The following is a 114,017-nucleotide window of genomic DNA, read 5'->3' on the forward strand; positions in this document are numbered from 1 at the left end:
CCTCGTGCCGCTGTTCATTCCCAGAGCACATGTGCTTGTAGCCATTCAGACACCAAGGCTATTAATGAGCTGAAGCAACAGATGCAGAAACTGCAGAGTCAAATGGCTGCTCTTCTCTCACAGAAATCTCAATTCTCCAAGCCAGCACCACCTCAACTCAGATCAGCACAACCAAGACCCAGCAGCAGTGCAACCAGTTCCCGGCCTAGAGCAGGCTACTGCTTTAAATGTGGAGAGGATGGGCACATGTCAGCAGGATGCGCCAACCCTCCGAACCCGACACTGGTTCTGAAAAAGAAGAAACAACTTGAAAAAAGACAGCAGGCTTGGGACAGCAATAACAAATCGTCAAACTAGAGGCAGTCTCTGTGGAGGGACAGACGGAGGCTGCAATCGACCCATGTCCCAGTTACAAGCAGGATGGACGTTCCATCACATTGCCTAAAGGACTCATTGGAACCAGAAGCACAGCACAGGTCACGATTGGAGGAACTGTATTCAACTGCCTGTTAGACACTGGGTCTCAGGTAACCACCATCTCTCACTCCTTCCACCATGATTATCTTTCTGACCATGAGATACAACCTCTGAAAAATCTACTGGAAATAGAAGGAGCAAATGGCCAAGCTGTTCCATACCTTGGTTATGTGGAGCTGAATGTTACTTTCCCTCCCGACTTCTTGGGTTCCACCACAGCTGTTGACACACTTGCCCTGGTAGTTCCTGATGTCCAATCAGCTCAACAGCCGTCAATACTGATTGGTACAAACACTCTGGACTTGGCATATGAGAGAGCATTCTCAGACCAACAACCCTCCATTCCAGCCCCACATGGATACAGAACGGTGCTGAAAATCCTTGAGCAACGATACAGACTGGCCAACAGTAACCATCATGGAATCATCAAGCTGCACACTGACGGACCACAGACCATCCCAGCTGGAAAAACTGTTGCCTTGGAGGGGTTAATTTGCGGACGCTGCCTCCAGGCCGAGAAGGCTGTGTTGGTGGAACATCCAACTTCGTCGCCTCTGCCAGGTGGCTTAATGGTCCCGTCTTGTGTCATGGATTTCCCTTCTCACCAGCCATACCACTTACCTGTGGTAATCTGCAACCAGTCTGATCATGACGTAACCCTCCCAGCCAAAGCCATCATTGCGGAGATCAGTGCCATTCAGTCTATTCAGTGTCAGGAAAGGAGTCATGACAGTATGCCTCCTAACCCTGTGACCTCTGGGTTCAACTTCAACTTTGGTAACTCCCCCTTAACACCGGAATGGAAGAGTCGTATTACTGAGAAGTTAAACGCCCTCCATGATGTCTTTGCAAAACACGACCTTGACTTTGGGAAAACCGACAAAGTGAAACATCAGATAAAGCTCTCTGACCCTACTCCCTTCAAACAGCGCCCAAGACCAATCCATCCTCAAGATTTGGATGCTGTGCGCCAACACCTGAAGGAGCTGGTTGACTCTGGGGTCATCAGAGAGTCAGAGTCACCTTTTGCATCACCCATTGTCGTGGTGCGAAAGAAGAATGGGAGTGTGCGGCTCTGCATTGATTACCGGAAACTAAATCTGCAGACCATCAAAGATGCATATGCATTGCCAAAGTTGGAGGATACTTTTACAGCTCTCTCTGGATCAGAATGGTTTTCAGTCCTTGACCTTAAATCTGGTTATTATCAGATTGAAATGGAGGAGGAAGACAAGAGCAAAACAGCATTTGTATGTCCACTTGGATTCTATGAGTTCAACAGAATGCCCCAAGGAGTCACGAACGCACCCAGTACCTTCCAGCGACTAATGGAAAAGTGCATGGGAGAAATGAACTTGAAAGACGTCTTGGTCTTCATTGACGACTTGATTATTTTTGCACCAACACTTGAAGAGCATGAGAGGAGACTACTGAAAGTCCTTCACCGTTTGAAGGAATTTGGACTCAAGCTCTCAGTTGAAAAGTGCATGTTTTTCCAGAAATCCGTTAAATACCTGGGGCATGTTGTGTCAAAGGATGGTGTGCAGACAGATCCAGATAAAATCGAGACACTTAAGTCCTGGCCGGTTCCAAAGAATCTTAAAGAACTTCGCTCTTTCCTGGGTTTCGCAGGATATTACCGTAGGTTCATCCAAGGCTACTCCAACATCGTTAAACCTTTGCATGACCTTACTGCTGGATATCCTCCATCACAGCGGAAACTCAGAGCCACCTTCAAGCGAGAGCAATATTTGGATCCTAAGGAACCACTTGCCAGTCGCTGGACTCCTGCATGTCAACAAGCCTTTGACACCATTATCAAAAAACTCACGACGGCACCAGTACTTGCTTTCGCCGATCCCCAGAAGCCTTACCTTCTCCATACAGATGCTAGTTCTACCGGGCTAGGAGCTATTCTGTACCAGGAGCAACAAGGACAAAACCAGGTGATTGCCTATGCAAGTCGTGGTCTGTTGAGGAGTGAGTCAAAATATCCAGCTCACAAACTGGAGTTTCTGGCTCTCAAGTGGGCTGTGACGGAGAAGTTTCATGACTACCTCTACGGCACCAACTTCACTGTCATTACTGACAGCAACCCACTCACCTATCTACTTACCTCTGCTAAATTAGATGCCACCAGTTACCGTTGGCTCTCTGCTCTTTCCACATTTTCATTCAAAATCATGTACAGATCTGGTAGGCAAAATCCAGATGCTGATGCTCTCTCTCGCAGGCCACATGGAGAACTCTCCAATGACCAGATGTCCCAAAAGGAGAGGGAGAGAATTCTCCGATTTGCCCAACATCATCTGGATCAGTCTTCCTCAATTTCCATCGATCAACGCACAGTCAAGGCCCTTTGTGACTGGCAGCTCCTTTATAGTATGGCTAAAAAGATGTCCACCACCGCACTCATCCAGTCACTAACTGCCCATGCCGACAGTTTGCCTGACAGCTTCATCAACGACACTCAGTTTGCACCTCCTGTTGTTCCTCAGCTGACAAATGCTGAAATCGCTGAGAGACAGAGGGAAGACCAGACCCTGAGGCATGTCATATTGCTGCTAGAGACTGGGGAAAGCCCACCTCCCGTCTTGCGGGATGAACTCCCAGAACTGCCCCTTCTACTCCGAGACCAACATCGTTTGGAGCTCCAAAACGCCATTCTCGTGAGGAGGAGGCAAGTTGGGGACCAGCTCTATCACCAGTTAGTGTTACCTCAGAAATCTCGGGCTGAAGTACTGTCAGAACTGCATGACAAGATGGGTCATTTGGGCATCGAACGTACTCTTGACCTCGTACGTCGAAGATTCTACTGGCCGAAAATGGCCAATGATGTGTGGAATAAAGTGAAGACATGTGAGAGATGCACCAAACGAAAAGCCTTACCTGAAAGAGCGGCACCCCTGGTGAACATTCGAAGTTATCGACCTCTGGAACTGGTTTGCATGGACTTTTTATCACTGGAACCCGACAGGAGCAGAACCAAAGACATCCTGGTAATAACAGATCACTTTACCAAGTACGCTGTCGCTGCCCCCACGCCAAACCAAAAAGCAAAGACTGTCGCCAAATGTCTCTGGGACAATTTTCTGGTTCATTATGGTATCCCAGAAAAGCTCCATAGTGACCAAGGACCAGACTTTGAGTCACGCACAATAAAAGAACTCTGCAAAATGGCTGGAATTCACAAAATAAGAACTACACCATACCATCCACGAGGAAATCCAGTCGAGCGCTTTAACAGAACACTCCTGAATATGCTTGGAACACTCACCACAGAAGAGAAAACTCACTGGAAAGATTTTGTTAAGCCCTTGGTCCACGCATACAACTGCACCCGGAGTGATGTTACTGGCTACTCACCCTATGAGCTCATGTTTGGTCGACAACCTCGCCTCCCGATTGACCTGGTCTTTGGACTTCCTGTGGACGGCAATCAACCCACTCATTCGCAATATGTCCAGAACCTGAAGTCAAATCTAGAAAAGAGCTACAAAATTGCCATTGGCAATGCGGAGAAGCTCATGGAAAGAAACAAGAGCCGTTTCGACCAACATATCAGCCCCTCTGAACTGGACGTTGGTGACAGGGTGCTGGTACGTAACGTGAAACTCCGAGGCAAACACAAAATTGCAGACAAATGGGAACCAGACATCTATGTGGTGGTAAAAAGAGCAGAAAATCTTCCAGTGTACACTGTCCGACCAGAGAACAAATCCAAACCGATTCGTACTCTACACAGAGATCTCCTATTACCATGTGGATTTTTGCCGCATTCCACTAGAACCAACCGAACAACTGTAAAACCAACCGGGAAGCAGTCATTCAACCTTTCTGATGAGGACTGTGCACAACCTCAGTCAGACGATGAGGATGAAATGATACCGCATCAATGGTATGATCCTGTCTCAGAGCCTCTGCGATTCACCACTGTCCACAATCTGCCAGAACCGGCATCCGCCGTTCCAGCCACTGAACCTTTACCATCTGATACACCAGTCTGTGAACCTGCTACGCTCCCTTTGCCTTCTCTTGAGCCAGCAGAGAGCGACACCCCTGACTCAGAAACCCCCGTCAAGGAGGAAGCTCCTGATACTGTGGAATCAGAGGACAGTCTGTCCTCTGCTGAACCTACCAATGTTGAATTGCCGACTGAGTCCAGTATGTCCTCTGCTGCTGATCTACCATCTAACTCTGACACCTCCAGCTCTGAACTAGAACCTCTGAGAACATCAACTCGGACCAGGAAACCTCCGGACCGGTTACAATACTCTACGCTTGGTCAGCCCATCTTGAAGAGTATTCAGGCACTCGTCCATGGCTTAACCACTGCCTTTACTCATGCACTGGAGGATGAAGAGGACCATCTGCTTACTGCCACTGAACAACCTGTCATCCGGACCCAACCACCATGTACATGAGATCGAGGGGGGAACCTGTAACCCATATCAACTACTGCCTGTCACATGACCCACGTCAGCTGATTTGAGGTCCCTCTTCTGATTGGCTCCTTTCACGTCGCAGCAACTCTGAAAACCGGCTGTGGAGGGATACTTCCGGGTTCGACTCCTGCTGTGGCTGTGAGCTTATGGCATTTAGAGCGGTATTGGAAAACAAAGCGTTTTCTCTCCTCAATTCATCTTTAAACTTTAAACTCAGCGGTCAGGTTTTTTTTCCCCTTTGAATTGATCTTCTTCATATTGAAGTGGCGAGCCGGTAGGACCATTCTTTGTTTTCCCCTCATTTCCCCCACTTAGCCGTCTTTGGATTACGGACATATTTCCCATTGTATGAAGCTGGACCCTAAGGAGGAATACCTTAAAAGTGAACTTTAAAAAGAAAAGGACCAAAGAAAAGGACTCTTAGCAAAAGGACTCTTGCACAGAAAAATCACAGCATTGATTTATTATTTAATTGTGGACATTTACGTTGTGTGTTGTGTTAATTATTTTGTTCCATTTCCCCTTTCCCCTATTTATTCAATATATTTTTGGTACAAGACATTGCAGTTTTTGGTCTCATCATTCACACCATCTAGGCTCCATAAAGAACTATTTCTTCTGCGCGTCAGTCAGTAAATTCATCCATTGACATAAACTAGTCCTTTAATAACTTAGCGTTACACCAAATCACAACAACAGTTGTTTTATTAATGTAATTTAAGGACTCTACAACAATACACAAAAAAATCAAAACATAGAAAACCACAGCAATCATATGACCCTTCTACCCACATATCAAGCAGGTCTGGCCCGGATCTGGTATCAAGCCGGCACTGCTGGCTGACTTCTGGCATGATAAGCCGTATGTCATCCAGATGTGGGCCAGCCCTGGCGTAGATGGCACTGTTTATGTGATGGCATGCCACATCTGGCTCGATTGTGGTTTGGTGCATGTGGCCCAGGCTCATACAAAACAGGTCTTCCCTGAGTCCGGCATCAAGCTGGTACTTCTGACTGACTGGTGTCATGGCAGAGTGTATGTCAACCAGATGTGGGCCAGGTCTGGCAATGATGGCACTGTTTATGTTCCTATTTTCCCATTTTAGTTAGAAGACCCAAATGCCATGTTGCAATACTATACTGCTATGGTAGCCAACGTTTCAAATGCAGGTTTGACAGGTTCATGAGTGTACACTTTATCCAAAACCTAGTGAGGGTTTACTCATGTTTGCCAGTGGGTGGCTGTAGCTCAGGAGGTAGAGCAGGTCACCGACTGATTGGAAGGTTAGTGGTTTGATCCCTGGCTCCTCCAGTCTGCATGTCAATAGTGTGAATGTAGTTAGGAAGCACCCAGTTTAGAGAAAATGGGTCAATGTGTAATGAGTACTTTGAGTAATCTGGGAGAGTAGAAAAGTGCTCTATAAGAATCAGTCCATTCACTGAACAGAGTTTAGTCATGTTGCTTTTGCACTATTATGTTCCAGCACATGTTGTTATTACATGGCTTGATTAAGCTACACATTAGGCTGACATCTGGGGCCAGAGCTGAAACTGTTCTGGGCCAGCAGTGTGTCTGCAACTGGCTCATGGCTGGACACAACTTACACATGGCCCACATACAGCAAAGAATGACAGCCCTTTGGTGGCCCAGATCGGGTTTGCCAGAGGTAATCCGCACATGGGCCAACACAGGACCACCAGTGTGTCTGCAACTGGCCTTGTGCTGGCCCATGTGTGGGCCACATCTGGCAAACCTGATCTGGGCCACCAAAGGGCCATCATTCTTTGCGGTATGTGGGCCATGTGTAAGTACATTGTGTGGGCCATACCAATTTTGCTATGTGGGTATGAGCAAGTGCTTTGGCGACAGTGGGAAGGAAAAACTTTTAACAGGAAGAAACCTCCAGCAGAACCAGGCTCAGGGACAGGCGGGGCTATCTGCTGTGACCCGTTAAGGTTAGGTGAGGAAGACAGGACAAAGACACACTGTGGAAGAGAATCACTAATAATTTAGTGCAGTCAGGTGTATAAACACATAGTGATTGAGAAAGGTGACTGAAGAAGAAACACCCAGTGCATCATGGGAATCCCCAGCAGTCTACACCTATTGCAGCATAGCTAAGGGAGGATTCAGGGTCACCTGGTCCAGCCCTAACTATATGCTTTAGCAAAAAGGAAAGTTTGAAGTCTAATCTTGAAAGTAGAGATAGTGTCTGTCTCCTGAATCCAAACTGGAAGCTGGTTCCACAGAAGAGGGGCCTGAAAACTGAAGGCTCTGCCTCTCATTCTACTTTTAAATACTCTAGGAACAACAAGTAGGCCTGCAGAGAGAGAGCGAAGTGCTCTAATAGGGTGATATGGTACTACAAGGTCATTAAGATAAGATGGGGCCTGATTATTTAAGACCTTGTATGTGAGGAGCAGGATTTTGAGTTCTGGATTTAACAAGAAGCCAAAACAGGAGAAATCTGCTCTCTCTTTCTAGTCCCTGTCAGGACTCTTGCTGCAGCATTTTGGATTAGCTGAAGGCTTTTCAGGGAGTTCTTAGGACTTCCTGATAATAATGAATTACAGTCGTCCAGCCTGGAAGTAATAAATGCATGAACTAGTTCTTCAGCGTCACTCTGAGACAGGATATTTCTAACTTTAGAGATGTTGCGCAAATGGAAGAAAGCAGTCTTACATATTTGTTTAATATGTGCGTTGAAGGACATGTCCTGGTCAAAAATGACTCCAAGGTTCCTCACAGCGTTACTGGGGGCCAAGGTAATGCCATCCAGAGTAAGAATCTGCTTAGATACCATATTTCTAAGATTTTCAGGGCCGAGTACAATAACCTCAGTTTGATCTGAATTAAGAAGCAGAAAGTTAGCGGCCATCCAGGTCTTTATGTCTTTAAGACATTCCTGCAGTTTAACTCATTGGTGTGTGTTATCTGGCTTCATGGACAGATAGAGCTGGGTGTCATCTGCATAGCAGTGTAAATGTATGCCCTTTGTGAGTGTGGACGCTTCATCTCTTTGCTCTTGAATGCTTTGCTTCTTATATTGATTTTTATTGATTTTTATGCTGATTTTTTCCCTTTTTTCCGTGTGAGCTTACCTGCGATAACTTCTGGACACTTGTAGATCATTAGGACTAGAGTGTTCTTAACAGAAACAGCAACATTTTATGGTTACCTTATCCTCAGCGCTCCGTGTGTCTGTGGCCTAGACACAGCTGAAGCCTGATTACAGCGTCTGGGCACCGAGCAGCCTCAATAGCCTGGAAAGGTGCTAACCGCTAGGCTAACTAGCAACAAGATGCCTTCCCTCTCCACAGATGACTACCACAGCCTCCTGCAGAAGATTGCAGCACTGGAGACAAAAATTCATCGCTTAGAAGTAAACGTGGAGGTAAATGGACTGTGTGGAAATGAAACAACCTTGCCTTTGATTCAAAACAATGGCGATGAGCAAGCTAGTACACAGCTAAGGAGCACAGATAACATGACCAAGAAAGTAGACTCTGTGCATTATTATAAATCCTCAAGTGATAATCCCCCCTTAGACTGTCTTGGTGCAAAACAAAGACATAAATCATGTCTCCTGGAAGGGGGAGGACGTATCACAGGCAGGGTACAGCGAGCTGAAATCTCTGAAACCGACTGGCCTTCACTTCCTACGAGACAGAGAAGCTCTTCTACCCCTGTATACGGGAGGAAACAGGACTGGACAACCGTGAATAGGAAGGTTAACAACAAACCTCCAAAACAACTGAATGTGAAACTGCAGAACAGATTTGCTCCACTATCAAAGGACCCTGGATCTATATCGGACAACCATCCATCTAAAAGCAGCGAAATAAGGTCTGAAAATCTGTTGAAAAGTGAAAGGCCACAGGGAAAGCTAAAGGCTAGGCCTGAAACTCTGATTGTGGGTGACTCTGCCGTAAAGGATGTACAAAGGATGTGCGGTAAGAACACTAAAGTCCTCTGCTTTCCTAACGATATGGTCAACAACCTGAAGGAGAGAATTCTTCAAATTGCAGATGAATATCCAACTGTGACAAACATTGTTCTGCATACAGGGTCAAACGATGTGTCCAAACAACAGTCGGAGGTTCTGAAACGGGACTTTACTGGATTATTAAATACTGTAAACTCTCTGAATGCAGCTGTATTCATCAGTGGACCTGTACCGCCGGTCAGAGGAGGAGACGAGAGATTCAGCAGGTTGTTTACACTGAATAAATGGCTTATATCAGCATGTGCTTACCACTCAGTGCACTTTATCGACAACTTTAATATTTTTTGGGAACGCAGGCATCTGTTCAAAGCAAATGGATTTAATTTTAACAAGTCAGGGGTGAAACTGTTCACCTCCAACTTGTTTTATTCCATACGTCATCCATCCGTGCTTGGTGCCAAGGCTGAGATAAACGAGGAGTTATCTCATAAAGAGGAACAAACAGTACTCCAAGAACAGACAAAGCCCAGCAGAAACCTTGAGGAGGAGCTCCATTTGCCCCCACCCGGGAAGAGCCTCAGAAAGGAGAGACATCCATGGCATCTGAGGAAGAGCCTCAGAAAGGAGAGACATCTAAGGCAAGAAGAGGGGTCCCTATTTGCCTCCAACTCTCTCAACAACACCAACGACCAGGACAAGGGACCACGACCTTCCCCAGTCCCCCAAACCCCTGACAGGCCATCACCCTCCTCCCCCTCCCTTTCTCCCTCCTCCCCACACCTGAAATTCACTGAGGAGATGATGGAGCGGGTCAATGCTGGGCTCAGATCTACCCCCCGTCCCAATCCCTTTTTGTCCCCCATAAACCCCCCACCAGAGCGGCCAAAGGTTTGCCATCGAGCCCCACCCTCAACAGAGCAATCGAAGTCACATTGCCCAGCCTCGCCCCCCTTAGTTCCTCTTCATGCCCTGTCTCCGCAGTCTGATGTGTGATGTGTGAAGGGTCCGGGCTGTGAGGATTATGGCAGTGATGACTTTTCCCAGGAGAAGCTGGGACCCTGTTTACTAGAAGGTTTTAAAATTTCTGTACTTTTAGGTGACAGGAGACATGTGGCCTGGTCAAAACACAGAGAGCTGCACTCTAAAAGATCTTTAAACATAGTAAACATACCTTGTGTGCCACAGACTGCTCCCAAACACGAGGGGACAAGTAATACCTCTAAAACACTTAAGTTGGCTTTATTAAACATTAGATCTCTAGCTGGGAAAACATTTTTAATTAATGATTTAATCACTGAGCACAGCCTTGATTTTATGTTTTTAACTGAAACTTGGTTGGACCAAAGTAACAGTGGAGCTGTTCTCATCGAGACGACCCCTCCTAACTACAGTTTTATCAGTGAGGCCAGGGTGAGCAGGAGAGGAGGAGGGGTTGCTGTCTTATTTAATGAATCATTTCAATGTAAGCAGCTATCTCCTGGAAGTTTTCAGTCTTTTGAATATGTGGCTTTACAGCTGAAGGCACCATCCAAAGTTGTGTTTCTTAATGTTTACAGGCCTCCCAAATACTGCACAGACTTTTTTAATGACCTCAGTGAACTGCTGTCTGTGATCTGTGTTGATTTTGACTGTGTAATTATTGCTGGGGATTTTAACATTCATGTGGACAACCCTCAGGACAAAGGGACTAAAGACCTGAGTAACACTCTGGGCAACTTTGGGCTGACTCAGCATGTAACAGAGGCCACACATAATAGAGGACACACTCTTGACCTACTGATCTCCAAAGGCCTGAGCATTTCAAAGGTTACTGTGTCTGATGTGGGCCTGTCTGATCATTACTGTGTTTTCTTTGAAAGTAAAATCTCAGCCCACACAAATATATCAACAACAGTGATCACAAAACGGTGTATAACTGAACACAGTAGTGCAATTTTTAACCAGGTCTTCCCATTAACACCTGACCTGTCCAGAGGGTCAGTCAATGAGCTCGTCAATAGCTTCAATGCTAACATGTTAAATGTAATGGACACTATTGCTCCCATTAAGGTGAAGGTTATCTCTGGAAGGAAAAAGTCTCCATGGAGAAACTCCACACTGGTGAAAAATGAAAAAAGAGAGTGTAGGAAAGCTGAGCGCAGATGGAGAAAAACAAACCTCCAGGTTCATTATGACATTTATAAAGAGAAACTTCACAATTATAATTTACAACTGAGGAATGCAAGGAGGTCCTACTTCTCTGACATCATCACTAAAAACAGCCATAATGCTCGGGTCTTATTTTCTACAGTTGACAGGCTAACAAACCCTCCTGTGTCAGTGGCAGCTGAACTTCATTCGACCATGGCCTGCAATGACTTTGCCAAATTCTTCACTGAAAAAATCCAAAAAATTAGACAAGCAATTGGTACATCAACAGCAGATCCAGGATATGTACTGTGTCCACCAAAAAACTGTTTAAACACCATGAAACAGTTTCAACCTATTAACAGCAAAGACCTGGAGGACATCTTAGGTCAACTGAACTCCTCCTCCTGCTGTTTAGATGTCCTGCCAACAAGTTTTTTCAAAAAGGTCTCAAAGACTTTAGAGTCAGACCTGTTACAGATCGTCAACTTTTCTTTATTATCAGGTGTGTTTCCAGAATCACTAAAAACTGCTGTAATCAAACCTATACTGAAAAAGGACAATCTTGACAAGACACAAATGAACAACTACAGGCCGATCTCAAATCTCCCGTTTTTAAGTAAGATCATTGAAAAAGCAGTTTCTCAACAGCTCAGTTACTTCTTAAAACAGAATAATTGCTACGATGCCTTCCAGTCAGGTTTTAGACAGAACCACAGCACTGAAACCGCTCTGACCAAAGTGTTTAATGACATATGTCTGAATACAGACAGTGGAAAAATGTCAGTCCTAGTTTTACTGGATCTCAGTGCAGCATTTGATACAGTTGACCACAACATATTACTCAAACGACTGGAGAACTGGACAGGTCTTTCAGGAACTGTACTAAACTGGTTCAAAACATACGTAGAAAACAGGAAATACTTTGTATCAATAGGTAACTTCACATCTGAGCAGACAAGTATCACATGTGGAGTTCCCCAAGGTTCCATCTTGGGACCCCTTCTGTTTAACATCTACATGCTCCCACTGGCACAGATTATAAACAACAACAAAATAAACTATCACAGCTATGCAGATGACACACAAATATATATCACAATGTCACCAGGAGACCGAGGCCCTGTACAGGCTCTTGGTAAATGCATTGAGGAAATCAATGACTGGTTGTGCCACAATTTTCTCCAGCTAAACAAAAACAAAACTGAGGTAATAGTCTTTGGTGCCAAAGAAAAACGATTACAGGTCACCAGAGAACTTCAATCTATACATCTAAAAACCACAAACCAGGCGAGAAATTTGGGTGTAGTGATGGATGCAGACCTAAACTTAGAAAAACACATTAAGACAATAACAAAGTCAGCTTACTATCACCTCAAGAATATATCAAGGATAAAAGATCTGATGTCTCAACAGGACCTGGAAAAACTAGTCCATGCATTCATCTTTAGTAGGCTTGATTACTGTAACAGCATCTTTACAGGTCTACCTAAAAAATCAGTCAGACAACTACAGCTCATTCAGAACTCTGCTGCTCGAGTCCTCACTAAGACCAAAAAAGTGGACCACATCAGTCCAGCTCTGAGGTCCTTACACTGGCTGCCTGTCCGTCAGAGGATAGACTTTAAAGTTCTGATGCTGGCCTATAAAGCTCTGAATGGTTTAGGACCAAAATACATCAATGACCTCCTGACCCAGTATGAACCATCCAGATCCCTCAGGTCATCTGGATCCGGTCTTTTATCAGTTCCCAGAGTCAGAACCAGACACGGAGAAGCTGCATTCAGCTTTTATGCTCCTTATATCTGGAACAAACTCCCAGAAAGCCTCAGATCAGCTGAAACACTCAGTTTATTTAAATCCAGGTTGAAGACTCACCTGTTCTCAGCTGCATTTGAATAAAGCACCAAATCCACACTTTAAGCTTAAATTTCAAAACTTACATTTAACTACTGATTTTATCTACTGTTCTGATTTTATCTGTTTTGATTTTATATACTGTTGTTTGTTTGTTTGTTTGTTTGTTAACTAGTTAGTTAGTTTATTTGCTTGTTTTATTCAATTTTAAATCATGCTTTTTATTTGTTCTTGTTTCTAATGTCTCTGTAAAGCACTTTGAATCGCCTTGTTGTTGAATTGTGCTATACAAATAAACTTGCCTTGCCTTGCCTTGCCTATGTCTTCTAATGGTGCTGCCTAAGGGAAGCATGTATAATGTAAACAGAATTGGTCCTAGCACTGAACCCTGTGGAACTCCATAACTAACCTCAGTGTGTGAAGAGGACTCTCCATTTACATGCTAACATAACTGAGTGCAACTGACTAATACACAGAGCAGTGAAAAGTATTTTCTCTTCCAAATTTCTTATTTTTTTAAATAAAAAGAACCAGAGTAAATACAAATGCAATTTTTACAGTTTTAAATGATAATTTATTCTCCATGAATCACTACCGTACTGTGGTAAATGGGCTTGCGCTCCTGTAGGCTCACCAAATGCACGAGGCCCCGTAGGGAGCAGCTACAGAGAAGAGAAAGTGTACTTTATTGGTCCCCGTGGGGAAAATCCCTCTCTGCATTTGACCCATTCACTCAGTGAAGCAGTGGGCAGCCATTGGGCGCCCGGGGAGCAGTGTGTAGGAACGGTACCTTGCTCAGGGGTACCTCAGGGTAGCTGTTCAGGGGAATCGAACACCCGACCTTCTGATCATGGGGCCGCCACTCTACCTACTGAGCTATCCCCTACAATGTGTGTTGGACAGCAGTCATGGGCAGAGGCCCTGGCAGCTATGGAGGTAGTCTACTGGGACATGGAACATCACCTCTCTGGTGCAGAAAGAGCCTAAGCTAGTGCGTGAGGTTGAGCGACACCAGCTAGTCGGGCTCACTTCAACGCACAGCTTGGGCTCTTCAACAGCATTCTGAGAAAGGCTAGGGTCATTGAGTCTGAATGGAACCAGATGGTGGAAACCTGAGGTGAAGGGATGATGATAACTTTAAATCATGTCCACTGATAAAAAGACAACTGACATTTTTGAGTTGAAATGACAGAAAACACACTGCAGCTTGTTCTTAGTTGAGGTAGATGATGATATCTAAATCTACATAATAATTATCACTTTGTTATCACCTCACAGATGGAGTGTCACAGTGTAACACAGATGCAGTGCCATTCCCAGTCAGTAAATATAAATGTCATTACTGTTGTTACTACAGAATGGGGGAAGTTTTATATTCCCAAACAAATCCCTTAATCCTGCCTTCTCTGCTCAGATAAGAGCACCAACCTTTTCAGATATGTGTGAGTGTCTTTGTGTAGCTTTGTCTCTCTGTCTTTTGCGTCGTAACTATTCATGCTTTTCTGTCTGTCTGCAGATTATGAGGTAAATCATCATCATCAGGCTTTCATTGGCTTATCAGCAGTGGCTGGGTTTCTGGTTCTGATTTTTATAGTGGGAACTTCTTATACTTGGTGTTTAAGGAGAAAAGCAAATAGGTAAAGTACTATAATCATGTAATCATGGATACATCTATCAGTGTGCTTGTTGCCAAATCAATACATAAATACAATTCACATATTAAGGTCAAAACTTTAAAGCAAAGGAAACCCAAGAATTCCCCTTTAAGCAAGCAATAGTAAGGTTGGGTTTGGGGAAGCATCAAGCATCAAGACACCTCTCCTTTTAGTTTCTCTCAGTACTCTTTCTGTAACATTTTGGGTCAAATAAAGGTTTTCAGAGAGTAAAGAAATGACAATACTCCAGCCTAAAAGAAAGACATAGATAAGAGTCACCAAGGTAACTCTGAACTTGTGATTGGAATGTGGAGATATTCTGAAGCAATAAAACAGTGAACATAAATCCTGTTAAAGTGCAAATATTTCACTGTTAATTTTGTAACAAAGCTGATGCTGCATCCTGCTATCTGACACATTCTTTTTATTTTTGTCCTCTCTTCTCAGATCCAAACCAAAGCATGCTGCTCCTGCTGGTGGTGCTGCTGCTGCTGCTGATGATGATGAAAAGGCTGACAAAATGCAAACTGTCTTTTAAAAATTTGTTTTACATAATAATCTAGTTTGAGAAATCCTCTATTGTTTAATACAAATGTGAAAGTACAGCACAGAAGCACTTCTTAATCAAAAATAATAATAATTCATGAATCACAGCAGTTCGGTGATTTTGTTTGTTCTCCATTTTTGATTGTAACTCTGATCATTTGTGAACATACTTAAATATACTATGAAAATGTTTCCTTCCATCTGTCCACATTCTCCCACTTATCCAATTCAGAGTTGCAACCCCTACAACCCCAACCCCACTATACAGGGAGTGCAGAATTATTAGGCAAGTTGTATTTTTGAGGAATAATTTTATTATTGAACAACAACCATGTTCTCAATGAACCCAAAAAACTCATTAATATCAAAGCTGAATGTTTTTGGAAGTAGTTTTTAGTTTGTTTTTAGTTTGAGCTATTTTAGGGGGATATCTGTGTGTGCAGGTGACTATTACTGTGCAGAATTATTAGGCAACTTAACAAAAAACAAATATATACCCATTTCAATGATTTATTTTTACCAGTGAAACCAATATAACATCTCCACATTCACAAATATACATTTCTGACATTCAAAAACAAAACAAAAACAAATCAGCGACCAATATAGCCACCTTTCTTTGCAAGGACACTCAAAAGCCTGCCATCCATGGATTCTGTCAGTGTTTTGATCTGTTCACCATCAACATTGCGTGCAGCAGCAACCACAGCCTCCCAGACACTGTTCAGAGAGGTGTACTGTTTTCCCTCCTTGTAAATCTCACATTTGATGATGGACCAATGGGGTTCAGATCAGGTGAACAAGGAGGCCATGTCATTAGTTTTTCTTCTTTTATACCCTTTCTTGCCAGCCACGCTGTGGAGTACTTGGACGCGTGTGATGGAGCATTGTCCTGCATGAAAATCATGTTTTTCTTGAAGGATGCAGACTTCTTCCTGTACCACTGCTTGAAGAAGGTGTCTTCCAGAAACTGGCAGTAGGACTGGGAGTTGAGCTTGACTCCATCCTCAACTCGAAAAGGCCCCACAAGCTCATCTTTGATGATACCAGCCCAAACCAGTACTCCACCTCCACCTTGCTGGCGTCTGAGTGGGACTGGAGCTCTCTGCCCTTTACCAATCCAGCCACGGGCCCATCCATCTGGCCCATCAAGACTCACTCTCATTTCATCAGTCCATAAAACCTTAGAAAAACCAGTCTTGAGATATTTCTTGGCCCAGTCTTGACGTTTCAGCTTGTGTGTCTTGTTCAGTGGTGGTCGTCTTTCAGCCTTTCTTACCTTGGCCATGTCTCTGAGTATTGCACACCTTGTGCTTTTGGGCACTCCAGTGATGTTGCAGCTCTGAAATATGGCCAAACTGGTGGCAAGTGGCATCTTGGCAGCTGCATGCTTGACTTTTCTCAGTTCATGGGCAGTTATTTGGCGCCTTGGTTTTTCCACACGCTTCTTGCGACCCTGTTGACTATTTTGAATGAAACGCTTGATTGTTCGATGATCACGCTTCAGAAGCTTTGCAATTTTGAGACTGCTGCATCCCTCTGCAAGATATCTCACTATTTTTGACTTTTCTGAGCCTGTCAAGTCCTTCTTTTGACCCATTTTGCCAAAGGAAAGGACGTTGCCTAATAATTATGCACACCTGATATAGGGTGTTGATGTCATTAGACCACACCCCTTCTCATTACAGAGATGCACATCACCTAATATGCTTAATTGGTAGTAGGCTTTCGAGCCTATACAGCTTGGAGTAAGACAACATGCATGAAGAGGATGATGTGGACAAAATACTCATTTGCCTAATAATTCTGCACTCCCTGTAGTAATGGCAGCAACATGACTCATAAAAAATAGTTTCCCACTGTGAGGCATCCCATCTTCTTTTAACAGCAGCCAGTAAACATCTGGGAACAGAGGAGAGCAGCTGCTGGGCTTTAGAGAGAGGACTGTTGTCCCTTTCTTCCCTGACAGCGGTTTCTCACTGCTTTGCCATATTTTTCATTTCATGATGTATCAGATGTTTCGGGTTAGTCAAAGGTCTGGACTGCAGGCAGTTCAACACCTGCACTCTTCTATGAAGCTGTGCTGCTGGAATAGCTGCAGTATGTGGTTTAGTATTGTCCTGCTGAAATATGCAGGTCTCTCCTGAAAAATACGTCCTCTGTTGCTCTTAAACCTGTATACACCTTCCTGCATTGATGGCCTCTCCAGATGTGCCAGCTGCTGATTCAATGAAGGCTGAGTGCTGGTAACAAAGCAGACTCTTCCTCCCGTCTTTAGTCCAAACATGTCGTTTTGGCTGACCTCAGAACAGTTTCCCACTTTGCCTCAGTCCATTTTAAATGAGCGTTGGTCCAGAGAGGACAGCAGAGTGTCTGCATCGTGTTCACATGTGTGATCTGTGGATGGCAGAGCGAGCTGTGTTCCAGCTGAAACCCATTTCCATGACAGACTCACAGGTGTGAGTCTCTGTGTGGAAGTTTCAGCCTTGCACACAGAGATTTCTCCAGCTTTAACCGCTGGGCCCTCTTTCATTCTACTTTTAAATATCCTAGAACCACAAGTGCAGTGGAGCTGATGGGCTGGATTCATCAGGCAAGCTCACTTCAAAGAATTTCCCTACGTCAATGTGTCCCAGCTGCCAAAGGGCAAGAATGTCAAAGAACCATTAATTAAATATGCAAAGATTACAAGAAGCTTCAAAGGAAAAATCCCCTTTGGCAGTTCAGTCCATTTGACCTGCTGCAGTTTAACTGTCAGCGTCCAGGCTCTTCACACACAAGCATGCACACACATACCTTCCCTGTCATAGCTCCTCAATCCAATGGCAAAGATTTAAAACGTGATTATGAGCAGATAAGTACTGACTGATATGCCTTTTAAAGTAAATGCATTCATTCGGGGTGTATCCACTAACACTGTGCAAAACAGTTTCTCTTTCGTCCTGGAGTGTTGGTCATACTTGTATATTACTGGAAGTCACTACAAAAGCAGGAAACATTAAACTGGAGCACAGTGGATCGTTGGTAAAACTACAGCACTGTCTAAATCTTTGCTGCTCCCCTGGCTTTCTGCTCTCTGTCTGATTGTCAGCTCTGCCTGCTCTGCAGCCTCACTGCAGAACTCTGAACAGTCACTTTTCAGAGGATCTACCAGGAACAAGCTGCTGCTCACCTCCGCCGAAGGCTGGGACTACAACCTAATGTGGATAAAATGGCCCTGGATGGGGTCAAAGCCCTTTATGCTACTCCACCCTTCACCATCATCGCCAGCCCCTTTTTCAAAGCTAACAGATAAAACCAACATAAGTGGCCCCAGTAAAATCTGAATGCTTAACCGTACAGTCCCCAGGACTCACTGTACAGTTTTAGAGTAAATATAAATGATTTTAATCAAATCCAATGTCTCCACACTCATTAGATTTCAACACAGCTGAACGCTATAATCATAACACAATAATTAAGTAAGCAAATTTATTTCAAAAGAGTTTTATCATCAGGTCCTCACACTACCTCCACCATGTTTGACTGTTGCTGTAATTTCCTTGTTTCTGTAATGCTGTGTTCATTTTAAACCAGAAGTAATAAACCTACCAGAAAGTTAAATGTGGTCGTGTCAGTCCACAGAAGTTTTCCCACAATTTTGGGAGGATCATCAATGTGAGACGGGCATTTGTGTTGTTTTGGGGCAGCAGTGGTTTTCACCATTTTTGCCCATCCTGTTTGTTATTGTTGACTCTGAGTGGCATGAGTCCTGCAGTTTACTGAGTTCTTCTGTGACCTCCTGCTTCAGTTGTTGATGTAGTGTTGGAGTAATTTTGGTATGTCACTCCTGGTTGGGCTGAAGGACCGTGATGATTTTAAAGGTATGACTGAACATTTTTTGGAGGATTTCTTCGTATCAATAATAAGCTGTGTTCTGTCTGTCTCTGCAGTGTCTACTTGAACAAAATACACGAGACTCGCGTGAAATGTCACAGGTGGAATCCAGCCATGCTTTTCAGTTCTATCGTCTATATTCTCAAACCTGTCATAGCAGATCAACCCGGCGTTACATGACAGACACTTGAACACTGCTGTCTGACTCTGAAAGTAGAAGGAACCTGAAGAAACACTGTTTTTGTAGGTTGAGTTTATTTTACCTCCAACAACAGAGTTTGATATGATAAGAGTGTTTCCACATGTTTCAAGACTTACACCAAACACAGTCTTCAAAGACAATTTATGATTTAAACTATTTCACCAACGTGCATTAAAAAGTTCAGTTTAAGAGACACGAGAAACCTCAGCTGGTGCTGCATGTCTTTATCGTGTTCATCATGTGTTAGGACCAGAGCATGGCAGCTTTTAACGTGACCGCAGAACCAAGACGCTGCCTGGAGGTTATTTACTGCCACTGCTGAAGTAAACGCTTGTGTCACTTTGATGGATGCAGAACACTGAGAGCAAGCTCGCAGTCTTTCAGGTAAATGCTCACATGACTCCGTTTTGTTCTGTTCAGCAGGGTTCATCCAGCACTAGATGGGTCTCAGTAACTTATATGTGAAACATGAAGTACTTTTTAGTACTTTAGTACATTAACATGTTACTGTTACTGATAAATGTCAAGTGATTAAGACTGAAAGGAAACAAGAACATTTCTCTGGTGTCCGCGGTGTACAGTCACAATGAAACAGCTGCATTTTAATGAAGTCTGAACAGAAGCTGAACACAGCCTAACGTTTATTACATGGAAACATTTTCAGCCTTTTGTCTGTTGGACTAAAAACTAATCGTTTGCAATAAAGATGACTGGATTCTGCTAGGGTGGCTAAGTTGAAGGTGAATTCAGCTGTCCCTGCAGTATATTGGTGAGATAAGATCTCTGTCTATCCCAGCGATAGCCATCAGCTGACTTGAACCCTGACATCAGACATTATCTAGTACATTATCCAGTTTTATCCAAGTCTTGTAAAGTCATATCTTATCTGTGTAAAAGGTTACCTTTCCTAAGATACCATGAAGCAATTGTTTTTTTGAGGTGGGGCGGAGGTTGTTTTTGGGTGTCATTGTCTGTTGTGCTCTTGTGTAACTTTGTTTTGTCTCTTTCTTTTCTTTGTAGCTGCTGTGATGAATATTCAGAGGTGCTCACTGCTCTCTCAGCAGTAACGGGGTTTTGTATTAGTGTTCAGTATTGTCATTTCTTACACAGTGTATAAAAGGGATGCAATATTTAACAGTGAGGTGAGCCAAACATTTGCATTTAAGCTTCTGCTTTTATTATGTAGTTAAAAGAGGATTTCTCGTCCCTGTTTCTATAAATCTAGCTGATCCTAAAATACCAAAATAGTTATGTTTAATACTAATTTTGTAAATCAGTAGTGAATGATTGAAGCAGCATAATTTTTGTGGTCAATTGGTGCATAAATATAGTCTGTAAATCTGGAGTCAAACAAAGCTGTGAGAGGTAACAAAATATGTTTAATGCTTTTATGTCTGTTTAAAGTGATAATAAATTGTATTCTATAAATACAAAAATAGGAAATGTCATTATTTTGGTGGGTTCACGCTGTTCTGTTCGCTTTCCAATCTCATATAACGAGATGATAAACTCTCCCTTTATGTTTGCTCCACTATTGTAGCGTTAGCTTGATGCTGGAGAACCGCAACCGCCACATATGGACCCCGGCACTCATTCAAAGGAGTATCAGTCCACATTAAGAAAAAATTATTCTATTCGTAATTCTATTTGGAGAAAAAGGTTGAAATGTGGAGATAACAGCTGTACCCTCTGAGTTAGTAAAATCATACTTCAGAATCAGTTTTACAAGGAAATGATTTTGCTTTTAGCTCATAAACACAGAGTGTAGCAAACAAGGTAGTTTGTCCTGAGACAACAACAGTAATCTCCCCATTTTGACTTATTCCAGTCACAGAAGCGTTGGAGGTAGTTCGTAAGAGATTACAGGATGACCCCAACCTCAGCAGCAGGACCGCTCTCAGCATCGACCAAGTGTGTTTGAACTGTGTCTTCATTCCACCTACTTCACATACAAGGGTCAGTTCAACAGGCAGAAACATGGGTGTGCCATGGGCTCGCCAGTTTCACCCATCGTGGCCAATTTGTACATGGAAGAAGTGGAAAAGAGGGCTTTGCTATCCTACCCTGGAGCACCACCAAGCCATTGGTTCAGATAAGTGGATGACACCTGGGTGAAAATCAAATCTCAGGACGTACCACAATTCACGGATCACATTAACTCGGTGGACCGACTCATCAAATTCACCAGGGAGGATATGAAAAGTGGCAGGTTAGCCTTCTTAGACTGTGAGATTTCCATCAGTAATGGAGGACATCTAAAAGTACCATAAACCTACACATACGGATCAGTATCTAAGGTTTGACTCTCATCATCCACTGGAGCACAAACTGGGCGTCATCAGGACGCTACCACACAGAGCGAACACCATCCCCACAGACACAGCAGCCAGGGAGGCAGAAGAACATCAAGAAGGCCCCGAGTAAATGTGGTTATCCCTGCTGGACTTTTGTCAAAGCTGGGAAGGCTCCTAAAGAAAGCTCCGATCCAGGAGAGAAGGACAACCGCTGCCTAAGAGAAAACCTGTAGTGATCCCGTACGTGTCAGGAGTATCGGATTCATAGATCAGGGAAACCAAACAACCTCTGACTAAGCGGATGGCACAACACAGCAGAGCCACCTCGTCAGGCCAGCACTCTGCAGCCTATTTACACCTACAGGCCAGTGGACACTCGTTCAGTGATGAGGATGTAACATCCTGGACCGGGAGGAACGCTGGTTTGAGGGCGGAGTCAAGGAGGGAAAGACCATCTCTGGTCATTTTTGTATAGTATATCATAAATATAAACATATTTATAAAAATAACTCGTGAAAAATATATTAACCACTTTCACTAAATGGCACCATGACCCACTGCTTCCGTAAAGAAACTGACATGCGTCACATTTCGTGGCTACGCAGACAGCGCCATCTTGTGGTGGCTCCGGTGTAGTGCTGCTTGAGAACAATAGCAGCGAACTGCGGAAGGAAATTAGAGCCGTTTAACCGGGACAAATACAGCAGGCGGCAAAAGCAAAGCGGTGTTGCAGCCGTTTCAGCGCCTTCGTGCAGTAAGTGCGTCGTGCTTTGTTGGCACCGTTGTTTGCAATTGATTTATTTTGCATCCACCGACAGGACACTCCGTCGGTTACGGCTGAGAGGACATCTGCACGCAGTACACTGTTTATCATCACCGCGACCCAGTAACCGCGGCAGACGGTGTTGCGTTTGCAACCAGATTGGATTAACTTCCTGCTGCGATATGGCGCGTGGAAACAGCACGGAGGGGAACGAGCTGCTATTTAGCTTAGAGGAGCCCCGCTAAGGATCACTGTTACCTCAGTGAAACAAACTAGTTCTGAGGCACACCGAGGGACCAGTGGGGCAGGAGCTGTGGGCGCTCGGCTAACAAATACCGGATTTTAACAGCCCTATTTTCAAAATAAAAGCCGTCGTTTATTAACAGACCTGCGTGAGAAACAGCTGAACGGACACGCATTAAAAATACTGAGAGGAAGCACAGCAGGTATCGCGACATGAGCGACTCCGGGGATGCAGCAAGTGTTCCCGGCTTCTCCTCCCCGAGCAGCGGGGCTGGGCTGGGGAGAGCACTCGCGGCCCGGGTCAGGACTCTGACCTCCCCACCTCCGCCTGGAAGACTGACGTCCCTCAGAACCCGGGACCTGACGCTGGGGGGAGGCTTCAAAAAGACTAAGGTAACCGAGCACAGCCCCGGTGTTAATAATGCCGCGTGCTTATTTTGCGTGAAGTGGAAATAATAAAGCACAGTCCCGTGAGTGTAATCCCGGGGTCATAAGTCTGCTGACACGTTCACGGGCTTCTCTGCAGACATCTGATGGCGTTATCGTGTTACGATGGGGGGACTCGGTGGTCATGTGGCATGTTGTGTCTCTCCTACAGTCCACTCAGCCAAGCCCCGCCCCCTGATCACGTGTTACAGTAACACTAATACTCAGGCTATAACAACCCTGCACACATTTGTTCATTCTGATTTGTGTTTCTGTATCTGCACGCAGTTGCTGTATAAAATTCGTTTGTGTTTACTTACTCATATAGAGATGTTTGTGTTATATATACTGGAACAAATTGCTCGTTTGTGTACAAACATGATCACACGCTCACAGTTCCAGATAAACCAACAAGTATACAACAGTGTAAATACAAAACATGTGAGTTAGGTTCGTCAGGGGCTCTGAATGGGCCATGGATGTGAAGCAGATGAAGGCAGAGAAGAAACAAGTTAGATTAAATTAGATTAGATGAAACTTTATTAATCCCTCGGGTGGCTTCCTCTGGGAAATTCTGTTTCCAGGAGCACAGCACCGACAGAAGTTACAAAAGGATGTAAGCAGAAATAGAAATATATCACATATATAAATACAGAGACATGTATGTTAAAGGTGTTATTTAAATGCTAACTTAGCACTGTGAACATTTGCAGACAGTAGCAGTCAGGACAGTGACTGCAGCTTGGTCAGTTTGGGAGTTAAAGGAAGTTTTTCTGTTTTTTTTAATGCAGGATTTGATAGAAACAGGGAAAGAGGTCAGGGTCAGCGCTACAGCTCACATTCTTGCTTTGATGCCTGTTAACTCCTGGTCAGGTTTTAAAAGTAAGGTTTATAATTCATAATAATATCCATGTAGTTGAGTAGAAAAGCATTCACACCTCGTTTGAATCCTAATGAGGACATACGTGTTTCTTTTCTCTCCTGGTTTGTACCAACAGAAAACCTTTGAGCCTAACGTCCACGCCGTGAGGAAGAGTAAAGACGAGTGAGTGACGACAGTATGAGAATTTCATCTGTGTATGCACTGTGTCATTTAATGATCCTGAACACCTGTAGGCTAAAGGAGGAGATCCACGTGGCTCCGAAAAAGGAGAGAAGAGATAGGAATGAGCGGAGGAGAGAGAGCAGAGGGAGGAGGAAGGAGCGGCCTCAGACCATCCAGTCCCACTCCATCTTTGAACAGGGTCCTGCTGACAGCGTGCGCAAAACAGGTGCACACCCACAGCCCTCTTCTCATTCTGTTGGATGTCTTTCTCCAGACTGCATTTCCTCTTCATCGCACTCAATCAGTGCTTCTGCCTACAGGCTGGCATGGTGCTACACACCTGCAGGAGTCTGCCACCTCTCCTGTCTGCAAACTGCTCAAGAAAGAGACAAAGGAGGAAGAGGAAGATGAGATACTCAGTAAACTTCAGCGAGATGATGTGAGTGCTTCCTGTTTCGTTCCTGTGAAGCTTTAAAGATGAATTAAAACTGTAGTCAGGAGCCCATAAACGTTAGCTGTTCTCACTTCTCGTGTTTATTCTGGAACGTGTTCACATTGACTTGGAAATCATTGTTTTGACATATTACAACAAGTAAAAAGGTGTGAGGGTATGAACTCTCCCCCTCCTCCTCCTGTTCATGCATGTGCAGTGAAAGCGCACCGATGCAGTCGTGTGCGTCACAGACACCAAAAGATTAAAAGAACCCAACAGATGCAAAGAGCTCCACTTTTCATCTTTATGGATCGACCCTCAGCTGCAGGTCAGCAGGACCTTTGCCTCAGTGCTTCACCTGATGTATTGGCAGGTCACATTTGCAGATGTGTTGGTAACGGCCGGTAAATGGAAACAAAAAACGTCACACAAGGAAGCACATTATGAGCGTTAAGGTTGCATCGTTTGTCCACCAGAGGGCACTCTCCAACCTCCCTGTTGGCAGCAGGTGTCTGTAACACCATCAGCTGATCCGCAGAGCAGGTTTATGTGTGTGAGCAGTGTTCAGACAGTTTAATGCTGTAAGAGTTTGCACCACTGACCGTCGGCCTGCGAGTGAGTGCAGTGTTTCATGACAGTCAGCTGATAATCAGCTGACCATTGGGAAACTAATGTTATGCATCTGTACCTACAGTTCATCGATGATCCGGGTCTGAGGAATGATGCAAAGCTGAAGCCCATCCAGCTGCCTCTGTGTCAGTCCAGCAGTCGCACTCTGACCTCCAGGACACGTGAGAAAACCTCCCACGCTGCACAGCGTCACAAGCAGTTCACTCAGTCACAGCACTGACGTCAGAGTTTAGGCTCTGCTGTTTCCACTTCAACAATAACGTGACTGTTAATGTGCCATGTTTGGTAAGACGTGCAGGAAATGTGTCAGTCAATGAATGATAAATGGAAAGTAATGATTCTTAATCAAAGATGGTGTGATCAGTCACGAGGAGATGTAGATGTATGAAGATCTATGATCTGTTATCACTAAATAGTCACGCTGACCTGATGAATGAGGGTAAAGCAAAGAGAAGTTAAAAAAGGAGGAGCTGAAGGGACCTGCGTGGGCAGCAGAGGGAAAGATGAGCTACCCTTTGCAGAGCTGCTGAAGGTGGAGGCCTTCATGAAGGCAGGCAGCAGAGTAGCAGAGCTCACTGACTTTGCACTGAGTGATGTGGTGGATGACAGACAGTGTCCTCACTGAGCTCCTGCATGTCTGTCTGTGAGTAGTGATCACTCTGTGTTGTGATGGCAGGTCCAGAGAGGCCCACTGTGTTCAGACCTCAGTCCTGTGCAGGGACCAGCAGGACCGAGCGGCCTAAATCAGAGCAGCCGTCGCTGGTAGAACTGCTGCAGGATCTCAGCCTGTCCGGCAGGGAGGAGCTCTTCTTCATGCAGCTGCCCGACTGCATGCCAGGCAGAGCGTCTGGAGCGAAGGTCGACCTGGCTCCTGGGCCTGCAGCAGAGACGCCTGCAACAAAGGAGGGCAAGCATGAAGTGAAGAGGACTCCACATCTTCAAGCAAAAGTGAGTAGACGGGATAAACACATGTTAAAGGACTGACCCATCCAGATGTTTGAGCGTGATTCCTAACATCAGCCCTGAAAGCTTTGTTTGCATCTATCCATAAGCTCCTCGGCCATTTTTGTTTGCATCTTCTGCTTCCAGCCTAATACAGTGGTACAGCATGCAGTCCTCTTCCTGCAGACGTCCTTAGTTAACGGTCGCTGACAGAAACAGCTAAGCTGTGCCAGTGAGGTCAAACCTAGAGCTCAGCAGTGTTTCTGCCTGACAGCTGTACAAGTGTTTCCTGCAGCACAGAGGCAGTGAACACCTCTCTCATCACAGATATTTATGTTATGCTATGTTAATTTAATTTTACAAAATTATGTAAAGCAGCTGCTGGCGAAATTCACTGATTTGTGGAACAGATTCCAGGACTAAAATCCTCCCTTTGGATTTTGTTGCACGTCCTCGTTCATTCTCAGGTGTTTTGGAAGCGGCTGAAACAACGCTTCATCCGTGCTACCCACATAAAGATTGTTGTGGACCCAGCGCTGCCCTCCAAGGCAGCAGCAGCTACCCCCAGCAGGACGCTGCCCTGCAGACCATAAAAACATAAACAAGCTGCAGCGTACTCCCTGCATAGGTCACCAACTCATAACAGTACTAACACAACAAGCTGTTACACGCACATCCACACCGATGTCTAATTCAGAATCCCCAAATCAGCCACAGTCAGGTTCAGACACCAGGGCTCCTAACATCTCACGCGTGGCTTTGACTTCGCATTTTACCCACTGCACAGGAAACACTCAGCCTGAAACACCATCACGTGATCTGTGGTCTGCATCGTCAAGCCTCACTGAAGCACAGTGGACTGTTGTAACTGCTTCTAAAGAGTGTGTGTGTGTGTGTGTGTGTGTGTGTGTGTGTGTGCGTGTGTGTGTGTGTGTGTGTGCACTCAGAGTGCAGTGAAAGAGGGCTGTCCTGTGCTCTCGCAGTTCCCAGAAGGATTTCTGGGTAAGCTGCAGATCAGGAAGTCAGGAAAGGTGGAGCTGAAGCTGGGTGACATCATCATGGACGTCTCAGAGGGAGCTGCATTCTCCTTCCTGCAGGTAACGCGTTTGTGTTCTAACATTATTTTTGCATTGCAATCATTAACTAGTGTAAGCAGATCTGTCAGACCTGTGTGGTCATGGATTACATATGATGCTCAAATTTCCCACCAAAAAAAGTTCAAATAAACAAAAGGATAATATGACACTACCTTTAGTTTTACATAGTATTACAGCAGGTTTAGACATTTTTATTATTGTTTCAGTCATGTGACCTTTGCAGTATAATTTGTGAGTTACAAACACCAAAAGCTGCAGACACCGGGGACCACGAGCTGGTGAGGCGTCCTCTGGATGAATGGGGAGGGTTGCTCATCCAGTTTGGCCAGTGTCTGGTTAATGAGAGATCTCGTGTGAATAAATCTAAATGCCTCCACTTCCTCTACTTTCTGTTTGTAACAGAGACTTGGCTAAGTGTCGGGGAGCGTCTCCCACCTCGTCCACCTGGATGTACACGTCTAACTCTCCTATATGGTTATGGTTAATGTTAGCTGGAACAGGTGCACCACCTTCCTCACATTCACCAATATGAATGCTGGGGTGGGGGCGGACTAGGAGACTGTAACTACTCCTGCTTAATGGTTTACTGTCACATTAGCTAACAAAAGTGAAATGGTGACGTCACAGCTCCAGCCGTGCACGGCTGGCTCTGCTTTGCACAGTTTGCATTTAACTTTGCTTTCTGTGAAATGCTTTCACATTTTTTAAAATCTCAGTTTCCGTTTTCTTCCGTCCTCCTGCTTTGCCGGTCGCACTGTGTTCTTCTTCGTTGGTATTAAATGCAGTCTTGGCAGACAGTATAGGTGATACTGCCCCATAGCTGCCTGTAGTGTATTACAGTTATAAAAACACGTATGACACGTCGACAAGTTTTTATAGTCAGTATCATGGATGTTGATGAATTGTTGCAGCCCTGCCTCCAGCTTTGACAGATGTCCACGTTTACTCAGGGCCTTGTTGACCTGATGTTCCTCCCTGCTGCTGTCTCTGTGGGGATGGTGTTCAGATTCAGAAGACTTTATTTATCCCCCAGGGGCAATTAAGAGACTGACCGTGCCGACCGTACATGCAATACACAAACATCACATTGGGGAGACAGGTAGGTAGCTGGCCGGTCAGCAGCACGAGCAGCGACCCAGAACCGAACAATGGAAAAATGCACAACATGAGGAAGGACAAGGAGGAAAAAGAACCCCCCCCAGACTGAGCTCCAACAGGGAGGTCAGTTTGAGAACAGAAAAAAATCACCTCAGCGCATAGCACATGAAAAGCTCTTAATACACCATAGAAACACATGACAAGCAACAGGGATGAGTAAAAGGAGAGAGCCGTGTAGACAGCACATCCGGGCCTGCAGCATATGTGCTGCTCCCCTTTGAGCCACCGTAAGCATCGGAGGCGTTTGGAAGGGGAGGGGGGATGAGTGTATGTCTGCATGGCTCTGTGTTGACACCCAGGTTGTGCTCCATTCAGTGACGAGGGTCAGACCTTAAATACTGATCCGAATGCTTCCTGGGGCTCATAAGTAGATTTTCTCCTGTTAGTCTTTCTGGTCTAGCAGAACTGTGCACCTACCCTTGTCTACTGGAAGGATGTTGATGTTTGTGAAGTAGTCAGACTCGAACGTCAAGGAAGGTGGTAGGGAAGCAGACTATGCCGACAGTTCAGGTTTCCAAGGTGAGCAATTTATTTACAGTGAACTTAATTTAATGTAACTTAACAAAACTTCCTCCCCAAATAAACTCTATTAACATAACATGGCTCTGGTGACACAGCTCACCTCTGCTCTCTGCTGCATCTGGTAGAGACTGGCTTTAAATAGGGCCATCAATTTCCTTCCAATTGCCCAGCCAGTACCACTCACTCAACTGAGGGATCTAAAACTCTACCCAGATGATCGAAAAACACAAAACCTCTACACACTTCTAATATGCACATTTACACAACTAAATGGCAGTATTAACGAAAGGAAAAACATTCAACAAATCCCTTTAAACCTTAACACAAACAAAAGGAAGCATCTCTATGGAAAAACAAACCCCTCCACTTGGTTTGATCTGCTGATGTCATGTGTGACATCATCAGGACTTTAAAATGAGGAAATGCCAGGTGGGCGTTTCCCCACGCCTGACCCTCATGAAGACTGAAAAGACAAACAGCGTAAGTATGAACAAATGACTTAATCTGTAACATAATAAAGTATAAAGAAACATGTAACTGAGTATTTGTCTTAATTTGCAGAATGTTTGATTTGCCGGCAACAAAACGCTTCCACAAACAAACCCGGGATAGTGAGTGAAGCAATGTTACTTGACAAATAGCAAATCATAGCAAATACATAGAAACAGAATAATGTGTACAATGTGCAAAAAAAGGTAAACACATATGGGGCAAATGGAGAGCATTGCAACTGCTCCTCTGCTTTGTCACAATGTTGTTGTCATTATTAAGTGATGTGAGTGCCTCCCTCTCGTCCATGCTGATGTTGGATGCTGGCTTTGCATTGCTGCTCTGCTTCTACAGCTGTAGCGTTGTTGTTTCTGTGGCTGGGATCAAAGTTCAACCCTTTTGAAAGGATGTGATCAGTCTGTGTCATCCTCGGTGGGGCGTCCTTCTCTACACGTTAGACCAAACCCCGAGCCTTGGCTGAATGATATCAGTCGAGCTGCCACACGAGGAAGGATCAGCTTCAGGCGTCTCACGGTGTTCTTAGTGAACGTTGGCCCTACTGTCAAAGCTGAAGACAGGAAACATTTCACTGATATTTAAAATACTTCTCACAAACCTCATGTCCTTCAGTACAGTTGATTATTATCTGAAACCTTCCAGTACACACCCTTTGATGCTTCTTCTGAAGAAGGTTGCCACATTCAGAGAACATACAGTGGCTTGCAAAGGTGTTCGGCTCTCTTGAACTTTCCCACATTTTGTCACATTTTATTGGAATTCCAGGTGAAAGGCCAACACAAAGTGGTGCACACGTGAGAAGTGGAACGAAAATCATACATGATTCCAAACATGTGTTACAAATAAATAACTGCAAAGTGGCGTGTGCGTAATACAGCAAGCCACTGTATCTGCTCAGAGGCTGAGGAGCAGCACTGACAGCAACACACGGGCGTCCACGGTGAAGGAAAACAACCATTCATTACGTCACTGCCTATTCACACGCCATCTCTCCCTCTTTCTGCAGCAACTGGTGTCTGTGCGTCTGTGTGATGGGCGGACTGGAGATATGATGGTGCTGGGAAACGTCCATCACAAACTGGTTTTATCTCCGGACTTCCAGGCTTTACTGGGCCAAGCTGCATCACAGCAGCCTCCGGGCCCCTGAGGGTCTCCCTGCAGGTGACCCGTAGACACTGTAGGAGGAGAAACTGCAGTAAATGTGTTGGGAAGAACAGTCTGAGGGTACACTGCTGAGAGTCACCATCAAGGTAACATGCATCTGTGTTTAAATCATGTGAAGTCTTTGAAATGAATCTTTTTAAAACACAGACGTTTCCCTCTCTGGGATGAAGATATCAGCGCAGTAAAATGGGCCATGAACCATCAGCCTGCTGACCACAAGGACCGTCATAGTGTGTCACTCACACAAGGCCTGATGCAGCAGTACAGTATCTGGATGCTGAGCTGTAGTAAAAATGTCACCACAGGGTTTTTCCCATTTAAAGAGCAGCTTCTGCAATGACCCAGGATGTGTGACAGACTCCTCCCACCAGAGGATGGCTGTGGGTCTCAGACACATGGGTGTGTCTTAATGGGGACCAGTGCCTGCTGAGTGGTTGGATTCAACAACAAGTACTTAACCACCAGATGACACCACCTGGCCCTCTCTCCTCCACCCAACAGCCTGTTACTGAGTGTTGCTTTGAGTGTCTGACTGAACACGTGGCCAGCTGGTATATTAGTATCAGCTGATTTGTGTCTGATGCTAGGACATTGACCTTCGTAAATGAGGTCATTTGTAACCCGTCCACTGTACATGTGTGTATGTAGTCCAGTGCAGCAGCCTGGTCGGAGCGAGAAGCCTTTCTGTTGAACCCAGGTCTGTTTGTCAAAGTAAAACTTTATATAAACTGTTTTTGGTTGACTTTTATTTGACAGGGAAGCTTGGGGACCGTTAGAGCTTTGTTTGTTATTTTGGCATTGCTCACTGCTGACGTCAATAAATGGCTGCATAGCATTTTGAAAAGCGCTGTTTTGGCTCTTACTTTCGATTTACCCCTCGGCCACGAACGTAACAGCGTTTCAGGAAACGAGCTGAAGAACAAGCAGCCTGTCAGGACAGCAGGTCATCGTCAGTCACAGCGTTCCTCATTTGTTCGACGCATGTCTTGAGCCAGAAACTTCAAATGTTGCATGAATGTGTCACACAAAGAACCACAAAGCCCTGAAAGGTGAAGTCAGTAACACAGATCACTGAAACACCTCGTCGTCATACGGCTGACATGTTGTATCCTGCCTGACACTGGGGGCTTCATGCACACATGCAGAATCATTTCAGGCCATGTAGAAGAAAACTGTATACGAAGGTTTATTGAGGAAAAAAAACACCATACAAGGAAAGACATAATAAAGCAGGATGAACATGGCAGCACAGAGACCTGTGCACTCTACAACACAAAGCAGCTATCAGTACTACACTATGCTCTTCATAATAACAGAACAGACCAAATGTTACCGGACGTTAGCCGAGTACAGAGTGTAAAGCAGCTGGTTTCATTCAGGGTCACGGACACACGTTAAAGTTGCTACTGAAGCAACAGGCGTGACAGTAATGACACTAAAATTCAGTCAGGTTTCTTGCATGTGAACAGCGGTGCTCTGATCTCAAGAGGAAATGTGGGACCGCCCGGAGCGCTGCGTTTAAAGCTGCACACTCACCAGCACCAAGTATGGATTTATGTCAGGTTCAGGTAGAATCAGTGGACCTTACAGGACACATTCAGACTCATTCATTGTTGCAGGATTTTGTGTGGATGTGTTGAAGTAAAAAATGCAGCCCACATTAATCCTGCAGGTGTTCTAGGACGGCAACAGGAACCCGTTTGTTCCTGTCAACACCACAGCGGTACACGTCAGCGCTCCGACGCCAACAGGCTTGCTTCATTTGGCTCTCACACTTTTAAAGTCAAACTTGGTATTTTACTACTCCATCTAAGCCTGGAGGAGTGAGTCTGCATCACAGGGAAGGACTCAAACTCACAGGTACCTTTTTTACAAATGCTGCCATCGCGGTTTATCTGGAGACATCAATGATGCGGATCTGTCTGAAGGTTATCAAAGTTCTGTCCTGTCAGCTGAGACGGCTGACTTTCAAGTCAGAGAAAAGCGAGGCCGAGCTCCGCCCGAGCCATCACAGCTCCTGTCACCTCCTCTGGACGCGTCTTATGTCTTCTTGGTGGACGGCGGGCTGACAGTTTTCGCCGATCTGCTTTTTGTGGTCTTCTTGGAGGGTTTTGACGTTCCCGTGGCTTTCTTCACAGTTTTAGCCTTCTTTGTTATCTTCTTTGTTGCCTTCTTGGCTCTTGCAGCAGGTTTCTTCTTGGTAGACAGGGTCCGCTCTCGGATCAGGTCTTCTCTTCCGATCTCCACCATGTGGTCCTCCCACGACTTCATCTCATTCTTGTAGCGAATCTTGTCATCCTCAGCGAGCTGCGTGTAGACCTGTGGCACAAATACAAATGTCAGAAGACCCGACAGCACTCATTAGCATTCCAGCTACAAGGATGAAAGGTGCGTGTTGCCGACCTGTTTCTGATGGCTGAAGAGATTCCTCCAGTCCTCCAACAGCGACTTCATCTTAGCCTGAAACAACGACAGGAGCAACTATTGGCCAAAACAACCCTGCAGTGTCTGCTTAGCTGCTGACCAACACAGAACAAGAGAAATGACTGGAGCAGCTGTCAGGGTGCTGCATCAGCACCCTGACAGCTGCTCCAGTTTCACCTGAATCTGTATTCCATCTCAAACTGGCATTTCCATTTAGTCCAGTTTCTGCAGGTGCACTTCATGTCAGAAACTCTGGCTCTGTGTGTTTGCTGATATGGAAAACGCATCGTCATATAAAATGACCTCATTTGTACTGGTGCTAATCTTTTTTCCGCTCACACTAGCGCCTCCTGCTCCTCACACCATCTTACAGGAGCTGATGTTACGTGGTGTTACTGTAAAGTGCAAGAGAAGCTTCCCAGCAAACATCAAACGTGACAGACGGAGAGAAGCTGCCGGGGTAACGTCCCACCGGCTGACTTCACTACACATCATTAGTCATCTGTGCCGCGCCAGCGTGCCGGCATAAACACCAAACACTGAAACTCTGATACCTGTTGCAGGTTTTTAAATCAGGGTCACACTGACCCTGGATCAGTGCACGTGTACTTCCTGACCTGAGACGTAATTCCTTTAGCCTCCTCAAAGTGCTCCGACATGAAGATGTTGAAAGGAGAGCGAGGACGTTTGGGCTTCCCCAGGTTTGTCAACTCCTGGAAAACACGTGCACGCGCACACGCACACACACACGCACACACACACACACACACACACACAGTAAAACTCTGCACAGTTCACATTCAGTGCCTTAGAGAGTTTGAACAGGAGAAGCTAAGGATTGAACTACCAACCCAGCAAACCCACGATGAGTGCACAGGAGATAAAAACCAGCCTGCTCTGGTCCTTTCTGTCTTTCTTACCCTCTTCTTGCGGATGGCCTTCCTCTTGGCCCTCCTCTGCCTTTTCTCCTGGGCTTGTTGCTGCAGCTGTGCAGGAGTCAGCTGGGCTTGATAGCGCTCTAGATCCACCTTGAACTGTTCCCGGGCCCGGAGAGAAGCTTCCTGAAACGGCTACCAAACAAAAGACTCGGGTCACAACAGAGAGGACTTTTCCACTTTCACCGCTGGTAACGCCGTGCTATTGTTACCTGTGTGCGACAAACACAACCTGACAGAAGCATATTTTCATTTGTCACAGTTGCACGTGCCCGCCACGAGCTACCGAAGCAGTTTATTAGGGATGCAACGGCTCGTGAGAAAAGCCCGACCCGCTCAGGTCACTCGAGTCTACTTTTCACTTTATGCCTTTGATGTTCTTCACATCTTCCTGTTTTATTTAATGAGAAAATGTTTGGAAGAATCACAGTAAATGTATAAATACAGTATAAACTTCAGGCTTTATATTCTAAACAGGCCCAAAAGTTCTGGATGACGATCAAGAAAATGTATTCTTTTAGTTAAGATGTAGAGAATGACTATCAATGTACTTCAGAGGAATTTAAGGAAACGACTTTAAACATTGTCGTGTGTGACGTGTAGTCCACGACCACAACCCGTGATGCTACGGCCCAACCATAGATCTGGTGAACTGTTGCACCCCTACAGTTTATACACACACAGAAATGAGATACCTGTTTCTGTTCTGGGCTCAGTGATCTCCACTGCTGGGCAATCGTCTTAATCAGATCCACTGCTTTGATTTCTGAAGAAAATAATGAGGAAATGTTTAATGACAACAAAAATGCATCACTAGAGGAAGGACAGAGAAACTGTGACTGATCTAGAGTGTCTCACAGAGCTGCTGCTGCAGCCACACAGGCTCATTCACAAACTGTTCATACAGATCTGGGAGAGAGGGCCGAGCCGGGCAGCTGACAGACACCCGTGTTACATCTACAGCTCTGCACTGAAAGGGACTTTGGCCTTTAAAGGCAACAAAGTGCAGCACAACAATCTTCATAACCTCGTTTTCATGGTTGTTAGAAAAAGTCACTGAAAGTAACATCTGCCAGTGTGGGCCCGGTCTACTCTACACACCCAGACTCTGACAATTAGCCACAATTCACAGTTTAGTTTTCCATTGTTGTCCAAGACAACACTAGGGCTGCTCAATTAATCGAATTTTAATCTCGATTACGATCTGGGCTTTCAACGATCATTAAAAATGACTGAGCCGATTATTAGCCCCTCCCTCGTGCTTTACTCTCGCGCTGCTCCGTGTGGCAAATCGAGCGCACCTCTCTGCATTTCGAACACGTGTCACAACAATTAAGAGGACCCGAGGGAAGCTCGGAAAGCTCAGCAGAAGTTATTTGGAGAGGAGAGTGACTGCTGTTGGCTGAAAAGAGAGGTAAAAAACTTCAGTGGTGTGGAAACATTATGGGTTCAGTCAGACGTGGATCAAGTAGACACAGTGTGTAAACTTTGCTACGGTGTCGTAGCTGCACCACAGAGCAACACTGCAAAGTTCACTAAACATAGATGTTTACATTTTTCATTTATTTCTTATATTGCAAACATTTGCACACTATTTTATAGTATTTTTTTAAAGTCATTGTTAACCCTTTAAAGCCGGTCAGAGCAGCACGCTCCGTGTTGTGTAACTATTTTTAAATCCCTGTAGAACCTGAACCGTGTAAGCTAGCGCAATAATTTGTTTTGCATATGAAACCGGAGGAGTTGTACTTACATCTGATGCCATCAGCTTGTCCTCGGTCACAGTTTCCTTCCACACATAGCTTTGCAAAAATTGCATAAAAAGGGATTTAAAAATAGCTACACAAAACAGAGCGTGTTGCTCTGACCGGCTTTAAAGGGTTAACAATGACTTTAAAAAATAATATAACATAGTGTGCAACACCACTGAAGTTTTTTTACCTCTCTTTTCAACCAGCGGCAGTCACTCTCCTCTCCAAATAACTTCTGCTTAGCTTTCCGAGCTTCCCTCGGGTCCTCTTAATCAGCGGTCTCCAACCTTTTTTGCGCCACGGACGGTTTATGCAATATTTTCACGGACCGGCCTTTAAGGTGTCGCGGATAAATGAGGGAGGGGCTAATAATCGGCTCAGTCATTTTTAATGATCGTTGAAAGCCCAGATCGTAATCGTGATTAAAATTCGATTAATCGAGCAGCCCTATATGAACATGGTCTGTGTGTTACTGGACAATCCTCGTGCTCTTCTTTGGACTGATCAGGTCAGTGCTGTGGTGCTCCTCACTGCCAAACACCCTGCGGCAACAAATCACAACCAGCTGCTGGAGCCGAGCCGCTGATTCTTCTCACTGATATTTTAGGAAGCATGGATGCACTTCCATGCGCCCACAGAAGTGTGCACAGGCTCTCCTCTCCCCCCTCTGCTTCACCACCGTCATACCTACAACACGACTGTGGGAGAAATTCTGGACGCCATCATGGCTGCTGTTTCCATCCCATCCAGCCGCCAACCTGGCCCCATGTGTTATCTTTATCCACGCTGTGCTGCATGCCGGTGCTTGATTCATTTCTGTATGTATATGTATGTATGTGTTGTCGGAAGGACTGTGCAAACACCTGAAGCCATCCCTCGTTTCTTTCTGTTTCTGGATTTCTTATTCATTTTCACTGCCTTTGCTGTAGCATTTTCAACTTTTAACTCTGACCTGTGAAGTATTCAGGCACAGAGAGGCCTCGCTCAGGGGATTAACCAGCATTGCATCTACATACACCAGGCATGAAACATTACTTCCAAACTAACAGGGTGATTGCCAAGGAGCCATTAACCATAGCAATGGCATATATGCACATGGTGTGCAGTGTGTCCGTAAAAGCAGCCATATATACTTTATGTCCACGTAGACTGCACGTTTTAATAAATCGCCACATCTATATTCATTTTCTGTAGCAAAATACAAAGAGTAGTGTCTTAAAGCCTCAGCCCATCACTGCCATTTAACTGCTTTCATATACACGAGGTTCAAACCTTTTCCTGTCTGAATGTTTACACGTCTGCTCATTCAGGCTGACCAGCCTGCAGTGTGACAGTGCATACCTGGGTTCTGTCTGGCCATGAGCGGCTTCTGTTGCTGAACATATCTCATGTATCCGTTCAGAGGTCTCTTTGGAGGGGAGCGGGCCTCGGAGGTCAGAAACTTCACTGGGCTGAAGAATGCAGAGGGCAGCACGCTGGTACACCTGCAGGGAGGCAACATACATGAGAACAGCCATCTCTCTCCTCTCCATCACGCTTTATTCCACATGGAGTATTTCAGGGTTCATGCCTGAGATCTGTGAGGAACATTTGGTAAATGGCCTGTATTTATATAGCGCTTTACTAGTCCCTAAGGACCCCAAAGCGCTTTACATATCCTGTCATCCACCCATTCACACACACAGGTGATGGCAGCTACATTGTAGCCACAGCCACCCTGGGGCGCACTGACAGAGGCGAGGCTGCCGGACACTGGCGCCACCGGGCCCTCTGACCACCACCAGTAGGCAACGGGTGAAGTGTCTTGCCCAAGGACACAACGACCGAGACTGTCAGAGCCGGGGCTCGAACCGGCAACCTTCCGATTACAAGGCGAACTCCCAACTCTTAAGCCACGATCGCCCCGCCCCATTTCTACTCATCATGACTGTCAGTGCATGTCTGACCGCACAGTGTGCTTGTTCACACAGCACACTGCTAACTGGGTGACACTTTACTGTCCGCGTTGAAAGAAGACAGTCAGCATTCGCCTGCAAACACTGCAGCGCTGCTATGTGTGAGCTGCAGCTACACTGCGTTTCCTGTCGGATATGAAGAGCACAGAGCAGCTAACGAAGCTTCAAAGCACTGACAGCAAACGGGAACTCTTACAAGATGTCTGCTTTTCTGTTTACCAACAGTACCAAGAACCGAAGGCCATGTTTATATTTACGGCTGCTTCATGCTACGCTTACGTATGCTACCATCACCAACACTCACTGTTCTAAAACACGATGTTCAGGGAGTTTCACACAGCAGACTGCAGAGTCTCTGCAGCTAGCTAATGCAACACATACGCCTGGGTTAGCTACCTTGCCAGAGAGCCAGTGCAGGAGAGCACACTGAAGGACTTAGCCAGCAGGCTAACACCTGCTGTCAGCAAGTACGGAGCCATGTCGGCGGGAATCAGCGCGAAAGTCCGCAAACAGGGGAGCGAAGAGCAGACGCGTTGTCTCTGTGCTCAGGCGACGCTGTGATAGCGCTGGAACCCAGGGAGCCCACGGACACGCACCACCAACTGTCTACCAACAAAACGCGCCTTCACTCTCTCCCGGTGGATTGTGGGAAAAGGTCAACTTTTTTTTTAACTTCCTGTGTTGAAGCTTTACTTCCAACAAAGCAGCAAATCAGCTTTAAAGCACAAACAGACTCAAAGACAACGTGGTCAAAACAACTTTAAGACATCTGAAGTCATCTGATGTTCATTTTGAATTTAGACGAAACGGCGGTGTGCTTGTACGTCACTTCCGTTTCCGCCTAGTGTTCAGAGGGCTCGATGGTTGTTTATGACGAGTGTGGTTTCAAAAGGAGATTTGGTTTAAGCTGCTGTTGATTTAACCCTGTTAAAATATAAGAGCGATATAGAAACATTTACTGAGGTTTTACATGTGGTTTGATCTCTAACAGCATCTGATCTGAATGAGTCCCGGGACGTGTTTGGTGACTCTGACTTTAGTGAGACTGTCGTGCTTTTCACCTCATTAATCAAACACCACATAAATGTAACTTCTCCACTTTCAGGAGAGCAACACAACTGTGTTCCTCTCACAATAAGAAAGCTTTAAAAACCATTAATATTTGTAACATTTTAATTTATTGAATTATTCAGTCCCGTTTTTCCTCTTTGCATCTGTATTTCTATCCTTTTTGTTTAATTAGACATACTCTTCCTCTGTGTTATCATTTTGCAGTACAATTGTAAAACCCATTGTGTTGTGTTATGCTCGTTAAAAGTTTCTGTTGAAATAAAGTTGGAGGGGAAAAAGTGCAGTTTCTCCCGTTTCCCAGCAAAATATAAAGAGACGGATGTAGGCTTAAGAATTTTGCACAGTATGTTTGACTGTGCTTCTATATTCTCTAGTTTCATGTAACACTGCCAGCACACAGCGCAGTCAAAGTGCAATAAGAGCACCACATACAAAGTGTGTTGCTCGTGTCAACATAAAGCAGAGTTACACAATCATGTCATGATAGTAACGGTACTATTCTTTAATCCAGTACAAAATGTGCCACATGGGCCTCAGAGACACAGGTAGAAAACTTTACACAGGAACAAAAAGCAGGGTCTTTAGCCTTTGTTACGATGGAGTGCAGCTTAATGAGGACAGTGTAAAAAAGCTTCTCACTGGGCTGAAGGCCTGATTGTTGTACCTGTGGAAATCCAACGTCACAGCTACGATCAGGGGACAAGAGCACATCATTTTAATGAGAGCTTTACACTGTGATGACTCCAATCTGAGTTCAAATAGAAAAAATCATTCCAAACAGACTGAATACAATATAAGGTGTTGTCAATAATAATAACAATAATAATAACAACAACAATAGAAGAAAACAGCAACACATAAGAAGTCGCTCCCATTTTCAGGACCACTGCCACAGTACATTGTTTCATTTCAATCAACTTGGTCTGCTACACCGACATCAAGACTCCTCCGTAAGCCAGCACATCGATGAAGTGACGACGCATTAGTATCAGTCAGTACTGTTGTCTGTTGGAGGGCCATACATATTTCACATTCAGCCTTCAGTGTTTCTTCCTGGCTGCTGATGCGCGAAGCAGAAAGGTGGATGACGGAGCCGTCTGAAGCTCGTGCTCCAAAGTTTTCCAGGACTTTTTCCTGTATTACAGAAAAGGGATTTGCATTTCTTTGCAATACTTCTGCATCGTCTCACACTGTGCATTACATTCTGTGTGATCTGTACCAGGGGTTCGTCTACAGAGGCTGTAAGGGACAATTAGACAGGAAGGAGACATGACGCGACTGTCCTACTATCGGTGCTCACATGCTAATAGGTCGGTGTCCAACAGCATGCTGCTGCTTACTGTCAGAACAGCTAACTGAATGATTTCAGTAGTAACCTGGAAAGATCCACAGCACCATCAGCTCAGACAAAGAAGCAGCCAACAACAACCACACATCAGGCACAGCCTCAGCTGGCTGCGCTCACAGCCAGCAGCTCCACGCTGTCCCTCATCATCTCTCCTCTCTGCAGCCAATGAAGTATTAGCCTTAATTGGCTGTGTCCAACTGGACTGGATCAACACAGCAACAGTTACAGTAATAATGTAAGGAACACAAAAGTATTGTTAGGTAAAGTAACACAGGAGTCGAGCTAAGACGTCCTGCTGCGGCCCTTCTGATCTCCGTTCACAGCACAGCTGACGTGGGCTTGTTCCCGTTTGGCATCTGGTGGCATTTCTGTCCTCTCATTTTATACTTGTACTTAAAAAGGAAAGAAAACAATCTGTAATAATCATGAATGTCACAAATGAACCGTCCGTGGTGCAATAATAACATGCCAAACGTTAAAAATGCCCAAGTATCCACTGAGTGCGCACAGGCAGGCTGTGGCCTGCTCCGAGTCCGGCTTCTTTTCAGGAAAAACAAAAACAACCCCCCAAAGTAATGTAGATGTTATCGGCCTCGGATTAATAACGATGACAACAGTTCAGTTTGGTGGAAGTTAAGTAGGATTATTTCATGAGTTCGTACTATAATTTCAGTGCGTGTTGACTTTAAAAAACAGATGGGAAAAGAAAGAAACTAAATGTCAGCCTGTCGTTTTTGCGCTGTGCTCATCTTCTTCACATGGCGTACTTCTGGGTCCATTCTTTTGCTAGTTTGTTGTATCTGAGAAGAGAAAAAGACACAAATCGATGACACCATCAGACACACTCGCTTTACTAAAGACGTTAGCATGCGCGCGTGTGTGTATTCACTTGTCTTTGTCGTTCTTGTAGATGTGAGCTATGTCAGGCACCAAGGGGTCATCTGGGTTTGGATCACACAGCAATGAACATATGGACAATAAAACTGCAAAAAACAGGTGAAAGGATCCCGTCAGTGAACTGAGGACAGTTTCATTGTCGAGTGTGTAGAAACGACACACTTCAGTTAACATGGGGCAGACGTGACGCTGTGTGGGAGCAAAGGGAGGTTCCTCGGCCCTAATCATACGATCCATAATGTCACTTTTTAAAATACAGACGACACACACATCTGATTACCTTTAGACACCGTCAGTGCTGGAGACCACTGTGACCGCAGGATGTCCAAGCAGATGCTGCCGTTGCTGTTTATATTTGGGTGATAAATCTTTGTTGTAAATGCTACCTGGATTAAAAAAATGAATGACGTTAGTAACATTCAGCGAGTGGAATAACTGAAGTGAGCAGGTCCTGAGTGACACCTTCCTCATCGTCAAGACGACTGAAGCAACTACCAATGAAAGAGCAGGATACCGTTTCCAAAGTAACCCAAGCCTGTAACGTCCACGACCCACCATGACATCGTGACAGCGACACACAACACGTCTTGCTGTGTGGAGTCTGGGCACCGTCGTGGATTTAAATCAAATTTGCAGTGCAGACTTTCAGCTTTGATTCAGTGGGCTGAACAACAATGTTACATTATCTGTTTGAAAATCACAGGCTCGACTTTCAGAGGCTCAACAGTAAGTGGACCATGAAGTGACAAACTCAAGCACAGCAGCTGTTCATTTCCTGACGGCAAACGTACATGCACACAGACACACAAACAAGCAGAGCAGTTAAAGACCAGGAGACATCCTGGGATCCTGTTAATGTCAAACTTTTGTTAAACCTTTTGAATTAAACACACAGTACAGAAACGAGCACTGCGTATTATTCACAAGGCTGGTTATCTAGATCATACTCACAAATTCTTTCTTCAGGCAAAGTTACTTAAATTCCAGGATCTGGTTAATTACAACACATCCATAATTTTGTATAAAGCTTTTACTAAACTTTTACCGGCAAATTTACAAACTAGATTTGAAATTCGAGAAAAGGTTTATAATGTGAGAGGCTTTGGAGAATTCAAATTACCCAGAACTCGAACAACCCGTAAAGGCTTTTGTGTGTCTGTATGTGGTGTGAGAATCTGGAACAGTCTGAGTTTACAATTGAAACAATGCAAAAATATTCATAGATTTAAATTCCTCTACAAACAGTTGGTCTGGTCACAGTATACTCAATGATGCTTTTAGTGTGCTCTGTAATGTCTGTCCTCTTACCATTGCTGGTATGGATTCAAAAAAATAAAAAATAAAATAAAGTGTGCGTATGTATGTACATATATGTACTTGTGTGTGTAGATATATATGTATGTATATGTATGTGTGTTTGTTACTTGTAGTTATTACTACCTGTTACCTGTGGTAATGCAATTTATAATTTATATATTCTGTATTCAGTTATGAAGGCTCTAATTGTTGGTTGCGAGCTGCCGCTTAGATGCTTGTATCTGCCCGGGGCTGTTTATGGGTCTGTATGCAATGATGGGCGTAGCTGCGGGAAGTTTATTGTTTTTTTTGTTGATGAGTGAGTATAGGGGTGGGATTTAATAAGTTTTCTTCGTCCCACTCCTTTTTCAGGCAAGTTTTGTTTTTTGTTTTGTGTATTTTATGTTCAATATAGGTATTTGTTGTGCCTGAAAATGAACAAATAAATGAAATGAAATGAAAGCTTAAAGCCTGCACTTCAGTCACTTCCTGTTTGATTTAAAAGCCACACTTGCTATCCCAGGTTAAGTTTAGTCTTTTTGTTTGTCAGACTTTTCTTTTGGCATCAGGATTAGTTCATGTGTGGAAAACCTGCTTAAAGAGCTTTATTCAGGTGTGCAGCCACCGTGGGCCACCGATCCTCCCAGTCTCAACTCTGCTGGAGCAGTGAGCAACATTTTTCCAAAACACACGCCCTTATTTACTTATCAAATCAGCCAGTGAGCCTGGTACACGTGTCCAGGAGAGACCACTCCTAGTAGGACAGAAATGTCTCAGGACAAAAGTGAACAGTTTGTCTTCCAAGCAGGCCGCCACCGCCCTCCAGTAACTCTGACTGAATAACACATGTGTACAATATGTAAGGTAGGTTATACAATCTTCCCACCAAACACACTGTGTTTGTGCTTCTTCCTGTGTGTGTTTGCACAGTCACCCTGAACTGGTGACCCTAGACTAGCTGTGTGACAGACTAGTGACCCGTCCAGGTGTACTCTGCCCCTCACACCATCTCACTTCCTTTCCTGCCTCGTATGACCTTAAAATGGATAAGTGGTTAAGAGGCGGCCGTGTGGATGTGCTGCTGTGTATGTATGAAATGTGGCACAGTGATGCAAGTTGTCAGCTCTGTGAGACAGGAGATCTAGCAGCATGGCAGGAGAAAAGCTTGGGGCTCTTACCTTTGGTGGCTTGAACGGGTAGTCAGTAGGAAAGTGAATTGTGAGAAAGAAAACTCCTCCTTGGTACGGACTGTCACCCTGACAAAAAAACACTTCTGTCAACAACAGTGAAACGATTCAGGTGGAATCAGTCGGCTCGCTCCCGTCACCTTCAGCCCAGATGAACAAACCGGTTGGCACCACTTCTCATTTGTCTATATTTATTTATTTTTCTATATGAGAATAATTTCAACACTGTAACAAAGAAATGTCCCAAATATGGGATAAATAAAGCAGTGCTCATTATTTCTGATGCATTTAGTGCAGAAAACATTATGAGAGGAGAAGAAGCAAGCTTAGCGTGACACTCACCGGGCCCATTATTGTTGCCTGCCAGTGAAACACTAGGAGCAAGAAACAAAACAGAGGCACATATAAGAACGCAAGCTGTACATTCAACCAACACAATGTTCAGAGGCCATCATCCACCACGTTACACATGCTGTGTGTACAGAGCACAGTGCACACTGTGTACTGTGTCCACAAAAGACAGACAGCTGTGCTTTGTCATCAGCCTTACTCTAACTGGCTGATTACAGGGTGACTAACAGCCGTCGCTCCCATTTCCCAGTTAAAAGATAACCTATGGAGCTCATAGTTAACCCTTTGGAGAACCCCTGGCTGTCCATTCAATTTTAAATTGGTCCTAGACACAGCAACACAGTCCAGTCCTGGGGTGTCTCACTGTGAAACAGCATAGGGCATACAGTCACTTTCAGGCGATCAGGATGGAGTTCCAGCCTTCGGCAGAGGTCCGGCTTTCTAGAAGCTAGTCTGACGTCTCTGCAGAACTTCCTAGTAAATCTTTTAGGACCCTTCTTTAGCCAAATGAAACATTTTCTTCTGATATCTACTTGACTCGTTCTTCCACCGCTCTTTTTTTTAAAACTGACCCTACCAAAAAATAAATAAATAAATCCTCTTGAAAACTATTTATGTTTTGCTTTAGATTGTTAAGATAAAACGTAGAATGACATTTAGGAACTATGAAGAGTCTCAAGGCCGACATGCAGGATGTGAACTCACTGTCATCCCCCACTGGTCCAGCCGAGCACTGTGCGGGAGGGTCTCTCTGCAGGTCCTGCAGCTCCTGGTCAACATAACACAAACCAGTCTGTGAGGTTTGACTGAACATCACGTGACACGGCAGTTTTAATGTGAATCAGCTGCAAATGCAGAAATCTTTTCCGTCATTAATGGCAAATACCATCCAGGTATCGCTACAGTCCCCACTAGGCCGTTAATGCAAGCGTGCTTGTGTGTGACTTTGTTTCGACAGTGCGGACCACCGAAAGAAACCATCACTGTTATATGTATGTAGTTATTATAAGTCCTGTCAAGCCTTCGAGAAGCTCGTCTAACGTGTTATTTCACTTTTCCATTATGACTGGTAGTCCTCTCCGTGCGCCCTCAACAGTCCACAAAGGAAGTGAACTAGTCCACACTACAGAGAACCGAAATGAACTCTGTGCAAACTTCCCTGGTCACCGCAGTCCCAGCCCTCACTACAAGCTGGACAACACAGCTTCTGACACAGAGACAGGCTAACATGGAGGGCACAAAGAGGGTAGTTAATGAGCTAACTACGCTCTTTGGTCATTTGTTAGCGAGCTAGCATGAAACTTTGGATTTGTCAGCCTGCTTCGTCCGTTAGGAGAGATGTCAGCGGCCCCATTATTATCAAAAATATGACGAAGTTTGAGCGGAGTTTATTCAAAGCGGGGGGAGTGTAAGTTCTGTATGAATACACCTTTAGCGAAAAATAAATCCTATCGTTAGCCTCTGCTGTGCTATCTTTAGCTGGCAACCAATGCTAGCTTGTTAAACTTACCTTCTGTATTCTTTTCAGTGCCATGCTAACTGACGCAGTCCGCTCCCGTGCTCACTCCTCGCTCGTGTTGGTAGGATTATTGCTGGCCAAGTCAATGGTTGTAGTTTGTTCCCTGAGTACTTCGACAGCCGGGACGTGTTTGTGTTTTTATAAAAACCTCTTTTGTTTCCGCTTTCTTCTGTTTACGGTCGTCCCCTCGAAGTGGATCACGGGAAATGTAGTTCTGAATGTGCGCTATGCTTGTATCTCAGAAATAACCCTAACTGCTATACTTAAGGAAGTATCTGAGGTACCTTTAGTTCTTGCCTTTCAATGCTTCATCTTTTTAATCCACTACAAGCTGAACAAGTCGCTGCTGGTAGAAGAAAACTCGTTTTTCTTGTTGTTCAGAAATCAGAAACATCCCACAGTTCCAACCATATACGGCTTTCACCTTCATCATGTGATGAAATGTAATATGTATTTAAAACAAAGTTTATTTGGTGGAGGACTGTCATTTGGTGACGTTTCTTTACATACACTCACTGGACATTTCATTAGGTACACCTCTCCATAACACAAACATCTAATCAGCTAATCATAGAATCATAGAATAACAATCCAATGTATTTAGGCACGTATACATGATGGAGACAACCTGGTGAAATTCAAAGCGAGCATCAGAATGAGAAAGAAAAGCACGGTGATGGTGTTAGATGGGCTGGTCTTAGTATTTCAAAAACTGCTGATCTATTGGAACTTTCCCCACACAACCATTTACAAACCAGGTCATCAGAAGACCTGATCAAACCTTAAAGTGGCCTACAGCAGCAGAAAACCACACCAAGCGCAGCGTCTGTAAGAGCAGGAAACTGAGGCTACAGGCTCACTGAACTTGAACAATAGAAAACATTGTCTGTGCCTCCTTTTATGACTGCAATTTACCAGTCTTGGCTCTTGGCTCGTCAAGCAGGATAACAAACCGTGAGCTCAAATCCTCTGAAACATGAATATAGTTTCTTGAACATAACAATGTGTTCACTCAAAATCACCAACAGTCCCCAGATCAAACCGAACACCTCTGACATGTGGAGGAATATTCACATCATGGATGTGCACCCATCTCCAGCCGCGCCATAGCTGCAGCACCCTGATGAGTCTATGCTGCAAAGATTTAAGGCAGCTCTGAAGGCAAAAGGAGGTCTGACCCATTATAAGAAAGGTGTATCTAATAAAGTGTCCAGTGATGTCTTGATGCAATGATTTCACTTTGAATTTCTTTGTATAGTTAAATCACAACAGTCCCAGGGTTTTATATTGGAGTCTTGTTTATTACCAGGTGTTCTCCGTTGGGTTGCTTTGTTCTTCCTTTTATTCTCCCCCTGAAGGGAGGGAGTGTGTAATCAGCTCCATTTGTGTGTTTGTTAGCAGTCTAGCATCCACAGTTTTCAAGATATCATTTTCCAATGTAGTGTGCTGGTAGAACCCTCAAACAGCACAAACGCTGTATTACCCATGATTTCTTTATGGAACTTCACACTAAAGTTCTAGACATCGTGGGATATGAGTACGTAGGTTTTATGTTAATTTTTTTCATTAAAAAAAACTTATCAGTGATACATTGTATGAAAGGTTTGGAAAGAGCAGTACAACACATAACATGTTTCCATAGCAGGCTGACATCAGCACGTTGTAATAAAAACATAAAGCATCAACGTTTTAGTTTCGCTCTTGCCTTTTGGGGGAGATTTTCCTTACACCTTAGCGTCCTGTGTCCTTAGACCTTGTTGTATTTTGGTTGTGGTTACTGTTTGTATTTATGACATGTGTCCCCGGACTCTTGTTCAGTCTGTGACTGTGTTTCCTGCACTTCTCTCACCATTTCCTGATTTACTTTGATTTATTTTCCTCGTGTTTTGCTGTCGTCAGAATCAGAATACTTTATTAACCCTGAGGAAATTATGTGGTCACAGTCACTCCAAGACATTAAGAACTGACTGAACTCAATTAAATAATACAATATATTACAAAATTACAAATATATATATCCAGATATTACAGATATTAAATATATATGAATGACATTTTACTCTAAACTGTAAAACTGTTATTTGTTAAAGGATGTGCCAAAGGGTGTAAATTCTGCAGCCTGGAGGAGCTGGAGTGTGGTTCGGTGGTACATTTAGGTAATCTCACTGAACATGCTCCTGTGACTGGCCAGCAATTCAATTCAATTCAATTTTATTTATATAGCGCCAAATCACAACAAAAGTCGCCTCAAGGCGCTTCATAGCGCCTTGAGGTGGCCAGCAGCCAGTAGAAAGACATTAATGGCTGCCCTTGAGCCTGGTTCTGCCAAAGGTCGCCCTGTTCAAAGGGGGTTCTTCCTCCGCAGGCCACCATAGTGTGTAATGCTCAAATATCTTCTTTCTGCCTGGCTTCACCAAGTATTTAGCACTGACTCACTGCTTCAGTCTTTCTCTTCAGTCTATATTAGTTAAAACATCTTTAACCTCGACGCTGTGTAATAGTTAATATGCGAACACAAGGGTCATCTTTTATATTGAAGTTACAGGAACCCGATGAATAAATCCCACTTGGGCCTCTGTGTTGATAGACACGAAATGATGCTAAATTAGAGACGTTATGCAAGCCTACAGCATAAACACTCTCAGGGTGCCATTACCAAGAGCCTGGCCTGGACAGCATTTCTTAAACTGTTTAGGAAATGTTTAGGATGTTCATGTTTAGGAAATTTGGGGCCAATTACAGTGATAACATGAACTTTCCAACTGATACGGGTAATTGTCAGCATGATTGGGACCCTCTGAAATTATACAGGAAGATGCACAAAATCTCTTTTTCCATCTCTTTCTCAAGAAAGACAGCGACGATGTTAAACCCTCAGATATTTCAGAATGGGAATGAAATGAGAATGGGGTTTATTGCCAAATGTTGAGCAGGTTTACAACATTAGGAAATTGCTGCGGTGCTTCAGTGCGAACATGCTGTCATAAATAGCACTTAAATAGACATGGAAAAAAATAAAAGTAGGGATAAGAATTAAAAGTGCTACGTGGAAAGATATGTGCATGAGATATACATGAGATATATACATGAGAATAAGAATTAAGAGTGCTACGTTGAAAGATATATACATGAGTGCAGGTGGTGATCAGTGCCAAACATAGAATGATGCAGTGACACAGCGTAGGGTCATGTGTTAGTGGTGGGAACAGTCATATGGTTATTGTTCATGTGTCCAACAGCAGAGGGGAAGAAACTGTTCTTATGGCGAGAGGTTCTGGTGCGAATGGACCGGAGCCTCCTGCCTGAGGGGAGCAGGTCAAACAGACTGTGTCCAGGGTGAGAAGGGTCAGCTGAGATCCGAGCTGCACGCCGCAATGTCCTGGAGGTGTACAGGTCCTGCAGAGATGGGAGTCTGCAGCCAATCACCTTCTCAGCAGAGCGCACAACACGCTGCAGTCTCTGTTTGTCCCTGATAGTGGCTCCAGCGTACCACACGGTGATGGAGGAGGTGAGGATGGACTCGATGATTGCGGTGTAGAACTGCATCATCGTCCGTGTTGGCAGGTTGAATTTCTTCAGCTGCCTCAGGAAGTACATCCTCTGCTGGGCTTTCTTGATGACGGAGGTGATGGTGGGCTCCCACTTCAGGTCCTGGGTGATGGTGGTACCCAGGAAGCGGAATGAGTTCACAGAGGTGATGGGGGTGTCAGTCAGGATGATGGGGGGGAGTGGAGCTGTGTGCTTCCTGAAGTCCACAATAATCTCCACTGTCTTCTGGGCATTCAGCACCAGGTTGTTGTGGCTGCACCAAGACACCAGACGTTCAACCTCCCTCCTGTAGGCAGACTCGTCCCCGTCCGAGATGAGTCCGATAACGGTGGTGTCATCTGCAAACTTGATTAGCTTGACAGACTGGTGGGTGGAGGTGCAGCAGTTGGTGTACAGGGAGAAGAGCAGAGGAGAAAGAACACAGCCCTGAGGGGAGCCGGTGCTGATGGTCCGGGAGTCCGAGACATTCTTTCCCAGCCTCACATGGTGCTTCCTGTCCGTCAGGAAGTCAGTGATCCACCGGCAGATGGGATCAGGCACATTCATCTGGGAAAGCTTGCCTCGGAGATGGTCTGGAAGGATGGTGTTGAAGGCAGAGCTGAAGTCCACAAACAGGATCCTGGCGTAGGTTCCTGGGGAGTCCAGATGCTGCAGGATGAAGTGTAGGGCCATGTTGATGGCGTCGTCTACAGACCTGTTGGCTCTATATGCAAACTGCAGGGGGTCCAGGAGGGGGGCCGTGAGGGTCCTGAGATGGGAGAGAACTAGGCGCTCAAATGACTTCATGACCACAGATGTCAGAGCCACGGGTCTGTAGTCATTTAGTCCAGTGATCCTAGGTTTCTTGGGGACAGGGATTATGGTGGAGGACTTGAAGCAGGCAGGCACATGACATGCCTGCAGTGAGGAGTTGAAAATGCCAGAAAACACTGGGGCCAGCTCGTTTGCACAGTGTCTGAGGGTGGCAGGAGACACACCGTCTGGGCCGGGAGCTTTCCGAGCATTCAGACTCTTAAACTGCTTCCTCACATCTGCTTCATGAATATGAAGAGTTGTGGTGGGAGGAGGTGGTGTGAAATCCTCTTTTGTGTGGGGTGAGGAGGGGGGTGTTGTAGGTGAACGGTTTGAAGGTGGTGATGGCTCTATGGAGGGGGGAGAGGTGGGGGAATGAGTGTCCAAAGTGCCTCTATTGTTGGGGCCGTTGGAGGTGTGAAGGCTGCCTGATGGCTCGTCAAAACGGCAGTAGAAGTCGTTAAGGGTGTTGGCTAAGAGCAAGTCATCAGTGGAGTGGGGGGTTTTAGGCTTGTAGTTGGTGATATTCCTAAAACCTTTCCACACAGAGGCCGAGTCATTCTCTGAGATCTGCTGCTGCATCTTCTCAGAGTGCTGATGTTTGGCAATGTCCACTTCTTTAGTGAACCTGTACTTGGCCTCTCTGTAGCAGTCCCTGTCTCCGCTTCTGAACGCCTTACTCTTTTCCAGCCACAGCTTTTTGAGTTTAGGAGTAAACCAGGGTTTGTCATTGTTATAACTCACCCTGGTGCGTGATGGCACAATGCTGTCCTCACAGAAGTGGATATAGGAGGTGACAGTGTCCGTAAACTCGTCCAAGCTGTTAGAAGCAGCCTTCAATGTGTCCCAGTCTGTGGTCTCCAAACACGTGCGAAGCTCCTCCACAGCCTCGTTGCTCCACAGTTTTTTAGTCCTCACGACAGGTTTGGAGAGCTTCAGCCTCTGTCTGTACGCGGGGATCAGGTGGATCATGACGTGGTCAGAAAGACCGAGTGAAGCGCGGGGCACCGCGCGATAGGCCCCGCTGATCGTGCTGTAACAGTGGTCTAATGTCCTCTCCTCTCTGGTCGGGCATTTAATATACTGCTTATATTTCGGAAGCTCATGGCTCAGATTGGCTTTGTTAAAGTCCCCAAGAGCAATGATGAGAGAGTCCGGGAATGTCCGCTCCGTGTGGAGAATCTGCTCCGCGAGTGCGCACTGAGCTGCCTGCGCATCTGCGTCTGGCGGGATGTAAACAGCGGCCAGGATGAATGAAGCGAACTCCCGCGGAGAATAAAACGGTTTGCAGTGGATAAAAAGATATTCCAGAGAGGAAGAGCAGTGCTGAGCAATCACTGTCACATCTGTGCACCAGCCACTATTGATGTAGAAGCAGAGACCTCCACCTTTGGACTTACCGGAGAGAGCGGCCTGCTGGTCCGCACGCAGCAGATGAAAGCTCTCCAGCTTGAGCGCGCAGTCTGGGATGTCCTCACTGAGCCACGACTCCGTAAAACATAACACACAGGAGGAGGCAAAGTCTCTGTTCATGCTTCTCATCAGGGCCAGTTCGTCAACCTTATTGCCGAGTGATCGTACATTAGAAAGGAAGATCCCAGGAAGAGCAGTTCGCAGTCCGCGTCTCCTCAAACGCACGAGTGCGCCGGCTCGCTTCCCTCTCTTTCGGCGTCTCGCTTTCCTGGTCAGAGTCAGCAGTAAATCTGCCGCAGATGCGACAAATATTGGAAATAAATCCACAGGCGTTGTAGTCCTGTAGTTAAGGAGCTCTTCTCTGGTGTACGAGTATCCAGAGGAGTGCCCAGACACAGAGAAAATGCACAAAAACAAAACAAAAGTAACGCACTGAAGCACCAGGGCGACCATCCGCGGCGCCATATTTCATGACTTACTGGCTTTTTACAGGTTGTGTGCCAAGGAAAGAAAAAGCCTCATACTTTCTCACACTCTGAGCACAAAAAGACGATGTTGTTTCGATTCTCCAAAGCCACAAATGTACTTAAGTTGTATAAAACCATTGCAAACTACAGACACAAACTAGAAGACGTGCGAATACTCTAGCCTATACTGACAGCGCTGAAACAATCATCTAATACAAGTCCTGCATTCAAAGTGTTACTTTAAATACAAGTATTAAACATAATAATAATAGTATTGTAAATGTATTACAGTTTTACTCACTGCAGAAAAAATACCCGCTGTGACTCTAAGTCTCTATTATATCCTTATTGTATCATTACTCATTCAAAACTGTAAAGTAGGTTTTTATATTTGATGCAGATTAACCAAAAATATACACATTTATAATGGATTCATCTGCTGATTATTTAACTTTAAAACAAAACGCAGCAAGCGGCGGCAGGCTGCGTCCTGGCTGGTCGCACCCTGGGGGTCCGCATGGGCACTGGAAAAGTCTGAACCTCCTCCACTCCCATGCCACCGGGGAACGCCAGTGGGGGTATCGGCAGCGTCGGCCAGGACCGGATCAGAACCACCAGATTCAATCCTTTGCATCCGGCGCTCGATCCGGTCCTGGAGTTCATCCCGCTGGCTGCGAGACACTGTGGCCTGCTCCCGCTGCACCCACCAGCTCCATCCCTGGTCTGCTGTGCCCTCCTGCTTGGTTTCGGCACCACTGTAATCATCAGACGACAGACCTGTCCACATTTTTATGCTTTTCAGCATCATCTTTTATTCTCTCACGGTTGCTGTACACAATACCCAGCTGCAGCTTGCAGCCACACACATCAACAACAAACATGACATCGGTCCGAGCACAGACTTTAAGCCGGCGAGGCGTGATTGTGGATCCCACTTAGGTGCATCCACCTCCCCTGCAGCAGCTCCACAGACCACGCCCCGCCACAATGGAATCACACTCTTTAGTCTATGTCTGGGTGCTGGAAATGAGAGTCCGTCTGTTAGTCAAACCTCAGATACAGGAGGAGCAGTCCAGGTTTTCATCCAGGTCACGGAACACTGGAGCAGCTCTTTATCCTTTTGACGATACTTCAGGGTGCGTGGGAGTTTGCCCAACCAGCCTACACGTGTTTTGTCGAGGTGGAGAGGACATTTGATTGTTCAGTTTGGAGTATTTTGTGGGAAGTGCTTTGGGAGAAAGGGGTGTCTGGACTGTTGCTACCATCCGTTGGATCCTTAAACAACCATTGCAAGAGCTTGGTCCACATAGCCGGTAAGAAGTCAAACTTGTTCCTGGTGGGTGTTCTTCAACATGGACAGGATTTCTAGGAATAGCCAAGTGGCAGAAGGCTTCCACTTGGGTGGTCTCAGACTCTCGTCTCTGAGATGTGGCTCTGTTGATATCATCAGGTGGTGGCCTACAGCTTACACTGGAGCAGTTCGCAGTAACAAGCTATGATTAGTGACATTAGTGACGTTTGTACTAACTTGGTTTTAAAGCCTTTAAATATACGTCGTTCAATAGCTGAGCTTAATCCTACAGAGAATGATCAAAGTTCATGTAGAAACAAACAAATGAACAAAAGATTTTCTCCTTCATTTCTGTCACACAAAGCTGTATGACACGTTTCCAGCTGTTAGTATCATGGTTGCTAGGCAACCTGGGCAGCGCAACGGAGGCTAGACCGTCCCATTTCACAAGCCTCGCACTTCCGGCCTTAGCGGTCTTTGAGTACGCGGCCCTTGAGGATCGTTGAGGCTGCGTACTTTAAGGCTGCAGACCCTGAATTGGGACACAGCCTATGTTTAACTGGTGCAGAGAAGCTGTAGTGTTCACAGTCACTTCTAGGTTACATCAAGAGTAGCAGACATTAAATCAGTCAATTACACCTTTATCCTAGCTTTGTACAGTCTGGAGGGGAAAAATCTTCCATAAACATCAGGTAACATTGGCTTTTTTCTTGTTTCTTTTTGGCATTAAAACCATTTTCAGTGGAATTGCATGTGGATCAGGAATGTCAGTGGAAAAGAAACTTTCCTGCCACTGATATTGCCCCCCTAAACAGTTTGAGTATCTACTGCCTCAGCCACCCCCACACCAATTTCAACTATACTGATATAGCACTAGTTCACAGCAGCCATGTCAAGGTGTTTTATGTATCAACCCAGGAATATTAGAGAGAAATCCCATCAATCAGATGATCTATTGTGAGCAGCAGATGGCAAATCTGGGCTGAAAAAGCTCCATTTGCAGTAGATAAAACAGGAGTGTAACCATGCTCAGGGAGGGGCAGCGAGCTGCTGTGATTGGCTGGGTGATAAGGAGAAAGAGAAGACGGAAAAAAGGAGCTTAGTGAGACCAACAACAACAAATATGAACACACCCAAACTAACACCGATGCCGGGAACTCCTCAGAGTGATTAGAAAAGAATTTCTCCCAAATTCATTTTACAGCAGGACAAATGTCCAAACTCAGAGTCTCTGTCACGAACAAGCCGCCGTGCTTTAAGCTTGACAAACATGCGTCCTCTGTAGTTAAATCTAGTTTTGACCAACTACGTCTAATCTCTAAAGCCAAACCAAGTAGGTTTGGGTCTATTACCCCAATTCTCTCTGACCTACGCTGGCTCCCATTAAAGATCACATTGATTTTAAAATCTTATTGCTTACTTTTAAAATCATAAATAATACCGTGCCTAGCTATCTTACTGATCTTCTCAGCCTGTATATTCCTAGTAGCGCACTGAGATCATCAGACCAGTTGCTCTTGGTGCAACCTACCGTAGGTCACGGCTGAAGACCAGAGGTGACCGTGCTTTCCCCTCAGTTGCACCTAACCTCTGGAACAACCTCCTACAAGCTGTTTGCACATCTGACTCAATCCAGACTTTGGTTTAGCCTTCCCGGCTATCTAGAGTACGCTTCTTGTAAGTGTACTCTTATGCAAGCCCTTTTCTTCTGTTTTGTTGAACAATGTTTTGTACTGATTTTACTTTATAAGTTTTATTTTGATATCTGCTTATGCTTGGTTAATCAATGCTCTCCACCTGCTAGCTTATTTGCATTTATATTTTGCTACTGCTTTCACTGGACCTCTGGTTTTAAATGTGCTATACAAATAAACTTGTATTGTATTGTAAACCTACAGAGTGGTCATACCAGCATTTTATTTGACTTATTTAACTTTGTTTCTCCATAGAGTTAATTATTAAATTAATTGATTGACCATTTTATAAGACACTGTATTTACTCTCCTCCTGTAGTTTGTGTATGAGTTAAATCTGGGTGCTGCAGAGATCTGACTCCTATCTACATGTTAGAAACAAACGAGTAACTGCATGATGGAGGATCACATTCTTTCGTTTATCAAATCCATTTAATGTGATCCAGCCGCTGCTGTTGAAGAATAAGCCACAGGAAGTGTCAGCAAACACGTCCACCTTCTCATGGATTACCGACTACCTAACAGACAATATGAGAATGTGAGAATCAAATCAAATCACTTTTATTGTCACATCACATGTGCAGGTACATTGGTACAGCACATGTGAGTGAAATTCTTGTGTGCGAGCTTCACAAGCAACAGAGTTGTGCAAAATACAATAATGTAAACAAGCAAAATACAAGAATGGCTACATCTGAAACTAATAAATATATAATAGTATATGCAAAAAAAAAAAAATTCTGGATGTGTATACTAAATATTTTTCTACGTGTGTGTGTGTGTATACACATATTTTACAATTTAAATAGAGTAAATAATAAATAAAATATATAAAAATATACAGAGTTGAGACATGTGCAGAATGTCTCAACAGGGCAGAGCTCTGTCCTGCCTGTGCAGGACAGGAGCTCCACAGTGATGTGTGTCTCCACCTACAAGAATGGTGACTGACTTCAGAATGAAGAGGACAAATCGTGTCTATCCTGAGGCAGGATGCTGATGTGGCACAATGACAACAGGCTAAAAGGAAGACCAGCACAGAGGCTCTGCTGGGGGAACAGCATCATAGCTGGTGACACCTACAGACAGACTGAAGTGATGGCTATGTGTTCATGTGACTGGCTGCACACTGGAAACATTTGAAGCTGTGGGGGAGAGGAGGTCATTATGCAAGCTTTCGACCACCCTCTGCACCACTTACAGCAGGCAGCAGAGGACCTTCTCTGACAGACTGATGGAGCTCCACTGTGACAAGGACAAATACATTAAATCTTTTATACCTTAAGCAACTCATCTGTTCTCTCCTCCACACAGTTGTCATTTATAAGTTTGCTTTACAAACGTGGACATTACAGCTTGCAGGTGAATCTTCCCCTTTTAGTACAGCTAGCCAAGTAGCAAAGATCCACTTACTGCTAAAGACAGAGAGTGAAAGTGAACATAAAACCCATTGTTGCAGCCAGAGGCAGCGTAAAGGTGATCCCTTAAACTGATGTGTAGTTTTAGTGTCCTTATTTTCCACTGGGTTATCAATTCTGTCACTAGTTAGCTAACATAAGCTAATATAAGTCAACCAACCTGGTGAGGTAACATGTTGTACTTACAGGAGATAAACTTTAAACACTTATTTCTTAAATCCAGCTTCACAGACAGAGTTACATCTATGTCAGTGTTTCAGAGCAGGGCTACATGATGTAAACAAGCCTTTATATGTTTGGTGTTTCATGACTGCACTGTCACAGCTCTGATGACTCTCCACTCCACGTGCATTCTGACTTTCATTCTTCTTCTCTCCAGAGCGTACCTCCACCTCTCTGGACGCTCTTCCACCTCTCCCTACGGATCATAATGTCACCTGCAAACATCATAGTCCACAGAGACGCCTGCCTGACCTAATCTGACAGTCTGTGCAAAGAGGAAGGAGCTCAGAGCAGATCCCAGGTGTGATCCCACCACCACCGTGAACACCTCACCACTGTCTCTCTGGCACCACCCTCACATATATCTCTGCCACTCCTGGCCTCCTCATGCACATCCTTACAGACACAGTGAAGCTCTTTCTGACCTCCTCTATAATAAACACCATATCTGTAGTGCTCTTTCTCAGCATGAAGCCACACTGCTGCTCACTGATCATCACATGTTCAAACTACTTGTTATATGTTTGCTGTGCCCAAATAAAGTGTATCTCATGTCATTACTGACTTATTTAAGCTAAAGGCATATTATTTTATACAGTTCGTTTTCTCTGTCCCATTATGTTCACTTCAGATTTGTTCAGGTTTTATGTGAGTCTATTTTTTTTATTGTGATTTTGATCTTTTGTACTGTCTTCTTCAAACCACGTTCTAACTATTTTGGGGTTATACAAATACAGTTTATTTTTAGACTCGCAGTAATATCTGATTGTAACCGAAACACTGACACGCTTTTTATATGTAGTCACGTAAGAGTAAAATGTATTTCATGGAAAATGCAAATGAGGGCACGTGCTGTCGTTCGTGGATGAAAATTGATGGTTTTGCGACAGTACTGGCAAGTGTCGCAAACGTGTGGGAGGCTTTGAGCTGCTCGTTACGTAGAGGCTGCCGCCTACACTGACCTGGATATCTGTGGCCGAGGAAGGCTCTGCCGACCTCGTTTCATATCAGTGCTTTAGGACTGCGGCACAGCGCGCGGACCTGTTTGCAGCTGCAGGGCCCTCGTGCTGAAGGCTTTGAACAGCAGCGGTGTGTCCGCGAGGACGGACTGTTAGCAGCCTAATGGGCTGGATCGATAACAAGGCCGGGCTGAGGACAGTTATCGTGTCATGTCTGTGTGTCTCTGATCACGCCGCGTGTCCGACTCGCTGCTGCGTGGAACAGGGTCTCTGTGTCGTGCACCTCCGTTTACTCCGACATCAGTATTTACTTCTCTGAAGCAAGGAAGTGGAGCTGGCGGAACTCGGAGAACGTGAGACCGGAAGTTGTGTGACTTGACCGCCATAATAAAAGCCCTAAGAAGTTTTGTTTACGCTTATAAATGGCTTCTGGGGTTAAACAGAGGAGTACAACTGGAACAAAACTACAGCCAACTTGTCATTTGTAAAATAACGTTTAGTCCTTTGCCAGTGCCGTGTATCCCGAATGATCTATCCACGTTGGTCGGCTTTATTTTGGAGTGTGCGAGCGGAAGTCGCCCTTGGCTCTGCGTGCGCTGACACTGGTAGGAAGTGGGATGTGGCCAGGATGTATTTATGCTGCTGTCCGAGATGTGAGAGTCAGTAAATCAGCTCTGCCTTTAGAGCCCGTGTTCCCCGGCGCTCACAGCGGGGGTACGCTCACTGACGCTGCCCGTCAGCGTGGTTCGTGTCAGGGGTCGAAGCAGCGGCCGCAGCCGCTGTGCTGTCCCCGCCTGGACGGCACCGTGCCCGGGAACAGTTTGTTGAATTTGCGCGTGGCTGTAGCCTGAGCTTTACGTAATGACAGCATGTGAATGACACGTTTGGCTTGTGACTTTCTTGCCCAGCACTGCACATCCACGGTTTTAAACACATGTCAAGAACTCAGCCTCAGATGATGATGGAGTCCTCTGTCGCGCTGGCCCACAGCTCCTCCGCGGGTGGGGTGACCTCTCGGCTCCCCGGAGGCGCACCCCCTAAAGAAAAGCCCGGCCAGCCACCCTCAGGGCTCCAGAGCCAGGCTCACCTGAACGGCTGCGTCCCGCTGTCACATCAGGTGGCGGGTCACAAGTATGGAGTGGATAAAGTGGGTAAGTCAGCTGCGGACACGACTCTGATCACCCTGCACTTACAGGTCCTGCCACAGAACCACCTCTGTGCTCGCCTTCGTGTGACTTCATGTTAGCTGGTTATTCAAACGGAGATCTGACTTAATCCTGACAGGTGTTAACGCACCTTTACATGCAGACACTCACTCCTTTGTTTGTCCTCATAGAATCCGCGCTCACCAAAGAAGAGACATCAACTGTTTAGCAGACGTGTGTCTAATGTCCATGTGTGCAAACAGCGAACTTACACACTGGACCTTTTTTCAGTGTTTCCATGATAGGAACACATGTGTCAGTTTCTCTTTGTAGTTCTCTCTGTGCTTTGCAAACGTCGCGCTCTACAGTATCATTTGGAGAGTTCGTTGAAATGCCAAAATTCAGAAAGTTGTCCATCGTCCCGCTTGCTGCAGTGTAGGGGTGAGCGTTATACACTCAAAATTATAGCACAACATTTCAGGAAAACATATTTTCTGTATGTGTGATTAGGGATGGGTATTGATAAGATTTTCACGATTCCGATTCCATTTTCGATTCTGTTTAACGATTCGATTCTTTATCGATTCTCTTTAAAAAAGGAGAACACTAAGGTCGATTAGCTTAGAACTTTGTTTTATATCTTCTCTTTGAACAAGATAGAAATTTAGGAGTAACATGGCCTTACAAACCCAACAGTGAGATCTTAAGAGATCCAGCCTACGGCTCTTCAATGGGGTGTCACAGGGTCCCCAGGAAAAAAAATGTAAATGTAAAATAATAAAATAAATATTCTTCTGTAGCAATAACAAAGTATAACATCAGAATCAGAATCAGAATCAGAATACTTTATTGATCCCTGGGGGAAATTATTTTTTGTTACAGTGCTCCATTTTAAACCAACATTAAGACAAGACAGACAATACGCTAACTAAGAATAGTACAATATATACATATATATACATACATACATACATAAGTCACTTATAAATAAATAGTTGGAAAAGAAACATGTGTAGTTGTAGCAACATAAATTATTCTGTAGCAATTACACAAGAATATCCAGAAATGTCCCTGCCTACAATTAAACACATTCACTTACCGAAAATCATCTGCTGTGGCAAACGGGTGCAAACCTTTGACCACAAACTGAGTCACTGCTCGGTGACATTCGTCTATCCTGCCTGAAAGGAGACGCTGCCGGTAGACTGCAGCGAGAGCTGCCAGCATCTGAGCCAGACTCTGTCTGTCTCATCATGGTCACTAAATGCACAGTAATGGCAGGTTTGTAATAAGGCAGATCGCGCTAACATAATATGCACTGTTAGTTGATTATTTACCTGCTGCATTAACGGGAGAGGACGTGCAAACGTTACCGCTGCTGCTGGGTTGAGATTCATGAGTCCGGAGCGGAATTAAAAACACGACATTCATTTAAGGTCATCGCGTGTTTTGTGAGCAAATGCTTTTGCATATTCGTAGTGTTTCCTCCCTTAAATGAAACATCCACTTTGCAAGTATTGCAAGTTGTCCTGTTGTCATCCGTTCTCGTAAAGTCTAACCAAACTTTTGAGCGTTTGAGCCGCTTACGCGCCGTGTTTCCTGCCAGGTAAATGACGCTCCGCAACGTGATGACGTCATTCGGGGCGACTGGAATCGATAAGGGAATCGTTTGCAAAAATGACAAACACTTCCAAGGAATTGAAACAGTGGGAACCGGTTCTCAACAAGAACCGGTTTTCGATACCCATCCCTATGTGTGATACAATGACTGGAGAACACTTTGATGATGGTTGCAGGCAGAAGCATTTATAAGTGTCAGTATCCTCCTTTCCCAGTGACTTACTGTCACCAATGACATATTTCCTAATTTGAAGTATGAATCAAGTTCCCAGCAGGGTCATAGTGCAACAGTAGTGACACAGCGTGAGTCAGCTGTAGACACAAGTGTAGCCTGAGCAGTTTTGTTGTTTTTAGGTGTGCAACTACTGCTGAACACTTCAGCTTGAGCTCGACTCTGAGATACCTGGACTTGTCTTAGTGTTGCCAACACATGGGATTACTTTACCAGTGTTATCAGGGTATGAAAGATGTGTACCTGTAATACTGGAGACACTTTTATATGACACAGTTACAGTCAGACAGAAATGGATGGATTTTGATTAGTTGCCAGCTTCACACGAATCAATATGACTGTTGATAGTATTATTACAAATATATCCAACAGAGTAATTGTAAAGGTGTCCCACAGCCTGTTTCACAGCAATGGTTGTGCAGCGGTCTTTGATCACGTAGGCCACAGGCATCGTACAGCCGCGCTCTGTCCACCTGACGTAGTCGCGTCTTCACAGCTCCATCACTTTGAGATTTTGCTTTAAGACGTTTTTCATGCAGCTGCACGTCTCTTGTCAGTTCAGCTTCTCTCTGTGTTCCTCATTCATCACTCCATATCTGCTGCTGTGTGGTTTCACAATCACCAAATATTTGAGATTGGCTTCTTGCAGCCTGAAACATTGTGCTTGAGAACCTCCTGCTCTGGATGAGTACTGAGAGTACTTTATTTATTTATTTCCTGTAAATCAGACGTTTATCTGTTTATTGGATTATTATTTAGGTACAAGGGGCAAAATCCCATCACTAGATATCAGTACATTGCAGATTGGCAGTGAGTGTATGCTGTCAGTCTGCTGTTTACCTCAGCTGTCAATATGTGTCCACGTCTGTCTGCCCTGAAGGAGGCTGTAAAACTCTGGAGTCAGTGAAAGTGTCCAGCGACAGCGATACTGAGCACTGCTGTTTTTGCAGCTGTTAGCTGACAGTGGCTCTAACATCACTGGAACTCTCATACGATACGAGTGTATTCAAGCTGTTTGTCAGAGGAAGAGTGTGATTCTCAGGACTCAAGCCTGACATAATGTTAGCTCCGAATCAGATGTTGTTGTTTGGCTGCTCACGTTCAGGTGTGTCGGCTCACATGGATGATTTACTGCCAGTCAGTAACTTGTTAATATGGGGAATAAATGAAGATGTTTACGCAGTGATTATGCTGATCAGGCTGGCTGACTCGGATATTTGTTTTAAACAAATAAACAAACAAACGTGTGTGTGTGTGTGTGTGTGTGTGTGTGTGTGTGTGCGTGCGTATGAACCTCTTTAATCTGAATATTGTTGTGCACTGTCAGTGAGGCAGCAGAGTAACATCGGCGTGTTCGGAGGTCGAGCAGGTCAGCTGCTGATCAGGTCGGTGGTTCGATCCCTGGCCCCGCCAGTCTGCATGTCAAGTATCTTTGGGCAAGTTACCAACCTCAAGAACAGAATGAATATTAACAAAGAGCACTTAAGCTCCAGCTAACGGGCGTAGAAAAGGACTGCTGCGGCTTTTGACAGTTGTAGAACAAGTTGAGCTTGTATAATCTCCTCCCACTGTGTCTTCAGGCCTCTGCTGCTTCTGTGCTGTTGAAGGTGTTTTTGCAAACGATTCCTCTGCCACTGTCCAGGTTTCAGGTCTGAGCTGCTGTGAACACGAACAACACGAAACAGTCTCCATAAGATTCTTCGTCATGACCGGAAATATGTTTGGTTTAAGTGAGGTTTGCATAGACTGTACCACGTGACACACACCCACTGGCTCTGAATTCCCTGAATGCCCTGCCCTATTCTCACAAGCCGACTTAATTGTAGTGAGCCGGAGGGTTAAAAGGACACGTTTGACTGGATGTTTGCATTCTGAATACGTTTTCTTGGCCTGTGTGAAATAGCAGGTCTGTGCACATTTTCTTGATGGTGGTTATTTTCCTCTGTGCAGGAAACAGCCCGTCATTGTCCAAACACAACACATTCCCACCAATAAAATACCAGCAAACTGTAAGAGACTGTGTTTGTGACGTGTCAGAGAGCTCGTATTTGTCATGTGTGTAAATGTGGTGAATCATTAAGTGTTGTACTTTATTTTTCCTCTCTGTGCGTTTCTGTCAAACCTTTGATTTAAGAACTTTATCATAAAGCTCAGTGCTGAATGAATTGTTTATGGTTAAACTGTTAAGGTGTCTTTAAACCGTCGTCTTACTGTGCAGCACCTGGAGCCATCGGCCTTTCACACAGATTATTTTTGTAAGTTTCCACTTTCAGTGCCGTCTTTTGTGTTTCTTGCAGGTATTTTGCAGCATCCAGATGGAACAGTCCTCAAACAGCTTCAGCCTCCACCCAGAGGTCCACGAGAGATGCAGTTTTACAGCATGGTACACACACACACACACACACACACACACACACACACACACACACACACACACACACACACACTGTACCGGGTCACATGGTCTCTTTGAAAATGGCCCAAAAAATAAAAACAACATTTATGTCTCAAAATATTGTTTTTAAACTTTGTGTGCTATGCTTTCAAAATAAAACTGGGATATTTTAAGGAGATTAGCAGTAAACATGTTTCTGGTGATAAAGTTAACAGACTTATAAATGCTGCTGAGTAAGTACATGAAGGGCATTAACAGCCTTGTTTTGCACCTCTGCTGTCACAGAGGACGCAGGTTTACAGCGTGAGTCACAGACGAGCACCAGAGTAGCCTGGGCAGTTTTTTGTTTGCTTGGTTTTTTCCCTCCTATATTTCAAGTGTAACTTAGGCTACGTTCACTCTGCAAGTCTTGATGCTCAATTCCGAATTTTTGATCAAATCCGATGTTTTTGTCTGCTCGTTCACACTACAAATAAAATGTGACAGCAAACGCTCTCTAGTGTGAACGCTCAAGCGCCCGCATGCGCAAAAGAAGACGTCACACACAGCGCGCTCTGTTTAGACCCAGAGCAACAGTATTGTTTGACTGACGGCCTCAATATAAAGACTTCGGACTTCACGTTTCCCAGTTTTTGCTTTAAGTTATTTTGTTATTGACATAATAATGTAGATAATTTAATAATGATCCTTGTTGCTGTTTCAGAGGAGCGCTGCTTCAAAGGATGGCTGCAGATTTCTGTCAGAATCTGCAGATTATACAGAACAAATAAAATGTTCACGTTGTTCCCAACAGTTTCACTGGAGGGCCAGGAAGGTTCGCGATGTCTTCTCCGGCGCTGATAGTTGGCGTCTGTCTTGTGTCAGTGACGTAAAAGACGGATTTAATGCGACGTGACCATCAAGCAGCAGTCGCTTTCTGAAACATCAGATATGTATCTGATTCAGGACCACATACGAAAGTGACCCAGATCGGATTTGAAAATATCGGATTTGTGCCGTTCACACTGTCACCATGATCGGATATGTGTCGCAGAGGGTCAAAGAAGTCTGATTTGATGCGCTTTCACCTGCAGTGTGAACGTAGCCTTTATGACTTCACACTTGAACTCAACCTTGTGACCTTCAGAAGCTGCACGATGCTGTCTCACAATAAAGCTGAAATATGTTCTACCCAGGCTGTTGGATCTCGGGTGGAGCTGTTTAACCAGCTGCTTAAAGTTCCCCCGGGGTCACCGGGTCAGATGTAGCTCGTGGTCAGTTGAGCCGGTGTTGGATGGATGAAGAATTATCAGTACAGGCAGCCACAGTGAGCTGCTTCACTGTTTTCTTTAGAGCTGTGTCAGGACGGAGTCTGAGGCTAACGTGTGGCTGTCGTTTGACGGGATCCCAGCAGCAGGCCCACACTGACCAGCATCGCTCCCAGTTTCCAAAACTTTACTGAGCTCAGGAGGCAGTGTCATCAAACACATGCTTGCTCTCTGTTTTTTAAACAGTCCCAGTATCAACAGATGTAGCCACCCTTCGCTTCCAGTACACTGACCTCTTTGCACTTACTATAAAGAGCCTGAATATTATTTTCGTCGTGGGAGGCACTAATACCAAAGAAGATTGTTCAGTTCTTTGCTGCACCGTCTTCCTTTTCTTCATGCCGTCCTGAGAGATGATTTTAGTTACTGTAAAAGCTTTGGCAGGTACTTATTCACATAGAGATAAACCATCGTATGGCATTCTGTCCTAGGTTTATGCAGAGGACTGCTGCGATCCCTGTCTTCTCGAGCTCCAGACTTATCTGCCCAGATACTACGGCACCTGGTCCTCTCCTGACAGGCCCAACGGTAAGGCCGTACTGTGGCATCACACAGACAACAGCTAGCATTAGCCGCTACGGACAAAAGACAAAAAAAGCTAATAGTGAGTTTAACTGTCTCCTCTCTGCACACACTGTTTACCTGCGTGTAAGCAAAGATGTCTCAGATCAGCAAACAGAAACCTGAGAGCTTCGGACCCAGTGTACGCTGGGACCTCCAGCTCCAAATACCAGTACAGACACTGACATTTTACTGTAACAGGAAACGGTCAGTCTCTCAGTAAGGATCTGTAGCTGTCCGCAGAGTCAAAGAGAAAACCACTGTATGTTAGAGCCTCGATGAGAGCTGTGAAAGCTTCAGCACGTGATTCGTGTTCATCCTGGTGCATCCAGATGTGATTGTTGGTGTAGGTGTTGCACTGCGGGTGTGTCTTCATATCATTGTATTCTTACATGAGGTAGATTTTTTAAAATAAAACTCACGCTGATATGCCAACAAGCTCCGTGAACGTTCAGCATTTCACCAACAATCAGACAAAACGAGACAAACTAACAGCTTCTGTTGTGACTGACAGACCTGTACCTGAAGCTGGAGGATGTGACTCGTCACTTCATCAAACCCTGTATCATGGATGTGAAGCTGGGCCAGCGGAGCTATGATCCGTACGCCTCACAGGAGAAACGGGAACAGCAGATCAGAAAATACCCGCTGATGGAGGAGATCGGGTTCCTGGTGCTTGGCTTGAGGGTGAGTTTGAGTCATGGTGCTGTGACAGTAAAAGCACGCACAGGCCTGCAGATCAGTCGGTGTGAAAAGTCCAAATGCAGAGTCTTTGTGTGACGAGCCAAATATCCCCCCGAGTGTTTCTGTAGGAGTTAAGAAGGTGAGTAGAAGGTGCAGTCGAATATCACTGGTAACTGTGTGAGCACCTCTCTGAAAGCAGTTTGTGGAGGAGAAACATCAGCAGTGATCTTAGAGAAGCAGCTGTTGCTGCCCATCACTCTGGAAACACCGAGAGAGAACGTTTGGTAATGAGAGGAAACAGCTGCCAGTCGGAGTGGAGGCCCCGGCAAGTTCACCCCAACATCAGTGCACTGCTCCAAAAACCCAAGAGCAACATGGCTGCCATCAGACCTCAGTCAGCATGTTAAATGCTGACATTCATGACAGTGCAGTTGGAAAACGACCAACGCCGCTGTCAGCACGCCGGTGGAGGGAGGACGATGGGCTTGTTCTGCAGGCTGTGGGTCTAATGTGTTGACTGATCTTATGACTCGCACATGTTTCAGTGTCTTTCGTGTCAGAGAAGCTGAAGGTGCTTAGTATGTAAAATGCAACTGTGCATTGACTCGGCTGTAAAAGTTGCATCTTTTTACCAGCACGTTTAGACACCTTTGCTAGTTACATCTGCTAAGACGGCTGCTTGCATGCAAACAAAGAACGTGCATGTAGAAAGGCTGGTGTTGGTTCCAACACAGACTCGCATCTTTATTTTCACAGTATTAGTAAAGCTGATGTCTGCAGGAGGAAATATCTTTGCTGCACAGGGTCACAAATCACTACAATCAGGAAAACGAGTAACGTTTGTCCTGAGAAATGCCGTGGAGTGGACCTGGAAATGGGTTAATCTTTAACCCTGTAATAAATCAGCTGAACAGTGCGTGGCGCTTCCATGTGCATGCACACACAGTCACACCCACTGTCCACACCAAACCAACAGATAAGAGGAACGACAGAGACAGCTTATCTGTTTGAAAGAGAGTCACATAGCGAAACCTTTATCAGGTCGATCAGTTTCCATTACAACTTGTCATCGTCATCATCCGCAGTAGGAGTGCTGGTTAGGGCTAGAGTGTGATAGTGATACAGCCAGCGTTGGGCTTCATGCTCACTCTGATACTGTCCTTTGTTTGTCTTTGAACAGATGTTTAAAAGCATTCATCTGAATGTGCCACACCGCTGAGCTCTGACTCCAGGACTGCATTCAGTGTTTCCACACCTCCAGCTTCTTTGCTGTGGTGTGAATGTGTTGATGATCTTTGCAAACTTGTTTTCACTTCTCCTCTTATTGGTGTGATGTGTCTGGGTCAAAGGCCAGAGAGCCATGAAGTGCAAAGGCCGCCAAACAAGTTTCTAGTGAAGAGCCCACTTGTTCTGTGTCTGGGGCTAATCTGAGGTGAGCATAAAGTACAGAGGCTCATGTAGACTGAACTAATGGTGACACGAAGGTTGGATTTTGGGGCTTTTCCCCAAACTTTCTATTTAGCACTCTTTAACCCTGTAACACCAGCTCTGTCACATTAGATACATTTTCTCCCCTTTGCTTCTGTCTGTTTAAGATCAAATGTAGCAAAAATGAGACGCACACACATACAGAGATAGGGCTGCTCAATTAATCGAATTTTAATCACGATTACGATCTGGGCTTTCAACGATCATTAAAAATGACTGAGCCGATTATTAGCCCCTCCCTAATTTATCCGCGACACCTTAAAGGCCGGTCTGTGAAAATATTGTCGGGCATAAACCGGTCCGTGGCGCAAAAAAGGTTGGAGACCGCTGATTAAGAGGACCCGAGGGAAGCTCGGAAAGCTAAGCAGAAGTTATTTGGAGAGGAGAGTGACTGCCGCTGGTTGAAAAGAGAGGTAAAAAAAAAAACAAACTTCAGTGGTGTTGCACACTATTTTATATTATTTTTTTAAAGTCATTGTTAACCCTTTAAAGCCGGTCAGAGCAGCACGCTCTGTTTTGCGTAACTATTTTTAAATCCCTGTAGAACCTGAACCGTGTAAGCTAGCGCAATAATTTGTTTTGCATATGAAACCGGAGGAGTTGTACTTACATCTGATGCCATCAGCTTGTCCTCGGTCACGGTTTCCTTCCACATAAAGCTTTGCAAAAATTGCATAAAAAGCGCTTGCAGGAACAAAAACATAATATTCCAGAAACACGCTTTGCCGTTCCTATCAGCTGTTCGTAACACTTCCCACAGTGAAATGATGCACCTGCTGTTTTCTTTGCAAATTTGCATCATAGGATTGTTTTTGGTTTTTCCTGCAGTATATAAAAATTGCTGTATCTCCAAAATAAAACTATGAAGACACTCAAAATAAATTTCCTGTGGTGGGAAACTATTTTTTGCAACTTTATTGTATTTAAAGTTTTGAGGGATAAACCTCTTAAATTTCTCCAAGTAGAAATATATGTAAACAAAACAAAAGCGATTTTCAATTTTTTTTTGTAGTTTATTGCACTTTTTTGCAATTTATGTAATTACTATGCACTTAATGCATACATATTATTAAAATATGGGCTATAACAGTTGTATTGATGTATAGCAACTTGAAATGCTCCCACAAATGGCACTACAGCATGTAAAAAAATAATATAAGCTCTGGTGGACTTGGTTCTATAGTAGGTCTTAAAGGGTTAAATAAATATCGTCAAATAATCGTGATCTCAATTTCAGTGAAAATAATCGTGATTATCATTTTTGCCATAATCGAGCAGCCCTATACAGAGATGTAAAAAAATGAAATCCCTGTGCGTGATCCTCTGCCAGAGGCCTGGGAGCTTTAGGGTCCTGTGCAGTATCTTTGCTGTTTCTAGGACTGCGTCCTTCATGGTGGAGATCTCAGATGTCGTTCCTCGGATCTGTTGAAGGTCTGGTCCTCATCACCCAATGCAGATCTCGGTAACCAGGGCGACATTTGAGCCGCTATGGCTTCAGTTATGTCTCGCTCACAGTGGATACAGACGGCCGGTCGGTTTACAGGGTGAGAGAGGTTGCGGTATGAAAGAGGGGAAGGATACGTGTGATTCAGTGCTGAGACGTCATGAATGTGTTTTGCAGAAATGAGTAATAAGTTTCTAGATGATGTGAAGAGTGTTTAGCATCGACCGATGGGCTGACGGAGCAGCAGCTTTATAGCTCCACACCCTTTGTAAACGGCTCATAAAATGTGATGTCTGCATGTGGACTTTAGCTGAGTGCTCAGTGTTTATCATGTGGTGTCTGCAGAGAAGGCTTCTGTACAGAACAATGGGACACTGCACAGCAAACATGTCCCAGGGAGCCAAAGAAACCTGTTTGTGTTGGTCTAAAGTATGAGGCTACGCATGTTTTACTGAGGTCAGTTAAACAAACATGTTTGCAGTGTCCATGTGAGTGTATGAGTATCACATGCACTGCCATTTATATAGTTCTTTTCTAATATTACTGAACACTGCAAGAGCAGTTTCCATCATACAGCCCAGTTTGATCTTAGGTGGGCCGGACCAGTGAGAAGCTCCACACATAATAGATATTTTTTAATATAAGAAAAAGAATATGTCTCGGTTTATTTTGGTAAGTAAATGAAAGAAATCTGTCAGCACCACTCTTTAGGCTTAAACTGTAAGTAATAAAAGTGTAAACTTTAGATAACATTATTTATGCCCGAACTGGAGATTCATTCTGGAATTACAGAAATCTAATTCCTAATGGCTCTGGTGTAATATGAATGGGGAAGGTCTGGAGTAGGGATACAGATGTTGCTTGAACCCATGTTGGCCCCGCCCACTAATATTCAGGTTGAAATGGGGAACACGGCTAACGAGGAAAGGCAATAAATAATTCACCACAGCTCATTCTCCCAAACGTTAAACTTCGGTTAGAGCAATAACAACAGCGTGTTCACAGGACTGAACGTTGGACTTCATCACCAAACGTCATGTCTGTGTGTAGGTTGTTGTACTGCCCTCTGCTGGTGACAAACACCTTAGTGCAGCTTTAAACCAAACACTGATTATTCAGTAAAAATAAAGTTCTATTGTAAAAGCAAAAAGGTTTAAAAATGCTAATCTGGGAAACATTTTACAATAACATCACACTAGTTACACCGTGTACAGTAGGGCTGCAACGATACACAAAATTCACGGTTTGATATTTTTTCGATACAAAAAAATGTTCGTGCCTTTTTAATTTGTCATTTATTAAAATTATAAATATATATTTTAACTCAAAAGTACAGTTTTTAAATTTAATGTTGCTGAAACAAAGTAATAAAAAAATAAATCTATCTGATGGAGAAATCCCTCATCTTTGGAAAAGAGAGTTTATTACAGAGAAATGTCTCTTTCAAAATAAAAGCTCTACTATCCGCTTCTTCTGGGCTATATTCTCAGCAGCATATTAAACATATCAGGTCCCCATAAGGAGAATCCTGTGCTAATGGCTGTCTAAATGACTCGGCTAAAGTTAGTAGCATGCGTGCTTGTTGTTTTTGTCTGCTTCCACTTGTCTTTGCACTAGGATGTCGGAGTAAATGTGCAGTCATATTCGTTGTGTTCCCACTAGTGCTGTCAGCCTTAATCTGAAATGACGTTAACGCCATAACACGGCAAATCTCCGTTAACGAGCTACCACGGATCGCCCCGTGCGTGGGGCTGGACGTCCAACACGCTAACGAGCTAACTGCGCTAACACACTAGCTCCCACCCATGTAATTGAGCATTGCGTGGCACATCCAACATACTGTTTTAATTTAGTCCATGACGCGCTTACCTTCAGGGTCATACATCACATGAAAACCAAAATAATTCCAAACGTCAGATCTGAATGAGGGTGGGGGAGGTTCAGTTTGCCATGTTGCAACGAGCTTAGCTTCTGTCTCGCTAGCTTGCCCTGCGCTCAGTGAATCTGCGTTCGACTACTCCGCCTAGGCTGCACTGTCGAGCGCAGATCCACTGAGCGCTCCACACAGACAGCATCGTCAGAAGGAAAGTTGATAAAATAAATTAAAAATTTTGTATTGTTCGATACATATGTGTACCGAACCGAAAGCTCTGTATCGAACGGTTCAATATCCATACGAGTATCGTTGCACCCCTTGTGTACAGTTATCACTGCTGGTAATCGTCACAGTCATAATCATATGAGTGTTTATGAAAGCCATACTATGGAGGAGTAATGCTGTATAAATGATAAATTAAGCTTTTTCTAATACCTTAGTAATGCTAAAGTTAGAGTGCTCTCTATAGACTGATTCTAAATGCTGTAAACATTCATCAGCATTACAGTGGCGCTGTATGCTACTGACAGGAGCGGTGTGGGTCTGCATCATCACGATCTGCTACCATCAGAGGTTAGCGCACTGATCTGAGGGCGTTCCTGTCTACTTCAGTTGTTTACGTAGAGAGGATGCTGCTGTTTGCTGATCACTCTCTTCCTGATGACGGAAACGGAAGACAGCATGTCTTATTATGCTAAAATAATCTCTGACAGTTGATTCAGTTAGCTTGGCTCTAAATGCATTTTGAGGGTTGTTTTTAATTTGTGGAATCTTTGTCATGGCTGTCTTGATTTTTAGATTGTAGTGAATCCCCTTATAGTTCATGATCATGGGATTGCAGACGTAAAAGGCTCCCAGCATGCATTGCATGGGTTTGTGGACAGAAATGTCAGTCTGAAAGAGCTGCTCAGTGTTTGAGTCGCGGCTCTGAAGCTGTGTCGGTATGTAACTCTGCATTCAGCACATTAACAGAAGCGTCTGAGCTCGAACCACTGCTGCAGAGTTACACGCACGCACACACATTTGTGTAGTTCTGGGCCACTAGGTGGAGGCAGCCTTCAGGTCCCGTTCTCTCATTGGCCCACTGTCTTCAATCAGTTTGAAATCCATCACAAAGTCCTGACCGATCAGGCCTCGTCACAGCTCACAGATGTTGTTGTGCCGTCTCAGCAGGAAATCCAGGAACATTCTGGTTTGCTGCCAGCTGCTGAATAAGTGACTCTGAGAACAGTGACACTGTGTTTCAAACCAAAACTAATGCAGACGTTTGTTTTAATGTGAGATTTTCTTGTATTCTCAGGTGTACAAGGTGTGCACGGACACTTTCGACTCCTATGATCAGCATTATGGAAGAGGATTGGTTAAGGACACTCTTAAAGATGGTATGTATGTGTGTGAGACTGTATGTTTGATGAAATTTAAACAGGGCCTTTACTCCTCCACGCAGCATGTCCTGAAGCCCATATCATGCTGTAGTTTGTTGAACATGACATTGAATGCTCCTCCACATTCACCCGATCTCAGTGCTGGGATGTGGACGCTGTGTGAGTCTGTGCCAGTCAAAGGCAGGTCTGAAGGAACAAAGGGGCTCCAGCCTGATATTGTTAAACCTCGTTTGTGTCTCTCTCATTTCTTCCTGGAACCTTGTTAAGATTCAAACATGCAAAATAGGATTTTGTACCATTTTTCAGCTGATGTGAAACTTCTGATCGGGCCTGTGTTAGCATGGTGTACATATCAGTGTGCAGCGTGATTACAGTAATGTGTTACAGTGGCACACATAGTGGAGACACAGGCTGCGCTTGAGTTATTGTGTGTTATTGTTATTATTATTGGTGTTATTGTTTTTGAACGTCTTCTCCTGTCCACCAGGCTTGTCTAAATTCTTCCATAATGGAGTTAGCCTGAGGAAGGACGCCGTGGCGGCGAGCATCCGCAGAGTGCAGCGGATCCTTCGCTGGTTCGAGTCCCAGCACCAGCTGACTTTCTATGCCAGCTCCCTTCTGTTTGTCTACGAGGGCCTGCCCTCCTCTGTCTCTTCATCCTCCCTGTCGTCCCTCCTCAGCAGTCCATCCATCAGCCCCACTGTGATGTTAAAAACACCCACGTCTTTGTCATCAGGTGAAGGCGGCACAGAGCGGAAAGTCCGACAGGGAAAGCTGGGGCAAGGAGAGGAAGTGGCCGAGTACAACAACAACAACATCCAGGTGGCAGAGCACTGGGACTACAGCCTGGATGCTGTTTATTCCAATCGCAGGAAAGGTGAGGACGGTCACAGGGGAGACGGTGGTGCTGTGAGCGCCGTGTCTGGAGACGGCGTCTCAGCACCGGGTGAGGAGGACAACTCTGCATGGAAACAGTCGCGTGAGCTGCAACGACCACCTAATGGGAACAGAAACAAATCCCAACTGCAAGAGAAGGATGTGGACAGAGAGGACGGCAGGAGGAGCGGGGAGGAGGCGGAGGACCGAGGAGGCGACGAAACGGAGAGCGGCGCAGGAGACGTGGAGGTCAGGATGATCGACTTTGCTCATGTTTTCCCGAGTGAGAGCCAGGATCACGGCTACATCTACGGCCTGAAGCGCCTGCTGACGGTGCTGGAGCAGATCCTGTGTGATGCAGCGTAGAGCTCGCTCAAACAAACCCCGCCTCCTGCTGAAACGACGAAGCATCATCTCACCTGACTGTGTGTGTGCAGTGGAGGCGACTGGGCAGCTGTGTTCAGCACGACATGCACTAACCAACCCATGAAGGCATTAGGACCTCACACGCCGCGTCTGCAGCTCACTGATGCTCACACAGGGTCACCTGACCTCAGCGATCAGTGGTTTGAGTATCTGATGCCACGGCCAGTGAAACTGTGACGGCACGTAGTGTAAAAGGATGGGAAGGTGTCGACCGTACCTCTGATAACGCTGGCTCTGCGGTGTCTCGCTTTCAAGAGCGAGCTGCAGACCACAGATCCACCCACCACCTCAGTCCTGATGTTTCCGGGCAGCTGTGCAGACGGAGGGATTTTGTTGTTCCTGGATTCACAGGGTCAGGATTGTGGTGACTTCTATGCAGTCTGTCTGTAAACTACCTAAAGCTCCACTGCTCATGCTGACACTTCCTGATCATCTTATCATTCACAGGGCTTAACTGGATTCATTTATGTTTACAGTGTGGCGTCAGATTCCTAAACCAGGGCTGGAAAGCAGACGTGAGTCAGGGATGAGGCGGGCCTGCTCCACCGTTGTTGTTCATACCACTGTCTAAACATGTCTAACTCAGGTATTTACTGTAAGAAACAGCTTAATGTTAGTGCCACCGTGCTCCTCATCCCGTCTCAGCCATGGCTTGTTTGATCTTGGACACGATCGAGCTCATCGATGTCGACCTCGGCGTTGACCTGTCGTCTTTCACCGTGGCTGCTTCTGTCCTCGTAAACGTCGAGCTGCCATATCATCCTTCCAGACGCCCGTCTGCTTTTCTCTACATTTGGATTTGTCGTGATGACTCCAGTGCCATTGTTCTGTTGTTAGCTTAGGTCAGTGATTTTAAGTTGATCGTGTGAGGAATTCATTTCTAACTGGGTAACAATTGGAAAATCAGCCATTATAACTGTGAAGGGATCGTGTGTGTGTGTGTGTGTGTGTGTGTGTGTGTGTGTGTGTGTGTGTGTGTGTGTGTGTGTGTGTGTGTGTGTGTGTGTGTGTGTGTGTGTGTGTGTGTGTGTGTGGCTGGCTGGCTGGCTGGCTGGCTGGCTGGCTGGCTGGCTGGCTGGCTGGCTGGCTGGCTGGCTGGTAGAAGGGACGTGCTGCACTGATTAATACACGATGTGCTTGTGGTATAAGCTGAGATGATTCCCTAAGGATAGTTTTAAGATTGTAGGAAAAAGCTCTGTGCGTGATCCCAACTCGTTCTTACACGACTCTCAGCTGAGGGCAGCTTTGTGTTTGTTAGTGCTTTGGTAGGATGGAGCCTGCTGCAGACGACTGTATCACACCAAGTTCAGGCCCCAAAGCTGCTCCGGGTTTTCTTGCAGTCCTTGGTCTTGGTAACGAGGCTAATATTAAAAAAGAAAGCTGGAAATAGTGTTTTAGAAATGGTGATGCAGCTCCGGGAACAGGAAGTCCCCGCTGGATGTGGGCGAGAACGAGTAGTAACAGTCGAAGACTGCTTTTCTTAAAAATGTGACCTTTTGTCACGATCTCAAAGTTTATTTAAATTGTCAACGAGTATTTTTTTATCTCTTGTAAATTCAGTGCTGAAATATCTGCTTCCTGTCTTTTATTTTGGAATCTCAGCCCCTCCTGTCTTTGACCTGGAATGGCAATAATCCCCCTGCTGATATAAGGCAGCGTTCTGGAAAAGCGTTCGGCGGTGCTCGTGATTGATGCTGTTGCGTTGTGTGAACGCTGTGACGCTGAGACCGTCTCGCCTCGGCACCATAACTCCAGCTGAATCACATGACATAAGGAAAATCTCAAAATCCTGATGTTTTGTAAATGAAACTGATGAAATGTGTTTGAACTGTAATGTGAACCAAAAGCAAAGGTTGACACTTTTCTCTGACTTTGCTTCTTTTTTATAATTTCCATTGGTTTTAGGTTAATCTCTTAAAGGATGTTTACGGGAATTTTTTTTTTAAGCGCTGCCTTATTTTCTGGTAACACATCTGGATCATGATCATTGTGGCAGCTTGTGACTCTGGGCCTGCTGTGTCGTGGCTAACTAACAGAAGGGCATTGCTTAATCGTTAACCGAGTCAGGGCGTGTCCCTGGGCCCGGCGTCTCGGTGCAGGCAGGCAGCTTTACCAACATCACGTCCGCTTTGTTCCCAACATGAACCTGATGACACCAGCGTGTTGGTCTGCTAACACTGGTCACAGGTTTGTGACATTTCTCATCTTATTCCTGCTTCACTTTACAGCCAATCAGATGAAGCATATCATATTGTCTCTGTCGTTGTTGTTGTTTTCTTCCTTCACTCATTTGTGCATCGATCTCTTACAGTATTTTAGGTGCAAACTGAAAAAGTCCGAATCACTGACTAAATTGTAACAACAATCTGCCTAATTACCCAAATTTATTCATTTGCATCTCAACTGTAATATAAAGTCAAAGTGAATAAAAACTTTAATCTGCTTTGAGTGCTTGTCTGCTTTTTAAAACAAGACTGCATTGTTCATCTTAAAGAGCTTTACATATGACCTTTGCTCTAACAGGAAGGTAAGATTCAAAATGTTGAAAATAAAGTTGACATATCGAATCAAACTCTCTGTTTAGTGAGTTAGAAGAAGGAAATGTGGATGCAGAGTGCTGTTCTGAATCTCTTCAGGAAAAAGAGCTTCGGTTCAAAGGTTTAATCTGCTCCTGAGCCTCATTTGTTCAGGTATGTTTACATCAGGCTCCAACCATCCTTCAGCCTGGTTTTACTTTTCAGGAACTGGAAGTCACAATGAGGCAAATCCAGGATGTTTTTTGCACACTGGCATACACCACATTTAATTTTGAGGCTTACTCCAGTGAACATGTAGCAGCAGAGGGAAAGTGAAGAGTCACAGCAAACTGCAGAGAGGAGAAATTTAAGCCAGCATGAGCTTCATCATGTGATCCTCAGTTAACATGAGGGTGTTCTGATCTTTTCAGCCAATCAGAATCATTTTGGCAGTATTTGAGTTTTCGTGTGACATGGGAAGACCTCTGGTAATCTCCTACAATGTTCAGTGGGGGCGGTCGTGGCTCAAGAGTTGGGAGCTTGCCTTGTAATCGGAAGGTTGCTGGTTCGAGCCCTGGCTTGGACAGTCTCGGTCGTTGTGTCCTTGGGCAAGACACTTCACCCGTTGCCTACTGGTGGTGGTCAGAGGGCCCGGTGGCGCCAGTGTCCGGCAGCCTCGCCTCTGTCAGTGCGAGGCTGTAGCCCAGGGCAGCTGTGGCTACAATGTAGCTTGCAGTGTGTGAATGGGTGGATGACTGAATGTAGAGTAAAGCGCTATACGAATACAGGCCATTTACCATTTCAGCTGGACAGAGCTGCAGACACAGGAGTACCATTAAACCTGAGATGGGTTTAATGAAAGCTTTAAATACAAACTGTGGTTCACATTAACTGTCCTTTCATCCAGCACAGTTATTTTGAGTGATAACACTGATTTACTTAAGTGTGTTTGTGTCACTTGAAGGAAACTGAGATGTGAGGCTGATGACTGAAAGCTTGCTGTGAGCACTTCCTGTGGAGCAGCTCCTCTTTCAGCACTGGACTGAACGTGGACGGTCCCTGTACCCTAGGACTCTGAGCTCTTAAATCGTCTTTGTGGAATTATAAAATGGTCTGAATTTTCATTTACTGGATTTGTATGATGAAGAGGCTGAAGAAAAGAGATTAGAGGCGACAAAAACAGTGCAACTCCCTCTGTCCATTGTTTTTTCAACAATAAACATATAAACAGTTTGACCAGCTGCGTCTTTCCTGACACCAGAACACAGCCATGCTGCCTGATTACTACATACTCCTGTTTTTGATTAAAATGGTTAGGACAGAACCTTTTTTCTTTAACCATTTTAGCAATATAAGAGATATTTTGATAATTATTTTTAAATCGAAAAACTGTCTTGCAGTGCAGTGCTTGGTTTTGGACTCCGTATTTGAAACTAGCCGCTCCAATCTTAATCGTTTTGGGGATTAGAAGTTATGGTATTTGGACCAAAGTGTAAAGTACTTTGTTATCAGGTAAGGCCAGTAAGCTTGGTTAGCAAGCATAGATGTATGGGTGAAGGTTACACTCCCAATCCGACGTGGCTTCATCCAGAAGGGCTCCCGCGCTGTCATCGCTGTGGACCGGCTGTACGTGGACGGACAGCTCCACCGCGACCCCAACATCACTCCGTGGCTGTATTAACCTCACACCAGATAAGAATCAGCTACACCCTTTCCCTATCCACTCACACTAACTTGCATTAACATCTGTTTAACTTACCAGTATCAAATCGCATCTTAAAGTGTGATTTCATAGCAGAATTAACACCGTCACTCTCCGTCAGTGATTTAATTGGAATGTTTACGTTTTGTTTTTGTTTTTTTCTTCTCGTTTTTTTTTTGTTGTTTTTTCCTCTCTTTTCCCCCTCTTGGTTTTATGCTGCTCACCCCTGTCCTTGGTTTCTTTCTTTATTCCTTTCACTGCCTCGATCACCTGCTTCGACACTCATCCACAAGCAACATCCTTTATTTCAACACATACGCACCATGCGCTCAACGGCAGCACATTTACTTCAGTCAGACAGCGCACACAGTCGTTTAGGATACACACACTTAAGCCAAGCCTACTCATATTAGTAACTATGCATACACATAGTCAGACTCAGGGAGCATCTCGCCACACATTTTTTCTCTCTCTCCTTCTCTTTATTTATGAACAAGTGACGTATTCTCTCCACCTGGCTAAGCGACGCACACAACATACATCCCTAGTTATACACAAACATCTATGGGTGCACTAAAGTTCGTTACATGGAATGTAAATGGAGCTGGCTCCAGAGAAAAGAGGTTAAAAATATTTAACCAACTCAAAAAACTACAGGCAGATGTTGTCCTTTTACAAGAGACCCACAGACCTCTTAGAGGTTCGAATGAACTTAAAACACCTGAGTTTCCTAATGTGTTCTCAGCTTGTTATAATTCTAGACAAAGGGGAGTAGCAATTTTAATACATAAAAATATTAATTTCACAGTACTCGATACAGTTATAGATCCAGAGGGCAGATTCTTAATCATTAAACTATCTATACGTGATAAAAAGCTATGTATTGCAAGTATATATGGTCCAAATGTTGATGATCCCTCATTCTTTCACGGTTTTTTCAGTGCACTCTCTGAACACTTAGATGGCACACTTGTTCTTGGAGGCGACCTCAACCTTGGACTAAATGAAGACATGGATAGGCTCAATACAGCAGGAACTCAGCGTAATTGGCAGTCCACAAATATAATCAAACAGTATATGAGTAACTTTGGCCTTCGCGATGCATGGCGCTCCCTTCACCCCACCAGTAAGGAATATACTTTTTTCTCACATGTTCATCACTCTTACTCTCGTCTGGATTATTTTTTGGTCAGCAGCTCACTGCTGAGCGACATTTCAGACACTGAGATTCACCCTATAGCTGTCAGCGATCATGGTCCTGTATCTTTAACACTAATGCACAAGAATAATACTACGCCAAGTAAAAACTGGAGATTTAATATATCACTACTTAAAGATGAAGACTTTATTAAATATTTTAAAAAAGAGTGGACTTCATATTTGGACTATAATGACACTCCCGAAACATCAGCTTCTGTTCTATGGGAAGCAGGGAAAGCTGTGATGAGAGGTAAAATAATTTCTTTCTCATCACAAAAAAAAAAAAAGAAAACAAAAATATTCAGGAATTAGAAAAAAACATCAAATCACTAGAAGAAGCCTACGTGTCCCACCAAGATCAGGAAACACTGAACAAAATACGCAAAACTAAACTAGAATTAAATGAAACTATTAATAAAAAACCAAAATTCTTAGTACAAAGACTACGCCTACAAAATTATGAACATGGTAATAAATCCGGTCAATTTCTAGCAAACCAGCTAAAAATAAATAAAGAAAAAACAACTATATGTGCTGTTCAAGATTCATCTGGGAACACAATATATGATCCGATACAAATAAACAACATTTTCAGGGATTTCTATAAAACGTTGTATTCACCACAAATAAACCCATCTAAAAAAGAAATTGATCAGTTTTTGGACAACATAACTCTTCCAAAATTATTGGACACTCAAGCAATGGCACTGGATTCACCACTGACATCAGGTGAACTCCAGGAAGCCCTGATAAGTATGCCCAATAATAAGGCTCCAGGTCCAGACGAGAGAGATACTCCCATACAGCTTATGACAAAATTTAATCCGAAGTGATTGATGGCCCTAATCATGACCTTTTGACCTCCCCCCCAGAAGTGTGTAATGAGCGTGACGAATTGCATCCGGAGAAGGGGGGGGGGGGGGGGTGAACCCCGGAAGCGCGCCATCTGTTGTTGGGAAAAAAAAGTTTTTAGAGGGAGGGACTGCAGCAGGGGAGGAGAATAAAAAGCAGAGAGGAGGCGTCACAATTTCTAAGGCACAGACACACACAAGATGGATCCTTTCATTCTGCAGCCCAGCAGCGCTCCTGTTTACTTGGACGGCGAAGAAATCTGCTCTCCCTCCGAACCCTCGAGCATGGGGGGCAGCAGCTGATTCTGTGGTGTATAGAGAGACAGAGCGGATGTAATTTTAGTTTCTTAAGCTGCACCGGCGTTTGTAATGGAAATAAAGAGTGACTTCCTGTAGAGATTTCAATAGTATTTTATTTTCCTATAATACAGACGCTGTAAAAAACCTTTAAGATACACCATAGCTTGTGATGAAAAGAAGAACTTTCTATCCGCTTGTAACCTACAGGCTGCCTACCCTATATGTGTAAAAAATGAATAAATATCCCTTAGTGAATACTACTTTTCCTTTTGAGAGACTGAAAAACAAACCATAATTGCCGTGACAGGCGATCTTGTTTCACACACACACACACCGCGGGTCAAAGAGGAGTGAGATGACTTCCTGTAGAGAACCGTTTCTTTCAATAGTAATTTTATTTTCCTATAATACAGACGCAGTAAAAAACCTTTAAGATACACCATAGCTTATTATGAAAAGAAGAACTTTCTATCCACTTGTAACCTACAGGCTGCCTACCCCGTATGTGTAAAAAATTGAATAAATATCCCTTAGTGAATACTACTTTTCCTTTTGAGAGTCCTTTTTACAAGAGACTGAAAAAACAAACCATAATTGCCGTGACAGGCGATCTTGTTTCACGCACACACACCGCGGGTCAAGGAGGAATGAGACAGCGGAAAAGTTTTTTTCTTCATTACTTTTACAATGGGTTTTCTCAATAGACAGAAAATGATGATGCTGAGGAGTCAACAGCCGATATTATCATTGCTTGTAACCCGGTAAATAATTTCGTACATCTCCCAATAAAATAAGTCTTAGTGGAAAAAAGCTCATATTCGAATAAGTTTATTAAAGCACCCCCCTCTGTGGGAAAGAGTTTTTTTTCTCAGAGTCAAGTTTAAACCATGAGGAGAGTTTTGTCAACAGGAGACGGGTTTTGTCCATTTGGTAAAACAAATATCCGCCTCAAAGTCGTATTTTACCGTTGCAGAATGTGGAAAACAGACGGCGTTCGCAAGAAGGCAATCAAAAAAAAAAAAAAAAAGGAAATTGGATACCTCCAACTCTCCCGACTGCACACACACACACACACACACACACACACGCTTGCATAGATAAACTCTGAATATAGTAGTGGGACTTCAGCTGTTTATGTAACTTACTATCTTAAGACGTTTGTGTCTACAATAATTAGTTTCCTTGGAACCAGATCCCTACCTGTTAATAATTCTCCACTGTACCCATGGTTCAGAAAATTACAGTCAGCCTGCCAGGGACACGTCACTCAGAGATAGCTGTCAATGTGGGATTTTTTTCTCCCCTTTTGTCCAGTTAAAGCTGCCTTTCATTCTTCAACACAGCTTAAACTCTAATAGGTAAGCTTTCTTGTAATTTCTTAGTTCTGCAGGCTTCTTGAAAGACATCCGAGACTCTTCTTTGGATGCTGGCTGCCTTTTGTTTTGTTTTCTGTCAAGATGATCCCACACCGCTTCGATTATCTTGAGGTTCGAACCCTGGAGAGATCAATCCATGACTGATGCGTTGTTTCATCCAGGCATTGTGTGGCGGAGGCGTGGCCCTGGGCGCAGCTGCAGGGGAGGAGTGCAGCAGAAGGCTCAACAGGGCGGCGCTGCGAGGCCGGTAAGAACAGCTGATGGTGTTTATGTACTGATGATGGTCTCCCTCCGCTGTGTTTATAGTGAGACGGGGAGGGGCGGCCAGAGGAGAGATCAGCTGGGCTCGTGAGCTGTCAGACTGTACGACTGAGTCAGCTGTCAAAACTCAAAGCTTCAATAAATGTGGAAGTTGGCAGTACATACCTGTGTGTGCGTGTGTTTGTGCCTGGTGTATTCCACACATACTTTGACTACATTGGCAGTATGTTTGCGATCATTGTCGTACTGAAAAATGAAGTTGAAGCCAATCAGACACTACGTGGTATTACATGGTCGATCAAAATCTGGTGGAACTTTTCTACATTCATAATTTGATTAATTTGGATAAGAGCTCCAACAACACTGGCTGAAATCCAGCCTCAAAGCACGGTAGAGTATCCACGCTGTGTTAAAGACGGCTATAGACATTCACTGTTGTATCTCTCTTCGGACCTCTTCCGTGCATATTTCAAATTTGGATTCATTACTCCATAAGACATATTACAGCTGATTTCTTTTTCCAGTCAATTTCTTGTGTAATTTGGCACACCTCAGCCTTATTTTTCTCTGTTCTCCTTCCTTAAGAATGGCTTAATAACAGCCACCCTTCCAACTCAGATAACTTTTGATGAGGTTTCATGAAATGTTTACAGCACTTGAGTTACTCGCCACGGCCATCCTAAATGCTAAAAACACTAAACTTTAATTCTAAATTACGTAATTAACGTTAACCAGAAAAAACAAGCCAAAGTCGAAATGTTGCTGAGCTGACCTGTGGTATGCTATGTCTTCTAAAGCACGTATAATGTAAACAGAACTGGTCTTTGCACAGAAGCCTGTGGAGCTTCATAATTAACCTCAGTGTGTGAAGAGGACTCTCCATTTAATAATAGCTGTAATAAATGTTCTGGCCGACGGTGTTAAACGCTGCACTTGGGTCTAGCAGGGAAGATTTCAACTTTTCAATATGAATGAAGGCTGAAAACTGATTAGATTAATGTCTGATGATCTTTTCCGTGCTTCTTCAAGTTTGTAACACCAAACATATTAAAGGATGATGTAAGGCTCACAGGAAGAGTTTAATTAGACACACATTTACTATTTTCTTTATACTGTTTCTTTCTTGACATGTTTAATATGATTACTATCAGAGGAGAAAATGAACCTTGTGTAGTTTAAAAAAGTTTTATTTAATCAAACTGTAATGTTGTTGAACTCTGACGGACGTGTCTTTTAATCTTGTCAACAAATCCTTAATCACCTAAATCTGCCATTTATCATCTTGTAAAATGTTCCCTCTGCTTCTGTTGCACATCTCCCCCCGACACTCTCTGCTTCACCAGCCCTGTGCAGGTGGTCCAACCCCTGCCTGCCTCCTTAAACTGGGGTGTTTAAATCTCTTTACCTCTGTTGTGAACTTCACACAAAGTTTGTGGTAACAAAATCAAACTGACGAGGATCTCGTTTGAAAAACACACACTCACGAGACAAAATAAAAACAGACTGCTCAAAGCAAAAGCAGAGCCCTCACAGCTGGTAGTACAAAACACAGTGACAATGTGTATATTAGATACCCTCAGTGCCAAAAGCATAAATATGAAAAATGTGATCACCAAGAATATCCTAAAAATGGCATTGAGGTGCGTGTTACAGTAAAGAAAAAAAAAGTAGCCAAATTTTCATCGGAAAATGTTGAATTTTAGTAAAAACAATGCTCTGTAGTTTGATACTGTCGTTACAGACAAAGCAGATGTTTAAAGCCTTCGGACGCTCATTTGAAACGCACTCATTCTCCTTATCAGCTGGAAACATTAAAGCCGTAAAATGACTTTTTCAAACGGATAAAAACTATTGACCAGCATCAATGTTGAGCCTGTTCCAAAATTTGAATGTACATGTGTTGAAGGTGCGGGTCTTGTTGAATTATTAAACATACATTCTTTAATTTTTCGAGCCACAAAAACAACAACTTTTAATTTTCTTCTGCTTGAGTCTCGGCCTCGGGTAGCTCTACTTATCATTGCTCAGTCAGTTGTCTGTTTGTGCTACTTTTTTTCAAGGAGCAGTGGATTATTGGTAAGGGTGACTTTATGTGTTTAGCTACTTAAGTGGAAGTACTGTGGATAGTTTTACCTTACATACATAGATCTACCAGTACAGCTTCTGAGGTAACTGTTTACAAAATGTTATAATCTATCCACAAATTCTTTGCAATTTTACATTGATAAACATTATCCTTAACACATTTGGCCCACATAAAGTACTATGGCCATCACACGGTCATTTAGAATTGTTTAAATAACTCGTGTCTTAAGTCCTTCCATCAAACAGAAAATTAAAAAAATAAAAAAAAACATGGTTCACTTTTACATCACAAAATGTTAGAAATATAAGCCGTTCATAACAACCTGAAAGGTTGGGAGTTTAAAATGCAAAACCGATGGAAGCAGAAGTAGAAGACTATAATGTCTCAGAGCACACGGTGTCTATTATTGTGTAGACATGTATAAATAAGAGCTTAATAAAGATGCTTAATTTCTTAAGAAATAAACAGGTGGAGTGATCTTTATCAAAAGTGGATGTTGCATCTGTGGCTAAACCCCTGCACCCAAAAAACTTTAAAAATCTACTGTGTGTGAGTCTGTGTAAGTAAAGCTTGCCCTTCACACCCGCGTGTAATAAACCATTTGTTGGGGGTTGTGGATTTGTCACCTCAGCATTGTGAAAGTGGGGAAACATGTTTCTGGCTGTGCATAAGACACACACACACACACACACACACACACACACACACAAGAACAACACAGAGAAGAAGAAGAGGGGGTCGTTTTACTACACATCATAAAAACGCAATCATTCATCTTCCAACTGTATCTTTCTGTTCTGGCTTTAGAATCATTGGTTGTTTACTGAGCCGTACTTTGGGAGTCATACTATTGTGATACTGGGGAGAAAAGGGTAAGGTTTGATAGACTAAACCCTTACACACACACATAACTTGAAAAACCTAAAGAGTGTGTGAGACTGCTAGCTGTGTTGTTCAGCATTAAACTCATCTACAAATGTGTTAGTAAAGAGCGACTTGTACTTCTGTCCCATTAAGCAACGGTTTAACAAATTTCACTGCAAACTATAAAAGGAATCTGGATTTATATAGAACATAGTAGTGATGGATTAAGTGCAGGAAACACTAGTATAAGGTGTCTATTGAACAAATCTCCTTCAGCGTTCAAAATGACCAAAGTGAGGCCTACAGGCGTTTCTCTCGATTGGTTGTGTTCAGGGAAAAAGCAGCTAAATGCACTGAGACTGCTCCACATTGTTAGTGAGTTAACTCTGGATATCTGTAGGTTTTGTCAAACTTGGAGTGAACAAAAGCAGAAAAACAGTAAAAGATGCAGACAGTGAAAGTCTGGTTTATTTCATGAACACAATGAAACATTTTACAGTCCACAGAGCAAAGTAGCATACATGATAAATAGATACACATAACATGAGAAGTAAAACTCGTCGTCTTACCACATGTTATATTCTGTAAACTTAAAATAACCACAGAAATTAGAGTTTAGTGTTTTAAGTCATCTATTAAAAAACATGAGTCAACATTACTGAAGTGACACTTTAACGATGCGTCTTATCACAGTCTTTATGATGATAAAACATGTTCTCTCGTTAGTAGATGTCAGCGCTGTCACTTGTCATGAAAATGTCCAGAGCCAGGGTTCCTCTTCAATTACCATTGATCATTAATAGGGTCACAAAAGATTTGTCACATTATCCCCATAAACAAAATGCTTTTATAGAAATCATTGTGATACAAATATTTAGATTCTTGCTTCACAATGTGCACGAACTCAAAATCTTTAGAGGTTCATATTTATAAAGTATCGCAAATAATACATTTATACCATTGTATGAGCTACACTTCTTGTAAAAAACTGATTGAAAAAAGCTCCTGTCGTGACCTTCCTTCTGTGAGGACACACACACACAGAGAGAGAGAGAGAGAGAGGGAAGATCATTAGGATTGGAGGCGTTTTTGGATTTTCACTTATTGTTGGCTTTACAGTCACATAAAATTCATTCCAATTTTTTTTGCCTTTGCTTCAATTAAGGTGTTTCTTTAAATCTACAGCAGCTTCCTTTTCAAAAAGTTTACTGACATAGTAAGGAAGTAGCTAGGGAACTCAGTAAGTATGAGCAACAACAGCTTAGGGACTGTTTCTACAATAAAGAGGAATTCATCATCATCTGCAGTTCATCAAAAAAAAAAAGCGCCATTAAAAACAATTCAGCAGATCCTCAAAGTATGGATACAATCTGTTTTCAGCTGTAGAGGTACGCTTCATGTACTTATCAACATGCAGTTTAGAGGCTTGCATTAGAGTGCTTTGGTACTTGGGCCTCTTTTATTTTATTCCCACTTTTAAAGAAGATAGAAGATGATCTGGCTAGATGGAAATGTCTACCCATATTCAATTCAATTCAATTCAATTTTATTTATATAGCGCCAAATCACAACAAAAGTCACCTCAAGGCGCTTCATAGATACAGAGAAAAACCCAACAATCATATGACCCCCTATGAGCAAGCACTTTGGCGACAGTGGGAAGGAAAAACTCCCTTTTAACAGGAAGAAACCTCCGGCAGAACCAGGCTCAGGGAGGGGCGGCCATCTGCTGCGACCGGTTGGGCTGAGAGAAGGAAGACAGGATAAAGACATGCTGTGGAAGAGAGACAGAGGTTAATAACAGATATGATTCAATGCAGAGAGGTCTATTAATACATAGTGAGTGAGAAAGGTGACTGGAAAGGAAAAACTCAATGCATCATGGGAATCCCCAGCAGCCTACGTCTATTGCAGCATAACTAAGGGAGGATTCAGGGTCACCTGGTCCAGCCCTAACTATATGCTTTAGAAAAAAGGAAAGTTTTAAGCCTAATCTTAAAAGTAGAGATAGTGTCTGTCTCCCGAATCCAAACTGGAAGCTGGTTCCACAGAAGAGGGGCCTGAAAACTGAAGGCTCTGCCTCCCATTCTACTTTTAAATACTCTAGGAACAACAAGTAGGCCTGCAGAGCGAGAGCGGAGCGCTCTAATAGGGTGATATGGTACTACAAGGTCATTAAGATAAGATGGGGCCTGATTATTTAAGACCTTGTATGTGAGGAGCAGGATTTTGAATTCAATTCTGGATTTAACAGGAAGCCAATGAAGGGAAGCCAAAACAGGAGAAATATGCTCTCTCTTTCTAGTCCCTGTCAGGACTCTTGCTGCAGCATTTTGGATTAGCTGAAGGCTTTTCAGTGAGTTTTTTGGACATCCTGATAATAATGAATTACAGTAGTCCAGCCTGGAAGTAATAAATGCATGAACTAGTTTTTCAGCGTCACTCTGAGACAGGATATTTCTAATTTTAGAGATGTTGCACAAATGGAAGAAAGCAGTCTTACATATTTGTTTAATATGTGCGTTGAAGGACATGTCCTGGTCAAAAATGACTCCAAGGTTCCTCACCGCGTTACTGGAGGCCAAGGTAATGCCATCCAGAGTAAGAATCTGATTAGATACCATATTTCTAAGATTTTCAGGGCCGAGTACAATAACCTCAGTTTTATCTGAATTAAGAAGCAGAAAGTTAGCGGCCATCCAGGTCTTTATGTCTTTAAGACATTCCTGCAGTTTAACTCATTGGTGTGTGTTATCTGGCTTCATGGACAGATAGAGCTGGGTGTCATCTGCATAGCAGTGAAAATGTATGCTATGTCTTCTAATGATACTGCCTAAGGGAAGCATGTATAATGTAAACAGAATTGGTCCTAGCACTGAACCCTGTGGAACTCCATAATTAACCTCAGTGTGTGAAGAGGACTCTCCATTTACATGCACGAATTGGAGTCTATTAGATAGATATGATACAAACCACTGCAGTGCAGTACCTGTAATACCTACAGCATGTTCTAATCGCTCTAATAGGATATTATGGTCGACAGTATCGAACGCTGCACTGAGGTCTAGCAGGACAAGCACAGAGATGAGTCCACTGTCAGAGGCCATAAGAAGATCATTTGTAACCTTCACTAAAGCTGTTTCTGTGCTATGATGAGCTCTGAAACCTGACTGAAACTCTTCAAATAAACCATTCCTCTGCAGATGATCTGTTAGCTGTTTGACAACTACTCTTTCAAGGATTTTTGATATGAAAGGAAGGTTGGAGATTGGCCTGTAATTAGCTAAGACTGCTGGGTCTAGAGATGGCTTTTTGAGTAAAGGTTTAACTACAGCCAGCTTGAAGGCCTGTGGTACATAGCCGATTATTAGAGATAGTTGATCATATTTAAGATCGAAGAATTAATTAATGGCAGGACTTCTTTGAGCAGTTTTGTAGGAATGGGGTCTAAAAGACACGTTGATGGTTTGGAGGAAGTAATTATTGAAGTTAACTCAGAAAGATCAATTGGAGAAAAAGAGTCTAACTTAACATCAATGGTACTAAGAGTAACTGTAGATAATATTACATCTGTGGGATGATTATTGGTAATTTTTTCTCTAATGATAAAAATTTTATTTGTGAAGAAGTTCATGAAGTCATTACTAGTTAACGTTAAAGGGATGGTTGGCTCAAAAGAGCTCTGACTTTTTGTCAGCCTGGCTACAGAGCTGAAGAGAAACCTAGGGTTGTTCTTATTTTCTTCAATCAGTGATGAATAGTAAGATGTTCTGGCTTTGCGGAGGGCGTTCTTATAAAGCAGCAAACTATTTCTCCAGGCTAAATGATGATCCTCTAGATTTGTGACACGCCATTTCCTCTCCAGATTACGAGTCATCTGCTTTAGGGTACGTGTTTCAGAATTATACCACGGAGTCAGGTACTTCTGATTTGAGGCCTTAGTTTTCACAGGAGCTACAGTATCCAGAGTCGTACGTAGTGAGGAGGTGAAATTATTAACAAGATAATCGACCTCTGTTGGGGTAGCGTTCAGATAGCTGCTCTGCTCTGTGTTGGTACAGGGCATTGGAGATGATAACAGTGGGTGGATTATATTCTTAAACTTAGTTACAGTGCTTTCAGAAAGACATCTACTTTGATAAAGTCTACTCTTCACCGCTGTGTAATCAATTATTGTAAAAGTAAATGTTATCAGGAAATGATCAGACAGGAGAGGGTTTTCAGGAAACACTGTTAAATGTTCAGGTTCGATGCCATATGTTAAAACAAGATCTAGAGTGTGATTAAAGTGGTGGGTGGGTTCTTTTACATTTTGAGAGAAACCAATTGAGTCTAATAACAGATTAAATGCCATGTTGAGGCTGTCATTTTTAGCATCTACATGGATGTTAAAATCACCCACAATAATTATTTTATCTGAGCTCAGAACTAAATTAGATATAAAGTCTGAGAAATCAGACAGAAACTCTGTGTAAGGCCCAGGTGGACGATAGATGATAACAAGTAAGACTGGTTTCTGAGTTTCACAGCTGGGGTGGACGAGGCTAAGCATCAGGCTTTCAAATGAATTAAAAGTCTGTCTTGGTCTTTCATTAATTAATAGGCTGGTGTGAAAAATTGCTGCCACACCGCCCCCTCGGCCTGTGCTTCGAGATTTCTGGTAGTTAGAATGACTCGGGAGTGTTGATTCATTTAAACTAACATAATCATCCTGCTGCAACCAGGTTTCTGTAAGGCAGAGTAAATCAATTTGTTGATCAATTATTAAGTCATGTACTAACAGAGACTTGGAGGAGAGAGACCTAATATTTAATAATCCACATTTCACTGTTTTACTCTTTGGTTCAGATGTGGATACTGTATTGTTCTTTCTTTGTAATTGTTTATGTTTAAGTTGTTTGTTGCTGGTTTTTAGTTTGTTTTTTGTCTTTTTGGAAGCTGACACAGTCTCTATGGAGATGGGTTTTTGGGGGGGTAGCAGGAGGAGAGAAGCTGCAGAGAAGCGTGTAAGACTGCAACTCTGCTTCCTGGTCCCAACTCTGGATAGTCATATTTTGGGGGGTTTAATAAATTTGTCCATATTTCTAGAAATGAGAGCTGCTCCATCCAAAGTGGGATGGATGCCGTCTCTCCTAACAAGACCAGGTTTCCTCCAGAAGGTTTGCCAATTATCTATGAAGCCCACATCGTTTCTGGGACACCACTCAGACAGCCAGCAATTTAAGGAGAACATGCGGCTAAACATGTCACTCCTGGTCTGATTGGGGAGGGGACCAGAGAAAACTACAGAGTCCGACATTGTTTTGGCAAAGTTGCACACCGATTCAATATTGATTTTAGTGACCTCCGATTGGCGTAACCGGGTGTCATTACTGCCGACGTGAATTATGATTTTACTGAATTTACGTTTACCCTTAGCCAGCAGTTTTAAATTTCCTTCAATGTCGCCTGCTCTGGCCCCTGGAAGACAATTGACTATGGTTGCCGGTGTCTCTAGCTTCACATGTCTGAGAACAGAATCGCCAATTACCAGAGTTTGACCCCCGGCGGGTGTGTCGCCGAGTGGGGAAAAACGGTTAGACACATGAACGGGTTGGTGGTGTACCTGGGGCTTCTGTTTAGGACTATGCTTCCTCCTCACCGTGACCCAGCCTCCCTGATTCCCCAGCTGCTTGGGACCTGCCGGGGAACAGCTAGCGGGGCCTACGCTATTTTCGCTATTTTCTATTTTCTACAACGTCCAGAGCCTTCAGAAACTCGGGGCGGACCTCATCAACAGCAGGGGCTCTGCCACCAAGGAGTTGTTTAACTGCCTCAGTGACCTCGCCCCCGGAAATTGGCGGGTCATTCCCCTCATCCCCAGACTCTGCTTCCTCCTCGGAAGACGTGTCAGTGGGATTAAGGAGGTCCTCGAAGTATTCCTTCCACCGCCTGACAATTTTCTCAGTCGACGTCAGCAGCGCTCCGCCAGCACTATACACAGTGCAGGTAGAGCACCGCTTTCCCCTCCTGAGACGCCTGGCGGTTTGCCAGAATCTCTTCGAGGCAGTCCGAAAGTCTTTTTCCATGGCCTCTCCGAACTCCTCCCACACCCGAGTTTTTGCTTCAGCCACTGCCCGAGCCGCATTCCGCTTGGCCTGTCGATACCTGTCGGCTGCCTCCGGAGTCCCACAGGCTAACCAAGCCCGATAGGACTCCTTCTTCAGCCTGGTGGCTCCCTTCACCTCTGGTGTCCACCATTTGGTTCGGGGATTACCACCACGGCAGGCACCAACCACCTTGCGGCCGCAGCTCAATGCTGCAGCTTCGGCAATGGAGACGCTGAACATGGTCCATTCGGACTCAATGTCCCCAGTCTCCCTCGGAATGCTGTTGAAGCTCTGCCGGAGGTGTGCGTTGAAGATCTCGCAGACTGGGGCCTCTGCTAGACGTTCCCAGCACACCCTCACTACGCGTTTAGGTGCACCAGGTCTGTCCAGCGTCCTCCCCCGCCACCTGATCCAACTCACCACCAGGTGGTGATCAGTTGACAGCTCAGCCCCTCTCTTTACCCGAGTGTCTAGAACATATGGTCGCAGGTCTGCTGATACGATTACAAACCCCCCCCCCCCCCCCCCCCCAGGGACTCTAAGAAGGCTGGGTACTCTGAACTGCCACTCGGCGCATAAGCGCAGATGACAGTCAGGACCCGTTCCCCGACCCTAAGGCGCAGGGAACAAACCCTCTCGTCCACCGGGAAAAACCCCAACGTACCGGCAGCAAGCCGAGGGGATATTAGAATACCCACCCCAGCCCGCCGCCTCTCACCAGGGGCAACTCCAGACTGAGACAGAGTCCAGCCCCTCTCCAGGAGACTGGTTCCAGAGCCCAAGCCATGCGTAGAGGTGAGCCCGACTATATCTAGCCGGTACCTCTCAACCTCACGCACTAACTCAGGCTCCTTCCCCACCAGAGAGGTGACATTCCATGTCCCTATTGCCAGTCTTGGCAGCCGGGGGTCAGTCCGCCAGGGCCTCCGCTCCTGGCCACCACCCGGCACATAATGCACCCGACCCCTATGGCACCTCCTGCGGGTGGTGGGCCTGCGGGAGGATGGGCCCATGTCTCCTCTTCGGGCCGTGCCCGGCCGGGCCCCATGGACTAAGGCCCGGCCACCAGACGCTCGCCCTCGGGCACCCTCCCCGGACCTGGCTCCAGGGCGGGGCCCCGGTAACCCTATCCCGGGCAGGGTAAACTGTTCCCTCGGTGTCCTTTTCATAAGGGTCTTATGAATCGCTCTTTGTCTGGTCCCTCACCCAGGGCCAGTTTGCCATGGGAGACCCTACCAGGGGGCAAAAGCCCCCAGACAACATAGCCCCTGGGATCCCTGGGACACACAAACCCCTCCACCACGATAAGGTAGCGATTCAAGGAGGAGTAAAAATAATCTTAATTCTAACCAATATAGAAATTATCTATTAGATTACATTAGTCTTGATACAGCCTCTGCCACCACATCAGATCAATTGCTCTGGGCTCCTTTGATCAGCTCCATCACCTAGTGGGGGTGGGGGGTCATAGTTTGGTCCCGCCTTCACTGTTGTGATTGGTGTGGGGGTAGGGACAGCCTTAGGGCGTCGGGGGGTTCCCCGGAGGCATCTTCCTTGGGGGGCTCAACCCGGAGTAGCGGTCATGTCCGGTTAGGGGCTCTGTTGGCTCTCAGGTGACTGTTTCCTCGCGGCTGCGTGCAGTGGGGCTAGGGGAGGGTCTGTGCTGACGGACGTGGGTTACTGACCTGGTAGCCTGGCTGCCCCTGGGTGGGTCCGGGATGGGTGTGAGGTTCTGGGGGCGCTCCGTCTCTGGGCTGGGGCCCGGGCCGGGCCTCGGGGGCTTGGGTCCTGGTTGGTGTGTTGCCGGGGTTGTGGGCAGGTGGGTGCATGGGGGCCCAGCCCTGGAGCAGGGTGCCGCCGGTGCATCGAGCCACCTGGGGGGCTCTTCAACTGGTGGGGGAGATTGTCACATCTTGCAGGAGCTTTCCTCTCTTCAGGAGCTCTCTCTGCAGGAGGGGGAGATACAGGAGAGGTGGAGGAAGATCTCAGCCTGGGTGTTTTTTGTCTTATGTAGTCTGGAAGATGAGTGGATGGTGGGGTGGGTGAAGTTTTCTCTGTGGTGGGGTTGGGTGGACTGCCCCGGTCTGGATGGGCCTGGGCCCCCTTTCCCTGGCGGGTCGCGGAGTATGGGGGTGCCTACTGGGGTCAGCGGGGGAGCTGGCCATGGGGACCATGAAGTAGCGGGTGAAAAAAACCTGCTTCGTGGTCCCCAGTGTCTACCTCGCGTATGGCTCCCTTTGCTAGAGGTGTTACCAGTTTTTCCCTGCTGGGGTCGGGAGGGGGCTAGGTGGCCTGGCTCAAAGAGATGTCAGGAGGGAGGGGGGCAGCTGGCTCCACGTCCTCCCCGCCTCCCTTGTTCGCGGCCACCGCATCTATCAAAGCCTTCAGCTGGGGCTTGAGATCTCCAGGGCCCCAAGCTGGAGCTAGGGCAGCATCTATGAAGCTCAGGGCCTCCCCACTCTGGCCGAATGCCTGTGCAAGCCCCGTGACATTTCCTGGGCAGCATGGCGATTGTCTGTAGCTTGCTGCAGGAGCTGGGTCGCCACTGGTCTGAATATGGCTGTAGGGTCAACCGGCTGCCTCATCAGGTAGTCCCGGTTGTCCTGCCAGAGCCAGGACTGTGACAGCCAGAGGTGGTGGCGTGCCATCCAGAATGAGGCTAAGGAGCAGCCGGTAGCTATGGTTTGATCTTTCATGAGCGAGGATACAGTATGTGCGAGGTAGCAGCCACCAGCTCCCCTGCACTTTCTGGGTCCCCAGGACTCGCTTGCAACTGACGAGCCAAGTGGAGCGACAAGATGGCCGTCGTGTTGGATAGACAAGCCTGGGTCACCATGGCCCTGTGTAGTTCAGCCAACAGGGAGTCCATCACCCTCACGTCCCTTTTAGGACATGCAGCCCTCCCCAGGAGGAAGCCCTAAGGGGGTGACCAGAGGCAGATCCAATAGTGGCAGGGGGGCCCACAGGCAATCTGCTCTCAGCCATGCATGGCAGCAAACCGTCTGCAGGAAGGGGACCATCAGTGCAGGGCGGTAGGAGCCTCGACTGCCTGCAATATTTTTTTCGTACCTCTGACCTGTGTTCCCAATGTTATGTTTATGTATTCTATGTATAGTTGGAAGGGGTGCTCATGGTAGCGCCGGATCGTCTGGCAGCTAGAGCAGGGCGATATGGCCAAAAATATTTATCACGATATATATTTGAAAATTTGCGATAACGATATAACAGACGATATAATTGATGCGAGACAAAATACAACTCCACAACATTACTAGCGCAAAAAGACAACCTTCCATTTATTTTCACTTAAACAAGAAGCTGGTTTTTATGTACATTAAAGCTTTATAAAAATGTAACAGTGCAAATGCAAATTCCTTGCTGAAAGTTTAACCAAAAGGCATTTCCAGTAGAAATGGGCTGACATATCCTGAGCATAACCATGTATAATATCCACTGAAGTTAAAAAGAGGTGCTTTGCAACATTAAACTGCAGTGTGCAGTACGTATTTTTTGGACCATAAGGTGCACGGGATTATATGGCACATTAAGCGAAACAAAGCAGTCAGATAAATCAAACTTTATTAAACTCATTCTTCTTGCTTCCTCCACTTCTGTACCATTGATTCATTAATGTTGAATTCTCTGGCAGCTGCTCTATTCCCATGTTGTTGCAGTATATTAATGACTAACCTCGTATTGTGGATGGATTATCTCAGTTGTTCTCCTGACTGAAGTTTGGTCCGTTTACAGCATCCTGCCATGCGATTGCATTTGTCTCTAACCATGAAGAACCTTCACGTTCACTTTTATAAGTGGAAAAGTGTTAGTGTTCATCCTCCAGCTTCACTGTTTATGCTAACATAGCTGTGTCGCTAGCGATCACGTAGCACATCATTATATAGCAGCTAGCCCAACTTCAGTAACCCTACAAACGTCACTGCTGTTTAGTTTCCTGTCTTCATTTATGCTGGAAGTGATAGCAGAGCTGTACGTTTGATTTTTTTCAGAAATCTCTCAGTCAGAACATGCTATATCATGCTTAGGTAACTAGCGAAACTAGCGAGCTAACTTCCGCTAGCTTCCTGCTAACTTCTAACTCCGTTAAATGTAATAACTTTTGTTTTCATGGATGCCTGGAAGTTAAACTTTATAGTTACACCTGGTAAAGCAGCAATGCTGATCGTTTTATTAAAGATGAAAGAATTTAGACAGTTTTTAACTCTCAGTGATGCTGCAGTGTTGTTTGACCTGAAGTCAAATATACGGAGTTTAGGACCCAGATTACTCCCAGATTTAAGAGCATCTTAGTCCGACAAATATGACAATAACGACGGCCGCTTGCATGTTCTGCAAAAAAATGTGCTTTGTTGTGTATCTGACGGACAAACACCAAACCAGTTCCACATCACGGAAGTTGCACCATTTTTACAAACCAATTCTGGTTCATCAGTTTCACTCAACAATCGGCCATGTGCGTATGAAAACAAAGGCACTGCGCATGCGCGTTTTACTCCCATTCTATCGCGATATTTCATTTTCCTATCGTTGCCTAACATTATACCGGTATTACCGTGAACGGTATAATATGGCCCAGCCCTACTGGCAGCATTAAAACAATTTCCCTTGGGATAAATAAAGTATTATCAATCAGTCATACCTGGTCTTCGCCTTCGATGCCTGTCCCCTCCCGGGGCAGATGGCGGTCGACTGGACCAGCGCAGACATGCTTGTCTACACCGGCTCTCTCTCACCTTTACCCGCCCCTGTTGCTTGTCTTGTGTTTCTGTGGTGTATTGACAGTCATGTGCTTTTTGTGCTGGGGTGTTTTTTCTGTTCTCCCAGTACGAGCTTAGTCTGAGTGTAGTTTTTTTCTCCTCCTCTCACCTCATGTTATGTATTTTCGTTGTTGTTTCCCTATCAGCCTACTTCTCTGACATGTCTTTCCTTTTTTCCTTTTTTTTTGCCTGTCCCGTTTGGCTCTTTTGCATCAGAATTCTTGTCTAAAGGCAAAGAAAGATGCCCAACGGATTTACTTTACCAAATTGACCATCCCAGCCTTGCCGTAATGGTCCATTTGATTCACCTTTTATTGTTTATTTTATTTTCACTTACTGAATACGGGACAGACTTGACTGGGGGAAAGAAGGGGAGAAAGAAAGAGGGAAAGAGAAACAGCTGAGAAGAGGGACAGGGGAGAAGGGCAAAAGACAAAAACCAACAGAATGAGCAGAAAAAAAGAAAGAAAAAAATGCATATATCAATCACCTGGATCACCTGCTGAGAAAGAAAAAAGAAAACAAGCAGAAGAGAAGAGTAATAGAATAAACAACATCACAATGATATATGGGAATATGACAGTAAATACTAAATATTAAACATTATTGTGCAGCACATAAGATCAACAGAACACAGTGTGCTTTGAGGTAGGAGCCAAAAAGGGTGTAGTTTGTGGGTGTGATCACCCGTGTGTACACCTGTGAGCATGGACGCGCTTGACATGTCTTTCCCAAGTGATGTTTGTGTAAAGTTTGGTCAGAGGGTTCGTCTGTATGTGCGCATGCACCATTTAGCGTGCTGCCTGCTGTAACCCATAATTTACTTCGGGATTTCTGATCCTGGTCCTGAAAATCAGGCAGCAGTGGCCCCTGAAGGCGACATCCTCGTCAAGCCTCGAGGATACTGTGGCAGGGACCTCAGGGAGGGCTCCAGTACTCGGGATTCTCTGTCCATTATCTGGGAGAACCCCACCTGGTCTGACGCCATGCCTGGGGAGCCAGCTGGGGGCTGTCCTGGGGACCGGTGAGAGTCACTGCACATTTCAGAGATATTTAAAAGATGCCTTCATTAATGAGAAATGTTATAAATGGTTTCATGCAGCTCCTGAAATACACACAAAGTATTTTTCAGTCGGGGTTAAATTTTTAACTTATGCTCCATTTTAAATGCTTTCTCCACCAGCTTTTTTAATGGTCATAAAGGCAGTGTACCGTGCCCAAGCTTGCAGCTCACGTCCTGCTACTTTGTGCTGGACTGTTTCTGGGGCACCTTTGCACAGGCCGAGTCCTGTGATCTACGCTTCGAGGGGTCAGTTCTGATCAACATCTTCAATGTGATGAACACAACTGTTTTTCTGAAAAAGTAACCGATTCCTTTGACATGTCGAAGTCTGACAGGTGTTTATTTTGATATAAAAATATATTTTTTTTAATCAGAATAATCATTCAGACAAGAATACATGAGCTTGTCAGCTTTATCGTTCATTGCTAAATACAAATTCATCTGTTTGGAAGACCTTTGTGGATTATTACTACGTTTAACTGAACATGTTAGCAGGAGCTCTAAATACAGGAGGTGGTTGTTAAACAGCGTCTGAAGCACCCAAACAGTTCTATAAGTAGGACGCTGGCCTTCTTCTTCTGTCTCTACTTAATGTCAGTTCTATAAAACATATTCCTGTCGCTCATGTCGTTTAGAAAAAGCAAGAAAAAAAAAAATCACAATATCCAAATTAACTTCAGACTAATGCATAACAGAGTCAGTTTCTAAAAACAGCATATTATTCACTTAAAGTTTAACATGTCCAATATTCAGATTTGCTTTCTGTGCGACTAAAGATGGAGATCAGACTCGTGTCTGCGTTACAGTTGAAACTATAACTACACATTATTGTGTGTTAAATGTGCTTCTACTTCCTTGCTAGATTTTCCCACTAACAGTAGCGGGACACTGAAGTGCGCATTTCAGGCACACAGCAGGTTATGCATGCAGACTGGATTGGACAGATCCAGACTTTCTACAATTGAAGCGCAGATTGGAGATTCCTGTCAGTCTTCTCGTATTAATCTGAAATGGTGAATATGTGAAACATTTTCCTTACGATGTGTTCAGTCTAAAACAGTACCACAGAGTTTGTAGAACACCTCAAACAGTCGAGAAGAGATCTGATACTTCCTCCTCTGATACGGAGCATTATTGGGAATGTGATCAGTCTGAGCATAACGTGAAAATAATCTTCCAAGAACAGACAAAACCACCCGTTGCTGATTTCAGTAAGTGTGCAAAAAACAGATTGTTCCTGTAAACCCAAGCAGTTTGTTCAGGGACAGCCGAGGACGACTGAAAGTGGACAAACACATTCTTCAAGCTGTTACTTGCAAGTTTTTCAAAAATGTTCTCTCTGCTCACTATAGTCTGTTTAGGGCCTGTGGAAAGTACTTGAGGAAGATCCTATAAGCGATCTCGTACGTGTCTCCCTGAGGTTTGGTCGGGTACTTTCTGCCGTTGTAAATGAATCCTTTTTCTATTTGGAATACCGCCTGGTTGAAGGCAGCCTGCTTGAAGGGTTGTCCGCTGTTCAGGCATTCCACCAACGTTTGGACAAACAGGCCCCATCGCTGGGCATAGTAGTCCTCAATGAGCCCCCCCCACTCTTTGCTGGCATAGTCCAGGATCTCACCACTGGGACCCCAGAGAGTGATCTGGTTTCTGGCATTCATGTCATAGAGCTGCGCCTCCTTGTCATCCACGGCGAGGGACCGAGCTCGCTCCAGCCACGTCCCCAACAGGAAGTTTCGGTTGCTACTCAGCAATCGATTGAGCTCCGGCAAGAGGTCATAGACTAGCACACCACCTGCAGTCAGCAACTCTGACAGGTTTTGCTTCTTGAAAGCATCTGCAATATCTCGATAAAAGGACGTAGTCAGTACTTGTAGTACCTCCCGTGTCACATCCACAAGATCGTACCTGAATGTCTCTTTGGACATAAGAGAAGGAGCTGCATCCATGATGAGTTTCCAAGCTTTGTACAAGTCAGCGGGGTCATACCAAAGCCCAGTGTTCATGTGAAAGGATGGTCTGCGGACCAGTGGGCTGTGGTTGTGGTTTCGGTAGTGTGGGTCACTGCAGTTGTAAATGCTGGCAAATAAGAGCCTCCATGCAGCAGTCAGGCTCTCTTGTGTATTGCCATAGCGACGTATGGCATAGAGCGACACCCACTTGGCCAAGTTGACTGGCTCCTTGCGCCAAGCCAGCTCACTCATCAGTTCATACGTCACAGGATTCTGCTCAATGCCTTCTGGTGTCATGCCTATGCCTACTAAGGTGGAGTTTGGGAAATGCAAGGCTTTAAAAGGGCCTGAATTGATGCTCTCAACTGTACCAAACAGCCCACTGTTGCCCCCAAAGTTCTGCAACATACACCAAATGAAGGGCTGCCCATAGAAAGACTCTGTGTAGGAGAAGATTGGCTCGGTCTCTGCAAACAGGTCCAGCACAATCATCCGTCCAAGGGGCACTCCGTGTAGTAGGGCCTGAATCTGGGCTGGTTTCCAGAACGCTGCATCGCTGAAGAACAGCCAACCTTGCATCAGCCAGACTGCCTGGGGATCAACTGGAGAGAAAAACATTTGGATAAGGGCCAGACAATAGACCAGCTCTTGAACATGGCTCAAAATCAGCAGGGAGCTTTAGCAAACTGTCTGTGCAAGAAAATTGTACAACAGGTCATCCGTGGGGCAACAAACTAGGGCAATTATTGTACTTGGACCCAGAAATTGTCACGGTTCAGGCAGCTGATTCAAACACTCACCTGCTGTCATTGAGGCAAAGACTGAGCGACTGACTGCAGACAGGTAGGCGGGGTCAGAGGAGGGTGGAGTCATTTCATTGAAGGTGTCTGTGCTGTAAATGTGATCCGTCCCAAATTGCTTCAGCACTTGGGACAGATACAGGGAACCAATGTGATGGAAAAGGGGGTCTTGTGGATCTAAGACAAGCGAACATGAGTAGCTGCAGTTGAAATGAGACCATGGCCCCAGTCTGGTTACTCTGGCCTCTGGATACAGCCTGAAACAAGCAAACAGCAGCAATACTAACTCTCTAGTCACAGAGTGGTTACATGAAATACGTTTGACGGACACAGAGATGCAGTTTGCTGCTACAGGACAAACTAACAAACCAATTCAAACAACTCTGACTACCAGGAAAAAGTGATTAAAGCGTTTCTTTTTTTAAATTCTAAAACAGAGATAAACAAGACTAACACAGTGCAGATGAAAATAAATGGAAAAAAGGCAGCTTCATCAGTAAAGGCAAGCATGTTATAAGAATGCCTGAGCTTTCTTATATCTACATCTCGGGCAGCTAGATTTGACATATTTCTGTATCATTTTTGAATAATACAGATTGTGCTGGGACAAACTACAGATCCAACATGGATCCAGATGGCATGATTTGGGAAATCAGATCTACTGCGACTCCATTTTGGATCCATCGTGCTGTGTAAGTGGACTAACCCAGGCACACATTCATGATCTGTTATGGAGCCTACCGTACTGTGTGGTAGGTCTGGTTCTTTTTATCAGTGGAAAATATCCAGAGTTTCAGAATTGTTGCCTCTTTTGATGAAATGTAATTATTTAATTCCAACATGAAATGCTCAAAAACAGACGAGAAACCTTCTTTATAAGAGACGGTGGTATAGTGTGTTTAAAACAGGCTAGCTGAGATGAACATGAGAGTTCATTAAATGCTACGCCTAATATTCCTAACTTTACTAGTGACAAACACATTTGGCAAGGTGTGATCGTGGCTCAAGAGTTGGGAGTTCATCTTGTAATCAGAAGGTTGCCGGTTCGAGCGCTGGCTCCGACAGTCTCGGTCGTTGTGTCCTTGGACAATACAGCCGTTGTCTACTGGTGGTGGTCAGAGGGCCCGGTGGCGCCAGTGTCCGGCAGCCTCGCCTCTGTCAGTGCGCCCCAGGGTGGCTGTGGCTACATGTAGCTGCCATCACCAGTGTGTGAATGTGTGGATGTGTAAAGCGCTTTGGGGTCCACAGGGACTAAGCAAAGCGCTATACAGACCATTTCATTTTAACGAAGGTAAATGGTCTGAGATCGAACCACCAACCTGTGGATTAGTATATGACCCGCTCTACCACCTGGGCCATAGTCACCCAGGTGGCGACCTGTTAGTAACTTTTACTGCAATGATCAATGTCTGCTGGGTTTTGGTGCCAAATGACTGTCTCGGGATATTTGCATAACATGATTTCATTGGCTAGCAGTTGCATTTGTGTGTTTGAATAAAAACACGTGTGCTCTGATTGGCTGGCACTTCCAAAGTTAAACAGCATGAGCAAAGCGGACCAACGGATCCATAGTTCAGTTTGGCAGCTCGTGACGTCACTCCAACCAAAGCGAATGAGAAGCGAGCGTGTCAAAGCCTGAAACGCATCCATGTGAATCCTGCCCCACAACATCCTCAGAGCTTTCTCAGCCTCAGGTCGAGATCACTGTGTTTCCTTACATGTGGCATTACCAGCATGCGTATGGTGGTAAGCACAAAACTGATGGCTGCGCATGTTAGATAAACGCGATGTATGTTGCATGTGTACTTGTTTCTTTCACAAGGTAAGAATAAGACTCAGTGACGGTGTAACAGAGAAACAAAGATCAGTTTGTCAGAAGGACAGTAACAGCAAACACGGACTAGATTTAACTACATTGAAGTAAAATTAGTGATGCTTGGTCTTCTTGATAATATTTCACTACATGTCAGGAGGTACTGGCCATTTTCTTCAGTCTATTTTTATCCACTTTTTATATTTATTGACTTTACAGCATTTGTACTTCAAATCACAATTAACCCCAGAAAATCTATTATTTTGAGCCTCAACAATGCTGTTTATGTGGCAAAGTAACAGTAACATCATGAACACACAGGCAGACTGCATTGCTCATTAAATTAACTGGTCAAGTTGATAGTTAGTAGTTGCAGAACGTCTCACTCCTATCAACACTTTTCATGTTAACTTGCCCCACACTCTAGTCCCAGTGCTGTAACGGCAGATAATCATCACACATCTGTAAGAAAAATAAATACCCGCAGCCAATCAGACTGGTTCTTGTAATTATTAATGGTAGCACTGGTTTGGCTGTAAGTACCTATAAGACTAAGTTTGCTGTGGCACAGAGCAGAAAATGATGTTGAGACATAAAGAAGAGTGACCTGAGGACTCCCTTGGGGATGTTTCCAGAGAAGGCCGGCAGCACGGGGATCATGCCAAAGGATCTCATCCGCTCTAAAATCTTAAACTGGAAAAAGTGAGGAAAAAGTGATGTGAGATGATTGAGTCCACAGCAGCGTCTCAGCGTACATTCAACTTGGTTTTGGTCCATTGACATGTTGCTGTGTTGAGGTTTGATTACTTGAAGGTAGAGCTGGTTCACGTGCCAGGATTGCGGCAGAGGTCCACCAAACTTGAACAAGTTTGCCATACGGTTCCAGGCAAGGAACGCCGGACCGGAGAAGAACTCTTCTATCTCTGACTGGTTTAACCCGAGAGCACGGTAAACCTAAAAACAACAAGAGCAGCTTCTAAACACTCACAGTCAGCATTTTGTATCTAGTCCCAACTTATTTCAGTGTTAAGCAAAGTTTCCTAGACGTCTTATGTACTGGCTTCTGGCTGAGCCTGTTCTCCTCCAACTTTAACTTCTTCCCCGTACTGCTCAGAGAATTATGCCAACCAGCTGTTAAACACACTACAGAACTGAAGTACAAAAGCTGATCTAGTCCTGATTCATATCATTGCAAGAGCTGAAGAGAAAAAAAACATAGCTGAACTTTCAGACTTCCTCACCTCCTGCCACAGGGCTTCTTGGCCAGTGAAAGCCAGCGGCAGATTGAGTCCATTCAGTGCCATCCAATCAATCTCTCTCTCCCATCTCGGCCAGTCCCACCACACGGAGGAATAACTAAAGGTGCAGACGTTCTGATAGTACCGGAATCTAGATACAAATACACAAATATGTGGCTTAGAAATGCATTTTATTTAATACAGAAATATAATACAAATGTAGTATAATGGTGTGATTATAGCACGGTGGTTAGCACTGTTGCCTCACAGCAAGAAGGTCCTGAGTTCAATTCCACCATCAGGCCGGGTCTTTCCGTGTGGAGTTTGCATGGGTTCTTCCCGGGTACTCCGGCTTCCTCCCACCGTCCAAAGTTGTGGGGATAGGTTGGTGAAAAATCTAAATAGGTGTGAATGGCTGTCTGTCCCTGTGTGTTGACCCTGCGACAGACTGCCAACCTGTCTCGCCCTACGACAGCTGGGATAGGATCCTGAAAACGATAAGTGGAAGCTTGATGTGATGGATGGTGTGATTGATAGTTTGCAGTGTTATTGCTGTATTAGAACGGGTTCTTTTCCCAATAACCTGTAAAGCCAAACTATTCTGCTTGATAAATGTGATCGCTGAGCTCTATATCATGTTTTAAAGACATGATGATAAAAACAGTTTGTGTTAATCAGTTAATCAGTAAAACTGTAATACTATTTATGTGTCCTCAAAATATACTCTAAATCACACAGCCCTGCCCCTCCTTCACTCTGCAGCTCTCCTCACATTCAAAGTTCTCCAGCAGAATGAAGGGAGGCACCAAAGTCTGAAGGTGTGCATCAACTTAACACTGCAAGTGCATTGTTGCAGTGGTTGACAATGCTGATTTGTTGAAAAAAAAAAAAAAAAAAAAAAAAAAACACCTGGAGAAAGAGGTGGCTGCAAACTGTTGTGTTTCTGTGACTGCCTGGCTGTCCTAGGAGGAGGGATTTGGAGGTATCCAGGTAACCTCAGGGTTAAAACTGGGTAATACAGCCTAATAGGCTAGAGCCTATCACCTACAGTGGGGCAAAAAAGTATTTAGTCAGCCACCGATTGTGCAAGTTCCCCCACCTAAAATGATGACAGAGGTCAGTAATTTGCACCAGAGGTGCACTTCAACTGTGAGAGACAGAATGTGAAAACAAAAATCCATGAATCCACATGGTAGGATTTGTAAAGAATTTATTGGTAAATCAGGGTGGAAAATAAGTATTTGGTCAATAACAAAAATACAACTCAATACTTTGTAACATAACCTTTGTTGGCAATAACAGAGGTCAAACGTTTACTATAGGTCTTTACCAGGTTTGCACACACAGTAGCTGGTATTTTGGCCCATTCCTCCATGCAGATCTTCTCGAGAGCAGTGATGTTTTGGGGCTGTCGCCGAGCAACACGGACTTTCAACTCCCGCCACAGATTTTCTATGGGGTTGAGGTCTGGAGACTGGCTAGGCCACTCCAGGACTTTCAAATGCTTCTTACGGAGCCACTCCTTTGTTGCCCGGGCGGTGTGTTTTGGATCATTGTCATGTTGGAAGACCCAGCCTCGTTTCATCTTCAAAGTTCTCACTGATGGAAGGAGGTTTTGGCTCAAAATAAATACCATGCGGGATTTGATTCCCTGCCGTTGTAGTGTGTTACTGATGGTGACCTTTGTTACTTTGGTCCCAGCTCTCTGCAGGTCATTCACCAGGTCCCCCCGTGTGGTTCTGGGATCTTTGCTCACCGTTCTCATGATCATTTTGACCCCACGGGATGAGATCTTGCGTGGAGCCCCAGATCGAGGGAGATTATCAGTGGTCTTGTATGTCTTCCATTTTCTGATGATTGCTCCCACAGTTGATTTTTTCACACCAAGCTGCTTGCCTATTGTAGATTCACTCTTCCCAGTCTGGTGCAGGTCTACAATACTTTTCCTGGTGTCCTTCGAAAGCTCTTTGGTCTTGGCCATGGCGGAGTTTGGAGTCTGACTGTTTGAGGCTGTGGACAGGTGTCTTTTATACAGATGATGAGTTCAAACAGGTGCCATTCATACAGGTAACGAGTGGGGGACAGAAAAGCTTCTTACAGAAGACGTTACAGGTCTGTGAGAGATTTTCCTTGTTTGAGGTGACCAAATACTTATTTTCCACCCTGATTTACCAATAAATTCTTTACAAATCCTACCATGTGGATTCATGGATTTTTTTTTCACATTCTGTCTCTCACAGTTGAAGTGTACCTCTGGTGCAAATTACTGACCTCTGTCATCATTTTAGGTGGGGGAACTTGCACAATCGGTGGCTGACTAAATACTTTTTTGCCCCACTGTATTAGAGTGAGAGGCAGGGTCGCACCCTGGACAGGTCACCAGTCTGTCACTGTCTTGAACAACAGTTAACACCTTTGAGTACAAAGTTGTTCCTTGAGTCCATACAGTCCAGACCTAATCAGCATCGTTCACTGTCATTCCTTCAGCTGTCCTGTTTGTGAGCGGTTGGATTCAAAGCCACTCATGAAGTACAGAGTTACAACACCAACATATAAACTTTTCATATAATTCAATTTTATTTACAGGGCACCAAAATCACAACACGGTGCTTAAATATAGCACTGAAGTTTAAACAGGAACAGTCAAAAAGAAAAACACATAAATAAAGCTACAACACTTCAACTGTTCCAGTGAAGTGAGAGTGGAGGCCTGGGTGTAGACACTCCCTGTATGATGCTGAAGGATTACACACTGCTCCCCACAACTATGTTACAGACATGAGCAAAACAAACTGAACCACACATGCTGCCGATGGTTCAGCCCAGCCACTCTGCACATGACATAGCTGCAGTGAGCTGATCCGGGTCTAATGCACAACAGACAACTGAAAGGAGAGTCCTTTAAAGGGCCTGGCGGCAGTACAAGTGCTCAGAGAAAACAATGACAAATGTGTGACAACGCTCCATTTCTCATGCACCCGGGTTTGTTCAGGCTGAGACGGTACCCCGGCATCGTCCTGTGTGTAGTTTGAACCTGTCACAAAAGCACTCGATGTGCAATTGTTCTTAGGTGACGGAGAACTATAAGAACCATCGACTGTCGTGATGCCATCGGGGGCTGTGACTGCAACAGGTCCACTCTGTGGAGAGCAGTTCCCATGAACGACTGAGAGGAGCTGGTGAACATCCAATGTAACGGGTGTGAAGTGGATTTGGTGGGAAAACATTTTTCTTAGTTATGTACATGTGAACTGTAATTTCATCTGACAGCAGGACTGGGATGCTCTGTAACATCACCAGTGGTGAACCTCCCAACCAGCTGTCTGTGACTACATGGAGCTTAAACCTGAACGGGAAAATGTGACATGACATGTTTGAGGATTTTTGTTTGTTTTTTTAATCCAAGTCTAAAATATATTGTGAATTAAAAATGTAAAAACTCCAGTAAAGTAAAAAGTGGACAATGGCTGTGTCAACAACAAATAAAGAACTGACAGACTGAGATTTGTTTACCTTCCTGTTACATGTTAATGGAGCTGTGACACTATGAGTGCAGCGGGCTAAAACCTCTGTCCCCCTCTGTAGGGACCAGGGCCCGTATCCCTAAAGAATCTTTGTGCAAAAAGTGGCTCCTAGCGGCCAAATTCTAAGAAAATTCTCAGAGTCATGACGTTTTCTTAGAATTTCCCCTAAAAGTGACACGACAATCCCAGTTAATATAAAAGCTATTCCTCAAGATTCCTAGCGCTTAAAAGGGCTCCTAAGGTGAGATCTGCTAAGAGCAGGGAAGAGGACTTTTAGTGGCTTAGGAGTTCCCCTAAGCAGCTGCACAAAATGGCCAACAGAAGAGGCAGGAGAGATGTCCTGCAAACACTGGATGACAGGGAATTATTGAGATGCTACAGATTGGATCGTGCAGGAATCATGTTTGTGGTGGATCTCCTTAGAGATGCAATTACTTCACCAACTCGACGCCACAACGCTATTACACCGGAGACGAAAGTAATCACAACCCTGAGGTATTTGGCAACCGGGAAAATGCAACAATGCAGCAGTGATGACTTGGGTCTGCAATCACAGACATTGCTAAAAGCTGAGCCGTGTTACCCTCGTTAAGACCACACTGGACTTGTAACGTTGTGATTTCTACGTCATTAAGGACAGCCCCTTGAGATAGGCCATCTTGTTTTCAACGGGGTCCATATGGGAGTGAAAGTACAAAATATGCCAGCTAGGATATTTATATGAGCAAATAAGACACGAATCATTATTTGAACAGGGTGTAATGAGTTTAAGTTTTCACATATTTTAGATTCTAATGGCTATAACCCCTACAGCTTACTATTCATTTTCCAGATATTTTCTTGAATGTGAAATATTATTTACAATTACAGTCAGCATAAGATTAGAGTATATAATATGTTTATTGATTTGAGGGTACATCCTTTGCTCATTATCACCAAAAGCTCATTTCCATCAAACTTGTAGGATCAACCAATCACGGCTTTTGAAATGATGACTCATACCTAGCAACGGGGTCAACCACACCTCCTCACTAAGATAGGATTTTCCATCCATTCCTTGCTCAGAGTTCACTTCTAAGCTAAAACTCCTGGCAAGGAATTTTTAGGTTAAGTTAGGAGCTCTCTGAGAGGATTCTCAGAATCTTTAGGGATACGGGCCCTGGCCATTATTTTGGGAAAACTAAAAATATTTAAGTCACGTAGCCAATGACCTGTGAATGAAATAATGTTTTATAGCTTCTTATACTCTCACTATACTCTCACTATAAGGCTTTCAGGAGCAAAGTGAAGGAGGAGATGAAAGCAGCACAGCGGGAGGTGAAACACTGCCTGAGGGAAGCAAAGGACACCTACAGGAGGAAGGTGGAGCAGAAGTTGGAGAGGAACAATATGAGGGAGGTCTGGAATGGTGTGAAAACCATCACAGGCCACAACACCAAGAAAAGCACAGTGGGGGGGACTGTGGAGAAGGCAAACGAACTCAACAACTTCTTCAACAGGTTTGACCAGCCCACAACCCCCCCACCCTCACCCTCACCTTCACTACAGAGTCCTCTCCCCACTCTCCTACCTCCCTCGCTTCCCCCCCCTTCCTGACACCATGACACCCCCCTCCTCCAATCCCTCTCTCAGCAGCAAGACATCTCCCCTCCTCCCAAACATCTCCCAGTGTCACAGTGGATCAGGTCAGGAGGCAACTGAGGAAGCTTCGCCCCAGAAAGGCAGCAGGCCCAGACAAGGTGTGTCCTAGGATGCTTAAGGCGTGTGCTGCTGAACTTGGGGAGCCGCTACAACGAGTCTTCAACCTCAGTCTGCGACTGGGGAGAGTGCCCGCCCTATGGAAGACGTCCTGCATCGTCCCGGTCCCCAAAAAGAACCGGCCCAATGAGCTGAATGACTTCCGACCGGTGGCACTGACGTCACATCTTATGAAGACTCTAGAGCGGCTCTTCCTCAACCTCCTCCGACCACAGGTACAACATGCCCAGGACCCACTACAGTTTGCATACAAGGCGGGTGTCGGAGTGGAGGATGCCATCCTGTACCTCCTACACAGAGCCCACTCACACCTGGATGGGGGAAAAGGCACGGTCAGGATCCTGTTTCTTGACTTTTCCAGTGCCTTTAATACCATCCGACCCTGTATGCTTCAGGAAAAACTGAACAGGATGGAGGTGGACCCCTGCCTGGTGGCTTGGATCTCCGACTACCTCACCGACAGACCACAGTACGTCAGGCTGAAGGACATCACGTCTGACACAGTGGTCAGCAGCACAGGAGCACCACAGGGAACTGTGCTGTCCCCTCTTCTCTTCACCCTGTACACCTCTGACTTCTGCTACAACTCTGAATTATGCCATATTCAGAAGTTTGCAGACGACACAGCCATCGTGGGGTGTATCTGGGATGATCAGGAAGAGGAGTACAGAAGTCTGGTGAGGAACTTTGTCGCATGGAGTCACACAAACCACCTGCAACTCAACACCTCAAAGACTAAGGAACTGGTTGTGGACTTCGGGAGGTCCAGAGAAGGTCCACTGCCGGTTCAGATAGAGGGGGAGGAGGTGGAGGTGGTCAACAAGTACAAGTACCTCGGGCTGTGGGTGGACAATAAACTGGACTGGTCATGCAACACAGAGCACCTGTATAAAAAAGCCCAAAGCCGACTGTACTTCCTCAGGAGGCTGAGGTCTTTTAACATCTGCAGGAAGCTCCTGAGGATGTTTTACCAGTCGGTGGTTGCTGGAGTACTTTTCTATGCTGTGGTGTGCTGGGGGAGCAGCACAGCAAAGAAGGACTCATCCAGGCTGGAGAAACTGATCAGGAGGGCTAGCTCTGTGGTCGGCATGAAGCTGGACACTCTGGTGACAGTGGCAGAGAAAAGGACACTAAAGAAACTGATGGACATTATGAACAATGCTGGGCATCCTCTGCACACGGCCATAAACAATCAGAAGAGTCTGTTCAGTGACAGGTTGCTTCTCCCCAAGACAAGAACTAACAGACTTAATAACTCCTTTGTCCCACACGCCATCAGACTGTTTAACTCCTCTCTGGAGGGGAGAGGGAGGGGAGACAGGGGGACAAAGGAGGGGGGAACAACTAAGCTGTAGTGCCTCTTCACCTCACTGTGCAATACCTTGTGCAATACTTTTTGTAAATAGTCAACGGTGCAATAGACTCAATCTTATCTTATCTCTTATCTTATACTCACAAAACACACACTTCTAGGAGTGAGACAAACATTTCACCTTTAAAATAAGAATTCTTTTAAAATGCATGTTTTTTTTGTTGCGGTTTCTTTGTTTTCCTTTTGTTTTGTTTGTTTGTCTCTTTTTTTTCTATGTGGTTGTATTTTTTTTTGTACCACGTTCAAAATAAAGATTCAATTCATGTAGCAGATGTTGCCCACACTTCAAGTTCTGGGGGTCTAAACGCATTACAGCTGATCCGATGTCTGTGTGGGGAAAGCACACACACTTTCTTTCCTCCTGTTGTTTGCTGTGTGTGAGGTCAGGAAGTGTCAGTTTGTTGTCTCTGACATGAAAATGAAACGTGAGCTGCTCACAGTTTGGACACACGGTCTAACCAGGTGAGACAGTCACAGAGGGCTTTGACACCAACCTTTGTAAGGACTTGGCGCATTAAACGGGTCCCTCGCAGGTCTCTTGTAAGCCTGCAGAAACCTTTGTGAGGACGGTGCGGGTCACTGACCTGTGCGGGGTGCTGATGCGCAGGACGCCGGTGAGCTTTGGCAAAGGTCTGGGCAGATCCAGCTGATTCCCGGACCAGGAAACGTGGCAGTTGCAAAAATACTTCAAATAATTATAAATCCCGGAGGCCACGGCCACCCCGGTGCTGCCTGTGGCGACGACCTTGTTGTTTTTGGTGGACCTGAGCTCGCACACGTCCAGGCTGTCGTTGGAGAGGCTCCCGTTGATCGACACGATGAACTCGGCCGATCTGTTCCCCAGCAGCCGCCTCAGCAGCTCGGTCACCGCTCTGCCCTGCGCTCGGTCGCTGGCTCTCGGTCTGATGTGGTCCAGAGAAGGAAACCTGCAGCGTGCGCTCACACACAGGCTCCAGACGAGCAACAGAGCCAAGCAGCAGCCGCTTCCGCCTGACATTTTGAGCCCTGTCCACGGGAGACACTTTCCCACCGTTGCATAAGTTTAAAAACGAGTTTATTTGTCTATTTGCGGAGAACCCGGAAGCGTCGCTTTACCAAAAGCCTGCTGGCCAATCAGAGAAAGCGCTGCGGCCTCCGTTGACTGTCAGCCAATCGAGTGTTGTTTCCTGAAAGCTTTTTGGCACGTGATCAGTTTGTCACATGACAGTAAACTTAGAGAAGTGTTGTGCGAGTTACTGTTAAACTGTTAAAGCCAGTGTTACCGACGGCACCGACGCTTTAAACACAGCTCAGCAGACTCACAGCGGTCATAGCAGCAAATATACAACAAACATCAAGCACTCAGAAAATCAGTGTAGAAACAGATATGCTGGATAAATAGACAAGTATAGAGATATAGGTGTAAATATAAAAAGAATAGTATGTGTCGTGGTGTACAGTGACAGTGGGCATTGAGGTGTTCTTAGTTCTGTTCCAAATGTGTGGATCTGACCCAAGTGGGTGAATTAAAGAGTCTGATAGCAGCAGAAGGAACGACTTCCTGTAACGCTCCCTCAGACAGCCAGGCTGAAGGAACCTGTTGCTGAAACTGCTCTTCAGATTGTCCAGTGTGTTATGGAGGATGGGAGTCACTGTCCATGATTACCAGCAGTCAGCAGTCTGTCACCGATCACCTCCTCCAGGGTGGAGAGCTTCACGCCAACAACAGACTCGACCTTCCAGATGAGTTTGTTCAGTCTGTGTCCTTTGCTTTGATGCCTGCACCCCAGCACGCCACAGCAAAGATGATGGGGTGGCTGTAGCTCAGGTGGCAGAGCAGGTCAGCCACTAATCAGAAGGTTGGTGGTTCGATCCCAGGCTGCCTCCTGCCTGCATGCCAAATGTCCTTGGGCAAGAGACTAACCCCATGTTTGCCTACTGGTGGTGGTCAGAGGGCCCGGTGGCGCCAGTGTCCGGCAGCCTCGCCTCTGTCAGTGCGCCCCAGGGTGGCTGTGGCTGCAATGTAGCTGCCATCACCAGTGTGTGAATGAGTGTGTGACTGGGTGGATGACTGGATGTAGTGTAAAGCGCTTTGGGGTCCTTAGAGACTAGTAAAGCGCTATACAAATGCAGACCATTTACCATTTACCATGGTGCTCTCAACAACAGACTGATGGAACATATATCAGCAGCCTGCTGCACCATGCAGGGAAGAGCAGCGTGTTGTGATTCATGAGCTGAATCATCATTAATGTGTACATGAACACTGAGTTGAACTTTCCATAATGATTAGAAATTTGTTTTGACATGTTTCAATTTATTTTAGTTTTTTAGTTATTTATTTTATCATCTCATTTTAATTTTCTTTACTTATGCTTTTAGCATGTACAGCACTTTGTGAACTCTGGTTTTATGTTAAAGTGCTTTATAAATAAAGGTGGTATGGTATGGTATTAGTCAACACAATAAAACATGCTTCAGCTTTTCATGCAAAACAAAAAAGCAGCATTTTTGAATCAGAGTGCAGCATCAAGGCAGTTAAACGTGCGATACTGATCTGCTCAGCAGAGGCATCACCTGTAATGGTGTAACAGGTGGAGGCCTGACACGTTTCCCCTCATCTTTTCTGACATAGAAATAAATAATCACCAGTTTTGCATTTAGCTAAACAGTGAGCCCAAGGATATTTCAGCAAAATAGTCCACGTCATCAGCTTTTTACTTTTCAGGATGTCTTTGAATTCTCTCTGTAGGTTCATCATTTTCATTTCCATCAGTCATAGCCAGTCTGCATCAGCATGATACAGACATTGAGATCTGATGTATTGTCAACGTGTTCCTTTCATTTTTTTGAGCAGTGTATTTAGAAACTGGGTGTTCTGGAGACCCACATTTATAAACGTGGCTGTTTTAAACCTCTTTCAGCTGAACGTTTTCCTGCCTCTGTTTAGTACATCAGGACTTGGTAGGGTAGCTCAAATAATTCAAAACATATCGACCATAAAGTCCATTACACAGGAAGTAAATGAACCGGCTGGGTCTCAGCGGCTCCAGCACTTTGGGTCAGCTTCTGTTTTAAATGTGTTATTTAAATAAAACAGAGTAATAACAAATGGTCTTTCTATTCAGACAATGTTCATAATTCCTGTTTGAGGTATATTTATTAAACACAACTTAGTGGGCTTAATATAATATCTGAGTGTATGAATATCGTCTAAATGTAATCGACTCAAGTTCAAACACAGCAGAATCATTTCCTTCCACAGAGTAAGGTGATCCATATTTGACCATGATATCTTTCAGAACATGAGCTGCCAGCTAGTGCTGCTTGTTTTTTCAGTAAAGTTCAGCTGGTTGACGTCTTAGCTTGGTGATACTAGGAGGCTAACATATGCTGGTTAGCTTATGAAACAAGCGTAACTTTATCAACCGCCAGCAGGCTAACACTCAGTTACTATCACTGTTCAAAGGTTTGTTATCATCACACAGCCATCAATGATTCTCCAGTGTTGTTTGACCTCAGCTCGTTGTGTACTTAACACAGACACACATGGACAGCTCAACTCTGAAAGAGAAAACAAGGTCAGATTTGAAGTCGTCCATTTAAAAAGAAAGAAGTCGTATGAACTCTGGAGAGGATCAAAATTAACTCACCTTACTTGTGGAGGTGAAAAGAGGGCGTGTCAGACAGTCAGGAGCCAATCAGGAGAGGGAGAGAGGTTACAGAGGGAAGGCACAGACGAGTAAATGAATAAGAGTCTTTACTTCGATCACTGTCACCTCAAATATGACTCATACCCCGTAGTTTTGCTTTCTCTCATCATGACTGATGTAACAAAAAGTTTGGGGATAACTCCGACGTGGGGACGAGCACAGCATCTGTCTTACCTGAAAAGACTGATTGTTGTGCAGCCATGACTTTTGATCCCAAAAGCAGGTCGAGCAGCCACAACGTGTCACTATGACAGTAACACAAGTACACACAAACAGCTAACCACACACAAACACTTGTGCAGCTCTGGTCCATATCAGGGAATCTCTTGGTGAACTGAGTCATTTGACTTGTTGTAACTGCTCAGAATCAGTTCAGACTTTTTTTAGTCTCCAAATTTTCTCCAACAAAAGCAAATCTTGTCCGACTGTCCAACAGCAGGAGACGATGGAGGAGCTGCTGTTGTTGCTGACCTCAGTCTGCACAGCTTATGCTCAGCACCAAGGTGAGCGAGCCGGTGACTGAAGGTAACGAGGACACAGGTTCTGACTTTGTACTTTTAGTGCTGCACAAAATAATGAGAGTAAGAATGGACGCTATGACGTTTGAAGAATATTTGTAACAGGTTTTCCTCACTTTACAAGCTACAGTTACCACTTTAGATTTTTATCTACAATTTTTTTGTTTCTTTATTGATTCTAATAAAAAGAAATAATCTCCGTCAGATTCAAACAAACACAAAAAGGACATAATGATGTACTTCAAATGCTGAACATTGACAGTGCAACATAGAAAGCTCATCACAGGTTTAACAGAGAAAATGAACCGTTTGAAGCAAAACATTTAAATCTGAGGGTCGGCAAACAGCAGGCAAAGACATCCTGGCAGCGCTGAACTAACCCTCTGAAGCAGCGGGTAACGTCTAACAGTAGCATTTGTCTGGGTAACATTTCAGTCGTCTGCTGCATCCCAGTGTGCGCCTGAAGTTGGTTACCATGGTCCCGTCGTTACCAAAGTCAGACTCCGCCCCACACACATCACAGATAAACTGAAAATGTGGATTGACACATGTGAGAAAATTCCACAGGAGGCACGCGTGTTTGTTGCTTTGAAGACAGCATTTCTTTTTGAATGGAACTCCACTCGCTACGTGGAACTCAAACGGGATGACAACAATGTGAGTCAATGGAAAGCGCAGCGACCGGAAAATCCTTCAGCATCACTCTGACCCGCTCTCCGAGTATCATTCTGGGTCAAGATCAAGACACTTGCGGTGGAGGCTTCAATGCAAAACAGTCCTTTGTAGGAGACCTGACAGATGTTCACCTCTGGGACAAGGAGACCTCTCTGTGTGATGTCAGCTCTGATATGCAGGGTCACTCCTTCACTCCTGGTCAACTGGAAAAACCTGCAGGACCTCATAAATGGCACTGTGTGTGGAACACAGTGACTTTGGTACCCTGTCCTGTTAAGAGCAGTGTTGGTCAAGTTACTTGAAAAAAGTAATCAGTAACTAATTACTGATTACTTCCCCAAAAAAGTAATCCCGTTACTTTACTGATTACTTATTTTCAAAAGTAATTACTTAGTTACTTAGTTACTTTTTTAAAAACACGACTTACAACCTGAGTAGGTGATAAAGCGATAGATCTTTCAGCCCAATTCTACTTTTTCTGCATAATCCATCATACAAAATGTAATCAAATGGAAAAGTATCTTTTTAAAACTTGTTTTATTAGTTTTAATCTTTTAACTTTATGCATCAAGCAAAAATTTAATTATATGCAACATTCTCTGACTGGAAGAAATTAGTTTAACATTTAAACCTATTTTCTGCACATTCCAGCACATAATTTTTTTTTTGTGTGTGTCTACACTCACTCTTTCAAATAGATGCAAATAAAACACAGCAGAAAATAAATAAAGTCGCTTACGTCACTGTCATGAGACATTCTCGCAAAAAATCACGGTTTTAGTAACGCAGTAACGCAGCGTTCCTACGGGAAAGTAACGGTAATCTAATTACCCTTTTTGCATTAGTAATCCCTTACTTTACTCGTTACTTAAAAAAAGTAATCAGATTACAGTAACGCATTACAAGTAACGCGTTACTGCCCATCTCTGGTTAAGAGTGCAGTCAGCCTGCACAGGCGTGCTGCACGGTGACTGAAATCCAACCAACCCCTCGCACTCTCACTGTCAGGCTGTACACGAGGACCTCTCGCCCAGCTGGGACAGAAACCCTGATACGTGGAAGAGGATGCATGGACTGAAATCTGTCATCAAACTGCTTTTCATCAGTTACCAAGGAGTGACGTGCCATTTAAAAAGCAGTGTAACATTTCTAAATAACACATGATTAAAAATGACTTTCTTCTTATTGTGCAAATTAATTGCATTATTATAGATTACATTTTTTCTGTTTCTGTGTAGCTCGAAGTTCCATTGAGGTGGAA

At 44.7% G+C, this 114,017-nt stretch overlaps 5 protein-coding genes and 2 long non-coding RNA genes across 12 annotated transcripts; 2 read left to right on the plus strand and 5 right to left on the minus strand.

Annotated features, from left to right (window-relative positions):
- The first annotated feature begins 22,103 nt into the window (after window positions 1-22,103).
- On the plus strand, window positions 22,104-31,200 carry LOC113027737 (DNA-directed RNA polymerase III subunit RPC4). Of its 4 annotated transcripts, XR_013911085.1 has the most exons (9): window positions 22,104-22,825; window positions 23,857-23,903; window positions 23,975-24,129; window positions 24,224-24,342; window positions 25,031-25,127; window positions 25,643-25,914; window positions 26,856-27,005; window positions 30,199-30,416; window positions 30,504-31,200. XR_013911085.1 is itself a non-coding variant. In XM_026177492.2 (8 exons), the coding sequence occupies exons 1-8, from the start codon at window positions 22,646-22,648 to the stop codon at window positions 30,337-30,339; spliced, it is 1,161 nt and encodes a 386-aa protein (XP_026033277.1). In that variant the 5' UTR covers window positions 22,104-22,645; the 3' UTR covers window positions 30,340-31,200. The 4 variants fall into 4 exon arrangements, 3 of the variants coding, with proteins under 3 accessions (XP_026033277.1, XP_026033275.2, XP_026033278.1); XM_026177492.2 differs by having other exon boundaries at window positions 30,199-31,200; XM_026177490.2 differs by lacking the exons at window positions 30,199-30,416; window positions 30,504-31,200 and adding an exon at window positions 27,212-27,629.
- Window positions 31,201-31,518: 318 nt separating this feature from the next.
- On the minus strand, window positions 31,519-38,241 carry tfam (transcription factor A, mitochondrial). Its single transcript, XM_026177495.2, has 7 exons — window positions 37,818-38,241; window positions 36,808-36,950; window positions 34,411-34,481; window positions 33,701-33,850; window positions 33,398-33,493; window positions 32,760-32,816; window positions 31,519-32,675 (listed from the first exon to the last, which is right to left on the minus strand). Exons 1-7 carry the CDS (start codon window positions 37,898-37,900, stop codon window positions 32,397-32,399), a joined length of 879 nt encoding a protein of 292 aa, XP_026033280.2. The 5' UTR covers window positions 37,901-38,241; the 3' UTR covers window positions 31,519-32,396.
- Window positions 38,242-38,970: 729 nt separating this feature from the next.
- Window positions 38,971-45,291, minus strand: ube2d1b (ubiquitin-conjugating enzyme E2D 1b). The gene is made up of 7 exons (XM_026177496.2): window positions 45,082-45,291; window positions 44,277-44,340; window positions 43,563-43,594; window positions 43,212-43,289; window positions 41,018-41,123; window positions 40,730-40,823; window positions 38,971-40,640 (listed from the first exon to the last, which is right to left on the minus strand). Exons 1-7 carry the CDS (start codon window positions 45,103-45,105, stop codon window positions 40,595-40,597), a joined length of 444 nt encoding a protein of 147 aa, XP_026033281.1. The 5' UTR covers window positions 45,106-45,291; the 3' UTR covers window positions 38,971-40,594.
- An 11,551-nt stretch (window positions 45,292-56,842) lies between these two features.
- Window positions 56,843-74,777, plus strand: ipmkb (inositol polyphosphate multikinase b). Of its 2 annotated transcripts, XM_026177498.2 has the most exons (6): window positions 56,844-58,046; window positions 62,190-62,275; window positions 64,026-64,122; window positions 64,670-64,842; window positions 70,948-71,029; window positions 71,520-74,777. In XM_026177498.2, the coding sequence occupies exons 1-6, from the start codon at window positions 57,830-57,832 to the stop codon at window positions 72,272-72,274; spliced, it is 1,410 nt and encodes a 469-aa protein (XP_026033283.2). In that variant the 5' UTR covers window positions 56,844-57,829; the 3' UTR covers window positions 72,275-74,777. The 2 variants fall into 2 exon arrangements, with proteins under 2 accessions (XP_080161821.1, XP_026033283.2); XM_080305695.1 differs by lacking the exons at window positions 64,026-64,122; window positions 64,670-64,842 and having other exon boundaries at window positions 56,843-58,046.
- On the minus strand, window positions 58,865-59,851 carry LOC145430506 (uncharacterized). The gene is made up of 2 exons (XR_013911086.1): window positions 59,378-59,851; window positions 58,865-59,300 (listed from the first exon to the last, which is right to left on the minus strand). It is a non-coding gene; the product is annotated as an uncharacterized LOC145430506 (long non-coding RNA).
- A 1,969-nt stretch (window positions 74,778-76,746) lies between the features above and the next one.
- LOC145430507 (uncharacterized) lies at window positions 76,747-80,685 on the minus strand. Its single transcript, XR_013911087.1, has 2 exons — window positions 80,104-80,685; window positions 76,747-78,908 (listed from the first exon to the last, which is right to left on the minus strand). It is a non-coding gene; the product is annotated as an uncharacterized LOC145430507 (long non-coding RNA).
- A 15,053-nt stretch (window positions 80,686-95,738) lies between these two features.
- naglu (N-acetylglucosaminidase, alpha) lies at window positions 95,739-108,995 on the minus strand. Of its 2 annotated transcripts, XM_080305718.1 has the most exons (7): window positions 108,456-108,924; window positions 101,486-101,705; window positions 101,221-101,368; window positions 100,787-100,933; window positions 100,587-100,672; window positions 98,167-98,423; window positions 95,739-97,968 (listed from the first exon to the last, which is right to left on the minus strand). In XM_080305718.1, the coding sequence occupies exons 2-7, from the start codon at window positions 101,545-101,547 to the stop codon at window positions 96,764-96,766; spliced, it is 1,905 nt and encodes a 634-aa protein (XP_080161844.1). In that variant the 5' UTR covers window positions 101,548-101,705; window positions 108,456-108,924; the 3' UTR covers window positions 95,739-96,763. The 2 variants fall into 2 exon arrangements, with proteins under 2 accessions (XP_080161844.1, XP_026033285.2); XM_026177500.2 differs by lacking the exon at window positions 101,486-101,705 and having other exon boundaries at window positions 108,456-108,995.
- Window positions 108,996-114,017: the final 5,022 nt, after the last annotated feature.

Source organism: Astatotilapia calliptera, chromosome 8, assembly GCF_964374335.1.
Source record: "Astatotilapia calliptera chromosome 8, fAstCal68.1, whole genome shotgun sequence".
Taxonomy (NCBI): Eukaryota; Metazoa; Chordata; class Actinopteri; order Cichliformes; family Cichlidae; genus Astatotilapia; species Astatotilapia calliptera.

Excerpts from the sequence above, each read along its gene's own strand:
- ipmkb (XM_026177498.2), top strand. The coding sequence starts at position 57,830 with ATGTCAAGAACTCAGCCTCAGATGATGATGGAGTCCTCTGTCGCGCTG. Across the intron at positions 58,047-62,189 it reads GTATGGAGTGGATAAAGTGG|GTATTTTGCAGCATCCAGAT; the intron begins GTAAGTCAGCTG and ends TGTTTCTTGCAG. Across the intron at positions 62,276-64,025 it reads AGATGCAGTTTTACAGCATG|GTTTATGCAGAGGACTGCTG; the intron begins GTACACACACAC and ends ATTCTGTCCTAG.
- ube2d1b (XM_026177496.2), bottom strand. The coding sequence starts at position 45,105 with ATGGCACTGAAAAGAATACAGAAG. Across the intron at positions 41,124-43,211 it reads ACCCGTTCAAGCCACCAAAG|GTAGCATTTACAACAAAGAT; the intron begins GTAAGAGCCCCA and ends TTTTTAATCCAG. Across the intron at positions 40,824-41,017 it reads AGCACTGACGGTGTCTAAAG|TTTTATTGTCCATATGTTCA; the intron begins GTAATCAGATGT and ends TGTTTTTTGCAG.
- tfam (XM_026177495.2), bottom strand. The coding sequence starts at position 37,900 with ATGGCTCCGTACTTGCTGACAGCAGGTGTTAGCCTGCTGGCTAAGTCC. Across the intron at positions 33,494-33,700 it reads AGGCCATCCGCAAGAAGAGG|GAGTTGACAAACCTGGGGAA; the intron begins GTAAGAAAGACA and ends CGTGTTTTCCAG. Across the intron at positions 32,817-33,397 it reads CTAAAGGAATTACGTCTCAG|GCTAAGATGAAGTCGCTGTT; the intron begins GTCAGGAAGTAC and ends TCGTTGTTTCAG.
- naglu (XM_026177500.2), bottom strand. The coding sequence starts at position 108,868 with ATGTCAGGCGGAAGCGGCTGCTGCTTGGCTCTGTTGCTCGTCTGGAGC. Across the intron at positions 100,673-100,786 it reads TGAACCAGCTCTACCTTCAA|TTTAAGATTTTAGAGCGGAT; the intron begins GTAATCAAACCT and ends CACTTTTTCCAG. Across the intron at positions 98,424-100,586 it reads ATCCCCAAGGGAGTCCTCAG|GCTGTATCCAGAGGCCAGAG; the intron begins GTCACTCTTCTT and ends TGCTTGTTTCAG.
- LOC113027737 (XM_026177490.2), top strand. The coding sequence starts at position 22,646 with ATGAGCGACTCCGGGGATGCAGCAAGTGTTCCCGGCTTCTCCTCCCCG. Across the intron at positions 22,826-23,856 it reads GAGGCTTCAAAAAGACTAAG|AAAACCTTTGAGCCTAACGT; the intron begins GTAACCGAGCAC and ends TTGTACCAACAG. Across the intron at positions 23,904-23,974 it reads GTGAGGAAGAGTAAAGACGA|GCTAAAGGAGGAGATCCACG; the intron begins GTGAGTGACGAC and ends GAACACCTGTAG.